This window comes from Cenococcum geophilum (assembly GCF_001692895.1).
Source record: "Cenococcum geophilum 1.58 unplaced genomic scaffold K441scaffold_18, whole genome shotgun sequence".
Taxonomy (NCBI): Eukaryota; Fungi; Ascomycota; class Dothideomycetes; order Gloniales; family Gloniaceae; genus Cenococcum; species Cenococcum geophilum.
The window spans coordinates 1,160,341-1,296,142 of NW_027137576.1; the positions used below are offsets into that span (position 1 = coordinate 1,160,341).

Genomic DNA, 135,802 nt, shown 5'->3' on the forward strand with positions numbered 1-135,802 from the left:
GAATAAGGGTTAATTAGAAGATAAGGAGAATAAGGGTTAATTAGAAGATGAGGAGAATAAGGGTTAATTAGAAGATAATATACAGAGGCCGAGAACTCCTTTAAACCCTACTTTATCTAACGATGATTAGACCTTTAAAAGCTGCTTACTAATCTTAAGTCAATATCGCGAGATTATGGAGGCTATATAGTTGTTAGGATTAAGTGGATTTAGGTAGCCTCCGCCTTTACTAGAAGGCTTTCCTATACTAAGCCAAGACGTCTAGATATAATTAATAAGAGAAGAGTTTACTAAATTAAATAGACAGATTATAGCCGATGCCGCTACTAGAGCTCTATAGCAAGCTGAGTTTAATCTTAATATTAAAAGAAGGTAGCGATCTATCTGTTAGCAGGAGGAGTTATATCCAGACAACTAGATTAAAGATCCGGAAGATACTTTTTATACACTAGGAAGCTCCTTTATAGATAATCTTGCCATAAGGGTTAAAGATTTACGTATATAGCTCTACCGCGCAGCTAGTAGAGTAGGCCTACCACCTATAGATTTTAATAAGTACTATAACGTCACCACACCTTTTTACCAGCGTAAGTTAATTCTGGCGTTAAAGGACTCTAACTACCCTATTTACTTTATACTACTATAGCGAGAGCTTATACAGTAAGTGCGTGAGAGACTTAAGGAACGTTAGAAGGAATTATAATTACAACAGTTACAGATTCCCTTACGACATTTAGATTCCTCTACTTATAATTTATTAAATTTATATAAGAGAGTTTGATAATAAGCTACTTACTCCCATAAATAAATAAAGAAGAAGTATAGTAGGCAACACTACGTTACCGAATTTAATATAGGTAACGTTATCCTTTTTGGAATTCCTAAAAAGCTTTAACGTAGTACTGAAGTCTCCTATATACCCGGCCGCATATATAAGATTTAAAATTACGGCTACTTTAAGGTTCGTACTTAGTACGGAATTATTAAGGAGCTCTTCCTAGGCAACGAGCTTATTAAGCCGCTGGAGACCTATAATGCTCGCCTTAATATAAGTGTCAGTACAATCCTGCCGCTCTCTATAGTAGTTAAAGCCTATTTAATAACTGCGCGGCCTACCTACTGTGGGTATAGGCGAGGATATAGCAATTAACGGTATAGCTATTGAAAAGGAAATATAGAATGTTCTTCCTACTGCTATAGAGGGGGGCCTTGTACAAATTAACCGACGGAGGACTCTCTAGGCGAGCCTCTAGCAAGAGCTTACAGAAGGCTTACTAGTACTTAAATTAACTCTTAAATAAAGCGAGCCTAACGGGGAACTCTGCTACAAAGTTTAATATAGCCTTAATTAATAATAGTAGATGAGGAAGGTAATTAATTAAGCCAGAAGAACGGGGGCAGTAAGGTTGGCGTAGCTAGGAGAGGTCTATGTCGCGGACGCGCTAAACCTAATTAGGTAATTAGACTACGACCAGCAGAACCTTAGAGAGCCCGGTTTTTAATAAATCTTAGTAAGATTAAAGCTTTGCGCGATTTGCAAATTTTAGTATTAGGGAACGCGATTAACTACCCCCTACCTAATTGGCTTCTACTACTTATGGCCTATATCTATAATGCGGAAATGCCTTTAAATATACTTGTTAAGCACAGCGTAACCTACTTTAGATAGAATCTGATAGTGTTGTGGTGGTTAAGGGGGGGTGGTAAAATTTAATCTCTAGAGTAATAGAAAATCTCATTAGAAAATCAAAATTATATATTTTTATACTAGATATCGCGACTACGCTCTACCAAATCTATATATTCATTAAGAAGTTAAAAAAAGCTCTATTAAATCTTAATATAGCTTTAAATCTTTTCCGGAATAAGACAAGCAGTCCGGAATAAGGTCGATTAAAGCGATATACGACTCATTCTGGAACAAGGACGACTTATTCTAGAATGAGGCAGAAATGTTCCGGAATATCGTATGTACCGGTATCAGTCGGAACAATAGCAGTAACAGAGTAGTCGCGAGAGAGCAGCTATTTTAAAGCTCTACTAGATCCCCGGGGGAGGAGCCTACTTTCAATTAAAACACCATGCCTACTATATACTATATTCAGTATTCAATATCAATATTAATACGGCCTTATACTGATATTGAATATTGATAAGAGCACTGGTTTGATGATCAGGTAGCACGCCATGACTAAGATAGAGGTGATTTACTTTGACTAAGGACGGGTTTTGTATCGAAAGGGCTTTGAGAAGAGGTGAAGAGAGATTTTGGTGCATCTTTAGGAATGCGCCCGTCAGTGATCTTGTTGGATTGGAGTGGAGTGGATTTGACCCCCAAATCCACTCCACACGCTAAAAAGACCGTGGAGCTCCAGGACTCCAGTAAAATCCAGTGCAAATTACCTTATTAGGCATAGATTGCGCCTAAAGTAGTAAAGCGTGGTGTTTAATCAGAGTTACAGTAGCACGTGTAGTGGCACGTGAGTAGATACCACGTGATATATAGGTAGGTGCATTGGTAATTGTCTCAGCATGCTCAGACCNCATGGGACGCCGGATAAATCCGGCCCGATGGCACTAAACCAGTTTAGGCCATCTGTCCCTGTGTGGTCTGAGACACTTTGGCAGACGTTTGTAAAGCACGTCGCTAAATCNACATTGCTAATATTACGGATATTCACTTTTTATTATTANAACGAGTTTAGGTAGCTTGAAAAATCCATCGATTATATATTGAGCTCTGGCGAATTAAATGGTCTATATAAAAAGTCTCCCTGCCTTCCCGTTCCTGACATTAATTTNAAAATAGCCGTGACATAGTTTGCCAAAGTGTANAATACGAGAATTCTGCCAAATTTTCCAAGAACTTACAGCCCTTAATTTTTACTGCCCTGCTACTGCCCTACTACTAACCTGCTACTACCCTACTACTGCCCTACTGCTGCCCTACTGCTGCCCTACTGCTGCCACTACTGCCATTACTGCTACTGCTGCCATACCGTCCCCTACTCTAGCTGCTTTGGCCACTACTATCTAGGCTACTAGCAACCGTCCTAGCCGTTATTAGTTATATAACTGCGTCCGCTTAAACCTTTAGTGTAGAGCTTTTTTATTGGTTATATATAGCAGATCTCGCAAGTTTTAAACCGCTAAGTTAGAAGGGTGGCGTGGCTGGTTACAACTGGAGCAATAGCACGGAGGCTACTGCGGAGACTGCGGAGACCGCTACGGAGATTGCTGCGGAGATGCTGTGGAGATTGCTGCGGAGGCTGTTGCGGAGGCTATTGCGGAGGCTGTTGCGGAGGCTGTTGCCGAAGGCTGTTGCGGAGGCTGCTGTGGAGGCTATTGCAGAGGTTGCTGTAGAGGCTGCTGCCGAGGTCGCTGTTGGGCCTGCTTCTTCTCCTTCTGCCTATTGTAATACTATTTGTAGCTAGTTAATCTGTCACGGCTACGATGCTACTGTTGCTAGAGAAGTGGTGTAAAAACTACCATATAACGCTTGTGGATATTAATAAAGACCATTTGTATGTTAAATACGTGCGCCCCAACGTCTTGAATTTGAATTCTAGTCGCATTTAGATGCACTAGTACACGATGCAGATGTCCCAGATATCTACCGTTTGATCGAAAGCTTGAGAAGACTGGTTCCTGCTAGATAAAATAGGGGTTTATTCCACGCCTTTTAGATGCACCATAGCCGGCAGTTGGTTCTAGAAAATCCATTAATTAGAGAGCTGATAAAGGTGACTCTAATGCAGGTATTGACAGGATAATAGATGTGGCGGTTACTTACATTAATTTCGTTAAAGTTAATGATTTGCCTCATACAAATAAAGCGGCTCGGCTTCCAAAAGCTTGCCAAAGTGGCTCAGACCAAGAAACAGATCGATCGATCGAATAGGTTAGCTTGCGGATATTCGATTATCCGCGCAGCGGATATTCATCGGTTTCTTGGTCTGAGCATGCTGAGTCAACATTGGTAAATACGCAGGCAGTAGATAGATGCACGGGCATTGTCTTATCTTATCTCCACGTGATATGCATACTTACTACTTTAGGTTTAGGTATTACTAGATAGAGATTTGGAGCTCCAAGAGTCAAATCAACTTTTAATCCACTCCAGTCCACCAACTACGAGGTTGAATCCAAATCCACATCAAGCCTGAATCCAACCAGGAGCTCCAAATAGACCCCGCTCCAACAAGATCACTGGCGCCCGTCAAATGTTATCGGGCATGCGGCATAAGTTGTGCTAATAGGGTTGAAAACAACCGGAAAACAAATTGCTTTCGTCACATATGAAAATGCCATGGTGTGTTTGAATGTTGGACGTAGGGTGAGCCCTGAGAATGAAGCTTTCTGAGTTTATTCGACGTGCAGAGTGGAAGGCAATTATGTCTGGAGCTCAGCATGTTGTTACGACATACCCTTTCCTGATCTGATGCCGTAGTGTTCTAAGTTCTAATATGGATGTTATTTGAAGGTCGTTTGGGTTATCAGGAGAGTGCGGGGCGCTGTATTTACAAGTAGTTGCGTATTTAACCGGAGGGGCCCGTTTGAGAACTCTATAATACAACTAGTAATTTTCAGTTAGGGAACGCAGAGCGTATCGTATTGAGAGGATCTACGTATCAAACCAAGTTGTATATATACGGAAGGAAAAGGTGCGGTACACGATCTAGGTGATGTGGTGGATGACTGAGCAACTAAACAGGGCAAACAGGCGAGGTGAGTAGAAAGGAGGTGGAACCGTGACACTCACGTCTTCCCTGAAACCAAATCTTCCCTTCATGGTGGGAATTGCTAAAAATATGCACTGGAAGTCATGACGCTTTACACACCTTGATTAGGGGAACTCCCACTCATCATTTTGATGATTTCACATATTACGTGCCCGCACCTATTATTATACCAATAAGTGAAAATATAGTCCAGATGACACCTTGACCGATCAGCGCTGGCGGGCAATATCTAAAAAGTTCGTTAGCCTTCGTTCAACACAATAGTCGCCATACTCAAGCCATACAAATTACCAGCTAGCTTCACGAACCCAGCCCAAAAAATCCAGCTCCCCATCCATGTCGAGATGAGAAGGATGAAGAGGGCGGTTATGATCAGCGACTTTTGTTCGCGTACCTGCCATGTGCTACTGTGCTCCGTATAAATAGCGATAATAAAAGTCGATGCGGCAAGAAGGAAAATAGACCCGGCAACGAGGTAGTAAAGTGCGCCTGAATACATCATTCGGGCACCGTGTGGTAATGAATGATACATTTTGGTTTTGTAGACTTTGTAGTAGCCATGAGTAGCCGCGAAATGTGCTGTACGGCCCATGATGTAAAGGCTAATGATCTGCAGCAAGAATTCTCCGATAAACTGGGACATGAAGGCGGACCACCATGGAAAGTCCTCCCCGAGATATTCGTCCTCTTGCTTATGACCAGAATCGTCATAATTGTCGATGGGTGCGTATTTCGATGGGCTTGGTTTAATTTTTGATGGTCGTCTCTCTCTGAACGCGAATGCACCGAGTACAATCCAGGAAAGGCGAGGTCGGGCGACAAGGAAGAACATGAGCTCCCAAATCTTATAATTCGCGTGATATCCTGCTGTTCTCTTGATAATAGCCGCAATAAAAGCATTCGCTGCGAGCTGCAGGCCCACTGGAAGGATCCACACGTATTTCCATGCCTTACTGCTCTTCTTCCCATATTTCCCACAAGTTAACCTTTTAACGACAAGACGGTGACCAAATATTACCGCGAGCACGCTGACTACTCCATTTACAGCGGCGAAGGTGCCTAACAGCGAGGAGACTGGCGGACATTGATGAACGTTGGGATCCTTAGGAGTAATTGTCCACCCCCATGGCAAATAAACGGTGTTGTTCGTAGGGTGTTCGGCCATTGTGTTGAGGTCCACCGACCTATGCGCACCCAAGGAGATAGTTTGCAGCCACCGTCTTCTCCAAACGCGATTCTCGTAGGTGGTAGAGGGCGGTCGAGTTACTTGGAGATCATGAAATCACTACCATAGTTGTAAGCACGACTGCTTATTACATAGTATACTCAATGGGCACAATTACACAGGGCTCAACGGAGATTGAACACTCGTAGGGTGCCTTCGAGTACTGAGTTATGAAAGAGAGGACAGCGACCACATATATATGACGCAAAGGCTGTGTGAGCGTCAGGATTCGAGATATAAAAAACAAAATTAGAGCATCGCAGAAGTGAAAGTTACGAAGCGGTACTTAAGGGGAGGAGAGCAGTCTTGTCTGTCTGCCTCCTCGACGATTAACCCTTACATTTGCTAAATTTATCTCTAATTCGAAAAGCCATCATGCGGGTGAATAGCTGAAAAGAGCTGCCAAGTATTGCGGCGCAAAGAGTGGCTTTTGCTGTCGCGCAATGCATCGTGCCCCTAGAATAAGTCATGGGACAATTTCTTGATGGCCCGTGTAAGGAACAACTTATAATTGGCAACCCCAATGTTTATAAATTATTCTACAAGTCAATGATAAAGCTTATCTAGTTATATTCTGCTCGGCTTCTAAGTTACTAAATAACAACTCTTCGCGTTGTGGTAAAATTGCTATTGAAAGACAGCGCCTTATTCTAGGATGCCTGCCTCGCAGGAGTTCGGCTAATTCCCGGCCGGGGTTGAAGTAATTAAAGCCAACTATAAGCAATTTAAAAATTGCTCATCTACTCATGGGATTGTATATTGACGAGAAGCCACCATGTATGGACAGCGACACAATGCCACCCAAACAAGTGGGGATACAATGGACAAGAGTCGTTGCTCCGAACGCCACTGTCCATCCTGAACCTTATCTCGGAGCCAGATCCGTACACTACAATAATGGGACCCCTACTTACGGCCCCGGATATCCTATTGTCTCCCTATTATCATCAATTATCCTACCGTATCTACAGATATATTAGTTATATGGCTTTTGTTGTAAAAAAGGCTCACTTACTCCAACAGTAACCTGAAAAACCAAACCTCAAAATCCACATTCCTAAACACCTTGTTGGCCCATTCTCGTCCCTGAACGGCCACATTCGGCGCCTGAAGCTTTCCCTCCTCTTCACTAGAGAAGTATCTAATAAGTTCCAGCCACTCTTCACCACGAAGCGAGATTGGGATATAGTGCACCCAAGGCTTTAACCAGTCTTTGTGCCATTCCTGGAAAATCGACATCTTGTAGACCAAGCTCATGCTCTTGAGGAACGCGTAGAAGCGGCCACTAAATGCATTGCCATCCATATCAAGGAGATGTTGATACTGCCAAGCATCCTGTCCATCAGCCCGATCAACTACGTTGAAAAACTCGTTCTGTGCATCGCAATCGCCGGGGTCGCATTGTCCCACATGTGAAAATTTAACGTCAAAGAGATCTTTATATTCTTGCCGAGGCACTTCCTTCATCTGCCAATCTGGCGATTTTTTTTGTCCTTGGTTCACTAGGATCTTTGCCTTGTCGGGTGCGTTCATTTTCTGGACAACACGTTGACGGTGCTGCCGCCTCCAGCCCCCATTCCGGCTGAATCCTCCGGTCGTTGATCCTCGCCAATATAGGTTATTTGTCTTGTTGTCCCAGTCCGTATCGCGCTCCTCATCATAGCCAACCTTGCCGAACCAGTACCACGGACTTGGGTAGATAATATCCTGGAAACTGCTGAGTTTACTTTGGGAAAAGATAGGGATTAAGTCATGGACAACGTTAAACGCATTGGGCCGCTCGAAGAATCCGTATGTCTGCCGAAACGAAGGTGACATACAGATGTCGGAGAAAGCTGACTGGTTGTAGACGAAGCCGAGGTCTCCAATCGCGTAAGAAGTGAGATTATCCGCGGTTACGTCTTCATAGCTGCGTGCTGGGCTGTTGGGAGAACAGGACATTCTTGCATGTGTCCAAGTCTGTTGATGCGCGAAGTGGTTGAACCGAGTTGTCTTAGATTCAGGAAATCGTTGACCGTTTCCCATATCATCGGGCCTGTTTGAGAAAGCATTCAGTGGAGAAGTGTTCGCTAGAGCTGCAGGCATGCGCTGACCCCTGGCAATTTCGACTATATGAGAGAGCTGATCGTGGGGTACAACGACACGGGGTTCGTCGTGAATATTGAAGGCAACATCCATATCCGGGAGATGTTGCACAAAATTCTTTATCATACCCAGAGTCGCCTTTTGTTGCCACTCTGCGCCCCCCTCAATTTTAACGGCTTCGCCGTCGCGTATAGAAAGTCCAATCAATGAGTTCTCATCCGATCCCAAGACCTCCCTCACACGCGCTCTGATGGTTGATGGTTTAAGTGCCCAGAATGGGAGCAGTGCTTCATTTATGGTATCGAATTCGTCGATGAGCTGAATATCTGCTCTCATGGCAAATTCATACCATTTCTCAAATCTTGGTGGCGGAGGTATCCTATAGCGGCGGCGATATTCAGAGACAGCGTCGGCCAACGAAACCGATTGTCTCGCTAGCTGATTTTTGAACTCTTGTTCCGATGATCTGATGAGTTGATCGACAGGATGGCCTTTCTTAGTGTCAAGCTGAAGAGGCCCGAATGGCTCAATGGAGGGATTAACTTCAATGATAGGCGTATTGCTACGGTCGAAGGATCGTAGGGTAACGGTATGGTAAAAGAACTGTACAAACAGGATCGTAAATGACAGCAGCCCGAGTAGGAGGACTATGCGTTTTGCGCGCATCGTGCTTCGACGGCCGAATATGCTTTGTGTTGACGACGAAGGATTGTACAAGAATAGAATGCTTGTGGATGCGAATATGGCGGTAAACCAGGCTCCCGAAAGCGAGGACGCAATATTAAGGCGAGCATACAAGTAAGCTGCTACAACAACGAAAGATGTTCGAAGAGCTCCTTGTTGATAGAGCTACAAGAAATAGACATCAGCGGATGTTCGTTCAACGGAGGCGGTAGGAGAGGGCTGTCCTATAGAAATAATAGAAACTTTTTCAACAAGGCACATGCTGTGGAATGCATGATTAGGCCTAGAAAAATTCCATAGGCTTATCTATGAAACGGTTAAACATAGGAGATAATGCAAAAATTGCCGAAGCTAAAATACTGATCGTGGTGGAAAGCCGTGCAGCCACGCTCTCTTGACTTAGAATTAAGAAGAGCGGCAAGGCCAGACGATGTATCAGGAAATAAAGCAGAAAGACAGTACAAGGAAGACCTAGGAAGCTTACCGTCATGAATAATAAGATTTTTTCCAATGTGCCCACAAGTATCATCAAGACGCATTGCTTTATCATTCTATGGTTTTGAACCAATTTCCAGTCCCCTTCCAGCTTCGCGATCTCAGGATTCCATGTCAGTACATCGGCTCTGAATCCTTCCATGAAAAACGCGGCAGCACCGCAGGATATTGTAATGACGGCAGCAACATCCCGTAGAGATGTGATATAATGCTCCTGTTGCGCGCCATCCAATGAATTCCGTCGCGAAAAAGTCCCATTTGCAGACACAAGCCCACGACTTTCAGCATTTTTCTCATCTTTTGTATGTCTGATTGCGTTTTCGAAGAGCACAAGCTTTGCAGCAGTGAAAAATGCGCTGGAGAATCCAAGCGCAGAGGTCGGGGATGTTATGAATGGGGTGCTCAGTACAGCACCAGCTGATAGCGTGACAATTATTAGGAGACGAGAAGACCCAGTATGTGTTCCCCCCTCTGCGCTCGAGCCGCTCTCAATCGAATGGCCGTCAAGAGGGAAGAAGTTTGGTAAAGCTCCGGCTCTGGGCCAGAATTCCGTCTCAAGGAGGAGAAATATAAGTCCTGGCAGTAGTGCCTATCCAACCGTTAGTCATAATTCTCTAAAGGGGCATTAGACTCGCCAACCTTTGTCCACCATATTCCCTCTCTGTCGCGTGCTGCTCGTTCGCAGATTTGCGCCAAAGCAAATAAGCCTCCCGCAGCCCAACTAAATTTCTTTCTTATAGTGTTGTCAAAACCCGAATATAACCCTGCACGAGCTATACTAAATATCCAAATCAAGCCCCATGATATTGATGTTATGAGTAGCGAGTGTTGAACCGGGGTGTTGATAGTTGATATGATGGATACGACGAGGAACGCTGCAGGAAGAAGGAAGGGCGAATACTGGGCGACATTTTCTACCATTACAGGGATGACTGGTTGCATTGGGAGCAGAGGTTATCGGATGTTGAAGGACATGTCTCTTGGTACAATGGCTTGAAGGATTCGGGGGCCGGCGCCCCAAAACAGGAAGTTCGCTGCAATTCCCCAGGATAAGGTCTTGGCGGCCGCTAGTGACGCGGAAGGCTGACCCCTCAAGAGGTGGCTCCTTTTCCACCCCCTTACCTAAATGGACTGAATACCTCCGACAACACTTTCAATGATAGAGCGAAAAAAATTAGAGATTGAGGATTAGAGATTTGAATTATCATATCCGCTAAATACAATTTCTATCGTTTATTACGTCCCATGGCCTAGCGATGCACAATCACCAACTCCATACTACTCCTGAAAGATCTGATTTCCTAGAACGGAGACGGAATGAAAATAAAGGATGGTGCTCCATGGTATAATGCTAACCGAAAAAACCTCTCAACACAATTTCCAAAACTTCGGGCTCTCAATTTAGGACCGTGCGTTGAAACCTTGGGGGTGTCTCAAATGAAGTCTTGCTCATAGCCTCGGCATGAAGCTACACTTTTCGTCCGCGATCAGAAAAGAAATGGCATTGTTTGACATGTGCAGCAGTCCCAGTCTTGGGGTCAAAGATGTGGCAGCCATAAACTGCAGCGTTTGGAGGGGTGTACACTGTAATCAATCAATGAAAGCTTATCCAAGCGATTCGACATTACCCACAATGTAAGGAAACGGCAACATTTTCCGGATCAGGGTTTGTCACCTGGTGCAAACCAAGCTGATCGGACATATACGTGACTTGGTTTTCTTGATACACTGTCTCTTTCTTGACCTTTGGCGGTGAAGGTTCGCCGCTGTTAAGGACAGATTGATTAGGCCAGGAGAAGAGAGTTTCTTTCAAAGAACCTTTCAGGACCTTCATGATGCAGTGCGCATTGGCGTGGCTTGAGTAAATGTGAGCTCCTATCCGCGATGCTCGGCGGGAAGGGAGACTTACTCATGGATAGGGCTACCCTTGCCTGGCGTCCAGACGAGTATAAGCTGTTGTAAATTAGTCAAAACTTCTCGAAGTACGAGTCTATCCAGGTGCGTCAATACCAGATTACTCTTCCCGTTACCCTTGTCCACAAGGTTTCTTGTATAAGGTCTAGAAGGATCGCCTAGCGCATACTTCTGCCACTCTGATGGGTTGGACACATATTCCTCCATCAATGACTGTAGCTCTTTCGGGTCTACATCTGCAGAGTCTATGCCAGAAGTCGCACCCAGTATTTTACTAAGGTCTTCAACGAGCGTGTGGAAGGCATCAGGCTTGCTGAATTTAGAGGTGGGACCGAAAAGAGCGTCCTTTGCGAGTGCTGGCATACTGGCATTCGTGTCAATGCTATCGTGACTGTCTTCGTGTGCTGCTCGATATAAAGACTAGAAGGACAAGTATTAATAGTAGGCTAGCGGAGTTGGATGCTCCGATCTTGAGAAGCAATGGCGAGCGACGGAACCCAGATAATAAGGAACCCTAGATCTACATATGCGATTTGGCTACGGTGATCCTTGTAGCAGTCACCATGCTTTGTGTCATGCTCCACCGCCTCCAGTTCACGAGTAATTAGGTCTGCAGGTTATCGTGGGCTGCGGTAAAGGACACTTGTTTGCGGTTGGCGTCGGACCTCCGAATTTTAGGAGCAGCAGCCGCCCGGCACCAGGAGCACTCGTTTTTCCGACGGCCCCTCGCTCGGCGTCATCCCGCATTTTCGTGAAATCTTTTTGGCCACTACCCTACGAACATCGATCTCCACGTTTACTTGCTGTAAAGCTCATATTGCTATCACTGTGTTGATAACTATTCTGTCTTTATAGGAAGGGCCATTACCAAACGCCCAAAATGGCGACGACTGTGGATAAGGTAGCTGTCCTTGGATATTTCTGGCCTACTATACTGACATTGTGCGTGGGACAGATCAAAGAGATTGAGGCCGAAGTGAGTATTGCTAATGTTGCCCTCCAACGGCATGGGTTTAATGTCCAGTTAGATGGCAAGGACGCAGAAAAATAAAGCCACCTCTTTCCATCTTGGTACGGACATTCCATCACAAAAGTGGCACGTAAAGAGCTAATTAAGAGCTCAGGACAACTTAAGGCGAAACTTGCAAAATTAAAACGAGAACTTCTAACCCCTACATCTGGCGGTGGTGGAGGCGGTGGTAAGGCATAATCACATGCAGAACCAAGCACTAGCTTACACTATGGGCCAGTTGGCTTCGATGTTGCAAGAACCGGCGTTGCCAGCGTGTGAGCCTATGCCACGATGACTCCAATTGTCCCATTGCTTGACTAACGCAAATTCAGTGGATTCATCGGATTTCCTTCTGTGGGCAAAAGCACACTGATGAGCAGGCTCACCGGTCAACACTCAGAAGGTCCGTACCACGTTGCCTTTGTACCATGTCCATAATTTCGAGATTCTGACAGCCACATAGCGGCAGCGTATGAGTTTACGACAGTGACTTTCCCAAGACTTTTCTTGTTGTATAATTCCTGACTTCGATCTAGCTTACGACGGTGCCCGGCCAAGTTATGTACAATGGAGCCAAAATCCAGATGCTCGATCTTCCAGGTATCATTCAAGGAGCGAAGGACGGCAAAGGTCGTGGTCGGCAAGTTATTGCCGTTGCAAAGACTTGCCATTTGATATTCATTGTATTAGACGTGAACAAGCCACTCACAGACAAGCGCATTATCGAGTCCGAACTAGAAGGGTTTGGAATCAGAATTAATAAAAGTCCTCCTAACATAAATTTCAAAAAGAAGGATAAGGGAGGCATTAGCATTACCAGCACCGTGCCGTTAACGCACATTGACCATGATGTAAGTTTGTTCCACGGCATAAAATTTGAGTACGATCTCAACCCGCAATCAGGAGATAAAAGCCGTAATGTCTGAGTATCGTATATCGTCAGCAGACATTGCCATTCGTTGCGACGCTACTATTGACGATTTAATCGATGTTCTCGAAGCAAAAAGCCGAAGCTATATTCCGGTAATATATGCGCTGAACAAAATTGATTCGATTTCCATCGAAGAATTGGATCTGCTGTATCGGATTCCGAACGCTTGTCCGATCAGCTCGGAGCATGGCTGGAACATTGACGAACTTTTGGAGCAGATGTGGGAGAAGCTGAACTTGAGGCGGGTCTACACGAAACCAAAAGGAAAGATGCCAGATTACTCTGCGCCAGTGGTACTCCGGTCGAATGCTTGCACTGTTGAAGATTTTGTTAGTTCGGCTGCTTCTGGGATGCCCCTTCATCGCTGACTCCACTCCAGTGCAACGCGATCCACAAGACAATAGTTGAGCAATTCAAGCACGCGATAGTGTATGGCAAGTCGGTCAAACACCAACCGCAGCGTGTTGGATTGGCCCATGAGCTCGCCGACGAGGATATCAGTAAGTTGGACCACCAACACCAGACTATATCTTTGCCGGCCCCACGGCTTACCTTGTGACCAGTAACGATCATCAAACGTTGAACATCGCCGGTCGTGCTGATTCCTATCATCAATCTTGCCCCGGACGGCGAGATTTAAGTGGCGCGAAGAAAATATATCAAAGGATGGCATAGAGTGTCTCATTCTCGTATCAGAACGTGATTGTGTCATGGGAGGACAAGGCGAGCAAGGCAACCAATGATGCGATGGAGGATTGGACAAGTTGCAGTGCCAATAGTATCGCATCAGCATCGGCACGTTTATTTTGGTAAAGCAGCTTACACAGCGGATCGGGTTTATCACTCGCCCACGGCCAGCCGAAGGCAGGCGTCTTTCCTCGATGGGCCACTCAATCATGGCCGTTGTCCGAAATAGGACTATCTTCAGTGCGCGATGGCCACTAAAGAAGCCTCGTCCGTGTGGTGTCTTGGAGGATGATGGTGCTATTGGAATGGTCTCAAGCAATATCCTTTTTCCATATCGTTATTTCGGAAATCCAGATAATACGACGATCATTTTCTAGCCTTTTCAAGTGTTCTGGGCGCTGATTGGCTGGCCGGCCGTAGTTTTGTCAAGTCGGAGAAATCGAGCAGGGGGAACGATGACACCCGACTCAGCGTCGTCGGGCGCTAAGACCCCCTCGCTTTCTCCCCATCTCCGCGCAGTCTGTCCATCCCCCCTCGAGCGTGAGTGGTCCATATTATCAAACCTAAAATGTCTCGGTGGCTCGATTTGCAAGGAAGCCATATCAATCCTTTCCGCATCCGTTTCAGCCTTCTTACCCTCTGGGCAGCGACCCCAAATACCCCAAAGCCCGGCCCTTATGCGCACCACGGCCGGCCGAAGACGTTTGGCTGCGACTGCGAGGCTTGACGCCGTGGGTGCTGTACCTGAGTGAGCACTGCCATTGGGGTCGCGCGCCACCCAGGTACACCAGCGGCCCCAGCTCGACGCAGACGAGGCCCATCCTCGTGCAGCAATATCGATACTCGACTCTGGGGTTCCGCCCTCGCACGCTGTGCTGATTAGCCGGCCAGCATACGCAAAAGGGTACGGAAGTATGGGCGATCGTGCGGTTTAGTCGATAGTCTAGTCGACAAGCAGGCCTAGCTGATGGCTTGCGCGAAATCGCCTAGACTTCCCACAATTGCTCGCCCTTGTTGACTGCCGGTCCACCTATGACGGCCGCCTTCATGGCCCGCGTCTCCTCGCAGCTCCCGGACGACCCGCCCGCTAAGCCCAACGTTCTCGCGGTGCTTGTGCGGTATCGCTTCGCTTTTGCGACCAGCGCTCTAAGTGCTCCAAGTGCTCCAAGTGCTCCAGCCTACCAGCCCGAAGGCTCCGTGCGCTGCTCCTAGCTCTACCAACGCCTTTTCTGTGAGAAAATGTGGCCTTCCCCATACATCCTTGAGCTCGAAACAAACAAGGGGCCTCTTCGCATCTCGTCCCGCTTCTGCAACCGGTCCCGCACCGCACCGCTACGCACCGCACCGCAGTCCCTACCCCGTACCTGGTCTACCAAACCCTCTATTGCCCAGCCCAAAGCCACCCTCAGCTGCAGCTTCTCGACCGACAAAAAGAATCATCCTCGCCGCACACGTGTGGCATTGTGTGTCAGCTCTCCTCGTTTCGTTTCAGCATCCTGCGCTGCGCCAGATTCTGTCAGCATTTTTACTCTTTTGTCGTGGTACCAGCTCTGTTTCGCTTCGTCAGGAACCGTCACTTGTTCGCTCATGCATGCATGCAAGCTGCCGACTCTGAGGTCACTCTAGTCCAGGAACACGACGGCTTGGGCGCAGATGCCCAGCTTGCCACCCGAATCTCTTCAGATCTAACGCGGACTTTCACGATAGCACGGTTAACCAGAACAATCGCGCATTGCTTCAGTGGACCCGCAATTGCCGACATGAGTCAAATGGGTATGGAGCATGAGCAGCATCAACCGCAAGAGACTGGCTACCACGACAGCAATGGCTCCTGGGTGGATAGTAATGCATATAGCCATTCGCAGCATCAATCGCCTGTCCAGGAGTACAATGGCTTCGCTTTTACCCCACTGCCTATGGAGCCACTCTATACAACCGGAATGCATCCCCCCAGGACTACGCACCAACAGCTTCAACCCTTGATTATGCCACAATGGCCGAGTATGTTGACAAGCCAATCCAGCTATGTCCCGCCAATCTTTCCTACAGCACCAGTTCCAATTACTCCGGCTTCTGCCACTCCAGCATCGGCAACATCAACTCGCTCGCAAACCTCATCAACACCGAGGAAGACTCTGACAGATGCTGACCGGAGACGAATGTGTCTCTATCATGAAGAGCATCCTACGGTAAAGCAAACTGAGATTGGAGGTGAGTACTCCTCACAAGCAATTCCCGAAGCGTTTACCGAGCTAACGATTTATCCTAGCGATGTTTGGCGTTGAGAGAAGGTACTCCAATTCTTATCTGTGTCATCTTTGCATAAGTTGATTGGGTTTTCTAGTACCGTCTCGAAGGTTTTGCGGCAGAAGGAAAAGTATCTTTATCAAGATGACGGTAGTCGATCACCTATCAAAAGGTCAAAAGGAAAGTTCCCAGACATAGAAAGAGCACTATCAAACTGGGCAAGAAACCATCAGAGGCAAGGTTTACCTCTAAACGATGCAATGATCAGAGAGAAGGCTCGCTTTTTCGCGACAACCGTAGGCAATTCGGAAAGCCATCTGAAGGCCAACAGCACCAGCTGGTTGGAGAAGTTCAAGCAGAAAAATAATCTCATGGGAGCGAAATCGAGAAAGAACTCACTAGCAGAAGAATCAGAGGGAGCCTCAAATCCGCCGTCGACTTCGCAGACTCCAAACGGTATCTCCCCAACATCACCGAGCGGGGTACCGTCACCATCGCCGATAGCGATGGCGGCAACAAAGAGTGAGGAGAGCTTGAAGACAGAAAGTCCAGACAGCTATGTGGACTTTACAAATGGTCATCGACCTTTCCATTCGCAAAGTAATACGTCTCTTTCTAGCGTTTTCACTGATACAGCACCGTCTTCTTTCTCTGCAGGGCCCACAAGCCCAACATCGCCGTTCTTCACGCCGGATTCTGCTTGTGGGCCCAACTCTTTCATGCCTTCACAGCAAGCTAGAGGACAGCCTGGAAGTAGTAATTTTCAGCGACCGCGAAGTCAAACGTTTCCGATGCTTGTTGGAGTAGAGCAGTACATATCTCCACCACCATCGTCAGAACCCATGACTCCAAAATATCTCAACAGCACAGCCTTGGAGTCTCCCTTATCAGAGATGCAGTCATCGCTCGGTGGCGTGGATGACGCGATGCAATCATCACAGTCCCAAATTGTGACCAGTTCAATGCAACCCCCTCCTGTGCCAGCTGTCCCTCCGGTCAGCATTCCACTTCAGCAGCGACAGCAATCTTCTCCGATTAGCTCTGACAACAGTGCGCCAGGGTCACCTTCGCAGGAAGATGCTCGTCGGGCTCTTGAGATCGTTATGAATTTCTTTGAGCACCAACCAAGCGGATTCGTGGAGCCGCAAGAGTATGTTATGATTGGAAAGCTTATGGAGAAACTGAAGTTGCAGCGTAATGGCGAACATTTGCCTGGGGGAATGCATCGTATTCCTGAGCAAGAGTATGGCGTAAGAAAGGTCGAGTAACTGAAATGATACACTTGGACGGGATCAAGTAGGCAAGAGCTGGGACTGGAGGACTTTTGATTTTATAAGGCTGGTGTACTCTCGTGGGCATAGGTGTTTCTGGGTCCGGTTTCCAGTTTCAGATACATATTTCACCATCCTTTCGATCCTGGTTGCATTTTGCTTCCAGGGTTTTCGGTTTGTTTGGAGCTCTGGGGACAACTCTTTTCGGGGGAAACGGACGGTTAGGAAGACACCTGGGTAAATATAGCGGTAGCATACATTCACATTTGGACGGACGTTGGGAGGAGTTGGAGCTGGTATTATTATCTCAACTACCACAATCATCAGCAGCATCATCTTCATCGGCATGATCTTCATCACCATCACCAGCGATTTCTCGGAGCCTAGGACACTTCTGTTCGAATCGACTTCTCTGTTTTACTATTCACTCTTCCATTTCTCACACAAGGCCGGGGGGGAAACTATGGCCTTGTCTACATTATACCCTTCTTATTTCCGAAATTCATACCCAACAAAAAAGATTCAGCCGCTCACGCGGACCCCTTTTATCTATTACTATTCTATACCTTTCATTATATGAGCGCGCCTACGTTTGGAGCCAGCTTTTGCAATCAATACGTTATCGTTTTTGTCAGCTTGTCTCATTTTCTTATATTGCTGTGTTCTCTTCGATACGACCACAGGCCGCACAACCCGACCAGGTTGCTCGTGAGCCCATGAGATTCGCGCTTTGCGTTTGGCTTTTCTGCGTTCCATTCCTTGCCTTTGCTTTTTGGTGCGCTATGCGGGTGGCGAAGGGGTGGGAAAGGAACAGACAGGAGTTGTATGTAGCTAGTCGCCTGCCAGTTATGTGCAATGCATTGCAGCCTCACTTTCACTCCTTCTCTTCATATCTCTCCCTATCTGACACCTGGCGAACTTAACCCTTTGAGCGTGAGCGTTTCAGAAATCCCGTTCCTGGGGGCTCTAATTCTGCAAGGCGGCCTAGCGACGACCTAGACAATAGTATGCCGGTTGGTTTTGCGTTGGGCAGCCCTGGGCGGCCGATCGCGATCGGCCTGTGCCTGGACCCGTTCGAATATCACGAACGCAGCCAGATTATGAATAGGGAGTCTAAGACTTTCTTCGAGCGTCATATGGAACATTTATCAGATTACGGAGTCTACACCCTTTNCTTCATGCACCCCAGATCGCGGGATCTGCGAACAAGAATGCCCCACTAACCGCCTCCCCTATTCATTACTGCCCTACAATCTCCCCCGTAACTCTTTTTTCCGCACTTTGCCTTACAACGCAGCCAAGCCTTAGCAAGAGCTTGATCGATCATTCTGACGGCTTTGGCGGCTTCACTTACTAATGGAACTACAACCCCCTCACCTGTACGGATTGCTAGCGTCTAAGCACGTTTGTATGGAAAGAGTGAATGTTCTCATATATTCTATGCCAAGCCACTAGCAATCCGTGCAGGAGAGGGGGTTGTAGCCCAATCGCTCCTCCATCAAATCCACGACCCCCTTCTCAGCCATCTCGGGGACCAGTCTCACAACTATCAGTTCTAAAACGCTGAATACTAAATGTTTGTTGAGGTAGCTATCCCCTAAACAATCCAGTAATGTCTCAATCTGCGCCTGCATCGCGCCCCTATCCCTCGTCGCAAAAAATCGACACGCTATGGAGGATGGTAAGGCGGCCAGCAAGGTAGCGGCGCACCGGCGCTTGATGGCTTGGGCCTCGGCGGAAGTGGGAGGGGCACGTGGGGGCGCCAACGTGTTAGAAGGGAAGAGCGTTACGCGGACGGTACGGAGTAAGGGGGGTAAGTTGGGGGGATTGAGAAGGTAGGTGCGGATAGTGTGAGCAAGGAGTCTGAAGTTACAAGGAGACTGTTAGTGGTTGGATAGATGGGATTGTAGTGGTCAGACGATGTAATGCGATAGGGTTAGGTTAGAGTGCGTGTGTAATTTTGACTAAGGTGACCATTAGAAAGTAAAGTTCCGAAAAGTAAAGCCAAAATCCGGGAATTCGCAACGGGGAATTGGAAATTTTTTTGGAATTGGGAATTGGAATCCAGAGATGAAGCGAGGGCCAACGTCGCTGGCGTTGGCGCTGCGAGACATGAGTGTGCGATGGGAGTTTGCGCGTCCAATCCAAAGCGGTAGCATTTCGTAAATCCTGGATGCATTAGAGGCATTAGAGGCATTGCCATTGCACTGCGATATCGCAAAGTTGCGCTCGAATCAATGGCTGACAAAAATGAGGCGCTCAATTCTTGGCTGACCTCTATCGCTCAAGTCGGGGCCAGAGGATTGCGCATGCGAGCGCGGCCAGTCCCGAGCTATGCGAGTAGCGTGGGCAGATCAGCCGGGCGCGTAGTCCGGCCATCTGTCAGGCTGAAAGGCGATAAGGCCAGCATCCCTAGTGTTCGCATCCGGTGGGGTGCCTGCTGTGCAGGGAGGCCATGAGCTGGACGGGACATGTCCCGTGAGAGCACGATGGATGATGGCGCGGGTTCTATGGTGGTGTTGATGGATGCCGGTCCACAAGGGGCTAAGACGGCCTGTTGTTGGCGGAACGCGTAGAGTTGCCACTGGCAAAATGCCGGTGCAGGGGATCCCCAGCTCACATGCACGACGGTAAGAGAGGGGTATGTGTGAAACTCGAGGGGCCGTGGCATTCGCTGGCGGCCAAGTCAAGTGATCGAAAGCCCATGCGGGGCTATATGCAGCTAGAAGACAGGGCTTGGGGGGTTTTTCCATTTGTCCAACGAGAAGAAGAAATTGCGACTTACTTATCCAATACGCCGTCAGTATCACCCACCCTGCCCGGTCCAGCCACTGCCCCCCAATGGAGGAGCGATACCAAGCCTGAAAGCCATGGCATGCGTACGTCCAACTCGAGAAGGCCAGACGTGCAGGACCACAGTCTCATGCTGACAATCGGTCGTTTGGATGCTAGATGACTGTTGAACGCTGCGGAGTCCACTTTTTGTGGAAGCGATTGGCGTCCTTGGTCCATCGGCGACGGGACACTGACTCCTGTCACGGATCTCGGAGGCAACGACGAGGATGTCGCAAGAGCGATAATGACGGCTCGCATCGCATTACACGCCAAAAAAGCGTATTGGACCATGAACCAAAATAGCCCGGACACGGAGAGTCCCTCATGACTACTAGGCCAACCGTTGGGCACTGAAGGCTTCACAGGCTCTGCTGCTTTCTCGACAGACGACGAAAGCAGCCCGTATCGCTCCAGACGACTCTTTGTTTGCTCTGGCTTCCTCTGGTTTGATGAAGCTTCCTTCTCGGTATCGGCTTGCAACACTTCAGCAATCCTCGTGATACCCTCCCATAACAACCAGCCTTCACAAGCCTTGTCGCTAATTCCATTTCCGAGGATCATTTCGGCGAAGATCTCTGCCACTAATGCCCGCAAGCACCCATTCTCTAGGTCTTCAGTAGGTAGCAATACGACCAATACTCCTTGGACGAGCAATTGACGCCATGCTGCCTCATTTTGCCTCTGCTCAAGTACACTTGTGGGGTCTGATTCGATCGGTACAGGCGATAGCGCAGGATGCGGGCGTAGCGTGTGGTAAACGGAGCGAGGATTCGAAGTTAGTGGATTGTGATATGAGCTTTTTTGGGAGATGCGGTAGGCTTTGAGTAACGGAATTAGCGGTTTTGACTTGTGGATACCCCCGGAGAATACCCACCATTCAGATGAGCTTCGAGCAGCTCAGGGATTTCATCTAGCAGCAAAGCCTCCAGATCCACTTTCCGCAGTCTTTGCTCTAACCCACGCGTACAGTGTGCTATCACCTGAATCACTTCATTCACAAACACATGATCCGGAGTAATCTTAGAGTACCATGTGTACACGAATTCTTTGATAATTACAGCAATGATGGCGTATAAGTGGAGATCCACATCGTTTGAGCTCGTCAAAGGTGGTAAGAGCTCGTCGATCGGCCGTGGAGTGCTCCGCCCCTTCTCGCCATTTCCTAGATTGCTAGAGAGAACGTTGTGAGCACAAAGTGTGCGTCGAATGAAAGCAGCCGTAGCTTTGTCCGAGACTGAATCGATGGCTGGTCGTTGTGTCTCAGGCAGACGGGATGCACGAGAGACATTTGACGAATTCGCCCCAGCAGTGAGGCCACTGGGGCCGGTGGAGGTTAGTGAAATCGGCTTGGGAAGTGTTGGTGGCTGTGTTTGAGGGATATTTGAGTCCCGGGGTACATTTTGCGTCATCGCCGACTGATGAGCATCGCTCCGTATGTTGTCGCTGTGCAAAGCCCGTAGGAGGAGTGCCCGAACAGAAAGCTGCCTTTGCTGAGAGTTCCGTGTAGCTGTGTTTAATGATCTGACAACAAAACGCCAAAGGCTCAACACCAAAGTGCCAAACCGAGATTGCGGGGATGGAATAACATGCGTTCCGCGGGGCTTTATCGGCAGCCGTTGATCTTTACGCTTTCCTTGAGCTCTTGTCTTTCATCGTCGAAGTAAGCTACCTTATTGAACAGAACAATTCAAAAATGGCTCCCACAACGCTTGCGCAGATTGATGGTAAGGTGCATGAATCAAAATCCACGACTTCAAGCTAACAGCTCAGCTAGAGCAACTCAAACTCATTGTCCAAAACCTTTACAACCTCATTGTTCAGAGCCTTGACCACCAAGGGACGCTTACTGAAGATGCTATGAAAAGAGAAATGTGCGTAGCTCTTAGTGGATACATACATCTCTGCTATCTAGACCATATCTTAGATTAATTCGTTAACGTCACATTTTAGCCAGTCCCTCATCCAGAATCTCGTACTCCTTACTCGCACAGCGCCCTCCCTCCCTCTCGAGATTCCACCGGACATTATCCGGTATGTTGAACAAGCGCGCAACCCAGATATCTACACTCGCGAGTTCGTTGAGCTGGCTCAAGCGCAAAACCAGCGGCTGAAAGGAAAGAGTGAAGCATTTGCGCAATTACGGGATATTCTTGCTAAAGAGGTCATGACGGCAATGCCAGAGGTCCGGAACGAGGTTAAGAGGGTTGTCGAGTCCACTGGTGGTAGAATCGATGACTGAGCGGATAACGGAAGAAAACGCATTTGTGATACCTAGATCCCCTGAACCTCGATAGGGCTATTTCAGTTGCTCTGATTCCCCTGGATCTCAAGAGTCGACATTAATCCCACCAAAGATGGTAAAATGCACTCCGCTGGAGGGAAAATACCCAAAGTGACGAGTCAGACCAAGGCTACACTTTAAGATGACAATAAGGAAGTCATGAAAGCGAATTCGTTGAGCTTGTACGACGAAAAGAGCAAGAAGATGCTTTATCCACATGGATAGTATTTCGCATTCCAATGCCATCGTCTCGGACACGCCTGCTCGTAAGCAGAGCACCGTCGATCATCGGCTAAAATATTCTATCTATCCGAATTTACCAGCGCTGAGGGGCTCCTGCCACATCATAAGACAGGAATGTCCATGGTCTACTGGTTGCCCTGTCTGATTTTTTTCAATAAAAGAATAAGAACTCTAAACTACATAGTAATCAAACCAACATGATTCCTACAATGCCTAGATTTTCAAGGAATATATTCTATTACCACCTTCCCTGCAAGTCTTCACATTACACAGGTACCACTGCAACTCAATAAGCCGTTCATGCAACTCCGTCGTATCCTACACATGCAACTCTCTATATTCTCTCCACTATATCCCATGTCCGATTATGAACATATTTCGTCGCCCGTGAAACCCATCTCAGGACACCCCCAAGCCCTCGAAGGACTTATTCGACAAGCACGGGTCACCTTCAACTACGGAACACTACTAGAAGCTAAATCGAACCTCACTGTGAAAGCACGGTCATTTGATAACTCTTGAGGGACTCGGCATAGATAATGCATCTTTAGGTATTTTCCTGGCCATGATCCAATGTTACATTGTGGAGTATCAAGTCTGCAGGTCTAGGGTTTTCCAGGCTCGGCCACGAGGTTTATGCTATTGAGATTAGGTGCCAACCCGTCATTGGAATACTCGTTTCCTGCACGGATTCATTCGGCATCGGCTCCTTCAGAATAAGCTGTTCGTCGATGATCTTGTCGATTCTGTCTATGGGAAGACGGACCAAGAGAGAAACCAGTGTGCCTTGAAGACAGGAGCATGAATGAAGTGAAATGTTTCCAGGACGGTATTAGTAGCAAGAAAATAATCACTCACTTCGCATTACGCACCTCTTCACTTGGAAAAACGAACTTCCCTTTCCAACGAACTTGACATATCCCATTCCAGTAAAGCCATTACCACATCTCTCCTTCTCCTTCTCCCTCCCCTCCTCCCCTCCCTCGCATTTTCTCCTTTCAGCACCATTGAACACGCGCATGCGAAAATTCTCAGAGCACATAATCAGATAAAAATGCCATTACATTCGAATAAATTCCACAGCGCATGTCCGCGCAGGAAAGGATCCACGATAGCCCAGCTAGCTATGCAAAATGCCGCCCACCAATGCCCAGAAAGTAACCTTCAATCCAAAGCTCAGGTACCCTAAACGCCGAAGCCCAGCCCAATGCAAGTAAGATCAGTTCCGGGGTGCCTCGCCACGGCACTTCCCCAACCTCCACCCCACCCAGCGTTAGGAATGATGCAAGAAGGATGCTCTGATCTACCCTGCTTCACCCCTTTCCGCTCCAGTCTGCTAAGTACAACGCACGCGCCAGGAGCCCGAAGGCTCCCGCATAGTCCAGGGCTCGTGATGAGCCCGTTCGACTCGCCGAGCCCCGCACGGCTGAAAGGAGTGTCCGCCATTTCCTGGCTCTTTTCAACTTCGCTCTCGTCCTCCACAGGGCTGCCTCCCCGCTCGGGCTACCTGAACTGCCACACGGGAAACGACCCCCCGCCCTCCGGCAGCAGCTTGAGATGCTGATACGGCGAGCTCTGCGGATCGTAGTACAGTCCCTCGACCGCGCCATCGCTGCGCCTTAAGCAGACATAATAGAAACCGCTGATCGTGAGCCCGCACCCGTCCTCCGCCATCTCGCCGTCGTTGGCGTTGTCCGCCGCGCCGCGCCAGGCCACGCGCTCCTCGGTATCGGGCCAGGCGCGGGCGCTGTGCGTCGAGGTAAAGGATGAGTGCGAGGAGTGTGCGGAGGAGTGCGCGGTCGAGGAGCGCGCGTTCTTGACGAAGCAGCGCTCTTTCCACCGCATGAGGATCCATTCCTGGCTCAGCTCCTCCATCCACCGCCGCGAAACAAGCTTGCGGACCAGCTCGTCGTCCGTATAGCGGTGGAAGGGCGGGAGCTTACGCCAGTAGGTTGCGTCGTTCATAGGGGTCGATTTGAAGGATTCGGTCAGGAGGGTGTGATTGGTGAAGTCTAGGATTTCGCCTTCTAGGTAGGTTGTTATGCTTGATGTGCGGGTTGTGGGTAGGTTGGAGTTATCCGAGGAAAGGGAGGTGTTGGTCATGCCAAGGAAGGAGTGTGGATGTGAAGGTACGTCGTAGGCTTCCATTGTAGCAGAGAGGCTCATGGTCGAGTAGTCGACTGCGTGAATAGTTACTTTGACGGGCCAACGGTCTTGTTGTGGGGTTTGGGATGTCACAGCGTCGCCGGTTCGTCGATGGGGTGGTACATAGCTATGGCTTAGCCAGGGTCTGCCAGGGTCAAGTATGGTTGATGTCATAGTGTCATTGTTGCGAAGACGGTAGAGGATTGTGCTAGAGGTGGCGGCGGGGTTTACTAGAGATGTCACCGTGGTTGCGTGCTGGGATCCGGATAAAACTGCTCCAGGTGCCAGCCATGACGTCTCCGCAGGTGGAGGGAGTGTGCTTGTGTCAAGGATAAAGTCTTCATAGTCATCACCAAAAAACTCCTTTGTAACGAAGCCAGCGTCAACCGCATAAGCGAGGCTATCCTCATAAGAATTCGAATATCGAAGTCGGGAGAGGTACTTGATAGTCCGCTCAAGCCATGGAGATGTGGAAGACGGGCTGCTCGACGGATTTTCGAGGTAGTTACGTCGGTACGAATCTATCCGGGCTCGACTATCTCTCTCCGGCCCTCTCTCGAGACCTCGATCCATGCTGTTCTGACGCTCAGATGTGCGCTGCTGAGCTTGCCAGGCCTGTCTACTGGTCTCATACCGACTTCGTTCACTAAAACTCGTATTCGCTCCTACGCTGCGGGAGGGGCTAAGGCGATCTCGCGATTCAGCGTCACGCGTTGCCCTATAGGCAGAGTCTCTGTCAGAAATGTAACGCTGCATATAGTCTCTTGAGCGAGTGGAAAACCTCGGATGTCTTCTGACAGACTGCAAGATTGCTGCGGACCTTAACGAGCTTTCTGACGTTTGCGAGGGTTGATTTGAGCTCAATAGCCTCGACGAATATGCCCTATTTCTCGACTCCCGCTCTGCATCCAACTGGGACCTTCCTAGAACTCGCAAAATCTCAGGGTGTGTATTCGGCTGTTGTTGTCGAAGCTCCTGCAATATCTGCTCCAGTTCTTCCTCGTCATCTGCTTCATTGGCCGGGGACCAGTCGTAAAGGTTTTGCTGGGTGGGTATGCGATCTCCGTACGCCGGGGGATCGTGAATACGGCTCAGCCTGTTCATAACACGGCGTAGTCTTTCTCGGCGCTCTCTGTCGTCGCCGCGCTCTTCCGAAGTCCGCCGTAATCGCTCCCTCGCATTTTCAGCCCGCCATTCGTCCTGTGGGTCGACTGGGGATCGCAGAAATCGAAGGTTCTCGGCGTCAGCCTCGTCTTCAGCCTGGGTCGTTAGTGTTGCTGCGAGGTTCAAGACGGAGCTGGAGACTGGGCTCTCCAACTCACGTAAGGCCGAAAGATATGACGGAGGTGTCCCAGAACGAGGTGCGGAGTCCTTTGCAGTAGATAATTGATTAGCATTCCCTCTAGATTACACCCATAGGGTAGAGAGACGGTGAACAGGCAGGCGCAGACGTGGCGCATCCGGAGGGGCAAAGATACATACAGTTGGGGGGCTAGTGGCTCGAGAATTGGCGGGCGGCATCGCTCGAATCAAAGAACATTGACTTTGTTTATGCGACGAGGAAACGAGTGGGTGGTGCGTCTAGGGAACGGAGATAAGGCAGCATGGTGGTGATGACTGTCGCATGTGGTGATTCTGGGCGGCGGAGCAAAACAAAGCGAGCAGGTGTCGGAGAGAAGGCAGCGACAAAGAACGGCTAGGTCTCCGCACCGCACTTAAAACACGCAGCGAAAGGCCCGTTTCAGCAACTGAGCACTCTAGCAGTAGGGACAGAGCCTCGAGTTGTCTGTGACCATGTACACTGGGGCTCTACGTTCCCAGATCGAGCACGTTGGCATTGGCTGTCTTATCATATCGCTGCGAGTCACCCAAGCTAGAGGCTCTTGCGGCATGAGCCAGCCGTCCACCCGAGCATTCATTACCATGCGCCAGATGTGATAGATATCATCACCTGTTCTAATTGGTAGAATTAACCATTGCGAAGGAAGGCACTCAGGTGTTCTCAATTGGTCTCGAATTGTTTTATTAGATTTATCATATATAGCAGAAGCACGCTCCAGCATCCAGTTCTCTTCAATCAATGGAGAGCATCTTCAGAGAACCAGTCTCGAAGAGTAGGAGATGACCCTACTATTTTGCACATGGTATCCGTGAGGAAGAGAGTCACAGACAATAGTACTTCAAAGGTGTTCTTCCGCAAGCAGAAGATACATTCCTTCGAGAGCCGCCCGCCACAGGCGAAAACACGGCTCGACCTTTGACTGCGATCTAATCCACCTTTTCCCCACTGCGCATGGAAACATTATACGAACATCCCAGATGCGTATATGTTGCTGCCGCGGTCTACCAGCATGTCCCGCAAGCTGCTAGCATTCAATGCCAGTCGGAGTAGACAAGAACTGGCGTGCAAGTGTGAGGGGTGGCAAGCCATGCTCCCTGCACACGCACCACCCGTCCAAAACGACAAGAAAAACAATAAACGAACCGAGTGTACCCGCCCCGTAGCCGTGAGGCTTTCCTATCTTTAAAATGCTCGACATGCAAGCCTCCCAGAGATGCAAAAATGGAAAGAAATGCCAGGTCCGGCCGGTGTATGCAACAAAATCCACAAAGGAAATCCAAAACACGCTCGCTAAAACAACAAGACAACAATACTAAAGGTGGATATCCAAGGAAATTTATACGAGAGAAGGGAGTAAAAAAATTTCAAGGAAATCGCTAAATCGATGATAACTCCGTCCCATGCAGTATTGTAGGATGTTCGAGAAGACATCACTTCATGCAACATCGCATTTATCGTCTCGTGTCGGGCGTTGCAAGGCTATGCGCTGTAACCTTGTAGCTGTAAGAGGGAAGAAGTGGAGCCGTGGCCAGATCACCAGCTTCCTAGGCTTTCGACATCGGGGAGCTCTTGTGTAGCTCCTACGTGAAGGCAGCGTACTGTGGTGCGAACTCATTACCCCATCCGAAGCCACCGAATCCAGTGTTCACAGCGCTCGACCCACATTGCTGGGCGAGGACACTGGGAAGTGGAAGGGCGGGAATCGGAGCGGGCGCCTGTGGTGGGCTGTAGTACTGGTTCGTTGTATTGAACGGCTGACTGAATGAAGGTGTTGGAGAAGGTAGTTGAATGTCATTCAAACCCATGGTGGTCCAGAAAGTCGGTTGGGTTTCGCCGCAGGTTGCGATTGTCGGGCTTGGTGTTGATGGCACAACTCTCCAGGCCTCGACGGGAGCGGGATGAGGCGGCGCGACTTGCTGAGTCGGTTGCCACCAGTTCACGCCTCCAGGGGAGCTTGGTAGAAGCGGTGCCGGTCGGACGACATCGACGATCCTTGGTGGAGGAGGAAGCAGCGGGAGGAACAATCCCATGATGGCGTTCTTGACGTCCTCACCTCTCCCTTCGAGTAGTTCTCCCGCGCCATCCTCCTCCAGTCCTTCTAAAGCTCTAACACCGGTTCGGAAAACATAGCGGTTGACGGCCTGCACAAATTCCTCCTGCAACTTCTTCAACTGAACCTCCTTCTCGGCCCAATTCCAGGTGCTTGCCGACACGTCCACGGAGTAGATGTCCTTGTGGTACTCGATTAATGCTTCAATGGTTTCCGGTGTGAGCTTGAATGCAACCTCATGCTGTGAAACCATATCGACGTGTACGACGTATGCCTCAATATGGATGAGCTGGTAGTTGAACATGGCCTCAATCAATGGGTTCTGGTCCTTCCGCAGTTCCGAGTCTGGGGCCTTCGGGAGCATGATGGAAGACAACGTCCAGATGGCGCCTGAGCCGGAAAGGGTTTCTGTAAGACATCGGAAGTGCTGAGGAACACTGTTCAACGGGCGCTTGACTCGGTTTATCCGTTTCAATGTCTGTGTTAGCCACGGCTCCACCTTGGAATTAAGAACGATGGTCGGTGCTGACCGCGGCGCAAAAGCGGCAGCAGAGGCGGGTAGTAATGAGATAGGCATTGCGACAACGAGATGTGAAGTGGATATTCTATGCGATGATTATGGGACGAGAGTATCAACGAAGACAATATACAAAGGAGAATAACGAAGTCTCAGGCGGTCCCAATACAGGAATTACGGTCTTACACACCTTGTTTGAGAGAGAAGAAAGGTACGGACGAATGAGGTGGAGGAGAGGGAGGGTGAGAGGTGAGGGCAAGGTGGACTAGCGGTGGGGTGGGTAGTCTTTAAAGCTGGAATGAGTGGAGATGGCCGTCCTGTGGCACTACACCTGGCAAGGGTCGCGCAGGCCGTTTGGGGCTGGGTGCAGCACTGCTGATCCGACCTGTCGAAATCGTGCATATAGCCCAGAGGCAGCATGCAGGACTAGGCAAAATCCAAGCTGAGCGACCCGGAGGCCGCCTCTCATCGCGTCCCGCACGCCTTGTCCGTCGCGTGGTTCGCGGATGCACACCGAGGCAAGAAATTACGACCTGCTGCTCGTGGCGGCACGCATACACCTAGACCCTACTAACGGAGATGAAGAAAAAGAGGCGTGTAATCAGACTGGCCCGCCGCAAAAGCATCGTGCTGGAGAGACTTGTTTTCGATACTTGCGATAGGAGCTGAGTGCCCCCCCTCGAGGTAGGCTGCTCACGCCCGTCATGCAGATGCGTGCCGTGACCTTGACCGCAGTCTCAACAATACCAGATACACGCCGCAATGCGACGACAGCCGAGCATCAGTCCTAGGTCTCTGGTCTCTGGTGAGTCCTGGCTATGCTCATGGTTGCGACATCGCATCCCGCTGGACGGGCATTCCAGAAAGCTTCCAGATTGCCAATGGAGATCCCACCACCGCGGCGCTGTTGCTCCTTCGGGACATCCGGTAATATGCTGTGAGTTTACGGGGGATATCTTAGCTCTCTTGATCTTGCCAAAACGTGAAGGGGGAGGCTGCCAGGTCGCGGTGAAAGCTGGACGACAGGTTGTCGTTGCTTGAGGCTAAAAATGCGCAGGAAACAGTCGAGCCAATCAGCCAGCGAAGACCAGGATGCGGTCAGAGGGCGGCGGCCTCGTCGCCCGCCATCTCGCATACATACATGTGATCTCGATGCTAACGACACGCTCCAATGTCACCTCCCAGCAGAATACAAGTAGCACCAGCGGCTGCTGAAGCATCGCATGACCCTGCCGGTCGAGCTTCTTCATGCTCACGATGCAGAGCGACGTTCAAATTGCGCAAACATCGTTTCGATGCGTGCGATTTTGGGCAGCAGCCGAGGCGTTTGAGGATCGCCCTGAGGCTGTGCTGCTTGAGTGGCGCGTAGATCTCGGTCTCGCCTCTTGGCCCACTCGCTCGTACCGCAACCGTTGAGCTTCTGGGGCTGCTGCCAAAACTCCGCTTGAGCGCCCGAGTGCTCGAGCTCGCCGTGCCCATCCGGCCCATCCGCGCCCGCAACCTCGCAACACCTCTGACCTGCACAAACCGCCATCGCGACGGCCGGAATGTCCCTGACGAGGTGAGGCTGCATCGCGTCGTTAGGTGCGGCAGATCTGCAGAGGGGGTCTCGGGATTGGCGGCCGTTTCAATAATCTCGCTCTCCTCTTCTTGCGACAGCCTTTATTGGAGCTGTGGACGAGCATCATAATCGACTGACGCGAATGCGCCATCTCAAAACAGAGTGCCAAAGGACCCCGGATTTACCTATCGACGTCCCATATCACTAGTGCTATCGATAGCTATCCATGGCGTCTTCGTTTCACATCCTGCAGCACGCCCAAAAGGCGACTCCGAGCCTGCGACGCGGGTATGCACTGACTGCGCCTCGTTCCAAGCAGCTGCGTTATGGGGAGCCCGTCGTCCATCGAAGACGCAAGAGCCCTCCGACTCGGGTCGTGGCGGCTTCGCTCCATTAGAAAAAAGGTAAGAAAGAGCTGAGGTCATCGTGCATGATGCTACTCCATTTCGAAGCCCCCTTCAGCTGAGCAGGGATAGTTGATCTGAGAAGGATATCATTGTCATGTGGTCGCCGATGGAAAGCGGCGAGCAACACAAAGCAGCAGACCAAAACACTGCGACTCTTAACGACGAGTGAATATTCCCTCATTGCTCAACAAAATCTCTTCACCGTCACCAGTGTAGATGCAGGAAATCTGAGAGCTGGTGTTTCAGAGTCTGCTGATCGGAGTCACGCCGGCCTGCATTCTGCATGCACCGCGACGTGGAGCGCGGTGACTCATTTGACCGAGAAAGAACAGTCAACATCTAGCCCTCGAAGAATAGGCCTGCGACGGTTGTCGAACTACTATCAATGACCCAGTTACTCCCTTCACAGCTCTAATGTGCTCCCGTCCGTGGCGATTTTTCTTGACCCCGTTCTTGTTCACTTGGTCGAGAAGACCTTCCGTCCTCTGACACTAAAAATAGTCTGTCGATACTTGTTGGACGGAGACTCTTCAAGCCGTCAAACCGTCAGCTCCCCAGACTTTCATCAGCTCTTCTTGCTTTATTCGGCCCCCGAGACACCCCCATCTGGGGGCAACGACTGGAGTCGATAATTTTCCATGCAGGGAACCGTTGAAAGGTAGGGATGAGCGCTAAAACGACTAAAAGGGTCAACTCTGAAAACTTCACATGTGTCCTCATGGGAAGCATCATTTTTGCCTTAGGATTCGGGTGTGATGTGCAATGCCTGTATCTGTCCATGTCGTCGCCCATGCCCAGAAAGCATCCGCGAGGGCCCGAAGTTATCCGTCGTCTACTTTCGTTAGTTCAGCCGTCGGTACTTGTTTGGGCGCTGCATTCACCGCTGTACATAAATTATTGTTCAATTATTCAAATCTGCGGTGTATCCACACTCTTGCTTGATAACTCGTCGTCCGCCTGACCGAAAGTGGACGCTCTAAGATTGACCCCTGAGGTTGACGATTTGATCATTCACTTCGCCTCGAACCCCACCGTCCTCATTCTTATAGGCATACTACCCTCACTAGTTTCCTCATTCTCTCCTTTTCTAACTCCTAGATCAGCACCATCCAGTTTTCTCTAGTGCCTAGGCGTGGTTGCCAAAAATAGTCGATGCTTTGTCTCTCTTCTTCCTCTCTCAGTGGGCGACTAAGAACTTCAATCGGACGTATTCTGTAATCTGTCTCACGATATATTTTTTGGGTGGTGATAACCGTCCTTGAGTCCGTTTGGAACTGACGACATTGGTTGCCTGTTTCCTGCCTGTTTCCTGCCTGTTTCACACAGCTCTCGGTCTCGTTGGGTCACTCTTGCCCTGACGCAGATCTTACCATCCACCACCCAGGAACTATTGTGTAGCATGACCGGGTGAGTGTAGCAGCTCCAATTGGGCCTTAAGAAAGTCCAGCTTTGGACTGATATAATTGAGCGTATATGATGCTTGTTCCGTGTCCATATAATCCCCCGCCTATCATACCCACCCAAAAGCCTATCCCATACCGCCCGACCGACACCTTCGCTATCCCGCCCATTTAGAGCCAACTTCTTCTATCGGAACATATACAGCCAATTTCATAAAATCAGTTCTTCGTTTTACCTGGAACGATACTCTATCGATGTCATTATCATTGAGCTTGCCATCGCAATTCTTGACTGAGGCGCGTAGCCTCCCATTCATCATCTTATATATCAAACACAGTCTTCCCAGTCTCTACTCTTGCACCGTTCCCTACGCTGCCTTCGTACATCAGACGCCATCATTGAACTTCACTCAATCCACAGCTAACAGGTCATAATTGGAAGCATTTACTCCAACACTAGTCACTATATAACGAATAAACATACAATTTTCACCTTTCCTAAACTTTGCCATCGCCCTACCTCACATTCACTTATCCATCCAGCAACCTAAACAAACTACGAATTACGCAAACCATCCTCAGCCTCGCCCTCAAGATCCACCATCCTAGTACAGTACGCATCGAAGCCTCAAACATAATACAATCTCCCACGTTTGCCTCACCACGGCCAAAAGCGACGCAGTCAGCACGTTTACGTTTCGTCCACCAAGAGGAATACACGAGCGTGACCTAAGTTGATGGTAGAGCAGAATATCATGAGAAAGCCGCGTCTCTAGTGTTGCTGCCCCGTAATAACAATACCAGACGCGGAAGGAACCAAAGACGCTTGCTGAATGCAACGGGTTTCTTCGTCTATATTGAACATTCAATGTATTCCACAAAGCTGGCTTATACCTGATTATGGAATAACAGGAGCCTAGTTTTCTATAGATATTACATCGAACCTGCCTCCCAAGCGCATACCTAGCATGCCTAGACTGTGGAACAGTGTCTACGACGCGAGCCTGTATTGAAGGTCTATCCCGTGGGCATCGGAGCTCGGGTGAACGGATATCGTAACAATAGGATAGCTGGTTCTCTTACATTGAATCGCAAATAGTGTAGGTATAAACATTGGCTAAAGTGAGGGTGGCCTCTGATAATTCTGCGGGATGGCACACTATTTACCTGTTGTCCGTTATCCATTAACAGTATACCGCAGATGGGATTACGGTGAGTTGGATAATGTACTAGGTTGCAGGGCAGATGGCGGGCTAAGCAGTACAACACAAGCACGATCATAGACTTACCTAGAGTAGGCTTCTCGAGTCGCGTTCAAAGACACTACAAGCGTACTCCCCATCTGAAGAGCTCCTAGATGGATGGCGGATAACGACTCACTGAATCATTCCATGATGCTCAATAGCTTGAAGGTGTGAATCCACCTCCAAGAGCGGGAAGGCAGAGCGGCTATGTTTGCTAGTTGTAAGCAGAATAGCAGACAAGATAATATAATTCAATACTTAGGCAATCGGAACACGGCCGCTTCTTTCAACCGCTTGGAGGACTCTAGGACGTCGCTAGGAGTGCAGTACCATCGTAATAACGCCGTCCCACTATCCTGAAGATAGTATCGGAAGTCAGATTAACAACCTACGCCGCTGAGTAACCTTACGAGAGCACCGGAGTGCAGAAGAACCGTTTAATTAATACCCTATGGAGTCTCTAGCATATTTAACAAGTGTTAATCCACAAGCGCCCTGTAACCACCATTGAATAGGGTTCAGCTAAACTATCAGAAGCGCAACCGTGGGCCATTACTATCGATGTATTTGAAAATCTGCTAACCATATTTAAGTCCGCGTATTCAAAATTGGCAGCCGTAACCTCATCTCATATTCCCAATCGCGTTCATACTTTCTTTAAACAGTTGCATGGGCCAGCCTAAGCTTGAACCTGGTATTGAACTCCAACTGGCGCACAAACCACGCATTGTGCGTCTTCCACTCGCGGCCTGGCCGCTCCAGCTCAACCTGCATGAGTTCAGTCAGTGATTGGACTTCCCATCCAGACTCGCGGATGCACTTCCATCCGAAAAAGGTAAGGGAAGAGAAGGGAAGATAGCCTCACCTCGAACCGTCTCAAAAAGCTCGGCACAAGCTTGTACACTTCCAACAAGCTGATGTTCTTGCCGATACATGTCCGCACGCCCGCTCCAAACTGAAACATGGTCGCCTTCATCTCCTTTAGCTTCTCAGGGCTCGCCTCAATCCACCTCTCCGGCCTGAACGTGTCGACATCCAACCCGAAAACCTCTGGCCGACGGTGCAGCACCCAGGCATTGCATCCGACGATGGTGCCGCCAGGGATATAGCGACCACATATCTCTATACCAGACTGCGGGACGATGCGCTCGAGGATGAGACCGGCAGCCGGGTGCAGGCGGAAAGACTCCTGGATTACGGCGTCAAGATACGGCAGTTTCTGGGACTCGGACCACGAGACGGAGCCATTTTCGCGGTTGACAATGGTGCCGTTGCGGACACTTTCGTCCAGCTCCACCATCAGCTTCTCGTAGCATCGTGGGTGCTTCAGGAGGAAGTAGAAGACGGAGCTCAGGCTGATGGCGGTGGTTTCGGACCCGGCGAACACCATACTGGCGCAGGCGGTCAGGACTTGGGTGTCGGTCATAAAGTCTGGGTGGTCATGTTGTGCTTGAGTGAATTTAGAGAGCAGGTCGATCCCCGCGGCGTTGTTTGAAGGCGCTTGCAGGCCGTAGGCTTTGATCTTGGCCATTTCGTCGGCGCGTTCGGCGGAGCGGGATTGGGCGAAGAGCGTTACAGGGAATACGCTTTTGGTTATACCCCAGCGTTGGAGAAGAAGCTTTATAGGGTTCTTTTCCAGGAAGAGGTCGAGAATGGGCATTTGGCCGATCTGTCGAATGTTGGGTTTTGTCATTTTGATATTGGGCTAAGGGAATGGTGCGGTGGAGTGGTTTAAGATAAGTGCAAAGTTGACAAAGGCTTACAGGTCCAGCATAACTGAGGAAACCTCCTAGGAAACCAATAATACCATCTACGTCCTCATTCTTTTCTACGAATCCCAACCTTCGGCTCCAGGTAAGATCTCCAATGACGTCAGCCGCGAAGAACTGTAGCCATCTACTGAAATTGCAGCTTTCCCTTGTATTAGCGAAAAGACTCTGGGTCTGGTCCAAGAAAACATCTATAGTAGAGTCCACAAGAGGTTCATATGAAACAAGAGAGCTCATTGCGAAAGCATTGTTAACACATCTTCGAAACTTGGCGTGATAATCCTCGTCGGTAGTAGAGAAGAGCGATTGTAACCGTTTGCCTTTGGAAACAGCTTGCTGGACGGGGTAGAAGTCGGACTGACATAAGAAGTGAGTAAGTCATGTACAACATTGGAAGTCCTGATTAAGTTATACCTTTATGAACCCCTTGTTCAGGCCATAAATAACCTTAAGAGCTTTCGGATCTCCAAATGAGAGCACATTTGGACCTAACCTAACGATATCTCCGTGTTCTCTGTGAAGCCTGAGGGTTGTCCATTCATGCTTTCTTCCCAACACATCGAAGAAGCGCCACCAACCCGTATACGTTGCTAACCAATGTCCAGGATACCTATTTAAGCCTTTATGGTATTTGTTACCAAGCAGGTGGGCGACAAGGCTAGCTGTGAGGACGATCAGCCAGTAGTTTCTGAGAAGCGGGAGGATTTCGTGGAGGAGCATGGTTACGAGTAGCTATCATGGGGGGGGTACGAGATGATGGAGTTGCTGCACCTAGGCAGTGCAGGTTCTTGTATGCCTATCATATATACGATCTCGAGGATTGACATAGTTGTACTTGGTCTATGTCATCCAAATGTTGCGTGGTTCTTAGCAACATAATCAGGGTTTCCCAGGAAAGCAGTGTCAGTCGGCAGTTGGGGTCGGGCTTGACTGAACTGCCAAGTCGAGCTGCAAGGGATCTGGGAAAGGGTAGCAGTGGAGTGGAGACTCGATTGGCGTCTTCAATCTAGACCGCGGTTTGTGGATGCATGACCGAAGTATGGTGGGCCATTTGGCGGGGATTTGGCGAGCCGTGGAGAATGGAGAACGCGCCCATAGACTCTCAAGTCTAATTTCTATCTTCTCCACATATATGATCCGTCTGAGCCGATCATACCGGTTTTGTTACTCAGAAATTGATTTCAATTCCACCGAAAGTCTCGGCACATCTGCACAGCAGAGACCTGCGAGACGTTAGCACTAGTCCTATGATGAGAGCATCTCAACTGCCGGTCATGATCCACCTCTGCACTAATAAGCTTTCTGTCTCCCAGATGCAGTCCACCCCCCCGCTGAGCTTTTTTAGAAGTGCTCGTCGGCAGTTGGGAGCCAATGCAGCCGAGGCAAAACGCATCTTCCGTCAGCCACATCATCTTCGAGACCCATATAGGTACAATGTCACACAGCCTTCCTCTGTGTAGGAGATTTTTGATATATACGTCCAGACGTGTTTGAAAGCTTTACCATGACATGCAATGTACTGCTTTCCGGAAGGCCGAAGTGTCGCAAACCCTTTCAAGTCCTGTAGCCTCCGCTTTCTTCAGACACATTACATTGAGATTGTTTCGCCGATATGTCGAAGCTGTGGCCGTGCCTCGGTCACGGTATTCATTAGATATAATCTCCATCTCATCGAATTTTGAATTCGGTCCGCGAATTGAACCCGTACTCCGGTCATAAGAACGTTGTCAATTAGCTTACCGTGTGTACGTAGGCTCCCAGTCTTTCATTTTCTGCAAGCTAATGCTGTGAGGTGGGGTAAACGTCAAAGGCGTGAACGGTATTAGCCCAGTATCATGCCTGAGGCTTTAATACCGAGCTGTATACAGCCTACCTCTCTTTCCTTTTCCACATCTTTTCACTTTCTACTTCGGTCTTGCCAGTGCTGGATTTGCCAAAGGCAATGAATTAGTTCGAACATATCGTTTGAGATCTTCATCAGCGACTCCATTACTGTCATTGGCCGTATAGGCTTCACATATTGGTGAGGATTATCTCTATATCATCGATTCTATACCTATTGGTGTCATTGAATAAAGGTCTCTATTTTCAGCACCTTGTTACCCTATTGAATAGATTGAGAGCTTTCCAATGGAGGGTAGGTATCGAGATGGGTCCTGAGAAGCCGAGATGCCGCATATATGCTTGCTAGACAGACTGAACGAGACCAGTTCTAAGAATCTCCTAATCTTGGCCAGTCCTACGAACAGGCTCTTTCAACCAGATGAAAGCAAATCACGCCGACGGGCCGGGGGATATGTTTTGAACACATATGTGGAGCCTCAGGAATGGCGATGTACTAGCGTCCCTCAAAGAGGGGTCGGATCCATCAGCAAACTAGTAAGCTAATCTTCAACCTATGCTAAATCAACCAAGCATCAATATCACTAGGCCTAGAGGACATTTGGATATTTAGTGACCTCAGTGCTCCATGCTAGCTTAGCCCCAGATTCTTCAGGATTGGTTCTAAAGGCTGTCTTGAAGCCGAGGATTTCATTTTCATTAGCTGTTACAGATTCAGTTACTACTTCGTTAAGCAAAGCCAAAGACCGCCAAATTCTGAGCTCCCTATCTGGTCAACTATTTGTCTGTTGCCTCACCTTATGTTGACCTGAATCGGATTTGCTTACCACCGCCTTACTACTGTCTCAGTTAGCTACCCCTTAACTCGGTCACGACTCGGTCACCGACTTAGTCTACTACCCCTTCCTTATGTATATATAGAGGCTCTAGATCCGCATTCAATAGACAGAGTTCTCATTCTTGATCGTTCTGTTCAATACCTTAAACTGTTAACGGTTTAATCTATACTGAGATAGCTAAAAGAAAATTGTACCAGAAACGAGGCTGAATTGACTGTTGCAAAGGCTGCCCCGATTTGGCTCGAAACAACAGAAGGTTCCGTTGTCCGCATCACAGGGTAGAACATTTGCAAGTGTATTTTGGGGCACTTTACACACACGCTCGCGTTAGCGTTGTTATTCCTTAAATCCCTCTATTCTCCCATCGCTGTACTTTGGTTCACTCACAACCAATACAAGCATAAGGACAGCTTGAGTCCTGGAACGCAGGATCCGTATAGCTCCGCCGATACACAAACTCAAAATTTCTAAAAACATAACCCACCCTCAACACAGGAGTCGTTACCAAAGCAACGTAAACTGAAATATGCCGTATAATTACAAGCGTACCCTTCTATGCCGACAATCTGTGCATCGGGGATGTAGCAGACATCTCTTGTTTGAGCGAAAGAACTACGGCCAGAATCCAGATGGTAACACTTGGCAGTAGCGTAGCATTTATATCCTGACCAGTGCAATGGGGGTCGTTTTATCAACGTGTTTCCAGTCAAATTCAATTTCCACTAGTGCTCCCCTCCAAATCTCAGGTATTCTTGTCCCCCTTTTAAATTATTGTCCGCTTCCACAAGCATTTAAGTCTTTGTATTAAGGTGGAAGCTATACTTCATAGAACTGACATTAAGCTATGCGTACCGGCTCATTGAAGTCCGGCCGAATATTGCAATGCCGTAAATCATGTATATAGTCCCTTCGTGCATTATAGTTACTGTACATAACGTTTTCGGTGTAATAAATAAACTTTTTATGGTTTTACGATTTATACTCCATTCAGCTGCAACTCCGCAACCGTATTATACCCTATTCTAGCCATGGAATAGCTAGCGCCAACCATATAACACATAAAGGAGCTATGGCTAATTCTTGAACATTTGATCGATACTTTTGTTGTTATTAAGAATATAAAGAGAATCTGATATTTATCGCCGTAGGCGATGTAAGGGGAGTTTGCAAAACTTATTATACTATTAAAGGGTGCTCCAGACGCTTTAATGCCTTCTGCTCACTATGCATTACCTTCATCAAGTGTAGACCAAATGTATCGATCCTTACCTTATGGACGCCATCCAAACCCTCACCGTAACTGTTGAGAAACCAATACTAGACTTTATAGAAGACGTACAAAATTCTGATATTATTTTAAAGGCTGGAGAAACTCCCAGAAGCTTGAAAGCTAGGGTATTAGAAGGCTTAATCGACACTGATAGCCGCAAAGAAGGCTAAGAAAGTAAGAGCTGTGACTACAACTTAATTACAACCAACCCAAATCTTACTGGACATCTAAAATCTATATGGGGTGATGGCCTAAGAGCTAGGCTGACAAGGAATGCTAATTGACAGTAGCCTAAGTATGGATTCGGCACGGAGAAATTCCTCAGTAAACGCAAATCCCTAGAGAATCAAGCCGCGCAGTACATTATCCTCAACACCTTAGTAATAAGAGCCATTGGCGACTTGAAGCAGCAATTCGACTAACAGCCACGAGCTTTAGACGCATCTATAACCTCTCCCGCAATAACTACCTTAATAGCACTTCTAACTATAAAGGACCAGAAGGCTAGTTTGCAGTTATAAGAGCCTAATGTTTAATAAATTAACTAGCCTCTACTTTTGTAGGAGAGCTAAAGACAGCAAACGTTCTTGCATTGATATAAATTAATTTTACTAATCGGCTATGTATAGATGTATTGACCCCTGTGGCAATAGACTTCTACAGGGCCTTGTTTTTATAAACCAACTTCTACGATGTCTACGGTTAATCTATTATATGATAATTGATTTTCATCATACCCTATAAAGGATTATGTCACCGCGAATCTTGATCTACTTTCATGTTGTACTGAAGTTTATAGCGTGGGCCCCAACCCTCCTTTAAAACAATATCAACTTTAAAGACGCGCTTGGTCGCACTAGCAGCTTACCGTTTACATAGTTCAGCCATTGGCGGGCATATAAGAGCTATTAAATTTTATTTCAGACTTCGTTATATCGCTAACAATTAGTAGGCGTTTAAAGGGTCTCCGAAAAGCTCCTTTGAAAACTATCGCCGGGGAGCAGTATATACTGAATTTTCGATATCGACTTTGGATGTAGTTCACGAGTAGATTGTTTTGAAGACTAGGTTGGCTTGGACAGTATTTTCTGGCGTCAAACTTATAATGTCGATGGTCATTTTGGCTTAACAGCCAAGGAAACTCGAATCAACTAGTAGGAGTAAGGAATCCTAGTATCTCCCAGCATCTATACGTACCCGGTTCAATAAAGGGTCTGCAAGGAGTTTCGGCATAGTCTTGGCCGGCGCAACCCAGATTGATCTCTAATGGCGCAGTCCGCATCGGTAGTATTTGTCGTCCCGGCCTTAGGTTAAGGGAATATAATTGTTATTTTGATGGGCTTCTGCAAGCTTATTGATTCTTGTCTGAATGCCGTATGCTAGAGACAACTTTTTTCTTAATATAGGGCTCGTTTCCGAATCTAAATACAGCCCCTCGGCCTTCCCGAGAATTATTAGTTTCAATCCTAAGCGTAGGCAAGAGCGCACCACCTCAACCACATAAAAACGCTTTCAATATCGTTTCATAAGATCCAACCTCCATTTGAACAATGAAGTGCGTATTTACCGCCTAGTGATTCCGAACTCCACTAGGCAGACTTGGCAACAAACAAGCTGTCGAGCCCGCTCTGACTATTACGAGCACCTTGCACATCGTCTCGAACCTTTAGAAGTGCCTTGCACGGGTGCACGTACCATATACTTATCCATACGGGTTTAACAGCTTGCTTATTACCAAGTCTGCCACTGGGAAGTTTGATAATTAACAGGATATCTATCGTTGACTAAAACAAACAGTGCTTTTATCAGTATTCAACATCAATACGAGGCCGTATTGAAGTTAATATTAAAGACGATTTTGTCATTAAACAGATTACTAAATATTGAATCCAGATTGCGTCTATGTAGAGCCTTAGTATAGTGATCTAATTATAATTAAGCTCCGTACGGCTAAACTATAATAACTCTCTCACTTCCGCTCTTACTACTATTGTTAACTTTGTGATCCTTGGCTTGGTGTAGTTGGTGGTGCCTTATTAGGCTCTCCTTATGTCGACCTGAATCAGGTTGTACTACTACCCTGTTTCAGATGTATTGTGTACTCCCAGTTTCCCCCCTATTGCCTGCACCTACACTATGTATATATAGCCTCTTTTTCTTCATAGATCAATATTTACATGAATCCTCCTTTCCTGACCTCATTCTTAGGTCGACGCCTTAATTTGCTAAATACTGCGTTCACCGCCATAAACCTCCCCTTAGCTATAATATTACTAAGCAGCCAACTCTTTAGGCACTCTATACGCTTAATATTTATACTTTTTGACTTTATATATATTTACCTAACAAATTTAAAATGCGCACGTATTGCTTAAAGGCTAGAGTTATCTACTAAGGCATTTATACAATTTTTTTACCTCCTTAACTCCAAAATCGTCAATATTCGATAACTTTCAGTATTGAACATATTGTATTGATATTGAATATTTTTAGAGTTAAGGTAGTAAAAATAGGGTAGATGCATTGGTAAATGACTCTCGGACCTCTTTAAAATACGTGCACATTTTAAATTTGTTAGGTAAACCTACAGAAAGTAAAATTACCAAACATTAAATTAGATCTTGCAAGTTATCGCGCTTAACATCGTTAGTTTTGCACCCTCCCGGAGCTCCCCCCCCGCCCCCACACTCTACCTCTAATCAACACCATGCCTCCCTCATCTATTAACGTAATTAAGGACGATAATACATCCTATCCTATTTCTAAGCCTAATTCTAATCGGTTTACCCAACTCTAGCGGCGACGACAACGCGTCGAGCGACTCTACACCAAATACACTACCCCAAAGTCGCCAGTTAGCTACTTCTACGTGGCAGCTTACCCGCGATCCTAGGGAGGACTAATATTAAACGTACTGAGTGCTTAAAGAGCTAGCTACTAAGTAATATCATTACTAGAGGGAGGCTTATGGCGACGGATGTGATATAAGAGGTTTCGGAGGCCTTGGCAGAATCTAGAGAGCAGCCAACATCTACTACACCACGCCAAGGATCACGAAGGTGACGATAGTGGTAAGAGAGCAGTCGCGAGAGAGTAGCTATTTTGAAGCTCTACCAAAGCCTAGGGGCGTGAAGCCTACTTTTAATTAAAACACTCTGCCAAGACTGTAATATATTCAATATTCAATATCAATATCAATACGGCCTTACACTGATATTGAATATTAATAAAAGCGCTGCTCGTTTTTAGGTGATAATTTCCACAGGTAAATCATATTTAGACCGCAAGAACATAAGTAGCCGCACGATAAGTCGTAAAACAAACCGAAAGCCAGCTTAAAAAGATTGGTTAGCAGGAGAAAATTTAGTTGGACCAGTCTACGCTGCCGTCGTCAACGCCGCCACGCCAGTTGGAGGCGCAGACAAAATATTCCCAACCTGCTTGCACAAGCCCGCGTCACTCTTGAGTGACGGGTAATCCGATATACCAGCCATGGACGTAAACGCAACGCACGAGTTGAACGGATCATCAAAGCTCTGCGGCACCCAATACGTGCTCGGATAGCAGGGACGGCTCGCCTAGTCGCTGCCCGCCAGATTATCGAAGTCAGAGGTAAAAGACTCGCAGCGGAGATAATTGCGAGCGCGGTTTTACAAGCGAGGATATAAGCTTTGCAGTGTGGGGAAATGAACGAGCGACTTAATTGTAAATGCAGCTCTAGTCTCTATATATAGACGAGGTAGGTGGCAAGAGGCTGACGACGACGATCCACAATCTCCACTGTAGACAGCGCCACTCAGTCGGTGATAGGTAATAGAAATAGGTAATGGAAATAAGTAGTGAGACATGCGATGGCAAGAAATAGGGTGGTAAGTCATAAGGTAGCGCAAGCTTTGGTACCGGTAGTCGGTTACAGAGGAAGTTAGTATCCGTGATCGCAGTTACAGTTATTAAAGGTTGTTTCGCCAAGGTCTATACATTGCTGGCAGGCGACGCTGGCGCAGTCTACGGTGGACTGCGGATGGTTATGGTCTAGATAATATTAGTGGGAAGAAGAGATACTACTAGCAGGCCTTGGTCAGACTTGCTATTAAGCAAGCTGGCTTGACAGCTTGCTTGGCTTGCTTGATTGGTAATCAAGCAAGCCAGCAAGCCGAAGGGCCTGATTTGGGCAAGCCAGCAAGCCAAAAGAGGGCCTGCTTGCTTGCTTGCTTGCCCGCTTGATAGGAAATATATATATATAATTTTGGTAGAGATCTGAAGTTTATGATAGATTTTGGTGTTGTAGATGAACGATTTTGGATATTTCTGAGTATGCAAATAGAGCAAATAGGACTATTTAGGTAACACACTAGCCGCGTGGCTTAAAGCTCTATCGACGCGTCTGACGAATACGAAGCTTAGAAGACTCTGCCGCCACTACCAGACGATCACCCATTGGCGAACTACTCGGCCGAAGCTCGCATGGATGGCTCTTGATATATTAACTATACTGGCTATAAGCGACGACTGCGAACGGGCGTTCGGTGAAGCTGGTGATCTACCAGAACCGCGTCTCTTGAAGCTTCGCCCTAATATTATTGCTGCTTTGCAGTATAATCGCAGCTATTTAAGAATAGGCTTCAAGGATCTTGTAGATAAGGTAATAAGTTCACCGGGATTAGTATAATTAGTAGCTAACCGTTGGAGTTAACAGCAGGATCTTCCTACCAACCAAAGCCTTCCTAGCGAAACCTTCCTCACCACCATGCCAAGCCTTGCGATAGACATCCTCAGCCACGCGAACTTCCTCATTACGTTATCTCTATGCTATCTTATATTTTAATGACTATAAATCAGGGCTGCAGAGGAGCTTTTTGGCCAAATCGGTGGCTGGGGGGCTTAATTTTGTATATTACTCCAAAATATCTATAAAATTAAGCAAGCCTTCAAGCAAGCCAAGCAAGCCGACTGTTTCGACCTATCAAGCCAAGCAAGCCAGCTTCAGGTGCGAAAAGTTTCAAGCCAGCAAGCTAAGGCTTTCCGGCTTGGCTTGCTTGCTTAATAGCAAGTCTGGCCTTGGTAGGTGCACATATCACTATAAATAATATACATTCGGAGAATCTAGCATATTTATACGCGATGATGTCGCCCAGCTGAACTTGAACTGGACCGATGTAGCAGAGGAGATATAGAACTGATATTTTGAAATCATTCTTAGAGAGTAGTATTACGGGTTACTATAAAGTAGGAAGAAGTCCACGGTAGAGAAAGAATACGTAGAAAAAACGTTCGCGTAGAGATAAATACTGCAGAAGCGCATGCAGAATGGAATTTTGCTTCGCTACCCGTCTTAAAATCTGAATATTGTAATATTTTTACCTAGAACTAGCTCGCAATCTCGAACCTTCTAGGGCTTGAAAGAAATACAAAGTATCAGCTGCGTCCCCCGGAGTCAGGACCTCCAGTACAGCCGAAGCCTATCATTATATAAATGCTTGTTTGCCTTAAGCTTTTTGAAGCCTTCCAATAAGCCACCCGACGCATCAGTCATATGTGGCGCAAAGAGTTGTCCAGTCATGATGATTCTGATTCTGCAGCTGAGCTAAAATGCATGGCTCCTGGTTGTCGTTCAGGGGAAGCGAGGCGAGACCTTCAGCCTTGCGGCGAAGCACGAGATCCAGATTCGCTGCCAGCAGATCAGCGCGGCAACGCGGTATCGCCGCATGTTTTAGCTGATACCCGAGGCGCACTGCACTCCTTTTCAGTTTGGCTTGTCGCTGTAGGAGCACCATTTGGGCCAGGTCTGCTGCTGTTTCAAGCTAGAACATGTAGGGTCGAATGAAGCTCGAAGCCTCCAGGCGCCGTCGATTTCTGTCATCGCCCTTCATTTCCTAGTTGATAAGTTAACTCTTGGCACCTTTCTCAGCTCTAAAGGAGAGCGAATAAAGTATATAGTTTGAACATTGTCGTTAGGCTCCAATGTTGGGGGTCGTAGTAACGGCAAAGTAAATTGCTTTTCGTAACGCCACTTTGTCGCATGTGAACGGGATGGGACCTGGCGTTCTCCGAATAATATTCCTATCTCTCCACTTCGCTATTAGAGATCGAGGAACGTAATGTGCTCTTTTATCGAGGATGCCTAGATCTAGATATGAATTTTATTGATTGTGGCGAAGGTGGAGAGTGGGTGGTCTTAAAAAGGGACGCGCAAGGAATTTTTAGTTTGAGCGATTGAGATCGGTCAAAGAGTTGCGAATAACTCACAGTAAGCTTTCTCTACCGTTTAAGTTTCGTAGAACAAAAGCTAGAGGTGTTGAGTAATAAGTTCATGCAAATTTCTTGGGCACTAACCCCTGTAGCCCTGCGAGCGACGCTTTATCTTGACTACTAAATCCCCCTACGTGGGGTGGGTAAGGAGAGCGCGCGCTCGGGATTCGGTTACGTCGATCGGTAGAGCCTAAGGCTCTGATGGGGTATTCGCACTCTAAGTAAGGCGTTAGTCTCCCGGTACGTGGTTCCTCGCCGGGGTTACTATAATTTTAGACCGCTGCATAAGGCTATAAAGGTTAAATATGGCTAAATTAGTATATAAATAAACCAATACTTAATACTTTATATCAGGTGACGGTACAGTGGATAGCTATATATAGCTGCGAGATGCATGCGACCCACATACGAGCCACGTGCTTTGCACGTGACGCCCCTTTTCCTTCAGGATTCGCCTCGTGGTTCTTCAGAACCTATTAATATATCTTATCGTTCTATTAATTAGACTCCCTATCTATCACGTGCCTTATACCTCAATTAAAAGCTATTTATATTTTTTAATACGCGTTAATTAAGCGCGTTAAGTAATTTTAAATGGTTTTTTATATTAATTTAAGCTTCAATAAAGTTTTCAACGTTTTGTTTTAAATTAAGATTAAACAAGTATAAAATAATTTAAACCTTAAACACTATATATTAATAAAAGAAAAAGGCTTTATTATACTATAATTTAAAACAAGTATTATAACTTTAGAAAGAAAGTTTTTTAAAAACTACTTTAGATTTAAGTTTTAGAGCTTAAGCCCTAGCATTCTACTATACTACTTCCTACTAGCTCTATATACTAATTTGGGTGTAGACGAAGTAAACTTAGATGGTAGCCGCGAGCGCGCATAGGGGGGGACACCGAAGCTCGTACAAGCTGCAATACTTCAATGATCGCATTTTCGTGTTCGTGTTGGGAAACCAATGTCTTGGTACTGTATCGCGAGTCGTTCGCTCTGCCTAAAGGCAACCGTGGATGGCTGCAACTTGGTTACCACAGAACCATGATTCGCGCATGTCAGCTTGGATGTCACTGTAAAAAGTATCTTACGCACGGAGCATCTTCAAACAACGCTTCCTGAAGCATTGCGGTTGCCTTATTCGGGCGGGACCGCCACAAAATTTTCTTGGAACGGTCATCACCCCACAATCATAGGCTTGTCAGCCAGATGGCGCATATTGAAGGCTCGATCCCTCCTTCACTTGTGATTTTGTTGACATGTAGCGAGTGTGACTTATATTGATGCAAGCTGACCCGGAGTCCGTCCTGTAAACTCACAAATCGACAATCTTACCTTGTAATAGACGGATTTCGGAATCATTGTAAAGTGCTTACGTCGCTCGATCAAGAAGTTGAAGCCGTCGATTGAGCCTTGATTAACGCCAGGTGGCTTGACGCTGTCGTGTACCTGCTCGTCGATCCGCATAAAGTCATTCATAAAAAGCCTCTCTACAAGGGACCCCTACACCTGCATAAGAAGTGTAACGAAGGCTTATAATACTTCGCGAAGTAAGCCTGTATTCTAAACCTGTGTTACTGTTGCTTATATACTATTGATCGTCGCGATCGATCGACGGTAGGGAGACTCAACGTCTTGGCGGGTCCTTATTATTGCTCTCATTTTCCTCACGATCGTCCTTTTGTTACTCCAGCAAGCTCGATGTAAGAGAGCCTTATTGTACAATTTTAAAACTTCGTATTTTACAACGCTCGGCGCCAGGTCGCGCATGGAGTCAAGCATTGCTTCCCTGTCCAGTCTTTCACCCAAATCGACGTCATCCAAGCCGTATTCGGACTACCTGCAGGCCTTCTAAATTAGCTGCAGACAGCGCAAGGAAATCCACGAAATCCGTCTAATGCTACTGTTTGAGGCGAGCTCCATAGTAACCCATGTTGAAAAGTTCCCGTCTCCGAACTTCTTACTCTCCCATGCAACGGTAGCGTCCTACCATCAAGTGATCCGTGCAGTGGCAAAATAATAATTGGGCATTCTAACTTAATTCGATTGGTTCCACTGGGCTGAATCTTATCGATAACGGTAGGATGAATTGTACCGTTGCAAGGGGTACTCGAGATGACGCAGTATTCCGTTAGTTGGTAGATTTCACGATCCTGCAATGCGCGCGCGCCCTTCTGGAGCCGGGGGCGAACCGGGAAAAGAGTTTTCAGCTTGATCCAACGAAGGAATGCTAGCCCACCCTACCTAGCTTGGCTGTTCTTGCGACACACGACTCCCAGTATCCAGTCTAATGCCTAAGTTCGTGTTGAGAAGGGTGTTGGCTGTGTCTGTAGATCGTGGGAGCAAGAAGGGCAGGAGAATGGCAGTAGGAGGCGATCCGACTCAAAGCACAATAAACTTCACACGACGGTGTTGAGGGGTCAGATACAGATCGTCGAGATCGGCAGGGCGTTCCCAAAGAAACATCTAGCAATGTTACTATTGGCAGTGCTCAACAGCTATACCGGGCAGAGAGAGAGGAACCGCAGAGGTTGTGAAACGTTGTGAACCCCCTGGCAGTTCCTTTTGCGGAGAGCTTGATCAACCGGCTAATCGAACAATTCTGTAACCGGGTCGGCTGTAGTGAACACAAGGATTCTCGTACTCTGTTCACCCGTCAGAAGAGGAAGGGAGTGCTGAAAGCATCCTTCGCCGTCAGGCCCCCAGGAGGAGACCGATCTTCAAAGAGAAGGCCGTAACATTACTGCGACTGCAACAATCATAACCCCCTTTCCACAGGGCGTAGCTTCAATGCCATCTCCACGTGTCAGCAGGGTATCGATCGCAGCAGAATCCCTGCATCGCTTCCACCGGAGTGGGAACCCGATGCAGGAGTGCCGCTGCAGCTAAACAAGCCCAAAAACGTTCGCCCACTTTCCCAGTCTAGCCGCTGCCAAAATTCCAACAAAAATGCTGTTTTGTGGAGACATTTATTTTCAACAACATTGACAGCGAAAGTGCATGAAGGTCTGACAAGCCACGGAATTTGAACTGGCCTCTAGGATGTCTTTGCGACGTTTTTGTGCCTGGTCGGTACGCGTCAGGGCGGCAAAATCCCTCAATCTTGCAAGGTTGGTACGGAACGCGGCACTTTGTCGATTGGATACTGTCGCCACGCGATTCGGTGGCTGAGATGGGTGAGTCGCAACTTTGCCATCCGCGCTCCTATCGTGGAGGCTGAAATAAGGGTATGGATTTTGCCATAACGCTCTCGTATAGGTATGTCTCAGTCTGCCTTTCCCCGCCCCTGTCAAAATCTCCTCAGCTGAAAGAGAGCCGACGGGAGGCTGGTGCGCATCATGAGTCGAAAGCGCGCATGTCTAAATTGGCGCCCGTTTTTAATTCATTCTGGCAAATTGTAGAGTCAGCAAACTAGGCTGCATCCCTTTTGAAACGTCTGACTCTTTCAAACACGCGCAGGACATTGGGCAGTCTATTCTTAAAATGTGACGCACTGTTAAGGGTATTGCTGAGAATCGTTGTGCGCCGAACCAGGTAGAAATCCTGAACCGCGCGGGAGGCGTGCAGGCCCATGCCGCCGGCTGTTTGTCTATGTTTCTAAATGCGACAGGTTTGAGATGAAGCGGCGAAGGGTTTATTCCACGGCTCTACAGAGGGAACAAAGACGCACAGCTGTCCACATCGCAGACTTATCCGACTCATCCCTTTATGAGACGGCTGGGTGCTGGTTTGCAAGCTTGTGAGCAGTCAACTGCATGAGCCCCGGACCTGATCAGTCGCGCGTTTGTTACTCCATCTTAGGCGCACATGCAAAAATCGACTTGGGCGCGCATCCTAGCGCCCAGGTGCCAGGTAGCAGAGTGCTGATCAAACGAATGCATCAGGATTTCTAGAGGTCTTCCAGAAGGATAATAGCCAAGCGAATTAAAGCGACGCACAGCGCGAGTAAGTACAATGTGCCGCCCCTCGGCTATGCTTGGTCACTTTTCCAGAAGCAAGTCGGCTCGCCGCACGAAGCAGGGTGGACGTGCTCAGCAACGTCGCAGCGCTGGCGGAGGTTGCCTTTAGTCGATATGCGCAGGCCGCATTGCACTCGGATGCTTGGATGGGTCACCGAAATAGTGGAACAGTAAAATGGCAGGGCGAGTGGTGAGGGAGAGCTCAGATCCCACGTGGATAAGAAGCCTATCGACGAGGGGGGAGCTTTTTCAGGAAAAGGAACGAGGTGGCGCGGTGCATGGATGCCAGAGAGATACAGTCCGCCAAAAGCAAAAAGCAACTTCTGACTCCGTTCCCAAGAGCTGGGACGACTGTGAGCGTACCAGCTACTTGGGCGACGGATGGTGGATATGCAGCGTGGATTCATCGGGGAGCCCTCCCGCAGCTTGGAGGCTGCTTCTAGTGATTCTGGCGGCCTTCTAGGAAGCGCGCCAGCGAGTCAACTAGTACCTGGTGGGCACGGCCAGGCACAGGGATACACAGGAAGGCCGCGCTAGGGCGCTGGACGGCTCCGTGGCTCGCTCTAGAGGGCACAGAAGGGAGGTTACCCAGACGCTGACACGGTCTCATCTAAGCCAACTGCGTGTGTCATATGCGTTGCTTTGTCGCCATGGCCGCGCGCTGGGGCGAAGGAGCACGATGGGGATGTGATAGCATGTCGCCGGCAAAGGCCGAATGGGCGAGTTGCATACAGGCAGGTGGGAAAAGACGTTAGACACGGCAAATAAATGTGTGTGGGCTTTGAGCGATACGGCCTCTTAGCGTGTGCGGCTTTGCGGCAGCTCTTGGGCTGGCGCAGGTACGGGCTCCGATGGGCAGTCGAGCCAGGGGCAACCTTTCAGGTGGGAGCTGTGCCGTCGATCCCCTTGCCAGCAACTCAGAAATTATTTGCGCCAGCCTGCAGGGTTGGGTTGAAACAGCCCCGTCGGCACGTCATGCTGCTTGCGCTTGATACCCGAGAGATTCATTTAATTGTCTCGGGCCAAAGTAGCCCCTTATTAAGGGTCTATATAGCCCACCGCAAAAGCATACTCTCTCTTGTGCTTCACGCCATCACATCCCCTCTCTACCTTCGTAAAGACTACCAGGCTGTAGTCTTTCTGGCAACACGAAACTATTTGCTGAGCTAGCTAGCCCACCGCTCCATACGACTTATACCTGGTCTGCCGTGATCTTCCAGCGACATTCCGCAGACGCCTCTCTAGTCGCCGACTCTTCCTGCACCAACTGCCACGCGCCGTACTCGGTCCCTGACACTATTTCCACCTGGTGCCTATTGTTGTACTTTTGTATGAGTCAATATTCCAGCCTGTTGGTAAGCTGACAGCATTGCGAGTGAGCAACCCAACTGACTTCTATAAAGGCACACGCTTTCCTCAACTTCAACATGATACTCCGGGATCCAGTATCGAACAATATGGGCCGCGGTGCTTACGACACGACAGGCACACCGAAGCCTCCACCGCCGTCGCCGCCGAAGCGCCGGTAGCCACTTTGACAGCTACCACGCCCCCTCAACGCTTAGCCGCTGTGGCCATAGTTCCTTTTTGCTTCGCAGGCTTTCCTCGCCGCCAGAGTCGCAATGGCGAATTCTGCCTTCCAATCGCAAGTTCCACAGCTGTCTTTGGTGTTCCGTTGAGAACAGAGGGATGATATTTGGCGCGTCGTAAGTTCCAGCAAGCACCGGCTCACAGCACCTTGCATGGACCGACTGACTAACCAATGCCCTTTGCAGCCCGACTCCTACAACACACTAGCCTGCTCATCCACCAACTCATCACAATCCTACGCACCTTCCGCATCTTTCTCACCGGCTATTCTCGCGATTACGCCTTTTAATAATCAGCGACTCGTTTTTTTCGTCAGCGCATGTCTAATACTCTTGTCCTGTGTTTTCCAGAAGCGAATTTTTTTCTGCCATCGATCACCACTGTATCACCACTCTTCTGCGACTATCGAAGCGATGTTTCTCCTTGCTTTCCAACAGCTCTCTAGCGACAACATTTCCTTTGCAAAAGTTCATTTGGCGTTAATAGATCAGGGCGGCTCATGGATACCAAAAATTGGGGCTTTTTTAGGATAGCGTTGGGTAGAATTCTTCTCGCCTGCAGTTCATTCTGCACACAGGGCGTGGATCATCTGTACTATAGCTCGGCAGGCTGGCGATGGAGTTCTGCGTCGGGCTCATGAACGCAAGACGCATTTTCATTCATTGGGCGGCCATCAGATTAAGCGGTGACGGTATTGCTCGCTTGGTCACTTTTTCGGAGCTGGGGGTGCTTGGTCTGGGTCCGTGTATCGTTAGACGCTGCTGGGAGGGAAAATAGACTATCACTGTAATCACAATTAGACTTACTTTCTTTATACACTTATTGGCCTGAACCTTGGAATGTTTATCCCGCCACAACGGCGCCGTGGTACAAGGCGTTGTGGAACTACTCCCGCTGCAGGCTTTATAGGCCGTGATAATGCCCTGCAGCCCATCCACCTATTCTTTAATGGAATCCCTGGCCCTTGCTTGTGTAACTAGGAGTACTTTCCAAGACATCTCACACGGAGCTTGGCGGACTTAGGGACCCCCACGGAACTAACGCGGCCTGCAACCTCACCACTACCGACGCAGCCACCCACCACTCATCCACGCTCCTTGCTGATCGCAACCGACCACTTTTCCTTCGACGACGACCTTGCACTAATATAGCGGAGACAAGCCACAATGGCGGCGGTAAACTGGCGTACAATCAACATCGACGCTCTCGATCCAGACTCCCCCGCCAACTTCGACCTCTCCACGCTCACGCCAGCCGTCGCACCCGTGTCCACTGCCGATGTACAGAGTCTCGCGGGCCAGATACGGCAACTACTTAGAGGAGGTGATAGTGAGGGTGCATTAAGAGGGGCACTAGAGAACCCGCCATATGGGGCTGATGAGAGAGGAAAGGTTGGTGCAATCACTCACGCCAGGTCTTGTTTGCGATCCATATCAGCGGGAGACTATCGAATGTCTCTCCGGATCTGGGCCTTTTGAGGTCGGTCGCAGCTGAGCTCTCGGACGAAATTCCAATGGTGTGGAAACATGACGCACAGAAACATGAGAAGCTGAAGCAGGGCTGACTGTATGTTCCACCGTTCAATAGGATGTACATCTAGCCGCAGTCATCGAGATCCTCCAGTCTATTAGACAGTCAGACATGTCACCAATCCTCAGTCGGATATATCAGTCGGAGGGTGGAACCGAGGCTCTGGACGTGCTGATGAAATATGTGTACGCACCCCCCACTTAGCATATCGCAAGTCCCATATGACCCTTGCTATACCGCTATTTGAGCCCCAAAAATCTTCTCATGGCTCCTCTGGGCATAGTACATAGGCAATTGGACTTCCCACAAAGACCTTCCCGCTGACATAGGCTTTTCTCAATAGTTACAAAGGCATGGCCCAATCAAGTCCCGCACCACCAGCAAAACATATCACACCACAAGCAACAGGCTTCTCACAGATTCATTCGCGGGGCACGGGAGAAGGAGGTAGTCAGGCAATGAGTGTTCTGCTGAGCTGGCATGAGAAGGTATATATTAGTCTATTTCCTATTAGGTTGCTCTTTCCAATTTTGGCCAAGTATAAGGACGCGCCTTTAAGGATACATGACATCTTATCGCATTGGAAGTTCTTATCCTTTATTCAATTTGACCGCTTGCTCTTCCCAACGTCAGCCTTACATACACATGCATGCTGTAGTATGCTATCTCCCTTGTTGATCTGTTGTTCCGCACATAAGATTACCTCAGCTAACGCAACCATCGAAAACTAGGTCGTGGAAATTGCAGGCGCTGGGTGCATCGTCAGAGTGATGACGGATCGACGGACAGTTTGAGTGAATGCTCACGATGACTCATACGTAGGTCATGGCAAGCCTCATGTTCACAGCTATCCCGTGCATCCCCCCCCTAAAAAAAAGAAAACCGATTGGCAAAAACAAAGCATGGCTTTTGATATCGCATGCTTATCCTTGTCACGTAACCCTGTCAATCTTCAGCCGCACAGGCTCATGTGAGGCCTCGGATGTTTGCTTCTCATAGTGAGATAATTCCCTCCCGTCTGCCGCGCTGGTTTATCCCGTACCTGCTCAAGCCAACCGAGCTTCACTTGAACCTTGCGAAGCTAACTCCGTTGACCTTATAAAGCAGCGGGGGAAGCGGCCGAGATTTTGTCACTCATCTGGTAACACTGATTTCGGCCCCACTTCCACACTTCCACACTTCCACGTCACTGCGAGTTGCGTGAATTTACCCGCGAAACAGAAAGAAACAGGAGTCAGCACCGCGACTTCTCCCGTCATTACTATCATTTTTATCTTCTATATTATCCCTGTGCACGGCTCCAAAAACTCGTAATCCATGATCCTGAAACCCCACCCATTCCCGTCCATGTATTATCCTAGGTATCGGGCACTGTTGAAAAAGGAAGCTTAGACAATAAACCCGGTACGCCATGCGCTGATGCAGGAACCCAAACCCAATCCGCCTTACCCAAAGCCGGTCCCGATTCCCTGGCTAGCGTGGTAACGAGGTTGCGCGTGTCGCAAGTTGGGAGGTCGGTCAGGGAACCACCTCGGAGCGTGACTGCCGACCTCCGGGATCACCGTAACAGTATTTCAACGATGCATTTTTCCACACTTCCTCACTCTTTACACGCCTTCATATTTTGTGTCTGGTCCATCTTGCCTGCCCATACCAGCAGCTTGGTTGCCTGCATGACTCTGCACCGGGGTTGGCTCGGCGGGCATTTGAGCTGTGTTTCTGGGTATCGGGCTCGGATCGGTCGATTCTTCTTCAATGTCTTTCTGTGTAGAACCCTCCGCGTTGCGGGCGTGGGTGGATTTCGGGCCGTACGTCTCATTGTGGTTGTAGGACATCCACAGGAGAATGGCACTGGAACAGGTCAGTATGTCGATTTCAACAAATATGATAGAGGTGGTAGACAGACCTTGCAACCGTCGCGACAAAACCAGGCCAGATGAACACCACGCTCGCAATCGCGCGTCCGTTATTCCTATACCGTAGTGGACTACCACCGTACTGAATCAATAGTCTCCGTGCCGTCGCTGCATCGGTGCCGGACACCCAGGCATGGTGCGTTGCGACGATGATGGTGAGGGTCAGAGCGCTGGAGAGCGCCATGGTGGCGGCGATGATGGCGCAGATTCGCCAGGCGAGCTTCACGGAGGGTGATTCATGGCGTTCGGGCCAGAACAAGTCGAAGAAGAAGCCCGCGCCGAAGATGGTCGCCACGAATATACCGACGAATATATTGTACGATGCTGCGCCAATAAAATCATTATTGTGCACACTGGCGCCCGGCGAATGCTTTTCGACGAAGTCTTGCTGGTCGACATAGTCTAGAGGCAGAAAACGAGGTTAGTATCATATGCTCGGCGTGTCGATGGCTGTGTGTTTAGGGTATGGAAGGTGGGTCGGATAATGTAAACATCTCTTGCGTCTTTTTATGTGCTTTTGAGGGATATGAAAATTTAGACAGGAATGGAGTCTGAATATACCTGATAATGCTGCTGTGCCCAAAGATTCAGAGACCACGCAGGATATCATAGCAATCTGGTAAACGATGAATTTCGTTCGTCGCAAGTGATACTCGTTGTTCCACATGTACGAGTTCTTGAATTTTGACCATTTTATCTCTCTGAGGTCGAGACCCCATATTACTGCCATCTTTGCGGACCCCTGCGTTTTTCAGATGGATGCTGATAACGCCTAGACGAAGTAGTGTCTGGGCAAAGTCGTCGGAAGACTTGGCCTTTGGTGGGGCGGAAGCAGCGCGCCGAAAACGGTTAGTCTATGCAAGGAAAACACAAAGCAATTATTAACGTCCAACAGCGAAAGGACCGTTTCTTGCTGCACGAATTCTGTGTGTGAGGTTTATGGGTGGATTGTGGCAGGCAAAAAGGCGACAGCAGATCGAATATAAGGGAAGTCACGGATGGAACAGGTGATGGAAGGCGCAAATCGGCCACCAAGGCAGTTTCATGGGTTTATCATCCACCTAAGGCCGGCCCATGCCTCAGCTAAGCAGTGGATTTGTAAAGCATGGGTGTGCTTGGTTAGCAGCAGTGCCAAATCCAATGGTCGTAGGCTGGATGCGCTGGTATTTTGATCATTTCTACGTCAGTGGCGGCAAGTTTGGGCGCTAAGGCTGATGAGCGATCGCTAATCCTCCACGTTGAGTGCGCTCTTCGTCAAAGACAACAATCCCCCACCATGGAAGTCTTGTCCGACCTAACCATACTGTAATGCACCATAGAGGATGCAGCTGCTCCCGTGGTTCTTTGGATGTAGTTCACTCTATAGGGATTACTAGATCGAGATTTCACTTAACTCTTGCCTACCGACGTTGCTTGCTAATTGGAGAAGACTTTTGGTGATCACAAGGTGTGGTCTCACCCTTCAGGCATTCCCAGCGAGAATTTCCCATTGGCCTTGTAGATCTCTTCATGGAGATACCGAATTTATCCCCGCAATCCCTCATTCTCGCTCTAACCGCTTCGTACACGTAGCCAAAGCCATCATCATCAATGACTTTCCACTCCATAGTGGTTGGCAAGGTAAATCACCGAGGTGTCCCTGCTTTTGCTTTTAATTTAGCCTTGCGTGGTGGCTGCAGGGCAGCTCCGAGGAGCCCCAGTAACTTTCCTTATAACGTATCTTATTCAAGGGCAGAACACTTTCGGTCGCACCACCTAGATTGGAAAATTGTCAGGACGCGTTCCTTGCATAGTACCAACACTTTGTACTCCGGAGTCACGGGGATTGAAACTGTATAGTCAAAGCTGATCCCCGCATAACCACAGTACAATTGTCGATTCAGGTTGGATTTAGCCTATTACCCTATCCTTGTTCCTATTCCGGTTGTACTACTACTGCCCCCTGTTTTAGGTACATAACCCCCCCTTCCACGTGTATATATAGTCTCTTTTTCTTCGTAGTTTAAATATATAGGGTCCTCATTCTTTTCTTATAATTGGTGCACGGACTACCGATCGACAACAATTAATCATTGCAAGCTTGACAACCTAGGCGCGACGTATCTAATTGTTGCCAGACAGCTTATGCTTCAGATTGGCTTCCAATTCCCTTCAAAAGGCTCAATATGCCTAACCTATAGCCCTAGAGTGGTTTAGTAGTTTTACTTAATTTGATATTTAGACTTGAGGGTTATGTGTTGGGGGAGAACCCGGATTTGACTGTATCGTTGTATCCTTATCTCTTGCTGAGGTTAACTAATTATGGCAAATCTCATAGCCGCCATCAACAACTTTGTTTTGCATGGACTTATGATACAACCGCTCTTGATGGATACCGCCAAGAGCGCCCTAAAACCTTTATCCGCAGCCGAAATGCTTTCTTTCAAATTTCTTTCAAATCTACCAAGCACGGTAAAAGAGGCTGCACACAGATCCTATGCTTGCACCAACTTTTTGCGGAGGATGAACAACTACGGAATATCATCTTGACGGTGAGCCAATCGTTACATAAAGAGTCCTGCCCCCGAATCCATCAAAGAAATACCACTGAGGGTTTTGAGCACACTTCACCACCAAAACGAAACCGGGAAAAAGGCCGAGGAAAGCCGACTAAATTCCTCCAAACCTTTCAAAATACACATTGGACAACTCAGAGTTAGCTCCTTGTATTCTACGTCTCGGTCAGCAGAGGAACCCTCTACGTTCCGCATCCTGTGGCTGCGAACGTAGGCCTGCTTTCAGGGCAGCTGAAGTATATACATCATACGCTCAAATTTTTCTTCAACCAGAGGCCCGTCTGCAAGGGCCCTGAAACGCCTTAGATGCTTGACGTGCTCTATCGAGGACCTTTAGGGTTAAAGCGAAACAGCGCTAAAACTCGACAGGTTGAGCACTTTTAAGGGGATGGATAAAGCGCTGAAGCTAAGATCAAATCGCCGGTACTTTCAAGAAGAGAAGTCATGCGATTTCAAAGACAAGCAGCGAGACATGAAAAGGAAATATCGGTAATTTAGAGGTAGAGAGTGTAGTGTTAAAATTTCAAAGGAGAATTCTGAAACGTGAAATTGGAGATTAAAAGTCTCACCTTTTTATAGGAATGTTAAATAGAAGCCTAATCTTGGACTAATTACTTGGAATCTTTACCGGAGAATTTGGAATAATCGTCTGATGCGAGTTTTCTTCAAACTCCCTAGAACTCCTAGACCATTATGTGGAGGTATTAAAGGTTTAAGAAAGTCTATTGCATACTACTGTTGGTTGCAAAATATCGGTAAAAATCCGAGAGCGACACGGAACGCATCGCACCCCCCGTTAAAATAGTGTATCCCTGTAGCTTTATTAATGCAGCTTTATATTTTATTAACAGAGGCCCATTTTATAGTTCTATCTTAGGGTTATAAAATAAGCCTTTATATAAGGTAGTTTATAAAGGCTATAAAACTTAAATTAGGCTTTATAGGTGACGGAGTCCGCGACCCGAAGTCTCGAAGTCCGCACCAGCCTTATATGTACCTGGCAGTTACTCGCTTACCTTCTTGGGTATGTCTGGTCCGGGTGGCGTAGATCCTTGCACCTTACACTTCTCTTCTCTTAAAAACTAGCACCTTTATAGCCCTACTAATATAACTTTATATTTTACAAATAAGCCTTTATATATATCAATTAGGGCCGTTGTGGGGGTGTATTATTTTAATGGGGAGGTGATGCACATCACTGTGGCTCTGCGTAAACGACAGTATTATTCTCAGGCATAGCGCGCTGTTTGCTCGAACCTCGTCCTGCCGTCTTCACACTGCTCGAGCAATGTTCGCTCATTCTTAGTTACATTTTCATCCCCCTATCCTTAAATAGACTGCGGCTCTTAAGGCCGCTGCGGTTACCGTGGTTGTTTTTTTCTCAGCATTTTAGATGAAGTTGCTCGGTGTGGCCCAATTTGAAGTGGTCACAGCCACAAGAGCGGTGTAGGCCCACATTTTCCCCATCTTTCACGCCGTACATCCCCGACTTTCATTCTTTCAAGGATTTGTTGATTAGCATCTACCAACACAAGATGGATTTAGGGTACGGTCGACAGGTGTTGGATCATATTATGAATGATCCAGCGTACGATAGTCCAGACGATGAGCTGGACGACGCGCCACCCACAGATCCAAAAGCCTTTTTTGAGCGTCTGGGAGTTGGGGGTCCGGGAGGACTCCCAATGCCTTCTTCGTTCCCAACGCCGCAGGAAGTTCGTTCAAAGGCCCGCGTCTTATCTGAAAAGGTTCTCGGTAATTGGAAATTACTCAGCAACATCACCGAGAGGTATGAAGCGACAATTCAGAAGCGATGGATTAAGAAAACGAAAGAGCAGCGCAAGAAGATCCTTCTTGGTGCATGGCCAAAAATGTCCCTTTCACACCGCCCGGATTTTGCCGCCTTCAAGAAGAAACCAGCAGGACAGACAGGAGATTCTAGACGAGAATCGTACATGTGGCCTTATATAAATCTTGAAGATCTCCTTAAGTCCAAAGTGCTGTTTCTTCTCCTCCTCAATTCCAGGGGCCGCAATAAACCTGATGCCTTCGCCCAAGCTGATTTGAATGCTTGTCACTTCGGACGCATTACTAGTGTTCTTGTCCCGGCTTTTCTTAACGAACATGTCATGATGTTTACAGGAAGAGATACCCCTGAAACATACGGAGAGCTTGTTGCTTGGAGTGACCATCCCGAAGCCTTCCATTGGCTCACATCACAACGCGGAACCAATCCTGGAGAAGGCCTTTTTATCCTCGAGATTCAGGAGCGCTTGTATAAATTTCTTGTTGATTGCTGCAAAGCCGTCCTCCATGACATTTTGGAAGAGACATTGGCAGATCCAACAGTTTCGATTGCACCGGAACCTCCCTCCGTATCAAGCAATGAAGCTGGCCTGGCCTCGCTTGCTACAACTGCTGCAGAAGCTCCATATCGTCTACCAGCAAACTTAGACTTAAAGCGTTTGGAGTCACTGGTGGCAGCAAAGCTTTCAGCCGCAGAGGATCACGTGTGGACTTTGCGAGAAGACCCTGGCTACTTCACCGAGACCGTTCTCGATTGGAAGGAACATAGGCAGGAGTGTCTGCCTGATACTCAACGCCGCAAACACCCGGTGTTCAACAGTCCAACACAAGAGCGGATCTTCTGGGAACGTGTGATTGGAAATTCCATAGTATCGGCGCTGGTTTCTATAGAGGTTTGGGGTTCTATTCACGAGCAGGTCGTCACCCTACAGCGCTTAAAAGAGAAATATACGGACAGCATCTCGCCGGAAAAGGACTTACCAGAAGAATATGCATTTGCATTCTACAGGCTCGATCACCATTTGCGGCAGTTTTCGAAAGGGCCTATCGACACTTTAAAGACTGGATTTGTTGCTTCCCCGCCTATGCGCCCCTACTTCGTGCGCCTACCACAGGATCCAACGAATACGATAATTCAAATTACCAAGCGAGCCGGGCTAGCAAAGGACCAAACCAGGGATGAATTGACATGGATATTTACGACAATGTTTGATGAGCATCAACTTCATCTTGCTGGCCTGAACACACTCATAGACGAGCTCGAAAGAATGATGGAAAGTGACACAAAGGCGAAAGAGTTCATTTCGCCTTGGGTCACGGATAAAATCTCCGATCTATCGGTTATCTCGCAGTGTATACACCAGATTGAGCTATATCACCCTTGGGCCGCAACTTTTGAGACTGAGATAGCGACCAGAGAAGATGAATTAAATAGGGACTACTTAAAAACGCAGAAACTCATTGAGGGATATGTGCGTACCAAATTTGGAGGCTCAATTACATCGCTTGGCACACCCTCAGAAGGCAGATTCTACTATCCGGTTGAAAAACGCAGAACCCGCGAGAATACCGAAGCTATGATGCAGGCAGAGGAAAATCTGGATGCTTTCTGGCGAGCAGTAGACCGTGAGTTGATGAGCAAGAGCTCTATATCTTCCCGTCTCCAAAAACTCCTTTCTCAACGAGTGCTTCAGAGAACGCCGGAATGGGTTGAACCGGCGAAGGCACCGAAGCCCGGGATAGCAGCACCAGATATTAGTATCCCGAGAAAGCCTCTCTCTGAGCTCCACTTCCAGCTGGAACAAAGTACAGAGCGGACCATCAACCGAGAAAAACTTTCAGCACCGAAGGCCAAGGTAAAGACCCGTGGAGCTGCACAATCAGTCGAGACTACTCCCGAAACAGAGCCGCTCGATCGGCATAGGCCGGATACCCAGCCGACATTCACTGTGGATAACCGCGCGCTGAAGACTTTCAAAACCCTATTTTTCACCCCTTCGACGTCCTCTCAGCCTGGAGAGGTGGCATGGGGAGACTTTCTCCATGCTATGAGCTCCACAGGCTTTACGGCTGAGAAACTGTATGGATCTGTTTGGCAATTCACTCCCACTAGATTGGATGTGGAACGTAGTATTCAGTTCCATGAACCACATCCAAGTGGTAAGATCCCATTTACAACAGCGAGGAGACATGGGAGGAGATTGAATAGGGCGTATGGATGGTATGGTGGGATGTTTGCTTTAGGGTGAAGGGATATCTGGTCCTCGCCATAATATTCCCTCTTTGGTGAAGAAAGCTGTCTGGGCATAGTAGCATCAGATTGGTAGTGATGCCGAGATGCATATATGACTAAATGGAGCAGCAAGCAATTGTATCTCGATTAGTCCTCGAAGTTAGTAGGTTAATGATGGTATTGAAGAAATATTAATTTTAGAGGTGATATGAGAATGCCTATATCGAGGGTACGTTACAGTCATACCGAGCCCTAAAGTCTTCCTCCCACGGTCTTGATGATGACGCGGCTGCCGCCTGTCATTAGCCCAGCCACATGTTACACCGTACTTGCTCATTCACGTTCTTATTTGCCGTGGAATGAACGTGCGCAGGCCGTGCGTAAGACCCCAAAAACCAACATATTCTCCGACCATCCTCTCTCTTAAACCATCCCCTACTGAAGGCTAAGCCACATCATTAACGTACTTGGTCCCAGCCCTTGTCATACGCAGAATCGAGACGGGATCTCTAGCCTCCATATCCATACCATAACAACGACGATGACGGATACACCTGACACAACCATCCTGTGCTTCTTGCACCAAAACAGACTCGGAGACTGGCGTCCAACTTAAATGCTGCGCCAAATGCCAAACAACCCGCTACTGCTCCCGCGAATGCCAAAAGGCAGACTGGAAGACCCACAAAAAGGTCTGTGCCAAAAACGCCGCTGACGCCGCCGCCTCCACTTCCTCCACTTCCAACAACCCCCGTTCCTCTGGAGCAAATGCCGGGAATCCTGCAAAAGGTCTCTCTGGTGCTATCGACAAGCCCTTCCACCGTCTCGATGCCAAAGCCTGGCTGCATGACCGCCCGGAGCAAGACGTATACAAACTGTCGACCTGAATCGAAGTTCCTTACTACCATCGTAATACTGTCTGACGACCTAGATCGTCTATACGAACTATGTCTCAGTTGTCTCGTATCTTGAGCTCGTATGTCTCATCGAACGTCTCATTACCTGTTTCTCTTAACTATGACCTACTAAATGACGACGTCGTCGTCATTGTATTTGGACCTACCTGATGTATATAAGAGAGCTTCTAGAGCCCTCTTTAATAAACAGAGTTCTCATTCCTGATCGTCCGTTCAACACAAACTCCTCATCGACACCTACCGCTTTCGAATGGCGGATGATTTCAATCTCGAAGGCAAGGTCACCGACGATAGCATCTACAGCGGCGCCGGCAGCGGCCTCGCGGGATTTCGACGCTTCCTGCGCCTCGCTGAAAGCAGGCCGGGCTTGCTTCCGCCCTGGTGGTCAGCGCAGAAATCTTCCGAGTGCGTAGCGGTGGGCATGCAGGAGAGCGGGTGGAGCTCGCTGTCTTGTGCCATCGAAAAGAGCGACGTGCAAGAGCACTATGACGACTCCAAGTTCCCGATGCAGCTGAGGATGTTTGGCGAGCAGGTCTATGGCCGTGGACCGGCGGGTCAGAGCGGCACTGCTATGCGGCAGGTCATGATGGCGACGGAGGGTGGAGAGATGACTGCGACTCATCTTGATATCAGTGGTATGGCGCGTGGGACTTGAGCTGGCAGAGTTCTTGTAGGGTAATATCTGTAGGCTGGACGATGTGAATGCTGGACATCCTCAGAATGGTATTTGGTTGATGGCCGATAATAAAACTGGAACAGTGCTTCGAAAGTTATTTGACTCTCCAAAATTGCCGCACATGCTCTAAGGAATAAACTCATGTTAGGGAGGGAATAACCTGTCTTAGAACATAAAATAGCATCAAACATGATGACCATGTTGATTGCACTTAATCTGCACTTATAGTGCGGGGACGCGGCAACATGTTAGCAAAGGTGCCTATAGTTGCGAATAGTTTATAATATATCAATAGAAGTAAGTCGGCCATTTATATTTTTCTTGCTGTAATGAAATTTCATTCTAGAGTCTAATATCAAATGAGAAAATATTAGGATACACCTGGGTGCTTGTGAGTTCAGTTAAGGCAGAAAGGCAGAAATTAGCAATCAGCCTGCACCATCAAAACACAACTAAAATTAATTAAGAAAAGTCGCGAATATAACAGTAGAGATCTTAATCTAGCCCTCTAGAATAGAGATCATAATTAAAAAGGTCTTTGTTATGGACATATCAATGGCAATTTAGATTTGATGGGTGTGGCAGGACTAAACTCACAAACGTCACCCGGGTGAATGTATAGGAAATAGTACGAGGTCAACGTAATACCAAGAGTCACAGGCCACTGGGTCTTAGCGCCTCGCTTATTTACTGAAATTACATTAGCGTTTTGGTCTCTGCTTGTCCAGAGCTCCAGTTGTATCTTAAGGACGATTTCAGGCTTTGCCAAAAGCTGGCCTTTTATTATCTCTGCCATCTCGGAGGTTCCGTTGTATTGAAACATATAGGATTCATTCAATCCATTTTATTCTAGATATCTTACCGTAGCTCACATCCCGTCTCAGGCCCTCTCCATATATTTACCTTGATCCACATTGTGCGAATAAGAGCGACGCTTGGAAGAGCATCACCTCCCCCATATTGCATGGAAGATATTGAGATAATGGGGCCCCGACCTGTTAATGCGATCGTTGTTGGCTCGGTGGAGGAATATAATTGCTTTAAGGCGAATTCGTAATTCATATTGCGCAGTAAGGGAACGGGTGATCGTATCTTCGAGGCAGGCCAATAGTAGGGTTAATAGTAGGACAAAAGGCGGGTTACCGCATTTAGCGTTTGTCCGTCATCTTGTGGGTCATCGCCGAAACCTGGAGTGTCAACGTCAATTACGCTGTTTGAGCCGATATGTATTTTGACGGCTTGGTGGTGCTTTGTTTCAAGAACCTATCAGCTTGACTAACCATTCGTTCGCTTCAGAATCTGACCCGATCTCGGCTTATGCCCCTCCCTGATTTCATTCCATGGGGCTAACATATTGATGAAAAGACTTTTCCCTGAACTTGTCATTCTTATGACGCACATCATATTCTCTGGCTCCTCCGGCGTTATCATAGAGCTGATGGCCGCTGCAAGTGTATATCGTCCCCGAGTACTCTGCCCAGGGTCACATGNAGGACTGTGCCCACTCACGGGTTAAGGATTTCGTTTCAAAACCGATGAAATGTTAGACACTCGGGGTGTCTAGCGGGGGAGTCGACGTAGTCGTCTCTCCGGCACTCTGCAAATACCAAGATTGGTCGGAAGGTGCTCACGAGGGGAATGCAGCATCTATGTTGAAGGTACATCTCTGCATGGCTAGAGCGACCCTTGAGTCGATCAACTGTCCACTAGCAAGTCTCCGCAACCCTCTGAGCAGTGCGCGGGTCGCTGTTTTGGAGCCAGACCAAAGAAGAAAAGCGTGGGTTAAGCGCTGCAGATTTCTAAAAATACCTGTTCTACATCTGCGGCGAAAACTCCAAAACCACCACCAGCGCCATCACGCATTTGGATCCCTACTCTGACGAGTATTATGGCGTTCTCAACGTCTTTTTCAAGCCGTGCTACTCCCGACTGCTAGGGTTTTCTGAATCACTGGAGGACTGCATTCCTAAAGCCCTCGGGTGGACTAACTGGCAGCACGATCGCTGGGCGGGTGACGGCTGATACTCGAATTCCAGGTAGGCCTTGAGCACGCCGATGGCAACGTTGAGGCGTATCGAGAAGGTATAGGCGTTAACAGGGGCATATGGTTCGCGGACGAGGCTACGGCGCCTTTTGCTGCGCTGGGCACCGTGACTGGCGCCTTCTGAAGTGGCGAAGCCGTTGGTAGGAAGATTCTGGATATGTACAGTTTGGCGGATCAAGAAGTCAAAGAAGAGACTGAGGAGCCCTTTGTTGCAGCAAACACCATCTTGAGGGGTACCAAGGACGAAGCGGGAGCTGCTGAAAGACTAGCACACGACACATGTAACCGGAAGATTTTGCTGTTCAATGCTATATGGTTACGACCTCTCACAATTATGACACGCTCGATCCGCGGTGAATGCTCGTTGATTCTCGCACTAGTGCCAGACATGCCCCCTATTCAATAATATGACTGCCGAGATGAAAAGAGTACCATTGATGCAATCCTTAGCTTTTCTTCTTCTTCGTATCATGTGTTGTGACCGTGGAGAGGCATCACCGAACGCGCTGTACTCAGCCGGTTCATTGACGCTGCAATTTCCAGCAGTGAGGACAACTTCCAGTAAGACATGTACCGTAACGCACTCGTGTCTGCATTGTGTGTGTCGTCAGACTCGACCTTGCATCCTCATTGCCGTCGTGTTCGCTCGACCCTCCTTGTTCTCTACGTTCGCTCTTTGAAAATCTATGAACCATCCGGAATACCATTTCCCTTCACCTTTTAACTGGCTGTATCGACTCTAGGTCACTGGGCTTATTGGTTTTCCGAGGACCGTTCAACACGAGGCTCGGCTCCTTCCTTCCTAGCATTTTACAAGAGAACGTACAAGGCAAGGAGAGGTCGCTATGAAAAATGGAGGCAGAGCGAATGGACAGGACCAGAGGGGATCTTATAGCGAGAGAGATACGGCGCCTCCTCTTGAACCAAGACCTTTTTGGAGGAACGCCATGTTACAATGTGGATGCAGCTTGGGAAGGGGTGAATGTCCTATTCTGAGGAGGGCCCAGTTTTGGGAACCCAGGAATCCCAAACGCGGCCCCTTGAGATTTCGTGCAAAAGTTGATAATACTCGCACATTAAGGCCGTGCCATCTTCAAGGCATGATTGGTTAATAAGATGGAGGAATCTTCGACGCAGAAATCTGTAAAAGGGAAGTAGAGGAGGTCAAAGGCGAAGAAAGCTGGAAGTTGGAGGTAAAACGAAGAGCGAAGGATGAGGTTAGAGCACCTGGCGATTTGACCGCATGGCGCAGCCAATGCCAAGCTGAGAACTGATTGCTTCAGTCACGTGCCTGGCAGTACAGGTCCAGTTCCTTCGCGAGACTGGAAAAGTTAGCAGCCGCATGGTAGGTGAAAGAATAATAATGGAAATTTGCCATTTCATTTTTACTTCTACCGTTCTAAAGTTATTGCAGGCTCCTCCGGTTTTGGCTCTATTCCGCTTTCGGTATAGCCCTGCAACATTCACACTTTGCAGCCCAACATGCGCCACACTCTACCCACTTTCTAAGCCTCTCAAGCTGCCCAAAGTTCGGACTCCAGCCTTGCATCTACCCACATCTAAACCTCGCACCCCTCCATCCCCGCCATTCAATCTTGAGAATGAGGCCGCATATTTGCTAGTCTCAAAAAAGGCGGAAACCTTTCCTTCCCTCTTTAACCTCTACAATATCAGAATGGAGACCCTTGCTATTATTGGCCTTGTCGGAAACATCGTCCAGTTTGTCGACTTTAGCGGCAAGCTAGTCTCGAAGTCGACCGAGCTTTACCGGTCCAGCGAAGGCGCACTCGCAGAGAACAGCGACATCGAGACAGCGATAAATCATCTAGTTCTGTTAAACAACAAGCTCAAAGATGCCGCTACCACTACTGGCGATAGTGCGCTCCAGAGCCTCTGTAAATCATGCGGTACTACTGCAGATCAGTTGCTAGCAGTGTTAGATAAAGTCAAGGTTAAAGGTAAACAAGGTAAATGGAAGAGCATAAGGAAAGCGTTGCGGAGTGTCTGGAGCAAGGAGGAGATCGAGGAGCTGGGGCAACGGCTAGAAAGATTCAGGGAGGAACTGAACTTGCACGTTACTGTAGATCTAAGGTGGGTATAGGTGTTACTCAGAATTGGCTATGCTAACAAGAATCTACTCTGCAGGGAGGACGTCCGTCAGTTTATGCGGGAAGGGTCCGATCGTCTCAAAGACCTTGACATAACAACAAAGAGAATCGTTGATGCTATTATCAAGCAAGAGGACGTCTTTCGCACGGCGCACAATACGCAGATCACTTTGATGGGGACTATACACGAAGAGACAGTATCAAAGGTCCAAGATGAACATGCGATTACTCGTCGCGAGATAATTCAAGAGATACGGGTAAGGAGCCTTTCCGGTGTAAACACCATACTACTTAACTCTGGTCAGCGACGCGAGCAGGATATGAGTGCTGCCAATCAGGGACCGTGCCTAGCTACCTCATGTAAAGCCTGCTGGTATGTTCCTCTCGCCAGGAATAAAAAATTTGTTGGCCGCAGCGCGCAGCTCAACGAACTAGAAGCCAACCTTTTTACGGAAGGCCACTGCCCAAAGTTCGCAATTATCGGGCTTGGAGGCGTTGGCAAGACCCAGATTGCGCTTGAGTTGGCCTACCGAATAAGAGAGAAACATCCGGACTGCTCCGTCTTTTGGGTACCTGCAACCAGCGCTGAGAACCTTCAACAAGCGTACGTAGGAGTTGGCCAGCAGCTGCGGATAATCGGATTAGAGGATAAGGAGGAAGACATTAAGAAGCTCGTGCAGCATCACTTGAGTCAGGAAAACGCAGGCCAGTGGCTGCTGATAATGGACAATGCTGATGATATGGACATGTGGTTCAAGAAGAGTGATATCAATACCAACACAACTCGCCTGATTGATTACCTACCGAGAAGCAGCAAAGGATCAATAGTGTTCACAACGCGGAGTCGGAAAGCTGCAGTAAAATTCGCTGATAGAAATGTGATTCAGGTCACGGAGATGGACAGGGATGCTGCGACTCAGGTACTAAGGAATTCACTAATTAATAAGGAAATCTCGAACGACCACGCCGTAGTGCAGCTGCTAAGGCAACTGACCTTTCTCCCCCTTGCTATCGTACAAGCCGCTGCGTATATTAATGAAAACGATATATCGCTTGCAGAGTACCTCTCGCTCTTGGATGACCGGGAGGAAAATATTGTTGAAGTTTTAAGCGAAGACTTTGAAGATGAAGGAAGATATCATGATATAAAGAATCCCATTGCAACTACGTGGCTAATTTCGTTCGAACAAATCAGGATTCGCGATGCTTTGGCCGCCGATTACTTATCCTTCATGTCGTGCATTGATCCGAAAGCGATTCCGCTGTCGCTTCTACCACCTGCGCAGTCAAAGAAAAAGATTATAGATGCGATAGGAACTCTAAGCGCCTACTCGTTTATCACTAAGCGGCCAGATAATCAGTCTTTGGACATCCATAGGCTGGTGCATCTTGCCACTCGGAACTGGTTGAGAGCACAGAACTTGCTGTCGGAGTGGATAGCGAAGGCTATTGCACAACTAGCCGACGTTTTCCCGAATGACAACCATAAGAATAGGATTCTATGGCGGACCTACTTACCGCATGCGCAGTATGTTTATGCGCCTGGCCTATTCCAAGAGAACTTTAAAGGGAGTCTACTGTTGTTTCAGAAGTTTGGGCTGTGCCTACTTAGCGATGGAAGGTGGGACGAGGCGGAACAGCCGTTTATGCAAGTGATGGAAGCGAGTGCGAGGGTGCTGGGGAAGGACCATCCTTCCACACTGACCAGCATGGCCAATCTGGCGTCGACGTTTTGGAATCAAGGACGATGGAAGGAGGCCGAAGAGCTGGAGGTGCAAGTGATGGAGATGAGAAAGAGGGTATTGGGGGCACGAGCATCCAGGGCACGCTGACCAGCATGGCCAATCTAGCGTCGACGTACCAAGAATCAAGGACGATGGAAGGAGGCCGAAGAGCTGAAGGTGCAAGTGAATGGAGACGAGAAAGAGGGTATTGGGGCAGGAGGGAGCATCCAGACACGCTGACACAGCATAGCCTAATCTAGCGTTGAACGTTTTGGAATCAAGGACGATGGAAGGAGGCGGAAAGCTGGAGTGCAACTGGTAGGATGCAGAAAGTGAGATGGAGATGAGAAAGAGGGTTATTGGGGCACGAGCATCCACGGCACGAGCTAGACCAAGTATTGGGCCAGTCTGGCGTCCGACGGCTTTATGTCTTGGAATCAAGGGGACCGATGGAAGGAGGCCGAAGAGCTAAACGTGCAAGTGATGGAGACGAGAAAGAGGGTATTGGGGCAGGAACATCCAGACACGCTGACCAGCATGGCCAATCTGGTGTCGATGTACCGGAATCAAGGACGATGGAAGGAGGCCGAAGAGCTAGAGGTGCAAGTGATGGAGACGAGAAAGAGGGTGTTGGGGCACGAGCATCCAGACACGCTCACTACCATGAATAATCTAGCGTTTACGTGGAAATTGCAATGCCGCGATAATAAAGCATTGGCGTTAATGGAGGAATGTTTCAAGCTGCGGAAAAAGAAGCTAGGACCTGACCATCCTAATACAATGTCTTCCCTTAGGGCCTTAAATGAGTGGCAGATGGAGAAACTAGCGTTAAATTCCGTAATCCGTATACAAGAGACAGAATCTAATAGGTCCTGAATCGCGAGTAGCTTCTTTAATATTTTTGAGTTTGTCGACACGGGATAAGCAGAGAAGGTCGCGATAACGACAGCACTATTGCGTAGCGGTGGACTCCTAAGGCTCCTCCCGTCGATGGTGCTGCAGACGCAGCTGACTCAAGGGTGCCATTTCTAAGGGGACTAGATTTGGGAACACGGTTTTACGGAAAGTCTTTATTTAGCTCGTACTGTTCAGAGCCTCATAGTCTTCCTCACCCATACCCCCTCAAAGCCTCATTCGGCTTCATCATGTATCTGCTGGATTAAAGTTGAGTGTGGCAAGCGAGGTCCGTCTGCGAATTCGGGAGAAACCCAACAATGGATTAGCCAATGCAGAAATTCGTAACATCCCAGCCCGTGTATGAGGCAGACCGGCGCGTCATAAACCAACACAGCAGGACTAGGGGCATTTCGCACTAAATTGACGCTAGAGATTGATGAGCCACATCAACCAAAAAGGAGGCTTAGTAAGCAATTAAACAAGGTAAATAGGTGATTTTTGAATCTACTACTAATATCAAGATTATTAAAACACCCTTCCCTACAGATCAATATGCATATAATTAACCACTAAATAGTCCTTCTATATGGCTAATATTATGCGCTTTAATGGGGGCGACGTAGACGATAATATTCTGCTATTTTCCGGCGTCCTTATATAAGAAGTTTGCCTTATAAAGCATTCGAATTTAATTTGGATAAAATAGATAATAGTCGCGTTATATCAAAATTTAGGTAAACATTAATACCACGCCGCCTACCTACTACTTATTACCTACTTACTTTATATATAGATTCTTAAAGGCTGAAATTAAGCTTCTTATAGACCTTTTTGACTTTTACTTATGTATCTACTATAAGCGCCGTCGCCCTTATCCTGTAACTGCTCTCTATATAGTCCTTTACCGCCTTACCTTTCCTACGCAACTTACCGATATAGAGCTGTTTTTTGGGCGATCTTCTACTTGGCTCTTTCTTATATTTAATAATGTAATTGCTTTCCTTGCAGAGCGCTTCTAAAAGCTTCTATAGTGGCACCCTATATTTATATATAATCGCATTTAATAATATACTTAAGCGCTTGCGCCCTACACTGTAGGAGAGAAGGCGATTTAGGGCTTTATAGATGGGACTTTTAGAGGCTTCTATAGGCCTGATTATAATTAGTGTTACGGCACTGACGCGCGTAACCTGGATAGGGCTTAGTCAGGGTTCGGCTAAAGGCTTAGCTCCCCCTTGTATATAGACGTGTCCTCACCGCCATCTTCTTCTTCTCCTCATCTTGATATCCGGGTCCATAGACATTCCAATTGTATAGGCTTGCATACGTTCTAAACGGCGCTCGTGCCTCGATTGACTGAGTCGCTGTGACAATTAGTAAGCGTTTTACTCTGGCTATAAGCACTAGCACGGCTTTAAGTACTAAGCTATTATAGCTGTAGATGGTATATGCGTAGCCTTGCAAGGGCCGTATAAGGGTAAGGTTAATAACTTCTATATAGTTACTAACTTTAGCCTTGAAACAAGACTTAATAAGGTAAGTTCTACCCAGAAATTATATGGAAAGATTATATATAATGCGCGGTATTGCGCATATGTATAAGTAGTTAATTTTTGGTGTAAAATTAATAAAATAGCTATATGCATAATGCTGCGTATTTTATTAAAACTAACGCGTATATACTCTAGATCTTTAAGAATCGCCATCCTTACTTTTTATATGGCGATTAAGCCTATAAATTACTCGCATATATCTTTGGCCCTTATCTAAGCAAGTCCTTAATTACTGCTAATAAGTAGTATATGAATAAGGAGCTCTCTCGTATACAAATGTCGGTAGAGCACCTCTTTGGACTGTTATAAAATCTCTAGTCTTTAAACGCTTATACAGCCGGCCTTAAGTAAGGCCTCTAGCCTGTTATAGCTATGTTTAAGGTTATAATTTTACTTACTAATTGCTATATATATATAAGGAAACGTACAGTAGTAAATAGCTGGTATTAGATTGCTCTACTAACAATCTAAGAGTACCTTTGGCTGCCCAATAAAAAATAGGAAATCTTCTATTTTTTTTCTACTACCTTTATTTTTTCCTATTCTAAGTATTAGAGCTACTTAATATATACCTAATGTATATATTTTAAAGGTGGCATAAATTATAAATTACTTTTGGTTAATATTTGGCTTTAATTGGATTTTTATAATAGGTAAAAGTTAACTCTAATTATATGCGACCGTAGTTACTTAAGCTCTTCTCTCTTAATTTAATTTAAATATATAAGCAACTATCTTTTATATAAGAAAACCACTAGAATTAAAGTTTACAATATTAGGAAGAAGAAAGAATTAAAAAGTAAGTCCCCTAGTCGCAATCTAGTAAAATACCTCTACTATAATACTTCCTAAAAAGTCACTAACGCTACGGTTGGATATAGCTTAAATTTAACTTATAGAGTTTATTACCAATACTCTTAAAGCCCTAAAGTTGCAGTAGTAAAAGAGGTAGCGGAAGGACTCTATTCAATACTCCGTAGAGGTAGATCTTGTATTAGCGGTAGAGTTGGGCGTATAGGAGAGGTAGGAGCCTTCCTTACTTCCTTAAGTAACTCCTTTACTATACTAAGTAGGCGATTCTGACGATCCTCTAGTATTTTAAGCCTTTTAGGCCTCCGCTACTATAGCTACTGCTAGGCTTTAAAAGGGAGGCTATATAGGTTGCGAATGCCTTACTAGCTTTAATACTTATAAGGGTCTTTACCTTTTTAAACCTACTACGCCTCTGGCGCTGAGGCTTCTTGCGTATAGGTAGTAGCTTACTAGCTAAATAAAGAGAGTCTACTAGCCACTCTTATAACTTAGGAAGGCTCTTAATAAGGCCTATATCTGCTACTCGCTTTTTACTAAATGTAATGGAACCTTGTAGTAGGAACTACGATGGGTTCTGTTAATAGGCTAGGTGTGTAGGAAATATAAAGACAGTAGTTAACAACGTAAATAATAACTGGTGGAGTGGTTGCCTAACAGATTAACTTTAATTGTATTCTGAGAATCACTATAAGGAAGGAACTATCTAGGTAGGGACTAAGGGTCCTTAAATATATAACCGTACTCCTATAAAATCCTTCTTGTATATAATATACGTCTTATATATAAGGTACGTAAGTTCCCTTCGTTCCTTACATTCCTTACGTAGCACCTTATATAACCTTAGCTACTATTCCTCGTTATATGGTTCCACGGGTTCCATTCTAGACCGTGCTTATATTAACTAACTAGCTTCTTCTAACTCCTCTCTAAGTAGTTATAATATTGTACTTAAAGCGTCCGTAATACTATCTCCCTCCTTTTTATCTTCGTCCTTAAAGATACCTAATATCTCTAAGTTGTTTACTAGAGGTGTAATATCTGTCTAATTAATTTAGTTAATATTATTACTTATAATACCTAAAGCTTCTTCTTCTTTATACGCGTAATGTCATGCTCATACTATTACTGTAATATTATTGCTTGGTGAAATAATACCATCTCCGTATTCTCGTTGCTTAAAAGAGGGGTTAGTATATATTACGTTGGCGAGTCCTTTATCTTAGCAACCTTCTTCTTATTTAGAGTGCATTAAAGTAAATATTTAATTGTCTTGCGATGTTCGCTCTACTTCTAACGCTAAGTATGCGCGTCCTATAACTCTTAATAGTCTTTAAGTTCCCTAAGTAATTTATTATAGGGTCTTGTGTTTAATCTACTACTGCGAAGCTTAATAGTGACTTAGCGTAGGCCCTTACTAAGCTTAAGTGTTCTTGGGATGCGGAATAGAAGGCTCTAGATGCTTATATTGCGGCGTCTGCCCATCTACTTCGTCTTAAGAAGGTGCATAAGAAGGTCTATTTTAAGGAGTAGAAGCTTATAGAATAAGGTCTTTAGGAACTAGGTAATAAGAGAACTAACTCTCCTCCTATGGTGCGGGAAACAACTCTAAGTAGTTTAGTAATCGCTCTTCCTAGGTCCCCCTTAGGTAACTTATTCTTTAATAATTCCTTTTTATTAATGTTACCTAACCTATTTTCTTCCGATACTCCTATACCTTTTCTATAGTATTCTTTAAATTCTCTAGTAGCTCCTAGGTAGTCTTAGTATAGCCTATCTACTTAACCTTATACTATGTTTTATTATTAATGTTCTTATAACTAATAATCCTTAAAACTTACTATTTGTCTTCTTCCTGTCCTTTATATATGTCTGCCTTATAAACTAATGGCTTAACATTCCTATATACTGGCTTTAGCATCGTAATATGCTATATAGGGTAGATCTTTATTTTAGCTAGTAGGTTTAACTTAAATATAACCAGTGAAATCCTTTATATAATTTTAAAAGGTCCTAATCTAACGTAGTTTAACTTTTTGCTTAGTCGTTAACTTTTAAAAATTTTATATAGTAGCTATATTTTATCTCCCTCCTTAAGATCTGGTCCCTTAGATCTCTTAGTATTATAGTACTTTTTCATTCTTTGCTATACCACCTTAGCTGTTTCCGTAAGGTTTGTATAAAGATTTATTAAAGTCTCTATTCTTTGCTTAGCTTTGCTACTCGTTTTCTTTACTTAGCATAGTAATAATAATGTTCTTAGCTTATATCTATAATTCGCCTTAAATGGTAACGTACCTATTCCTTCTTATGGTGTTATATTATATGCAAACTATATAACTGGTAATAGCGATACCTAATTATTCTATGCGTAATTAATATAATGCCTTAGATACTGTTCTAGTGTCTAGTTTAACCTTTCCGTTTAACCATTTATCTGCGGATAATATGCGGTAGAAGTTGCTGCTTAAACTCCTTATTCCGCCAAAAATACTTTCTAAAATACTGCTATGAATCTTAGATCTCTGTCCGATATAATTTTACTTAGTGCTCTATATCTTGCAAACACTTCTTTAATATAGATTCTAGCGACATCTTTCGCTAAGATTTCTTCTATATAGGCTATAAAGTATCCCTACTTTATAAGCTTGTCTACTACTACTAAAATCGCGTCGTAATCTTGTCCGGTAATAGGATCTCTTAATTTTAGCAACTTAATAATAAAGTCCCATAATATAACCTCCTATGGTCTCTCTAGTGTTTTAATAGGTTATAGCCCTCTATACAGCTTATGCCTTATTAGTTTATTTCTTTAGCAATCTGGATACTCCTTAGTAACCTTCCTAGCTATTCTTTAGATTCCGTTAATAATATACTCCTCCTAGAGTCTTAATACTAAGCCCGTAGCTCTATTATGTTCTTAAGTTAGTCTCTTATAGAAATCCTCTATAAACTACTCTGCTATACTTCTTAGGATGTACTTCGCTTCTCGATTGTCGTATATATCTAACTGTAGATCTTCTAGCTATACTTCTAGAATTCTTTATACCTAAAAGCTTTCTAGTATCTTGTAGACTTTTTCTAACTTATTCTCTTAAGTTGCTGCGATTTTTAGATAATTATACCTAATTAGTCTATTTGTGTCTTTTCGCAGTAAAGCCCCTAATAGCTTATCGTCATTTTATAGTTCAGCCTTTTAACTTAACGCATCGGCTCGCGTGTTATCTATGCCCTTAGTATGCTAAATCTTGAAATAGTATTTTATAAGCATCTCTGCCTATCTAACCTATCTTTAATTAAGTTCCTTTGTCATTAGAAATCCTATTAGGTTCTTATAATCCGTTTTAACTATAAATAGTTTTACTGTACCTTATAAGAATACTCTCTATTCCTTTAATACTGCAACTATACCTAATAACTCTTTATTATAGATGTTATAGTTTAACTCTAGTGGTGTTATCTTCCAACTATAATATGCTACTAGATGCCATCTATCTAGATACTTTTATATAAAATATACTCCTAGTATAAAGTCTAATGTATCTATTTTTATAACCGTCTCTAGTCCTAATTAATAGATCTTAAGAACTGGCTCCTAGGTAAACAACTCTTTAACTTTCTTAAAAAGTTCTCGCTATTCCTCTTCCTATGCCTATAGTTCTTCTTTCTTTATTAATCGCGTAAATGGTTTAATATCCTTTAACCATTGCGCTATAAACCTTCTATAGTAATTGCAAAACCCTAGAAATAATATTAATTATATAACGTTCTCTAGTTCTTACCAATTTACTATAGCCTTAATCTTCTTTAGATCTATGCTAAGTTGGCCTAGTTTAATAATAAATCTAATAAAATTAGTCTTCCTAGTAAAGAACTCGTATTTCTTAATCGCTACTAGCATCTATTCTTTTTATAGTCTCTTTAAAACCCATTTAACGTATTCTTCGTATTCTTCCTCGTTTATTAAGTAGATAATAATATTATTAAGGTATACTATAACAAATTCATCTAAGTGTTCTCCTAATATATTGTTAATACGCTTCTAGAACGTTGCTAGTATGTTTATAAGCCCAAATTATATAACTAATGGTTTATATAGTCCTTCCTTTAATCTAAAGGCTATCTTCTATTTGTTGCCTTTCTTAATCCTAATCTAATAGTACGCCTATCTTAGATCTATCTTTATAAAGATTTGCGTATTGCCTATCCTGTCTTAAATTTCGCTAATTAAGGGTAAAGGATACCTATCCTTTCTGGTAATGCTGTTTAACTATCTATAGTTAATACATAGCCTTAATTTACTATTCTTTTTTAGTACGAATAGTACTAGATATCCTGCTGATGACTACGATGGTCTAATGTATCCTTTTTATAAGTTTTCTTAGATAAACTCTTTTAATGCTCTACCTTCCTCTTTAGTAAGCTTATAGATTAGAAAGAACTTTAGACTTATTCCTAGTTCTAATTTTATTTTATAGTCCCATACTGCATGCTTTAATAGCTTTTTACTTTTAGGTGACCATAGTTTCTTACCATACTTATGGTATCTTTTTAGTATATGGCTTAGCCCTTTTTCTGTTTCTTTATAGGTTGCTCCTACTTAGTACTATATTAACTTGGCTTATTATTATATCTTACGGCGTTATATATCTTTAATATTAACCTAACCTATAACCTAATTAATCTTTGGATTATATTTCTGTAACTAAGGCATTCCTAATACTGCCTTATTATTCCCTAATGGTAATATATTAAAAGACATCTTAACTTATCTTCCTTTAATGGTTAACTAAATAGGTCCTATTTTAAGATTAATAATGCCTCCTCTATAGGCTATTGGATCTCCTAAAATTGTTACTAATAGGTAAGAACATTTCTTCTATTTGTGCGGTAATCCCATTCTTTTAACTACTACTAGTGAGATATAGTTTCTTATTGCTCTACTATCTATTAATACCTTAAACTGTTAATCTTGCCATTTAACTCATAAATTTAGGTGTTATCCTTAAATTCCTTTAAGGGTCTAAGGCTTTACTACTGGCTCCCTTTGGTCCTATAGGCCTCTACTTTTCCTAACTACTAGCTACTAGATCCTATTTATACTTAGTCTAACTTAGGCCAATACTTAGTTTACTTTTTATCTTTAATATGCTATAGACAGGTATTCTCTAGGCATTCCCACTATTATTATCCATCTAGGCATTCTTCCGTAAGGAATCTTCCTAGTTAAAATATTAAGTCCCCTTATTTTTAAACTTCTACTAGGTGCCAACCATACATATACTTAGCATTTTAATACTTTGCCTTATCTATTATCCAATATATCCTTATTAGATACTTTTGATTTTTGTTCTTTAGTGCTCTATATATATTACACGTATTATCCACGCATGCTATCCATAATAGTGTATAATATACTTAATGTCTTAGGTTAACTCTTAGCTCGTCTTCGTCCTTAAGTTTAAACTTTTCTTATATTAATCTAAGCGTTGCGACTTTATTCACAGGTACTAAGATTCGTCTTTTATTTCTCCAATCCTCTAATTACTCCTCTAGATCCTTTAATGTTATAATTAAGGCCCCCTTAATGTAAGTCATAGCCTTCTCTATAATTAGGTGGTTTTGAACAACTTTCTCGTCTAACTATATATAGAAATCTTCCTACTTATCGTTGTGTTATTACCTATACCACTTTCTTAGCTCTTAGTGTGCCTACTCTAGGCCTATTAGTAATCCTTTATATTAGCGCTCTATCCCTTATACGTCCTAATATACTAGATCTCTTATCTAATTTCTGTTCTTGCTATAAGGTAATTTTTGCCCTAAATTCCTCTATAGTTTCCTTTACGTCGCGTCTTATGAGTAGATCCTTAAAGTCTTTATGCTTCTTAATCTTAGTATTAACTTTTTAATCTTTAGGTTAAATACTATATTCCCCTAGTAAGTCCTCTAGGTTTATATATCTATCTCCTAGTCTAATTACTATTTATGCTGTAGATTCTCTAATCTATAAAGAAGCTCCTTACCTCTTACTTATAGGTGTTCTAATTTATGCTCCAAATTCTTAACTCCTTAAATTCTTTAATCCTAAGCTCGCTTCTAACTTAAGCTTAGCTCCAGCCTTAGTTTAACTAGGCTTTACTAGTGTCCTTATCTCGTCTTAAAAGTCCTAGATTTTACTTATCTTGTCTTAAAAGTCTTATACTATTAGGAATTCTTATCCCAAGCTTATTTATATGTCTTTAAACTAAGCTACTACTCTACTCTATCGGTTTCTATCCATTATAGGTCTTTAAGCTTACCTTATCTTATCTTAAGAATCTTAATTATCTCTTATCTTATTATAAGAATCTTAAGCCTTTAGCCTTTTACCTTTATTAAGTAGTAAGCTAGCACTAGCAGTCGTCTACTTGCTTAATCGTCTCTAGATATTACTCCTTCCGTCTTATAAAGTAATAGATGCCGTATCCAACAGTATTATAATGCCCGTTACTAAACCTTACTCTATAGCGGTCTCAGTCTCTACTTCTATTACGTTATTAAGGTTTAGATACCCCTAGTTAGTTCCTTTACTATCTTTATCGCTGTTAATTAATAAGTACTCTAACTCTATTGTTATTGTTACTAATTATTGTCCGTATGTTACTATAATATCTTAATCTAGCTTATAGAGTTAATCTTATTCTTTATCTAACTCTTTAGTTCCTCTAAGTCCTTTTAACTCTAGCTTTTGTAGCTAATAGCTTATACTATACTTAGCATCTTTATAAATTTGGCATGCGTTGTTGTAACAAAATATAAAACTTTTAATTAAATACTCTTTTGTTCCTTATAGTATACTATTATCTCTTTATATATGTGTGTTATGTACTATTAGTCTGGTTCCCTTTATTATATAGTAACTTTAACTATTTTTATAATCCCTTATAAAGTAACCCTGTTTTCCATAATTTATATAAGCTCTATCTCTAAACTATTAACTTTATTATAGAGTCCGCCTAAACGTCTTCTGCTATTAAGATCCCTGGTTTAGCCTTTATTTCTTAATTCTATAATTACTAAATCCTTAACCTTTAGGTTTCTATAGTTTCTTACTCTATCTTTTATAGGCTTCTTTAGTACCACTTAGGTCTATTAGCTCTGCGCTATACTATAGTTTCTAACTTGGCTTTGGTTGTTGCGTACTCTGCGCCTTATACAACTATAGAACTCTATCCTAGCCTCTCTTAGCCTGTTCCCTTTAGAAGATCCCATTGTTAATCTTAATTGCTTAATCTATTAATTCCCTTAGGGTGTCTACATCTTCTATTAGAATAATTGCGTCCTAGACTTTAGCCTTAAGTCCTTATTTATACTGTGCTATAAGCGCCTTATCATTCTATTTAACTTATATTGCAAGTATTTAAAACTGTATTATGTACTTAATTGCTAAAGTTCGCTATATTAGGTCCTAAAGCTTCCTCTTTGCTATAGTTATTGCTTCTAGGTCCCTAAATATCTATGTTAATTATTCCGCGAATCCTACCTAGCTAGAAAACACAAATCGTACCTCTTAATTGGTAATAGTTATTCTATTAGTCTGTATTTCTATTAAGTAGGGTTTAAACTATTTAAGTGCCTAACCTGTTAGGAATAGTCCTACGTAGGCTATCTAGTCTATTGTCGTGGCTAACTTAGCCCCTTCTTATATAACTTTAAAATATATCTGCGTTAGAAATCCTTTGAGCTTTAATCTCTCCCCTAAGAATTGTTTGATTAATAGTAACTTAACCTTTACTACTCTAATTCTATTAAGTTTGTTTTTAAGTATCGCATTATTTTCTGTTAATCGATCTACTATTTCTTATAATTGTCCTACCGTCATAGGTTATTGCGAGTTAGTGTCCGCCATACTGGTATTACCCCCTAACCTTAAAGTAGTTGCCGCCGTTAATGGCGTTATAGTGGCTGCTTTTAGTGGTATATTATTCAACTTTCTGTATTTAATACTATAACTAGGTAGTAATTGTGTAACGGAACCTTATAGTAGGAACTACAATAGGTTCTATTAATGGGCTAGGTGTATAGGAAATGTAAAGATAGTAGTTAATAACGTAAATAATAACTAGTAGAGTAGTTGCCTAATAGATTAACTCTAATTATATTCTAAGAATTACTATAAGGAAGGAACTATCTAGGTAGGGACTAAGGGTCCTTAAATACACAACTGTACTCCTATAAAATCCTTCTTGTACGTAATATACATCTTATACATAAGGTACATAAGTTCCCTTTATTCCTCGCGTTCCTTACGTAGCACCTTATGTAACCTTAGCTACCATTCCTCGTCACATAGTTCCACGGGTTCCATCCTAGACCGTGCTTATATTAACTAACTAGCTTCTTCCGACTCCTCTCCAAGTAGTCGTAACATCGTACTTAAAGCGTCCGTAACACTAAAGCTCTAGCAAAGTAGATTACGTTAGGTAGTAGATAGGGAGTACCTCTTCCTTATTACATTTGTAGCAGCTTAATATTAAGCAGCTCTCTCCTTATATTAATTAACGATTTCAATCCACTAATCCATCGCAATCGCCTAATTATTACTTCGTATTTTGGTCCCTAATTCTACTTTATAAAGCTAGGCGCGTTAAGTAGCCTCTATAGTCTTTATATTTAAGGTAGTAGATTAGGAGGAGTAACTATAACCTATCTAAGCACTTAACTGGCCTACTACCGTAGTAAAGAACTTCGTCTAGCCTTTACTATATTGCTCCCCTAAATTAATATAGATTTAGGCAAGAATAAGCTTCTTATAATTACTTAAAGGCTTACCCCTAGGGGCGGCAGAAGCTTAAGCTCCTACCTTTGGGGTGAAGCTTACTTGAGAGCTTTAAGCATTTTGCGATGCTGCTTCTAGTAATAGAGAAAGAGGCGCCATTATTAAAGCCCTTAATTGCGACCACAAGAGCATTATAGATTGTTAATTTTAGCGGGCATATGCATCTATATTAATGGCGGTTAGGTCTGCTATAGTGTCGCTTATAATATTAACTAATTTGCTCTCTTAGGATATGGTAAGAAAAGGTCCTATAAGAGACGTCGCTTAATCGCAGGTGTACTAGAGCCTACTATAGGTATAGTAGAAGCTCCGGTAGAGGTTATATAGCTTATAGGTATATTAAAAAGGGTGTCTTTAAAAGGAATAAGCTGTAAAGGTAACCTAGGGGAGGATCGGGTTACTAGTAGCTTAAAAAAAAGATTAATAGTTCTGGTAAATATATAGTTAGAATCCTTCTTATAATCGTCCTGCTCCTCCTTAGGCTTAGAACTCTCTTTTTTTTTTTTTTTTTTTTTTTTTAGGTCCGTTGTATTATACTACGTACAATACTGCGCATGCAGCCTCTAGGCTATGGCGCTATAGTTCTATATACATGAATCCTTTTTAGGCAGCTTAATATGTACTAGTAGCTATGTCCTAGTAGTTTATAAACCCCTAAGGGTTTATAGCTCCTTAATAAAATACTAAGGTGCTGCAACTACTAGGGAATAAGAAAACGGTAGGAAAAACCATAGGAAATCCTAACACCTGTCCCTGTCCTTTTGCGATTTATTTCTGTCCTTTTGCTCTCTAATATCTTTTTAAGAGCCTAGTAGGAGTTGCCTCCTTCTAGAATCCTATCTGTTTTATTCTTCCATAGAATCTCCATTACATACTAGTCTAGCTGCTTTAAGAGTCTCGTAGTCTTTACTATTAGCAAAGTGTTTTTCTTTACAATTAATGCAAAGAGGGGTGGTATGCTGGCAAGGTTTGCCTGTTATTATACAGGTAGAACAGGAATGGTCTTTAGATAAATGTGCAGCTGCACAGTATCTACAGGCTCTAGTAGAGCACCTGTCTCCTATATGGCCAAATTTTTGGCAGCTCGTACACTGCGTAGTAGGAGAGACTTCGAGGTATTTTACTACCTTAGTAGCTGTACCTGCAATTGATATCTCTTTTTGCTTAAGGATTTCTTGTCTTTTTTCTTCGTTCTCTATAGTAAAAACTATAGAGCCAAATCTGGTCTGTGGATTGTGTCTTTTTTCACTAGATAAGATTCATCTAGGTAGTCCTTGTATCCTTATAGGATTAAAGGTCTTAATTTCTTCTTTTAGAAGCTTAGAGCCTCCTTCTCCTAGGAAAGGTAGGGTAGGAACCCCATGGGCTATAATTTGAACCCATGGTTCTAGTTTTTATTCTCTTTGAAAGGTAAAGCAGTTATGCCATATTTCCTTATATTTGACTAGGAAATCTACATTATACTCTTCTGTAGTTGTAAGAAGGATGTTTTGTTTTCCTTTAGTTCTTCCTATAGACCCTAGAACTGGCTTTTTTACTTGCAGTTTTAATGCAAATAGTTGATTGACTTTGTTTCGTATAGAGAAAGTATCTAGAGGTTNGTCCTTTTGGTCTGTAATAAGGACTAGCTTCCTTTCTTGTAGCTGCTTTTTCTTATTTCTAGTAGAAGTAGAAAGGGTAGGAGATGGTATTGGTAAGGAGGGTAGAGGGGACGAGGAAGGGAGGTTCTTCTTTAGTCTCTCTGCGTAGGTTTCCTTAGTAGGAGCTACCTCCTTACGGAGAGCTCTTACTTCTTCGACTAATCCTTGTAGGATATCTTTTGCCTTTTCTTTTCCTTCCATAAAGGGATTTTCTCCTGCTAGAATACTCCGTGTATAGTCCTCTAGCTGTTTAACTTGTTCTTTTTCTTCTTCTTTTTCTTCTTCTTCTAGCCCTTTATAGGCCTGTATTAGGCTTTCTAGGGCCTTTTGTAGGTGTTATTTAGGAGAAAGGGGAGGGAAAGATATACTAGGTATCCCAGCCGTAAAAGTCATTAATTTTGTTGTCTTTTTTGCAGGTTTTTGGTTTTCTTTTTCAGTAGAAGACTGAGGATGTCCTCTTTTTTCTCCTGTCCCAAATAGGCCAGGAGAAGGAGAAGGGGCAGAAAAAGTGAATGTAGTCGTAGACTCATTATCACTTATTTCTATAGGAGGTTTTTTTTTATGCCTATTAGACTTTGGCATCTTATAGGGGGGTTTCCTAGTTTTTACTATCCTTATACCCTTTCTCCTTACTAATCCTACTAGAAGATTTCTGGGGAGATTAGGCTAAAAGGCAGTAGAAAGACTAGCCCCTATTAGTGTTGGTATTGGTATTGGTGGTAGTGGTAGTAGTTTTGGTGTTCCTGTCTGTGCCTCGTTTACAAGCTAGGACCACCCCTAGAGAAAATTTTCTGTTGGGATAAGGGGGTAAAATGACAAATAAATCCACCTCTAGCTCGCTAGGCAGTAGGAGTTAGGTCTTGAAACTTGGAAAATCGATTGTTTTTGATGGTAAGATGGGTATGCGTAAGTTTTGAAGTGTGGCGCTACCTTTTGGTAAGGTTGCATGTGTGGTGAATGGTTAGAACTCTCTTATTTAGTATATACTAACTTAGAGTCATTTTCTAAACTTAGATAACTTTAAGGAGGCGTACTCTCTAGCTTATTACTACTTCTATGAAGTATAAAGGGGAAAGAAGGGAACTAGGCAAGGAAGTTGGCTTATAGGATCCTACTAATAAGGAGGGTGATATTGTAGTTAGTTTGCCCTAAGATCTAATTAAATACCTATTAGCTAGCCTAAAAGAAGAGTAATTAAATACGAGTTAAGGCTTCCAAATTGTTAATTATAAGGTTAATATACACCTATTTAGTAAAGGGAGGGCTAAGTGAGCAAGATCTTAGTAGAGAGTAATTACCTAGGCAAATCGCAATCTCTTCCTTAGTACTTAGATTAATATGCTTAACGCCACCGCCTCTAAATAGGCTCCCTATTTAAGCTGGTGCTTAATTAACCTAATAGCGATCGCCGGCGTTACTTATTAAAGAGTCCTCCCTTATAAGATTAATAAAGAAGCCAGGTAGATATTATATAGGTGGGGGTGAAGGCATAGGCGTAGGCACAGGCGTCGGCTTATTAATTGGTACTAGAGAAGTCGCGACTTCTATAGGTAACCAAGGAGCTTTAGGATCTTTATTATATGCGAGGATTATATTAATTAAAGTAAATAACTAAGTAGGAAGCTGCTAATTGGGGTGTATAAAAGGCTTATAAGGAATCTAAGAAGAAGGTATGTTAATAAGAAATAAAATATAAGGTATATTTAACTTATATATACGCGACCACCTCCTCCTAAATTACTACTTAATACAATCGCAACCACCTGGCCTTTAGCTCTACCTTTTTATAATTACCAAGTATAAAGCATTCTGACTTCCGCGAAGCCTCTATCACATCACTAAAGCCGTCAATAGTATAGCTAATGAATATCTTCACGATAGACAGAGTCTTAAGAGGGTATACTAAGGCAGATATATCGCAGCGCCTACCACCCCCTTTTACTTCTTATCATCGACCTCTAATTATAAAGCATTTCGACTTCCGCAAAGCCTCTATTACATCACTAAAGCTATCAACAGTATAGCCAACAAATATCCTCACGATAGACGGAGTCTTAAGAGGGTGTACTAAGGCCGATGCATCACAGCGCCTACTACCTCCTTTTGCTCCTCATCATCAACCTCCGATTTCGCACACCCTAGGGGTATAATAGGATTTTAGTGCGGCGTAATTGTGATCTAGGCTTCAAAGGCGTCGCAGATGTAATTTAAGAGTAAGCACTTAGTGGGCGCGATTGTGCGAGGCTTTGGATAAAGGCAAGGCGTATATGCAAGTAGGTGGTGATTGTTAGGGTATAAGAGCTTTAAGAGCTTTAAAAGCTTTAAAGTCGGCGACGTTAAATTAAGAGCCTTAGTCATTAAGATCTAACTACAAGCGGCTGTTAAAGTCAATATTGAACTCGTCAATATTACGGTTGACGATCCTCGGACCTGACCCCCTAATTGGGCCTAGATTGTGGCGATGCACGCCAAAATAGCGTTAATATTGAGTTATATTTTCGTGCGAAAGGCTCCTACTGTTTCTGGAAACGAACCAGTGCTGGCTTAAGTTTTAGTACATACATATAGAAACAATTAAAGTATAATTTCTTCTCTCATACCCCCTCGGCGGCCCTCCTTATCTTAATACCACAGCGCTTGATTCCACAGCAACGTCCTCTTCGTCGCTAGATCATCGGTACTCAGATAGAAAGTATCATTGAACACCATTTGGATCCCCGGACTAGGCAGAAGAGTTGTGGAGTTCACGTTTACCAAGGCGGTAGATTCTGTCGAGTTCCCGGCTGAGTTATATTTAGGCCAGTACAGCTTGTCGCTGCTCCACTTCGTATTCGGATTTCCGGTCAGAACGAACGACATTAGGTACTTCTGCATCATGACCTGCGGAGACGAGTCAATGGAGTTATTATGGAGAAAAGGAGGACTATTGTAGTAAAAGAAATGATAAATCTGAGAGGGAATATGGAATGCTTGGACGACAGTACGTACAGCAATAGTTGCGTTGACGGAGGTACTGCCGCCGCTCATACCACCGCCTGGCGGACCGGTAGTGGAGTTTGAGCTTGAGTTTGAGCTTGAGTTTCCGGCGCCTCCGGTGGAGATGGTTGAGGAGAGCGTGTATGTGCTATACCCTGTTGATCATTATGGTTAGCCAAGACCCGGTTTATTGGCTAAAAAATGGAGAGGCTAAAAGCAGTGGTCCTTACAGTAATAGCTCTGGTCCGTCCCATGAGTGGCAGCGCCCAACGCGACCATAGCATTCCATGTATTGTTGTCAAGAGCCTGAGTAACTGCCAAATTGTGTGCAACCAGATCGAACGACTGTTTCATGTCGGAGAAGCGCAAGCCTGGGCTGGAGTAATCGGACTCGGGGTACAGTTCCAGAAGCTCATTGATAATGTCATCGGTGATGGCCGGGAAGAAAATTCGCAGGTACGTGGACACATCCTCCGTGGTGTTGACGCCTGACCATGCCGCACTGTTGGCTTCGTGCTGCTCATGAGTGATCACCAGGGGCCCGCTGAAGTTAAACCGTTTTTGGTAGAGGCTGGCTTCGTCTGATCATCTACTATTAGACAGCTGGATTGCAAGACAAAAGAGCTAGATTAGGATCTTACAGGTGTCGGCTACAAAGTCACCATCAACACGGGGCTGGAACTGGTAGGTGTACGTGTCGACAATGTCGGTAGCTGCGTTAGCTAGAGTGGTGAAGTTTACTTTGCGCATGCAGTCTAAATGGCCACCGTCACAGCTGACCGCGGCGGAGACGTTCTGCCAGAATTGCTGGACATTAAATTACGTTAGGTAAGCTACTTTCAGAGATATTTTGTGCAGTAAGGATCTTACCTCTGCATGATGGTGGCCGGCGCCCGGCACGAATCCTGGAGACATGACATATGCACGGTCGAAGAGCTGCTCTGCATGGCCGGCAAATCGCTTGGAAAACGCGTTAGCGAGGGCCTTTACCAAACCCCGGAGGGGGATGACATACAGTCAATTGGAATAAGGTTTGAGAAGCTCCAGCAGAAAAGCCAACGGCGGTAATCCGATCAGGATCACCACCAAACGCATTGATGTACTTTTTGGTCCACTGGAAAGCTTGCTGTACATCCCAAAGGGCTGTGTTAGATGTCCCACCTATGCTCATAAACGTAAGCTCGCTGATGGTCTGAAATGACCAAGCTGGGCGTACCTTCGTGCGAAAATGTAGGGCCGTTGGCCAGGCCCGTCATACCAAGTCTGTAATTGTACGCAACAAAGACAAACTCGGTGCTTAAGTTAAACAGACCTTCAGGGGTGTTTTGCGATTTGCTACCGCCGGTGAATCCGCCTCCATAAGTCCAAACCATAACCGGGAGTTTCTTTCCTTGGCTGTTTGCAGGAGCCCAGATGTNCATGTAGAGGCAGTCCTCCGAGGAAGCGCAATCGACATCCTCATCGGCTAAGGAGCCATTATTGACAACCGTCTCTACTGGTGGCCATTGAGGTTTCGCCCAACGGAGGTCGCCGGTGGGTACTGCAGCAAAGCGGACATTTTGGTATTTGTAAAACCCAATGGAAGCATTCCCAGCTGCAGCGATGACAGTGCAGTAGTCGAGGGTGACGGAGGGCGTTGATGAGCTTGACACTATCGTAGGTGTGGGTGTCTGGGGCCTGGCGGACACCATAGAAGCTGCCAGCGGCAGCAGAAGCGCAGCGTGCCACCGCATCTTTCCAAGCAAGCGATTGTAAAGGTTAAAAAAGGAAATTGAAGTGATGGGGCTGGTGCAGAAAGAAACAAAACGAAAGGAATGACGATCACTTGAATATAAATACTACGCGTTTGAAGAACTAGGAATTTGCCATCCCAGCGGCCCGGGTGACGTACTTTTCAAGGCGAAGCATTGCGCTTAGTGGAAAGGAAAACAGACATCTAGATAGAGATCCGTGTAACGAACAGGAAGTTTTGAGTGCATTGAACAACTATCCTCATATTGTGGACGGAGATTACGTACTGTGGTGGGAAATTGAGCTTGTGGAATTCTCCTTAATACCTGGCTATACAGAAAGCGCTGACGCGGCTCTAGCACGGCGGAAAGTGTATAAATAGTAATTCATAGTAGGAAGCCAAGAGATTTTGTTTCTCTGATGCCTGCAGAAGATACGGTTAAGAATTTCTTCCCATGACCCTCTATCACAGCACAAAAGTGCTTTGAGCGTGAGACATATCACTGTTGGGAAGACAGTTCTCGCACAAGCAAGGATGAAGGGATCTGGCACTTCAAAGCGTAGGCGGTATTTTGCCTGGTTGAACAGTTTTGCGATACGTAGATTTCACCTGGCACTCCCGCGTACGTACCCCATGACGAATTCACGAGTACTCTCTGGGTTTAGTATACGGGGCATGTTCACAAATTGTGGAAGAACATCGGGAAGTTGGAGGTGGAGCTGTGGGGCATGTGGGGGACGCTTGACGAAGTGCCGACATCTCCATCAACAACTTCCAATCTGCATCCACCGCTCCAAACTCTGTCGAATTCTAATGTCTCCATTGCAATTTTTCTAGTTCCTCGACAACACACCCTCTGTATCAAGCACAGTTTTCGTGACTCATGAACGAAATGCAACGCATCACGCTTCTCGCGTTCTTTCGTGACCAATGTTTCCTCCAACACCAATGAAACTAAAGGAGCGAGCGCAATATTTCAAGGCAGAGCGGCAGCAACTTCATGCTCTTCAATTATCGCCTCTTCCTTTCTTTTTGCTCATGCGTATTGAGCGTGATTTATGCTGGCTTCGGAGGCAATGTGTGGTGGAGAGGCGCAAAGCGGAGGCAAAAAAGGGGATCGTTACATGCTCGTGATGTCGTCCGGTTCAAATAGAGACAGTGACTTAGTTTGGAAGCATCGCTCGGACGGATGGCCAGACTAATCTTGCCATATAGAAGAATTAGGTCAGAGTGCAATATAATATGGTCAGCTCATAGGGCTATTTAACTCCGAGCAAGTCGGGCTAGTTTACTTCGATGGATGCTTTGGCCTGGCTGCGATGCTTAGCGAGACGGTTTAGACGCTAGACTTCGAGTATCTCAACCTTGAGAGGCCGCCGGTATGCTTCTCCCTAGCTCTAGAAACTTAATCGAGACGTCGCCTGCGATGTGAAGACGCGACTGGTAGCCTTATCGATAAGGTGCATCACATGCAGCTGTTCAGCCTTGCTGCGACCCCTCGGCCTGGGACGCTCTCCCTTCAGCTCTTCTACCTACACAATGCCACCGTCCTCTCTCCCTACTGCTCTTCTATACGCATCTGCCGTCTGTGTCGACTTCGTCCCGACATGGACCCGCTTAGTACCACAGCTAGCATTATAGCCACTCTTCAGCTCTCGAGCAAGGTCGTTGGGTATTTAACCGACGTCAAAGATGCCTCGAAAGAGCGCGCAAAGTGCGCTATTGAGGCCTCGAACCTGCACAGTCTCCTTCTTAATCTGAGGTTCCGCCTCGAGGAGGGAAGTGCAGAGCCACCGTGGTATACCGCCGTCCGAGCCCTTGCAGTCGAGAACGGGCCGCTCGACCAGTTCAAGCAAGCGCTAGAAACGCTACAGACGAAGATGACGTATGGAGGTCAACTAAAGAGGGTTGGCGAAGCGCTGGTGTGGAAGTTTAAGAAGGAGGAGGTTGCTAGCATATTGGATCAAATGGAGCGTTTGAAGTCGCTAGTAGAGATTGCGTTACAGATGGACCACTTGTAAGCGGCATACTAGCACTGCAGGGCGACACTGCTTACATGTACAACAAGCAAACTCTCCCAAGCTATTAAAGACGACACTCAAGCCATCAAAGACGACATCAACTCCGTTCGGATACACGTAGACGACGCGAAGCACCGCAGGCTTCTGGAATGGGTATCGCCTACAGATTACCCAGCTCAACAATCCGACATCATAAAGCGCAGACAGGAAGGAACAGGCCAGTGGTTTCTGGACGCGGATGAGGTAGCAAAGTGGCTTAGCGAAGCCAAGGCAACTCTTTTCTGCCCAGGAATCCCAGGAGCTGGCAAGATCATAGTAGCGGCCATCGCGATCGATCACCTATTGAAGTCAGTGCAGAACAGCTCACATGGAGTTGCGTATGTGTACTGCAACTACAAAGCTCAGAAGGAGCAGGATGCTTCTAGTATGCTGGCAGCCATCCTCAAGCAGTTAGTGCAGGCTCGGCCATCGATCATAGAGCCCGTGGAACGATTGCATCAGCAACATACTGGCCAAGGAACTCGGCCATCGCTTGATGAGATCTCTAGCGCACTGCGAGATGTGCTTGTACATTACCCTACTGTCCATATTGTGATCGATGCTTTAGATGAGTGTCGAGACACTGACGGTGCTCGGCGTCAGTTTCTGGCTAGACTCCGAGAGTTACAGGCCGGACGAGACATTCGTCTTATGGCTACCTCGCGTTTCATACCGGAAATCGTAGACGAGTTTAGAGAAGCACTGAGGCTGGAGGTGCAAGCGAGTGAGGAGGACGTGAAGCGCTTCGTGGTTGGCCAAACATATCGACTGCCTAAATGCATTCAGCGCGACTCTGCGCTACAGAACATGGTGCAAGACAAGATTGTGGAGGCGGTAGGCGGCATGTATGCCTCTTGTTCAGCTTGGTGAAGCGATATAGACTTACACGTACCAAGGTTTCTTCTCGCTCGCTTACACACGGATTCACTGTTAGATAAGAGAAAGCCAAAGGAGGTCAAGTCGACTTTAGCCAGACTCTCAAAAGGCTCGGCCACGCTCGACGACGCGTATGGAGACGCTCTTCAGAGAATCGAAGGCCAGCTGGGCGATGATTACAAACTAGCCAAGAAAGTCCTATCGTGGATTACGTTTGCGAAGAGGCCGCTCACCACGGCTGAGATATGCTGTGCTTTGGCAGTAGAGCCGGAGGAGGCGGAGCTTGACCCGGAGAATATACCCGACGTCGATGACCTGGTGTCCGTATGCGCTGGCCTTGTCGTTGTCGATCAAGAAAGCGCTGTTATCCGTCTCGTGCACTACACTACACAAGAATACTTCGAGCGTATCAGAGATACGTGGAATCCAGATGCTCAGCTGCACATTGCCTCAACGTGTCTCACCTACTTGTCGTTCGGCGTATTCAAAAGTGGTAGCTGTTCCTCTGACAAAGAGTTTAAAGAGAGGCTTCGGGGAAGCAAATTCCTAGACTATGCTGCGAAGTACTGGGGAGAGCATGCAACAACGGTTGAAGGCAAGGTGTGTGAGCTAGCCTGCTCGTTTCTATTTCAAGTCGAGTTGGTTTCATGCGCTGTCCAGGTATTTTTAGTTCCGAATCATTGGTATCAGAATTATAGCCAAGAATATCCTAAGAGCACTACAGGATTACATCTTGCGGCACGATTTGGGTTGTCAATTGTATCAGCGGCCATGATCCCAAGTCAAGTACGAGAGATAGCGATTGCTTTAGAAAAGAGGGACAGTAACGGCCAAACTCCATTACACCTCGCGGCAAGATATGGACATCACAAAATGGCGGTGCTGCTGCTGGACAAGGGCGCCGACGTCAACGCGCAGGATAGAGACTACGGCAACGCACTCTACGCGGCTTCATGCCGAGGCCACGAGCAGGTCGTGAGGCTGCTGGTCGACAAGGGCGCCGACGTCAGCGCGCAGGGTGGAGTCTACGGCAACGCACTCCAGGCGGCTTCAGAAGGAGGGCACAGCAGGTCGTGAGGCTGCTGGTCGACAAGGGCGCCGACGTCAGCGCGCAGGGTGGAGTCTACGGCAACGCACTCCAGGCGGCTTCAGAAGGAGGCCACCAAGCAGGTCGTGAGGCTGCTGGTCGACAAGGGCGGCCGACGTCAGCGCGCAGGGTGGAGTCTACGGCAACGCCACTCCAGGGGGCTTCAGAAGGAGCCACGAGCAGGTCGTGAGGCTGCTGGTCGACAAGGGCGCCGACCGTCAACGCGCCAGGGTGGAGTCTACGGCAACGCACTCTACGCGGCTTCATGCGGAGGGCCACGAGCAGGTCGTGAGGCTGCTGGTCGACAAGGGCGCCGACGTCAACGCGCAGGGTGGACGCTACGGCAACGCACTCCAGGCGGCTTCATGCGGAGGCCACGAGCAGGTCGTGAGGCTGCTGGTCGACAAGGCGCCGACGTCAACGCAGGGTGGACAATACGGCAACGCACTCCAGGCGGCTTCATGCCGAGGCCACGAGCAGGTCGTGAGGCTGCTGTCGACAAGGGCGCCGACGTTAACGCGCAGGGTGGACAATACGGCAACGCACTCCAGGCGGCTTCATGCGGAGGCACGAGCAGGTCGTGAAGGCTGCTGGTTGACAAGGGCCGCCGACGCCAACGCGCAGGGGTGAGTCTACGGCAACGCACTCCAGGCAGCTTCAGAAGGAGGCCACGAGCAGGTTGTGGAGGCTGCTGGTCGACAAGGGGCGCCGACATCAAACGCGCAGGGTGGAGTCTACGGCAACGCACTCCAGGCGGCTTCAGAAGGAGGCCACGAGCAGGTCGTGAGGCTGCTGGTCGACAAAGGGCGCCGACCGGTCAACGCACAGGTGGAGTCTACGGCAACGCACTCCAGGCGGGCTTCATTACCGAGGCACGAGCAGATCGTGAGGCTGCTGGTCGACAAGGGCGCCGACGTTACGCGCAGGTGTGGACAATACGGCAACGCACTCCAGGCGGCTTCATGCAACGCGCAGGGTGGAGTCTACGGCAACGCACTCCAGGCGGCTTCAGAAGGAGGCCACGAGCAGGTCGTGAGGCTGCTGGTCGACAAGGGCGCCAACGTCAACGCGCAGGGTGGACGCTACGGCAACGCACTCCACGCGGCTTCATGCGGAGGCCACGAGCAGGTCGTGAGGCTGCTGCGGGACAACGGCGCCGTGTAATTAAGCCTAATCTTCGCAACCTACCACCCCACCCGCCGCTTTAATAAACTGCCATTTTTATATATCTCGAAACATTATTAATTTGCATTAATAAGGAAATTTTCTTAGACTTAGCTAATAAATCTTAATTCGTAATTATAAAGGTAATTCTATTCTAGAAGTATCTGAATATGTTTTAGAGTTACATAAACTCAATCTTATATGTAGGATTCTCGTACTAAACCTAAATGTAAGAAGATAGGCGATATATAAGAAAACGTACTGACTAACGGAATGCCGCCAAGGTTACCATCTCTTCGTTCCAGCAATTCGGGCCGTAGGAGTAGTATCTTCCCCGGGAAGCCATACCAGAAGGTGGAGGGAAATGCGATCCACACCTTCTCTAAATATCCGTAGCCGATGCTGTCGATGACCTTCGAAAGATTTGGGGGCATCGGTGGGGCGAAGACAGTTTTGTTACGCTTTATCCAACCTAAAGATCATCTTGAGAGGCTTAGACCGGTTCGGCTTTCTTATATTAGCCCCCACTGATTCCATTTTAGGTAGTAGGTTTTATTGCTAGGATAATAAGTCTAAGAAAATAAAGAGTGCAGTAGTGGCTTAGAAAAGAACAGGAATAGGTCTGAAGCTAGTAGAAAATACCTTATACGCCGTTGAGGCGTTCAGTTAGTTTATAGTAGCTCATTTATGCTTCATGAATGGTTCCAGGTATTCTCGACAAATATAAAGATCTCCCGTATATTAAGTTGTAAAGGTGTTCAGATATTTATGCATAACTCACATCATTGCGAGGACCCAAGACGTGTTACGCATTCTTCACAAGGAAAGACGTAAATAGTCTCTAATACCAGAAATGCCTCGATGGCGGTTTAAAATGGTAGTGACTTAAAATCTTGTAAAGCAGTAATTGAAACAGAATTCCACACAAATTTCCACATTGGGTTGCGCAAGCTTCCTGCATTCGGCGTAGCGCCATTTATGACCCCAACGTCATCTTGAAGCTCTTTTTTTGCCTGCCACGAAAACAACAAGTCCTGCCTCCGGCCCACCACATAAACCGCCCACCAACCCTCTCTCTAGGCCTCTCCCTCCCTCATCCTCTACAATCCCATCTCCACCATACTACCATAATGTCTACAAGACGAAAACCCTCACCCTCGCCCACCTACGCCGAACCCCCCCTCAACGACACTCCACTCCCCACAACGCACCCGCCGCGCTCGCCCTTCCTCCCCACCCGCCTCGAAGCAGTGCTCATCTCGCTCTACCCAGGGACGCTCCTGCTAGGCTCGATCTTCTCGATCCTATCGCCAACCAACCGCAACGCACCCTACAGCACGCTCTCGCAGTCGCACCCGCCCGAGTTCGCGCCGTCGTACTTCGCGCAGAAGCGCAACATCTTCAACGTGTACTTCGTCAAGATCGGCTGGTTCTGGACGACGCTGGCGTTCTTCCTGTTCGCGCTGACGCACCCGTCGCTGGGCCCGCCGCTGCGGCCGGCCGCGACGCCGCGCCGCGTCCGCGCCGTCCTGCGCTATGCCGCCGTCACCGCCGTCTGGGTCGCCGTCACGCAGTGGTTCTTCGGCCCGCCGCTCATCGACCGCGGCTTCCGCTTCACCGGCGGCCAGTGCGAGTTGCTGCGGGACCCTGCCGCCCGCGAGGGCATGTCGGATGCGCGCGAGTACTTCACTGCCGCGGCGTGTAAGGTTGCCGGTGGGCAGTGGAAGGGCGGTCATGATATCAGCGGCCATGTCTTTTTGCTCATCCTCGGTAGCGCGCTGCTGTGGTTTGAGATCCTGCCCGCACTGACGCGGGCTGAGGGCCTTAGGGACGGGCGCAGGATCATGCTTCGTGATGGGAAGGTCGCGAGTGTGGCGGTTGAGGCGGAGAGGGAGGTGCATGGTGCGAAGGGGACGCAGGAGCAGGTTACTAAGGCGGGGGTTAAGGTCGCGTTGGGGGTGGCGGCGCTCATGTGGTGGATGTTGTTGATGACGGCGGCGTTTTTCCATACGTGGTTTGAGAAATTCACCGGTTTGTTGGTTGCGTTTTCTGCGTTGTGGGTTGTGTATTTCTTGCCGAGAGGTGTACCGGCACTGAGAGCTGTTTTGGGGATGCCTGGGGTGTAATTTGGGGATCGAGTGGCATTGGCGATTGTGGTGTTATATAGACTTTTAGCCCTGCGAGCTCGAACAGTAACAATGAACGCTCAACTCATGAGAATGTGTAATTTGAAATATACACTTGTTGCATAGTATTTCTGCTATCAAACAATTGCTCCAAGAATACGCCTAGAGAAACATAGAAAGGATTTGCTGGTGACTGGAAACCAGAAAAAATATCTTTACCCGGCCAATAAGAGAAAAATGCTGACACCCGCCGCAGCCACTCCACCACAGCGCCATTATTAACAAGCACAACCCTCCTTCGGCCCTGCTGCATCCCTTCCACTCGTTAGATTTACCCTCGCCGCATCCCCCTGCCTGCCTCCAAAATTCGTCTGCCCGCCGACACCCCGCGGGCCCTTCAGACTCGTCTCCGGAATTGCGTTCGCAATCGCCGTAAAGACCTCCGCGACATTCAGCCCGGTCTTCGCGCTCGTCTCGAAAAACAGCAATCCCTCCTCGTCCGCATACGCCTTGGCCAGCTTCGTTGGGACCTTCCTCGCATCGCTATCTACACCCTCCTCGTCCTCGCCCGCGGCGACCGCAACGTCGGCGTCGTCACCCCCTGTGCTGGCGTCCGACGCACCGCTGCTCGAGCTGGCCAGATCGGACTTGTTGCCCACCAGCGCGATCACGATGCCCGGCGAGGCCTGCCGCTGCAGCTCCGCGACCCAGTGCTGCGCCTTGGTGAGCGAGGATGCCTTGGTGATGTCGTAGACCACCAGCGCGGCCTGGGCGTTGCGGTAGTACATTGGCGCGAGGCTGGCGAACCGCTCCTGCCCTGCCGTGTCCCAGATCTCGAACTTGATGGTGCGGGTCGGGAGGTTGCATTTCTGGGTCAGGAAGGCGGCTGTGCGGCAGATTACACACACGTTAGCGCTACGAAGCTCTCCCCGAAATTGCGAGAAGGGGCGGGAGGCGGAGGGGGTGCGGGAAACGTTGCTCACCTCCTATTGTCGGCTCCTTGTTTTCTTGGAAGTCGTTGTTCACGAACCGCATCACGAGAGAGGACTAGGCGGCCGGGTTGTCAGCATGCAGCTTCGACTAGTGCGGTCTGCGAATTGCGGGAGCTTACCTTTCCTACGGCCGCCTCTCCTAGTAGAACTAGCTTGACGCTGCTACTTGGTTTGGGCGCTGATGCAGCTCCCGAGTCCGCCATGATGGCTAATGAGGATGAAATTGTAGGGGTGTATCAAAGGTGGTGCGTTGAGTTGCAGACTTCGTGGGAGACGTGTGGGCGAGGCGTAGAGCTTCCCAGAGCTCCCGACGGTAAGGGTTCGGCCTCTTCTGATTGTAGTGAGCTGTTGGTATTAGAGTGATGGGCTGGAGGTTGGTAGCGGCGTTGAGGCAGACGTTTGGGGTTTCATCGCCGAGACTGCAATGACGACTCCCCGGATAAGGTTGTTTGGCACTGAGGTCACGTGTAACCGTGGCGTTTCACAGCTGAATTCCTCCAATTGGGTTGGAAAGAAATCGGGATTGCTTATTCCCGGCAGCTCAGATAAGATACATTATTAAGGTTTGACATAATGTATGAAGCAAGCATGTCGTGAGATGTTGCATGTTTGGAGTTGAAATACCCTCAATTTGTGGCGTGAAGCTCTTGCTGTAATATCCATGGATTGCAGAGTTGAACGATATGACACAGCAATTAAGCCGACAGTCATGAAACAGCGTCCATGAAGCCACGAATTTCTCAAATAAGGCGGTCTTTTAATACTTATCCAACAAGACGTTCCAGCAGATTTAACTCTCTACAACCAGGAACTTCAGTTTCGCCAGAGCTAACCGTCAAAAGGCCTCGTCATTTGTAACAAGATTAAGGCGTCCAATAGGATCTCAGCCTGACCACGGGGTGTTCTGCATATTCGACAGGGCTGCCCTGCACCTTAATGATAACAATGTACTAGTTTTTGCGGGGTTTCCGAGTATTTTCCGAGTAGGTACTTGATGTGACAAGTACGTAAGTACCGCTGTAAAGGCAGGCGCGCGGCTGGCACTCTCGGACCGTGCACCCAGCACGGAATATAATCCGAGGACAAACTAGCAGGGAGAGTTCGTGTTCTGTGCAACGGGACGACAAATGGTCGGTCTACAAAATTTATATAAGAATCCTTTAATAAAATTCGTAACGCTCATTTTGTGCATAGGGAGAAATAGTCTCTTCGAATTAACCCCAGTTTGTAAACCATTAAACACCACAATTTATGCACAACGCCCGCTAAATGACCAAACCACCTGCCAGAGCTAACACAACTTACGCATAACGTGGGTATCTAAGGTGCCTCGTGCCGTGGCTGGACTGTCCCCGGCGCGGGTAGTTCTGTCGAATTCCATCCTTGTTGCGGCTGATTCTGCACGACTGGTGAACCTTGAAGCTCGGGACCGACGTTGTATACTGGCGCCTGGTTTTGCTGGGCAGGATGCTGGTATTGCGATTGAGGTGTCTGTGAAGGCTGCGGAGCATATTGCGGCTGAGGTGTTTGTGAGGGTTGAGGCGTGTATTGCGGTTGTGGTGTTTGCGAAGGCTGGGGAGCGTATGGTTGGAAGGGTGGAGGTTGGTATTGCTGAGGTGATTGCTGCGGATACTGTCCCTGAGGATATTGGCCCTGGGGTTGCGGCGGCACGTATTGTCCTTGAGGTGTCTGAGGATACTGTGGCGGAGGAGCTTGGTTCACGGTGATGGTTGTGCCATTCTTTTCTAAATATCCTGCTGGAGCACTTGGAGCAGCAGCGATCTGGGCTGCAGAGGTGGCCGGGACTGCGGCCGCAGCCTTCTTCTTGTCGTTTCTGCGCTTGAGAAGAAACCAAGCAAGGGCGCCAAGGGCGAGAACTACGACACCAACGCCGCCACCTATGCCTCCCTTGGCTCCTGCCGAGAGGCCCTTCGGGTGATATTTAGGGTTTGTGTTCGTCAGCGAGACGACCGTTGAAGAGGCAACGGTAGCTGTATTTGTCGCTTGTGTCGGGTTCGATGCTGGAGTACCCCGCGTCAGTCGAACTGAAATATAGCACAAGTAGTAATCAGGTAAGATCGAGACGAGAGAAACTAGGCCATCTTACTGGTTGTTGTAGCACTACAACTTACAGATCCACCCGTGTTGAGAGTAACTCCCCACCTATTCAACGTTAGATACATGAGTATTTTTAAGTTTTCTGCTTTGCTCCAGAAGCGCTTAGACAGCGAAGTGTCTACTAGAGGTAATAGGTTGTGAAGGTTCGACATGCGATGATTCTTCTTGTATGCACCGAAGGATAAGAGAGAATTCTCTTTTGTTATAACTTACGTGCTACAAACATATACCGCTTCCGCAAATGCAGCTGTTTGAATTTTAATCAGTACATTGCAGCGACGTCGGCGCGAGACTGATAATTAATGCGACTCACCCTTTTCATCCGAGGCATCGCAGTTAGAGTGAACACAACAAGAAACTTCTTTAAGAAAAGATTGACTTTGGCAGAGACAATATCCGTCAGTAGAGAGACATCCAGCCTGTGCTATCGCAGTTGTGTCGTAGATACATGGTATGGAGCAAACGGGGTAATAAGTCTGAGCCAGCGTAAAAGGGAGAATGGTAAGCAACCCTGCGAGAAAAGTAAATTGGTTTATAATTATAAGTGAGCGACGGAAGGATATGTAGCCCCAGCACAAAAGACCGCGATGGGGAGCACCCTGGATTATATTGAATGAACTCGATAGGCGCTGCATGCTGAATACCTAGAAACATGGATTCAGTGAGGGTGTAAAATACGAATTCGCCTTGCCCTGTCGTTTATGCTGAGTCCCTCGCAACTAAGCTTTTGCGAGCGAACCGGATCGTAGCGTGGCGCCGGCAACGAGAGATAGTCCAAGCAACCTTTCCTGAAAGAGAGGCAGCTGAAAAGAAAGTGCTCACCCAAAACGCAGGCACGGAGGTATTGCCTGATTTTCATTGGCATCGGAGGATAGCCACAATAAATACTAAGGCGGAACTTCTAACCAGCCAACCCGTTTCAGGACTTTTGAGCCTCAAAGTTGGCGCTGGGATGCCGGCAATTGGGCCGAGAAGGGATCTCTGATAAGGTGTCCTTGCAGCCTTCATCTTGTCCACGAGAGAACTTTGTAGTAGCAGTACCGCGTGCTCAGAGTTTGCTGTTACACCCCTGACTGTTAAAAAATGCGGAGGATGTACAGCACAAGTCGAGGAGGCTGGTCCTCTTTGTGCTTTTCAAGCAATCTCCACGGTGGCGGATATCTGTCCCACAGATCGGGGTCGCACAGCAAATAATGCAGAATCGATAAATTCCTCGTCTGGGAGGTGAGACAGATGCCCATGCGAGAAACAATTGGAGGAGGCCGAGCAAGGCTAGAACTTTGTTTATATCTGTTAGTCAGCAGCCAGTCAAACAGTGTAAAAATAGCCGCATTGAGGTGGTATCATTTTCGGAGAGTCGCAACTTGGCATGCATAATGGCAGGCACGTCGTGTTCATGATAGGTTCCAGGGTGGGGGATCACGACACTAAGTACTTTAGTATATCTTCTCTACACGGGTTTCTCTGTAGTGTAGACCGGCGGGCTGGGTTGAGCAAGGTTACGTCGATAGTAGTCCAGAGAGTGTCCCGAATCCCAGCGGAAAGTTGCAAGCTTCCGAGCGGCCCGCGCGGTGTGGTGTTGATCGAATTTGCCGGGACTAAAGAGAGAGGGGAAGGAGGGGTCTAAAAAGCTCGAAGCTTTGCGAGGCAGGAGGCCAGGCATGACTTGCATAAGGAAAGTACAGGGGTGGATGGGGAAAGGGCATGTTCGTGATTGCTGTCATGTGCCTGAACGGGGCGGGCCCGTCACAGCGCCAGTAGCCCCCAGCTCCCCAACGGAACAAAGTGAGGAGGTGGCTTGATGGGTGGCGTAAAGTGCGCTGTGGGACCTTGGTTTTGCGATTTCTGGCAGCACGCAAAACAGAACCTTGGGGCGGGCCATGGGCGGGCGCTGGGAGGGGCGATCAGAATGGCAGCCTTGGCATGCTGCACCTAGGGGGGCATTTGCCTTTGACAGGACGCCTCCAGCATTGGCAACTGGGTCTGGCATCTGATCAGTTGCCTTTTCGCCCTAGAACGCAGCCACGGACCAGGTAGTCAACAAATGGACGTCCCAAAAAGAAACTCGATAATGCACAGTCCAGGCGTTCCCTTCCGGCGATCTGTCCTTCATTGCCGCGGGGAGCAAGCGATCTCTCAGGACAGCGGCCGCAACGATATGTTCTTTTCTCCACTTCCTTGTCGCCTAAACGGGCTGACATTGTCCATCGACGGGCACGTTTTGCTGGGGGCGAATGGGGCAATGTCAAACGCAGATCGTGCATTCAGTCCCCAAGCAGAGCCAACGCATGGGGCCGGATCAATCAATCAATGTCAAGCAAAAAAGTTGGTGGGCAGCCTTAGCGCACACGAAGCAAGCTTGAGTGCTTGATAAGTCCAGGAACACAAAGGAGCGCGCTGCCAGTCCCTGAAAGCCCGGGCGGTGCTGTGTGGCTTCCAGAGAAAGAGCGCGAGCGAGCCCTGAACCAGCGGCCCGAGGGACTACTTTTTGGAAGCTCGTTGCGCACGCACGCTGATGCTCTCGGCCTCGCTACGGCCTTGGGCGACTCGCGGATGATGCAGCGCTCCCCGAGTGCAAGAATAGCAACGGTTTCCGCCATACACGGCCGTCCATCAGCGGCTGATGCTCCATGCTCGCTCGATGCTCGATCCCCACCCCCAAAAGTCCATGCTCCAAGGTACCCGACGTAACTACCTATCATTGATCACACTGCGCTAGTGGCCGTGGCTTCTCCCACCTGCTGCGCGACAAAGCGTCCAAATGACCAGAAAGGCCATTTCTCTCACCGAGCCCGCCCAATCTTTTTATTTCGTCAGCCTGCACGCCGCTGCGAATGCCAATCCTTCTTCCTCTTTTTTCTTCCATTTCAGCCTTTTGAAACCCCCAATCCTCACAGTCCCGGGCGCTTGCATTCGAAACCTCCCCGTCCCCGTTGTAACGCAATATCCTCAAGAGGCACGGTTGTCGGCGGCGGGGTCCAGGACCGTTCCAACATTCCACCACCGAGCTGTCCATAATTTTTTTTGGCCTGTCCCAGCCGCTCCCTCCTGCCTACCTCCAAACAACGTCCAAGCACTGTGCTTTGCTTCTCAGCCATCACAGCCGTGCCACGGTCCTGCGTCCGCTCCTGCGTCCGCTGTCGCTTCGCTGTTCCAAGTCCACGTCTCCCGAGTTGTTGGGGGCTGTGCAACTTGATTTGACAGCATTCAAATTTCTGGCTCTCGCCTCGTAGCTTTGCACAAAGCAACGAGAATTGAGGGCCTTCTTCCCAATCGCCACCATGACCGTCCTCAAGGTATGCATTCTCCGTCCATGGGCCCGGCATCAGCATGTAAGCTGACCGCTGGCGATGCAGGAACCGACCACAGCTCGCCCGGCGAGCCAGCACCGACTTCCTATGACCTCTGCCGCCTCCACTCTACCCTCGAAATCGCGCACCCATTCGCACTCGTTGTCTGTGGGCTCAATAAATCTGGCGCACCGCGTAACTCGAAGAAAGAGCATGTCGTCGACGGCCGCAAATAATGTCGCTGCAATGGCTGTAGCAAAGGGCGTATCCGGGTCTGCTCTGGAGACAGGAAACCCGTCGAATCGACGCTCGTCAAAGGCTAGTCTAGGGCCTCGAGGGCCAAGCCTAAGCAACTATCCGTCAATGCCAAGTAGCCTCCCAAACAATGGTTCTGTCTTTGCTCCCTCTAGCTATGGTGCGCATGTTGCCAAGACCGGCGATGTAGTTGTTACTGACGGCCCGCCTCTCGCATCCATGCCGGAAAGCGAAAAAGGTAATGGCAAGGCGAGAATACGCCGTGCGAGCGAAGGGTCACGTCTCAGCAAAGGTGATTCCAAGAGAACAAGTGGTAGCGAATTGAGGTGTGAAAAATGTGGGAAAGGATACAAACACAGCAGTTGTCTCACGAAACATCTGTCAGTATCCCTAAGTCTGCCCTCCCGCATACTTTCACATTTTCAACCTCGAATTCCATCTTCCTCCCATGTCGCACAAAGCCGGGTAGTTTGAAGTTTCAGAGTTGACAAATAACGCAGATGGGAACATACCCCGGAATGGCAATATACCTCGAAACTACTCATCTCGAAACACCAACAAGTACAGCTTCTCGAAGCAGCATCCGTTCTTGTTGCCATGAACCAGGAAGGCGAGTCCGCTAAGGATAGTGATCACTCTTCAGTCTCGCCCGCTGCATCAGGTTCTTCGGACCTCCGCGACGACGATCTGAGTTCCACGGACACCACGCCTCCTCCACAGGTTGATGACGCCGTTGGCTCGTACTCGACAAGTCGATCGCATTTTGGACGGTCGAAACGCTTCAGCACAAACAGCAGCGCTTATTCGCAATCCTACCAGTCGACCTCGGTGTTCTCGGATAACGGCCAGGGCTATTCGTCGCACTACCGCCAATGGAGCAACGATGGGCGGCCAACTACCTCGGGCACCTCCGTCGCGGGATCTTATTATGAAGATGAGGACCAAGCGGATCTAGCCGCCGCAGTAGGCCTGCTCAGCTGCAGCTACGGAACGCCCAAGAGCGGATCGGTCATACTCCCGCCCGACGTACCCCCCGTCCCACCCTTACCAGCGCGCTTCCTAGGTCAAAACGCCGATTCCATCTCGGGAAGCACTACTACCCCCACGGCGCATCAGTCATCGATACGAGGTCACAACTACTCGCCCTACACGCACGAGAGCAAGGACGTGGACATGGATAATGACAGCCTAGTCGACGAAGACGAGTTTGATCATCACCATGCCGCGTCGCGAGATCGTATGGACGAAGACGACGACGGTGTTTTCGGCACCATGGAGGAGTAGATGAGAGCGAGATGCCAGCCAGTCAACCGCTCACCCAACCGCTCGGCTCCATCAGCCTCGCCCGCAGCACGCCCACGCTGCCCACCTCGCCTCCTTCCCTCTCGCCTGAAAACCCCTTTTCTCATTTCTAATGCCGTTTCCTTCCTTTCCGAACATCCCGCAAAGCCCGCCTCCGCATTATACCAAAATCTTCATTTCTCCAGCACCGAAGAGAGCCGAGCCACTTTTCCTCCTCCCCCTTATCTCGGTTACTATCCGGAAAATTGACAGCGCGCGACAGAGGCTCTCGAGGTTGAAGTTGCGGTCTTGATTTTTTGTAATTGCTTTTATCCAGATGCGTCGAGAGCGTGCGCGCTTGGGAATATTTCGGACAAAATCTATTTTTTTTTCTTTCCTAATCTATTTGAGTTTTAACGGTTTTCAGGACGAGATTGGGCTGGGGTAAAACGGCTCGTTTTGTGGATGATCTTTGTTTATTTTTTGCCGGCTTGCGGCTTCGAAGCCTTGGTTCTGAAAGGGAGGGAGAGGGACGGGGGGTGGGGATTGTACATTTGATCTGGCCGTGCGGCGGGAAGGGCTGGTACTGGTTTTGGTGCAGCGACGCGGGGGGATGGATGACGGATGGATGGATAGGGCTGGCCTTGGCGGGCCTGTTGGGGCTTTTGTGTGTGTGTGTAGAAATTGAACGGCTTAGTTAGGATCTTTCGGCGGGGTTTGGGCACAGTTGGATCGGGATTAAGCTTGTGAATCTAAAGTGCTTTTGTCGATTGGCCTCATGCTTGTATTTTGCTGTGGGCCTCAATTGGGGTCAACCCGGGTGCAGATTGGATCTTGTCAAATAGGCTAGAAGACGTCCCCTCCTACGGTATAGGGACAGAAATGGTGAAGGAGGAGTTGCCTTTGTCCTGCCAATTCATTGGTGAATGCTACGCCAATGGCAGGATGGATGGCAAGGCTATCTATAATGAGCTTTATCGGGGAACTGAGGAGTTCATGCTTATATAGATGTTTGCTATATGCGTATATGAACTGGGAGATACCCCGAATTAATTGAACGGTCCCCTCTATAGCGTTACAGTATGAGATTTTAACGAACCTCCCTACGGAGCTTACTGGCCCAAAGCTCAAGTCTTGTTACAGTATTGGCATCCATTGGTCTGTAATGGAGAATCATCCAACAGCCAACCTTCCGTCCTCCAACGATTGCCCAAATCAAACTGATGTTGCTCTCGCATGGACCTGGTTATCCTACATGGCATCGAACTTCGGCTCTGTTCTATCGATTCTTGGTTGCACACGAGTATTTCAACAAGCACGCTGTTATTACCAAACACGGCTTTGTTAAAACGGCAATATGCTAGGAATACTTGATTTTAATTAAGCACCGTGATCGAGAAGAATTAAAATAATGGGCGCAAACATGTCACAAATTCAAGAGCTATCAATTCCCCTTGAAGGACCAGACAGCTGAACAATATTTAACCCAAAGATTCACCGCCAGCTGAAACTGCTCCAAACTCAAATATATGTTGTGTCTCGATGCCATGGCGCGTGGGTCAAATGCATCAATTATGATAGCTCTATGTATGAAATATTAAGTTTAAGTAAAAGACCACTATTAAGCCGAAGAACTCTCCAATTTGCTCCAGCCGTGTAATTTCTATCCCTTTTATTATTTCTTATCCTCATGAATTGCGAACTTCGACTTAGCCCTCAATTTCGCTCCTTGGAAATACAGATAGTACATCCCAATCCATCCGAGAACAGACAGCCCACCCAAAAGCGAGACACCCTTCCCGATCCCCAAGTTGATATACATGCTTCTGGAGAAGAGGACAGACCCAAAAGCGAAGAGACTCCTCACAAAATCATTGCCCGCAAACAGACTGGCAGCGTACTGTGGATAACTGAGGGGGATATACGCAAAGATTGCTTGAAAGACGATGAAGACGGTCAATGGGTAAATGGTAAGAAACACTGTCGGAGCCATCCAGTGAATGTCCGCTCGGCTTGTCCATGCGAATAGGAAAAGCGAGATGGTGGGCCCGAAAACCATGATGAGAGCAGGCTTGAGCACCCCCTCTTGCGGGCCCATTCCATTCTTTAGGATATCTGGGATAACGACCTTGAGGATGAGCAAGTCGTAGAGCGTCATTCCGATGATGCAGCCGACAGCAATACAAACAAAGACAAGACCGATCTCCCCCAGGTTGAAGCCGTACACGCCACCGTAGACAAGTGGGAAGACCTCGAAAAAGCTGTAGTACGTGCCATAAATGATTCCAGAATACACGCTGGTGAAAAGGATAGCCGGGTCTTTGATGTTGATCTCGATGGGCTTTAGGAACGCATTCTTCGCGATTTCACCCGCCGTCATATTTTTTTGGTTAAGTTCGGACTGGCTCACATAGCGGTCGTTTCCAGTGAGCTTCCTCAGCCGTCGTGCACGTCGTAAAAGGATGTTGTCTTCCAGAGTTTCAGGCATGCTAATAAACCAGAGGACAAAGACCGGGCCGGACATCCACAGGATTTCCCACAGCGACCATCGCCAGCCCTTGGCTGTCACTGCAAAGCCCGACAGTAGAGGTCCGAGAGCGGGTGCGCTAAAGCCGGCAGAAACCCAGAATGCAACAGCAATGGGAACGTACAGCATGCTATACATGTCTTGCATGGTTGCTGGGCCAGTTGCTAANCATGGGCTTCCAAAAAAGCCTTGTAAGAATCGGAGGAAGAGCAGTCCTCCAAGGTTATTCGCAAGTGCTGTTGGAACAGAGAGAATGACGAAAAGGGCAAACGTGACAATATAAGGGACGTTGCGGCCAATTATGGGGATCTCGCTCATAGGGGAAAAAATGAGAGGGCCGATACCGTAGCCGAGAACGAAGAGCGCAAGGCCTAGAGATGCTTTGAATTCCTGAACGCCGAAGTGGGCCATGACCCCTAGCTCACTGGACACGTAGATAGCGGAGCTTGCGTAGACTGCAAACGTATAGATCCTAGGCAAATTATTAGTAGGGAGTTCTAGAAACGGTCATGCTTGTGTGCGGAGCTCCTACCATATGAGAAATGAGACGTAAGACTTCTTCTTCTGAGACCAGTTTTGGGGGTTGGCCTGGTCGTCTGTTGTGTACCATGTGACCAGAACTTGACCTGTTGAAGTGATGACTGGTTGGATAGGCAGGCTCAATGTTCGCTGGGCGATAAGCTCTCGTTCTACCTCAAATCTCTCCCTGGTGTGCGGTATGGTCTGAGTCCTCGACAAGGACTTGACTGAAGTCAGCTTCTCCAAGCCGGCACCGGATCGATGCGTTTCCGCCTTTTCGACGTCGAAACCCTCGTCGCGGTCTTCTTCCGTTGGGACCCTGTCGATTTTCTCATACTCCTCGGTTGGTGGAGTTGGTGGTTCGGGTGGAGTATCGACCTCCTCATTCACCTTCGAGAGCTTTTGCTGATGGGCCACACGCTCATACGGAATTTGGAAACTAGGCTCTTCTTCGGGGTAGCGGAGCAGTCGGTTTCCGGAAACAAATCGGATAATCTGGCCCAGCGCCGCTTCTCTAATAAGTTCTTTCATTTTGTTTGATTTTACGATAATGATTTTCCAAGCAAACAGGATGTGAAATTGATATGAAAACTGCCGTGTCACCAAGATATACGTTTCTCAGACGATTGCCTGGCAGAGAGCCAGACGCTAACGTCCAGAACACGATTATTAAACGCGGCCGAATCCATATCCGCCTGTGTTGTGACTCAACGCCGTATGGGTGCCTTTGATAGGAACAATTATGTTGCTTAGTGAGGGTTAGTAATCGTCAAGTAGAACACCCAGCAGCGCTAAGGGAAGTGTGCGTGCGAGCTGGCCAATGAACAAGCCGCAGGTCTTGGGGGGGGAGGAAATATTGGAAATACATGCCCCTATTGCAAACAATCTCGGAATCTGCGACAAAATCATAGACATCACGTATAGGCCTCCGTTCACGACATAGGTAACAGGGTTTGACCGCTCCCTAGGTCATGACTGATTTGAACACCAAAAGTCGTCAGATTGGCCCCCAAATGTCGCCAGTTAACTCGGGATCCTTATCTGAGGACTCTTCGTCGCTTAAATCGCTTATATTATTGTCCTCCCGCCCTTCCTGGGGGTCCTCTGGTAGAGTAGCTTCTTCTGCCACCTTCTTGGCGGTCTTTTGAAGTTTGCTTGACGCCTGGAGCGGCAGTATACTTTTAGATAATAAGCTAGCTATAAAAAGAAAGCGGTCTGCTAGCGCGGTCTTAATCCAGGGAGCGGTCTTAACCCCGTTACCTACGTTGCTGATAAACAGATCTAAATATATTTAGCACCACAAAAGACAAGTAATCCCTCCGCGCGCTCCCCTCGTATTCGCTTCGCTCCAGCTCTCCCATGACTAGAACGTCTGCCTAGTGATATTTCCCCTTATGCTTAGAGGCGTCGGAAGGGGCCGGAAAGAGATCTAGCTTGCGTTTGCAATCCGAGCCGGTAAGAGGTAAGTTTGGAGATGCGTGATATATAGTGCGTCCTCCTTACAAGGGGGCTACCTAAGCGGGCTGCCGCTCCCTCCCTGCAAGTTTGGTGGCAATATAGTAATGTCCTACGAAAACAGTGTGGATACGACTAAAATGCCACAATACTTGCAGGGAGGGAGCGGCAGCCCGCTCAGGTAGCCCCCTTGTACAAGAATCTTCGCTGGAAATCCTAGAACCATTCCAGAAGGCATTATAAGTTGGAACCTGCAGATATTCCGTCCAACGGCCGTTAATAATCTGCGGGTTTACACTTTAAGCGATACGCTCAGCCTCAGCTAACCACTCTTTCCCTTCAAAGTATTTCTTATAGAAGCCTTTGGTATCCGTGTAGACACAGCCGTTTATCTCTTGCATTATTCGCTCGTCGATTTCGTCGTGAACCTGTTCGTTGGCTCGCTAGGAGGAGGTAGACTTGAAGGGTGTGTCGAATGGGCGCAAGTCGAATAGAGTCGGTGGGGTCGATATCTATCCTGTAAGAACTGCGAGGAGCGCTTCGCAAATCTCTTGGTCGGATGCATAACTATCGATCCGCTCGAACAAGGAATAAATGACCTAGCGTCGAAGTTACTGGATTCGATACGAGTACGATGCTAAAGAGATCTCGCAGAATGGTTCCAGAGCCATTTCGAGATGGGCACGAGCTAGCGGACCCGTCTGCAAAACGAGGAACAGTTCGAGTGCTAAGTCTTTGGCATCTAACTGGGTTAGCCGGTCTACCGTGAGGGTTTGGGTTCGCTCCCGCCCGGTACTTCTACTAGCTGGGCAATGCGTGATTCCAGACTTCCCGAGATGCCCAAATTGTCACATCTCGACCCAAGGAGGCGACGGAACTCGTCTAGCTGTACTCCAATTGAGTTCTTTGCGATGATATTTGCGTTGGAGAGTACAGCCATAGTCGGCTACAGGGAGTGCATATAGATGTGGCGAAGAAGGAAATTGGGAGCATTTTAACGAAGGTTTGACCCAAAGCGGGTTAGTTCGCGGTTAAACCTCGGATGAAGGTCTAACCCGGGAATGCTAGTGCTGATTCAAAAGCTTAACCCAACTGTCGTGAAATTTCTAAGAGACGACTCATTACATCAAGGCCAGCTTCATTAAGCATACGCACCTTGGATTCTCAGCTAGATACCTGAAAGCTTCTCTCAAGAATCAGTTGTTTCATCGAACTTAAAGGTCTTTATATTAAAATTTCTTACCGGCCATGACATCATACGCTTCTGATTATCCCGATCTACCATTTGACCCGGCATATAAGAAATACTTTGAGGATTTCTACGCTACAACTGATACTCCCGATGCTCATGAGAAATATGTTGAATTTTTCACTCCAGACGCAACGGTGGTGGTGGCGTTAAAGCGCGTGAAAGGGAAAGCTGGCCTGTGACCCCCTGCTGAGAAGAATGTGACCTTTTGTTCTGATTACATTATCCAGAAATACTTGCCTTACGGAAAGGAATGTGGGAGAAGGTACGGAGTAGGCTCCATCGGCCACTGAAGATATTTCCATATGGCCCGAATGCGAGCGAGGTAATGCTTTTTGGAACAGTGCAATATGGCTTGAAAAGTGGTGGCCAATCAAGTGTTGACTGGGCTGCATATGCACATTTGAAGAAGGTTGATGGGAGCGTGAAAATGGATTTCTATCAGGTGTATCTTGTAAGTAGTAGGGAACAGACTGATTCTGGATACAACACTGAATTGCGCATAGGATACTGCCGCTCAGAGTCCTGCAAAATGATGACGACAAGAAGACTTCATATATATTTACATTTCTACTCTTATAAAGCTGCTGAATATCTCCAAAATCAACATCAAAATGCTTATTTGCTCTCCAAGTAACCGGCAGTGTGGTTTAAAATAAAATCTTATCTGATAAGATCAATAAATTATTTTATTTTCGTATTTGTTATTATTTTTATTAATTAGCTGAAAAAATTTAGTCTCTTAGCATACCCCGTTTTACTTTGTCCAATATTAAGAATTCTATTAACTACTATTCCTATTTGGTCTTTTATTATATGGCATAATGGCTTCTAAAGTAGAGTTATTTATCTTCTTATTGTCACGGGAGTCACCCGCGCACGTTCGTCCCGTGACACCTACGCACATACCACCACTGCCCCTATATCTTCGACCACGTTTCCTGACCTGTTCCTGTTCTGCATCGAACGTCTTAAACCATCACACGTCAATGTACTTAGGACGGCCAATAGCTAGCAATCAAGCTTATTTGTAAACTGCTTTGTCGATTTCGTGACACTTATATACTCTTAAATCTACTAAGGTTAAAGGACTAGAAGCTAGTATACGCGGGCTATTAGACATCTCTCTCTACGAGTATACTCGGCCGCCGTACGACTATAAACTAGAAAGATATAAGAAGAATAATATCTATTACTATAAATACTATATAGATCTACTACAGGGTTGGGTAAAATCTAATCTTATCTCAATACGATCGACGATCGATATGATATCTCGTATCAATCAAAGTATCGTGATATTCTCTTGGCATTCCCCACAAAATTTTCTTTCATTGAATTTACTACTTTTCTACTGCAGTATTGTACAAAATATGGCTTTAGAAGCGGATTCATCTCTTCTTAAAAATACTCCTAGCTTAATTAAGAGCTCTAGCATATAATAGGCATAGCTTCAATCTCTAGTCTATAAATTTACTCGCCTACTATACGAGAATAAGCTAATATATAATAAAAAGAACCGAAAGCTTATATACTTGTTACGGACGCTTTAAGTACAATGTTACGACTACTTGGAGAGGAGTCAGAAGAAGCTAGTTGGTTAATACAAGCACGGTCTAGGATGGAACCCGTGGAACTATGTGATGAGGAATGGTAACCAAGGTTATATGAGGTGCTATAAGAGGAACAAGAGGAACAAAGGGAACTTACGTACCTTACGTATAAGACGTATATTACGTATAAGAAGGATTTCATAGGAGTATAGTTGTGTATTTAAGGACCCTTAGTCCCTACCTAGATAGTTCCTTCCTTATAGTAATTCTTAGAATACAATTAAAGTTAATCTGTTAGGCAACTACTCTACTAGTTATTATTACGTTATTGACTTACTTATAATACCTATATACCTAGCCCATTAACAGAACCTATTATAGTTCTTACTATAAGGTTTTGTTATATAATTACTACCACGGTTACGGTTTTAATAAGTTAAATAACATGCCACCAAAAGCAGCTACTATAACGCCATTAACGGCGGCAACTATGTTAGGATTAGGTAATAACACTAGTATAGTAAATACTGACTTATAATAACCTGTGATAGTAGGATAGTTACAAATAATAGTTAATTAGTTAACGGGAGATAATGCGGCACTTAAAAATAGGATTAATGGGATAGGAGCAGTAAAGGTTAAGTTACTATTAATTAAAAGATTCTTAGGAGAAAGATTAAAGCTTAAAGGATTCCTTACGCAAATATACTTTAAGGTTGCGCAGGAAGGAGTAAAGCTGGCAATAACTATGGATTAAGTAGTATATGCAGGATTGTTCTTATTAGGAAGAGTACTTAAATAGTTTAAGCCTTACCTTACAGAGATATAAGTAAACGGAATAACAATAACGAACTAAGAAGTATAGTTTATGTTTTTAAGCTAAAACGGATTTGTAGAGCGACTTATATAAATATTTGGGGACCCGAAAGCAATAACTATAGCGGAAAGAAAGCTTTAGGACCTAACGTAATAAACTTTAGTAATTAAGTATATAATATAATTCCAAACGCTAGCTATATAACTTAAGTAGAATAATAAGGCGCTTATGGCATAGTATAAATAGGAACTTAAGGCTAAAGTCTAGGATGTAATTATTTTGATAGAAGATGCGGATACCCTAAGGGAATTAATAGATTAAGCGATTAAGATTAATAATAGGATCTTCTAAAGGGAATAGGCTAAGAGAGGCTAGGATAGAGTTCTATAGTTATATAAGACGCAGAGTACGCAATAACTAAAGCTAAATTAGAAACTATGGTATAGCGTAGAGCTAATAAACCTAAGTGGTACTAAAGAAACCTATAAGAGATAGAGTAAGAAACTATGGAAACCTAGGGGTTAAGGATTAAGTGATTATAGGACTAAGGAGTATAGGCTAAACCAAGGATCTTAGTAGTAGAAGACGTTTAAGCGGACTCTATAACAGAAGTAATAGTTTAAAAAAGGAGCTTATATAAATTACGGAAAATAGGGTTATTTCGCTAGAGACTATAGAAGTGGTTAGAGTTATTACGTAGTAAAGGGAACTAAACTAGTAGTATGTGACACACACGTATAGAGGGATAATAGTGCGCTGCGAGGAACAAAAGAATGTTTAATTAGAAGTTTTACGTTTTGTTATAATAACGCATACTAAATTTATAAAGATGCCAAGTATGGTGTAAGCTATTAGCCATAAGAGCCAGAGTTAAAAGGACTTAGAGGAACTAAAGAGTTAGATAAAGAATAAGATCGACTTTATAAGCTAAATTAAGATGTTATAGTAATGTGCGGATAAAGATTAGCTATAATAATAATGGAGTTAGAGTACTTATTAATTAACAGCGATAAGGATAGTAAAGGAACTAACTGGGGGTATCTAAACCTTAATAACGCAATAGAAGTAGAGACTAAGACCGCTATAGAGTAAGGTTTAGTAATGGGTATTATAACACCGTTAAATACGGCATCCATCGCTTTATAAGATAGAAGGAGTAATATCTAGAGACGATTAAGTAAGTAAACGACTGCTAGTGCTAGCTCACCACTTAATAAAGGTAAAAGGCTAAAGGCTTAAGATTCTTAAGATAAGATAAGAGACGATTAAGATTCTTAAGACAAGATAAGATAAGCTTAAAAACCTACAACGGATAGAAACCGATAGAGTAGAGTAGTAGCTTAGTTTAAAGATATACGAATAAGCTTGGGATAAGAATTCCTAACGGTATAAGACTTTTAAGATAAGATAAGTGAGATCTAGGACTCTTAAGACGAGACGAGGATACTAGTAAAGCCTAGTTAGACTAAGGCAGGAGCTAAGCTTAAGTTAGAAGCAAGCTTAGGATTAACGAATCTAAGGGGTTAAGAATTTGGAGTATGAATTAGAACACCTATAAGCAAGAGGCAGAGAGCTTCTTTATAGATTAGAGAATCTGTAATGTAAATAGTAGTTAGACTAGGAGACAGATATATAGACCTAGAAGACTTACTAGGGGAATATAGTGTTTAGCCTAAAGATTGAAAAGTTAATACTAAGATTAAGAAGCACGAAGACTTTAAGGATCTACTTATAAGACGCGACGTAAAAGAAACTATAGAGGAATTTAGGGCAAGAATTACCTTATAGCAAGAACAGAAACTAGATAAGAGATCTAGCATATTGGGACGTATAAAGGATAGAGTACTAGTACGAAGAATTACTAATAGGCCTAGAATAGGCACACTAAGAGTAAAGTGGCTTACCGAACTAGAATAAGAAGAGGATCTAGGGATTCCTACTAGGTTTAAGGAACGACACACTAAAGGCTGTTACGATGCAGTAATAAAAAAATACTTCTTTATAGATAAGCTATATACACTTAAGTAGCTGTACTAAAAGTAGTATAGACAACAATATAACGATAAGTAGGAAGATTTCTATATATGGTTAGACAAAAAAGTTGTCTAAGACCACCCGATTATAGAGAAGGCTATAACTTATATTAAGGGAGCCTTAATTATAATATTAAAGGATCTAGAGGAGCAATTAGAGGACTAAAGAAGTGAAAAGCGAATCTTAGTACCCGTAAATGAAGTTATAACGCTTAGATTAATATAAGAGAGGTTTAAACTCTAGGATGATGACGAACTAAGAGTTAACCTAAGACATTAAGTATATTATATACTATTATAGATAGCATATATGGACGATGCGTATAATATGTATAAAGCACTAAAGGACAAAAATTAAAAGTATCTAATAAGAATGTATTAGATAACGGACAAAGCGAAGTATTAAAATGCTAAGTATATATATAGTTAGCACCTAGTAGAAGTTTAAGAATAAGGGGACTTAATACTTTAACTAGGAAGATTCCTTACGGAAGAATGCCTAGACGGATGATAATGGTGGGAATGTCTAGAGAACACCTATCTATGGCATATTAAAGATAAAAAACGAACTAAGTATTAGCCTAAGTTAGACTAAGTATAAACAGGATCTAGCAGCTAATAGTTAGGAAAAGTGGAGGCCTATAGGACTAGAGGGAGCTAGTAGTAGAGCCTTAGACCCTTAAAGGAATTTAAGGACGACACCTAAATTTACGAGTTAAATGGCAAGATTAATAGTTTGAGGCGTTAATAGATAGTAGAGTAATAAGGAATTATATCTCGCTAGCAGTAGTTAAAAGAATAGGATTACCGTACAGACAAAAGGAATGTTCTTACCTATTAGTGACGATTTTAGGAGATCTAATAGCCTATAGAGGAGGCATTATTAATCTTAAAACAGGACCTATTTAGTTAACCATTAAAGGAAGATAAGTTAAGATATCTTTTAATATATTACCATTAGGGAATAATAAGGCAGTATTAGAAATGCCTTAGTTATAGGAATATAATCTAAAGATTAATTAGGTTACAGGTTAGGTTAATATTAAAAATACTTAACGCCATAAAATATAACAATAAGCTAAGTTAGTATGGTACTAAGTAGGAGCAACCTATAAAGAAACAGAAAAAGGACTAAGTTATATACCAAAAAGATACTATAAGTATAGTAAGAAACTATAGTTACCTAAGAGCGAAAAGCTGTTAGAGTACGTAGCATAAAACTATAAAATAGAATTAGAACTAGAAATAAGTCTAAGGTTCTTTCTAATCTATAAGCTTACTAAAGAAGAGGGTAGAGTATTAAAAGAGTTTATCTAAGAGAACTTATAGAAGGGATATATTAGACCATCGCAGTCATTAGCAGGTTATCCAGTACTATTTATACCAAAAAAGAATGGTAAACTAAGGCTATATATTAACTATAGACAGTTAAACAGCATTACTAGGAAGGATAGGTATCCTTTACCCTTAATTAGCGAAATCTAAAATAGGATAGGTAACGCACAAATCTTTATAAAGATAGATCTGAGATAGGCATACTATTAGATTAGGATTAAGGAAGGCGATAAATAAAAGGCAGCCTTTAGGTTAAAGGAAGGGTTGTATAAACTATTAGTTATACAATTTAGGCTTATAAACGCATTAGTAACGTTTTAGAAGCGTATTAACAATATATTAGGAAAATATTTAGATAAATTCGTTATAGTATACCTTAATGATATTATCATCTACTTAATAAATAAGGAAGAATATAAAAAATATGTTAAATGGGTCTTAAAGAGACTATAGGAAGAATAAATGCTAGTAATAATTAAGAAATGCGAGTTCTTTACTAGGAAGACCAATTTCGTTGAATTTATTATTAAACTAGGCTAACTCAGCATAGATCCAAAAAAGATTAAGGCTATAGTAAATTAGCAAGAACTAAAAAACGTTATATAGTTAAGATCGTTCCTAGGGTTTTATAATTATTATAGAAGGTTTATAGCGTAATGGTTAAAAAATATTAAACCATTTATACGATTAACAAAGAAAGAAGAACTATAGGTATAAGGAGAGGAATAGCAAAAACTCTTTAAGAAAATTAAAGAGTTATTTACCTAGGAGCTAGTTCTTAAAATCTATTAACTAGGATTAGAGACGGTTATAGAAACAAATATATTAGACTTTACACTAGGAGCATATTTTATATAAAAGCATCCAGATAGATGGCATCTAGTAGCATACTATAGTCGGAAGATAACACCACTAGAGTTAAACTATAATATCTATAATAAGGAGTTATTAGGTATAGTTATAGTATTAAAGGAATAAAGAGTATTCTTATAAGGTATAGAAAAACTATTTATAGTTAAAANNGATTATAAGAACCTAANAGGATTCCTAATAATAAAGNAACTTAACTAAAGATAGGTTAGATGGGCAGAGATGCTTACGGAATACTATTTTAAAATTTAGTATACTAAGGGTATAGACAACACGTAAGCTAATGCGTTAAGTTAAAAAACTAAACTATAAAATAATAATAAGCCATTAGGGGCTTTACTGCAAAAAGATATAGATGGACTAATTAGGTATAATTATCCAAAGATTACAGTAATATAAGAAAATAAGTTAGAAAAGATCTATAAGATATTAGAAAGCTTTTAGGTATAAAGGATTCTAAAAGCATAACTAGAAGATCTATAGTTAGATATATATAAAAATTAAGAAGCGAAGTATATCCCAAGAAGTATAGCAGAGCAGTTTATAGAGGACTTCTATAAGGGACTAACTTAAGGACATAATAGAGCTATAGACTTAGTGTTAAGACTCTAGGAGGAGTATATTATTAATAGAATCTAGAAGATAGCTAGAAGGGTCACTAAAGAGTATCTAGATTGTTAAAGGAATAAACTAATAAGGCATAAGCTATATAAAGGGCTATAACCTATTAAAACACTAGAAAGACTATAGGAGGTTATATTATAGGACTTTATTATTAAATTACTAAAGTTAAGAGATCCTATTACCGGACAAGATTATAACGCAATCTTAATAATAGTAGATAAGCTTACGAAGTGGGGATACTTTATAGCCTATACGGAAGAAATCTTAGCGGAAGATATTACTAAAATCTATATTAAGGAAGTATTCGTAAGATATAGAGCACTAAGCAAGATTATATCGGATAGAGATCTAAGATTCGTAGTAGCATTCTAGGAGGTATTCTTAGCGGAATAAGGAGTTTAAGCAGCAACTTCTACCGCATATTATCTACAGACAGATAGATAAATGGAAAGACTAAACTAGACACTAGAACAGTATCTAAGGCATTATATTAATTATGCATAGAACAATTGGGTATCGCTATTACTAGTTATATAGTTTGCATACAATATAACACTATAGGAAGGAATAGGTACGTTACTATTTAAGGCGAATTATGGATATAAGCCAAGAATATTATTATTGCTATATTAAGCAAAGAAAACGAGTAGCAGAGCTAAGTAAAGAATGGAGACTTTAATAAATCTTTATATAAACCTTATAAAAACAGCTAAGACAGTATAGCAGAGAATAAAAAGGTACTATAATGCTAAGAGATCTAAGGGACTAGATCTTAAGGAGGGAGATAAAGTGTGGCTACTATATAAAATTTTTAAGAGTCGACGACCAAGCAAGAAGTTGGACTATATTAGGCTAGGACCTTTTAAAATTATATAGAAAATTTCACCAGTTACGTTTAAGTTAAACCTACTAGCCAAAATAAAGATCTACCCTATACAGCATATCGCAATACTAGAGCCAGCACACGGAAATATTAAGCTACTAATTTATAAGGCAGACACGTATAGAGGATAAGAAGAAGATAAATAGTAAGTTTTAAAGATCGTTAGTTATAAAGACGTAGACGATAAAATATAGTATAAAGTAAAGTGGATAGGCTATAACGAGACTACCTAGGAGCTATTAGAGAATCTAAAGAACGCTATAGGAAAGGTATAGGAGTATTAGAAGAGAAAAGGTTAGGCAATATTAATAAAAAAGAATTACTAAAAAACGAGCCGCCTAAGGGGGACCTAGGAAGAGCGACTGCTAAACTACTTAAAGTTGTTTCCTTCTCTATTAGAAGAAAATCCATTCTTTTATTACTAAGTTCCTGTAGACCTTATTCTATAAGTTTCCACTCCTTAGAATAAACCTTCTTACATACCTTCTTAAGACAAAGTAGATAGGTAGATGCTGTAATACGAGTATCTAGGGCCTTCTATTCCGTATCCTAAGAATACTTAAGCTTAGTAAGGGCCTGCGCCAGGTTACCATTAAGCTTTATAGCAGCAGATTAAACACGAGACCCTATAATAAATTACTTAGGGAACTTAAAGACTATTAAGAGTTATAGGACGCGTATACTTAGCGTTAAAAGTAAAACGAACATCGTAAGATAATTAAATATTTGCTTTAGTGCACTCTAAATAAGAGGAGAGTTGCTGAGATAAAGGACTCGCTAGCGCGACATATACTAACCCCTCCTTTAAGCAATAAGAACACGGAGAAGGTATTATTTCACTAAGCGATAATATTACAGCAATAGTGCGAGCACAACGTTGCGCGTGTGAAGAAAAAGAAGCTTTAGGCATTATAAGTAACAATATTAACCAAATTAATTAGATAGACATTATACCTCTAGTAAATAACTTAGAGATGCTAGGTATCTTCAAGGACGAAGATAAAGAGGAGGGAGATAGTGTTACGGACGCTTTAAGTACAATATTATAACTACTTAGAGAGGAGTTAAAAGAAGCTAGTTGGTTAATATAAGCACGGTCTAGGATAGAACCTGTGGAACTATATAATAAGGAATGGTAACTAAGGTTACATAAGGTGCTATAAGAGGAATAAGAGGAACGAAGGGAACTCACGTACCTTATATATAAGACGTATATCACGTATAAGAAGGATTTCATAGGAGTACGGTTGTGTATTTAAGGACCCTTAATCCCTACCTAGATAGTTCCTTCCTTGTAGTGATTCTTAGAATATAATTAGAGTTAATCTATTAGGCAACCACTCCACTAGTTATTATTACGTTGTTGACTTACTTGCAATACCTATATACCTAGCCCATTAACAGAACCCATCGTAGTTCTTACTACAAGGTTTCGTTACAATACTGTAATTAGTGCGAAAGTTACTTAGCACTATTAACTACAAATATAAAAAGATACCTTAAGAAAGACTACGTAATCTCTACTAACTTAAAACAGCTTTATATAAAGGAGTAAGCATTTAGGAAGCTTTAGGAGCTTTAGGCATAAATAGTATTAGAATTTAAGATAGATAAAGTTAATTCTATAGTTCTTATAAAAGTTCTAAATAAGGAAGTTATCTAGTAAGCTCTTATTAACTTGGTTATTGTTTAAAACCTTTTATTTTAGATTATAGAGTAGGAAGAGTTCTATATCTTCTATTAAGCTCTTAACCCAAAGTTATCCGATTTAATAGTAACGACGCGTAAAGAAATTTCTTAAATAATTACCTATTCCTTCTAGTTATAAAAAGACATTATATAAAGATAAGTTCAATTAGCGTTAATAAGTATTTATCTTTCTATTAATATCTAGACGTCTCTAAATAACTACCTTCTTCTTATAGTCTGCGCCCACTTTATTAATAGCTAGGAAAACTAGATAAAAGCTCTTTTTGCCCTTTATACGGTACCTAGTTATAGTAGAGCTAAATAATAAAATACTTTTTTTCTAGTCCTAGAGGAGTATGGGATTATATAAAAGCTTAGAGCTATTATTANAGATAATTCTATAANAAATAATACTCTNTATTATACGATCTAGAAGTATCTTACTAATAACGAGGATATTACCTAGGATCCCATCTAATAACGTATCCGCTACTAGGGATATACTATTAATCTTACTGTTTAGGCCTTCCTCTTTAAAGATACTCTTAAACTTAAGGCTATTAAGTTATATAAAAGGAATAATATAAGCGGAAAGGAGCGAAGTTATAAGGAAGAGATTAAGTAGAAATAGGCTTTCCGAGTAATAGGCCCACTTAGTAAGCTTTATAATATTATAGTATACTTTTATACCTTAGCAAGTCGCATAAAGGAGTTTAAGACTTTAGTTAGAAGATAAGTTCTATTTAATAATTATATAAGATGGAATAGCTGGTATTAAATGCTAAGCGTTTCACTTAAGCACAAGTTAGGAATTAATAACTATATTAAAAGCAACTTTAATATACTTAAGGAGGATTATATCTTACCGCAAGACTAAAAGCTTCTTTATATAATTTATACCTTTCTAAAGCCATTCCACTATATAATATTAGAGACATAAGGGGATTATATAACACTTAATTAAGTACTCTTTATAATAGATATACTTATTAAATATATAGAGAATTCTCTTATATAACTCTTCTTCTAGGTACTTTATTTAAGCTAAAGCTAATATTATATAATAGGCACTCTTTAAATTAAATAAAGCTCTTTTACTTTAAGTAAAGAATATATAGACGAAGTTTAATAAGTACTACCAGAGAATAGATAACTCCCCTCTTTACGCCACTATACTTATTCTTTACCTAAATCGTTATATAAAGTATATTAAGATATTTAAAAAAAAAGAGTAGTAGAAAATAATACTTCTAAAGGTTTAACGGCTCTAGGAAATATACTAAGAATTAAAGAAGCCTATTACCTTTCTTTAAATAGTATTATATAATAAGCTATTACAAGATAAGTATAAGGAACTTAATAAGTACGATTAAATTATAAACGAATTAAATAAAAAGGTTACTTAACTAGTAAGCCAAGATAAGTATAATAACTACTGCTCTAAAGTACCGTACGAAATTAAAGTTTCTCTACTTTAGTGGTGGTCTTAAGAATAATAAATAAAGCGCTAGCTACGGCTTTCACTCTTTATAAAAGAGGTACTTTTAATTTTAGCTATAAGTAACGAACTAGAGAGAGTATTTTTAGAAGGGCGTTATATAGTATTATAGGAGAGAATATAGCTTAGATTATAGAACCTTAAAAAGACGGAGTATATAAAGAGCTGGCATTAAAGTAGAATTTTAAAAGAAATATAGTAGTTGTATAGAGAAAGGTATATAAAAGATATGGCCGTCGAAATCGGACTCTGCACCTGTACGTGGTGACGGCTACGAACCTGGTCTTCGAAGTTCAGATCCAGAGCCAACGCAGAGACGTCGCACAGCGTGCGGACAGGACCTGGTGGTGGTTGTGGGCGTCGAGGGCGGTGGTGAAGGGTTTTCGGATGGTGAGATCTTGAAAACCACTACTGTTGGCCCTCTACAATACGACGACTACTACACTGTTCTATCCAGGGCACCTGTACGATCCAACATGGATGAGCGGTTTTCGATAACATCCCCAAAAACCCCAATGGAAAGCATCGACGACCTCACATCGACGAACAGACAAGCGCGAACGAACGAACGAGCAAATATACGGCCCCTCCTAACCCCCAGGGCGATCGCCCGCGGAGCATGCGGTCACTCGCCGTTTGCAAGTACTAAATACCTAGCAGCCTGGATTGCGACCCACGGTTTTCCTTGTCTCCTTTCGACGGAGTGGTGACCCTTAGAAAGGGCCTAGCTGGGGCCTAGGCACAAAAGATACCCAACACACAATATCCCGCTGTTAGTATTACGGTAATTGGAACGGATGAATCCCCCTTACGCCTTCGATAGGCCTTAGGGGGGGGGAGGCAAGGCGTATATGGCAATGGTCAATAAGAGAGATAGCATACAGGGGGTGGTCAAGATACGGGACACAACTACAAGCATATGGCAATCAATTAGCAAGGCCTAGCTGGGACGTAGTGAACCCTAGCTCTGGATAAGCTAGAGAAGGAAGCAGTGGTTCCCAAGGAGTTCAAAACATCCAAGGAGGAGGACGTAGCTGTAGGCCCGCAGGGCCGCGGCTACGTGCAGGCATGGCAATTCGGGGTTTTTCATCCTACTGAGGTGGCTCATAGGGTTTTTCCTTCCCCCCCAATAGCAAGGGTTTTTTCCCGTCAATATTACTTTTCCCTTGTGTACGGAGTAGTCTGCGTGGGCCTAGATAGGATCCGTATCAGACGTTAATCAAAGAATCTACTACTATATAAAAGATATATTGTATAATACTAAGGGGTAGGGGTATAGGATATATAAATAAAATAATTATAGGCAAAAGGTAACCACTAAAGGCGTATAGGTGGCATAGGTAAATATATGCTAACTTTAAACTTAATAGATTATAAGTTTAAATCCTACCAACGTTATCCTTTATTAAGAATTAGGAAATATAATTATTTAGTATACTTCCCGTCCTACCGTATAAGAGATTCTTTAGCAATATTGCTATACTATAAGTAAACTCTCCTCTCTATATAATATACCTATATAACTAACTAGTCTTAGAATAAATAGGAGAGGGTAGAAGCTTTACTGGCAATTAATATAGAGGCTTAGGTAGGGGGGGTATTAAAGAAATAGGTGCGGATAGGGAGGCCCTTATATATAAATGCAATTCTAATTTAGAGCCATAGATCTCTAAATATAATTATAAGTAACCTATATTACTTATATAAGGTAGAGAGCTAATTAACGCTAGCCCTGTAAGGCTTATACGGCGACTCCGCGTCGTCTAGTAGGCCTTTACCCCTTTACTAAGTATTGGAGTCTCCTAGGGTTCTATAGTGGGTGCTATAGAAATTATAAGTAGCGGGATTATAGAGCTTAATATTCGTCGTACAATAAAAATTCTTAGCCTATAGTAACGGTAGTAGGAGCACTAGAGGGTAAGGATTGGATTATAGAATTAAAGAATAATAAGGAATAGATAAAAGTTACTAAATTTAATCTCCTCTCTTTTTTATTACTTTTATTTTATTTTATAGTATCTTATATATAGTATCTTATATAAGGAGAAGTATAAATAGAAAGGGTAAAAAGGAGATACCTAATTAGTAGGGAAGCTAAGGACGTTAGTAGATTACTCGCTTATTTAGTAGCGGATTAAAAAAGATTAATTAATATAATATAATATAATACAATCTCGCGTATTATATCTGTTGGGAATAAAGGCAAGTGGTTACTATATAAGGCAAATTGCTATTACGGGTGGCAAATTGCCGTTACGTGCGGCAAGTTGCCGTCACGTGTCGCCGCGGTAGTAGCGTGGCGAGGAGCCTTAAGCTCCTCGCCCTTCTTGACATATACAAGAACAATTATTATACTATCTACGAACCGTAGCTACGTGATACCCCCTTGTGTAACCAACACTGATTAGTGGTTAACTTCACTATTATACCACAGAACAGCTAGGTATTCCACTAAGAAGAGACGAGCCACTATACTAGTGCTACTTGTGCTAAAGGAAGCTGTCTTTTAAGGTTAGAACTGGTCCTAAACCTTAAATAAAACTCTTCTATAAATCTAAGGATTTAAAGGCTAGAACTAGTCCTAAGCCTTTCTAAAATTACGGATTCTTACGTCTATTACGTAGAACAATACGCTTTATAAGTCTTCGCGATTTAAGGCTAGAACTAGTCCTAAGCCCTATAACCGTAAATACACGTCACGAACGCGTACTAAACGATAAACGCGTACTAAATGATAAATACACATCACGAACGCGTACTAAACGACAATCCCTACACTAATAATACTTCCCTCCCTCTAAAAATATGGCTACGCCTACCTTAAATAACTGAAAAGACTCCTTACTACTAGGGGTAGCTAAGCACGCGAAACTTATTGATAAAGATTGGGATGAATTCGCCTTTAATATAACAACTTATACCGTAAAATAAGTTAACGGCTTTCTCCTACACTATATTATATTCTACCGAAATAGATATTACGCCGACTTATAACTATAGAAGTATTTTAGGGAGGATTTTATAGGATAGACTGCTAATACCTAGGCACTTAGCAACGTTAATATTGTTCGGGACTTTTAAGACTTCCTTTATAGGAATAGGGTATATATTGCTAAGAACGGTAACCTAATTACTAGTAATATTTAGGCCGTTATTACTAGTATAGAAGAACCAATATAGACGGAAGCTGAGATTATACGTTAACTACGGAAACCTAAAAACAANCTATATTCTTTAGAAGGCAACTTTAATTTGTATTAAAACCCCTAGAACGCTAACCCCCCACCTAAAGCTACTTTCCCACCTAGAGGTGCTCTCCTACTTAGAGTTGCTCCGCCTTTACCTCCTCTACTCTAGCTAACCGGTGAGCCTTTATTATAAGAAGTTACGAATCTAATAAAGGTATATTCGGACGAAGAGAAGAAATTTAGAGGATGTTAGCGACTCAGTCAATCGAGGCACGAGCACGGCAAGAGGGACGCGCAAGCCTGTACGATTGGTAGTCTATTAACGAGAATATCAAGACGAGGACTAGAAGAAGGTTGAGGAAAGGACACGTCTATATATATGGCGCTAAGGCTCCAGACGAGCCCCTGACGAGGGTCTGTAACAGTGCCGTAACATTACCCCCCCCTCCGCAAAAGCCTGCCCTCAGGCTTTGTAGTTATCCTCCCCGTCAAGAAAGCCATATTATAGATCCGTTCTAAATTATCATTGCAGGCGGAGCAGTAAGGGTCGATCGGGTAGCTGCAGGTAGAGTAGCAGAAGTCGGTTGGTTTGGGTAGCAGTACGGTACTAGCGTCGGGATTGGTGTCGTAGGTGTATCAGCGCGACGTCTTGTTAGTTAGGTTGGGTTAGGTTATAGTGTAGAGAGTGGTTAAGTAGGACCTAGACCAGGGGCTAATTGTCTAAGCTCCTTACTAGAGAATGGTTGAGTAGGTTCCGGGCTAGAGACTAGTTGACGAAGCTCTTCCCTAGGGGTGCGGTCCTGATGTCGTCCTTAAAGCTCAGAGGTATGGACCGATCGACTGTCGCTATGACGCATCCGATTCCTCCGTCGTTTAGTAGAAGAAGTAGATCTAATCCTCTATTAAAGCTTAGGAGAATTACTAGGCTCCTAATGTGTAGACTTAGGGCTATGTCTTCCTAGATCCTCTCTTTTAGCTACTATTAGTAGTTTTATAAGATCTCTTCTCTCTGTATTAGAAGGTACCTGTATCTGCACCGATATTACCCTACTCGGCTAAGACCTTTAGTCGTCGACATTTTGTGAAGAGGTTGATTCTGATCCTATTACAGAATCGTTGTCCTAGTCTTCTCGTGCCCTGACTTGTCTTAACCCATTATCTGTCTCTACCTTACGCTTTCCTAGGCCTTGGTGTTAAGGTCTTAGGGGTTTAAGGACGCTATACTGTAGGCCCCATATTATGGCTAGGGCCCTTAGACACTTGTATGGATACGCGGTAACTGCATCCTCTAGTTCCATATAACAGCTAACGTTAGTGTCCCTTAAGGTAGCCCTCTTCCATCGTTCCTAGTCTTGTACTAAGTAATGTCTTACGAGATCTGTTAGGGTCTTAGGGTCTAAAACAAGCCTCTAGAAGTCTTTAACTCTGTTAGGAAAACCTTTAGCCACGATATACCTATAGTAGTCTCCATCCTGAACATAAGCTGTGATAGGTTTAATCTGGTCGTCGAGCCATTTTTGTATAGAATTCAGTTAAATATATATATGGTTATTAAGGCTTTGCGTCTAGTTAAAAAGGCTATTCTTAACGTCGTCTATTTGCATTTCTAACGACATTACTTGCAACTTAACGTCGTTGACTTGTGTCTTGACCTCCGCAACCTCTGTCTTGATTTCCGCAACCTTCTTGTCAACCTTATCAACCTTCTTGTCAACCTTATCAACCTTCTTATCAACCTCATTAACCTTCTTGTCAACCTCATTAACCTTCTTGTTAACCTTATTAACCTTCTTGTCAACCTTATCAACCTTCTTGTCAACCTCATCAACCTTCTTGTCAACCTCATCAACCTAAGCTTTAACTTCCGCAACCTCGGCCTTGACTTCTTCGACCTTTATATTAACTCTTTCTACCCCCTCTTTTACCTCTACTACCCTTATAGCCTAGGGAGCATTATTATTGTATAGATAGGCCGTTAAAGTGCTTAAGGTCACGATAGCGTTGTTAAGGTAGGGGTGGAGATCCGTAGAGAGGTTCTTAGGTTAATGAGGTAGGGTAATGGAGGTGGTGGTGTAATTAGAGACCTTTTAACGGAGGCTCTTTAATGTAGTATAGGAAGGTTCGAACGGAAGAGCTAATGGAGCCATACTATCGGTGATATTGCTACTGGTTCTGTCGCGTATATTTAATGTCTAGGTAATAGATACTCGTATATTTTAATGAGAATAATGATAGAGTCCTGCGGGGTAGGCAGTTGTTAAAGGTTAGATTTAACTTTAATTATGTGTACCTAAGCGAACTAATGGCAGAGGCTTGCTCAGAAGTTAAGACACGTAGGTTCTTTAAGTGGTCCAAATTGATTCCTTTTGATTTTGATTTGATCGATCGATTTGACCAAATCGTTCCTTGTTTGCTGGCTGTACGTTTGAACGATTGATGTCTGGTGTAACTGGTCGTTAAGGTCGTTCGCTTTCGATTTGAAAGGGTCAAGAAGGGTCCAGTTAGCGTCTTGGCGAAACCTTATTTTGACGTTTTAATTCGTCGGTTCGTTCGTCGGTCGGGTCGTACGGTCGGGGTTATATACTTGATTTGATCGTTTATGCCTCCCTAGAAGGCCTTAATTTAATTGATTCGATTTGGTAATAGGCCTATATTAAGGCTCTAGTTTGATTAGATCGACCCAGTCGAATTGATCTGGTGTTCGCTAGATGTAGGGGTATTAGGTAATTTCTGGTAGGTTCTTTCAGGGGTCCTTGTCCGTGCGTGTCTGGTTCTTAGGGTCGTGGTCGTGTTCGTGTGCTGTTCGTGTTCCGTTCGTGTTCCGTTTGTGTTCCGTTCGTGTTCTTAGGGTTCTGGTTCTGGTTCTAGTTCTGGTTCTTAGGGTCCTGTTCTGTGTCCTTAGGGTCCTGTTCTGTGTCCTTGTAGATATTTTTGAGTTCCTTCTCAGGAAGAAAGGGTGGTTGGTCTTGATATAATGTTAGCGACTCAGTCAATCGAGGCACGAGCGCGGCAAGAGGGACGCGCAAGCCTGTACGATTGGTAGTCTATTAACGAGAATATCAAGACGAGGACTAGAAGAAGGTCGAGGAAAGGACACGTCTATATACATGGCGCCAAGGCTCCAGACGAGCCCCTGACGAGGGTCTGTAACAGTGCCGTAACAGAGGAGAACTGTATAATATACTCGAAGCAAAACTATAGGTCTTTTATAACTGTTGTAATAAGGTTAGAATTTAACGCTACTAGTACTATTATACTTTCTCTGTTATGTTAAAGGGACGGGCGGCAACATTCTATTACAACTATATTGCGGGTAAAAACTATAACTTTAATATAATGCTTTAGCTTACCAGAGCCCACTTTAAGACCAATAAGAATTGCTAACTTTATATATCTGAATGGCGGGAGACTATATTCTAGAGAGTTATTGCTTCTAACCCAATAAAGACTTATTTAGAGTGCCTTTAACTACTCTTTAATAAACTCTAGAAAATTTAACGTAGCCTTATTAAAACTTACTAAAATAAGAACAGCCTAAGGGACCAGGTTATCTCAGCATGCTATAGCGTTCCTAAGTATAACTTAGCGCTATATAAACCTATAGATACGTTTAAAGGAGTATATACTAAGCTACGCTCTACTATAGGTACTATAATACGAATATAAGAATCTTAACAGTTCTATACCGAAAACCCTACCTAACTAAGTATTCCTAACCAACATGATTATAACTGGACTAATTAAATATATGGTAGCCGTAGTAGGGAATATAAAAGAGGGTATAATTAACGTCGACTATAAGGTAATTATAGAGGTCCTTATAGAGGTTTATTTCAAAGTAATTGCTAGAAGAAATACTACGTTTATAAGAAGCTAAATTACTAGTTAACTAGACACTCCCTTAATGAGCGAAAAGAGGTATATAATAAGTTCCGTTAGAGTATAAGAAATATTAGAAATTACAAGGTCACTACGGCCTACTTCTAAAGCTTCCTAGTTTAATATAAAGGCGTAGAAGACCTTAAGGGTGAGGTTAATAAAACCGAACAGTTTCTTATAAATATGGAAATTAAGGACTACTTACCTAACTAATACTTTACTAAGTATGGTGAGGTAAATAGCATATAAACCGTCGCTGTCCTTAATAACCAATTTACGCTCCATTCTATTACGAAGTCAGATATCTTTAATAAGCCAAAGGAGAGCTTCGCGTTTTTCTTTAACAATAGATACTTGGCGAACGTCTTCTATAGTATTATACCAGATACTGGAGCCGTAGGAGTATCTATAGCAGGAGAACCTTAAGTTTAAGCCCTTTAGTAGCTTAATAGCTCTATTTAGATTAACCATTCAACAGCAGGCTAGCATACGATTTGTTTTAGTAAAGGTACTACAATCTCTCTTGGTATAATTAGGGTTTAAACCCCCTTAGGGTATATTAGTTTTTACGTTGTTCCTATAAACACTCCGTTTCTATTTTGCATTAAAGATATAGATAAGTTAGGCGTTAGGCTTAATAATTTTAAGAATATACTTATTTAGGGAGATAATTAGGTGCCTGTTGTGCGCAAGTAGGGTTACCCCTAGTTGCTCCTTTATTAACTAGAAAAGAGTATTACTTAAAGCCACTTAACTAAGTTAGAATTACGCCAACTATACCGTCGTTTTGGCCACCTATCTATTTATTAATTACTTAGGGTTCTTTAGCGAGTAGGCCATAAAGTTAAGGTTAAGGTAATTAAGTATCTTATAAAGTATTGCTATTATTACTAAATAAACCAGAAGTCCCCTAGCCGATTTAAGTTTACCCTTAAGGATAACTATAACTTTAACTTCTGTATTATTATTAACGTTATATATCTTAGCGGTAAGCCAGTGCTCTAAGTTATTAACTTCTTAACCTCCTTTTAAGCCGCGCGTTTCTTAAAAGATATATTAGCTAGAAACGTATAGGAGACCCTTTAGTTATACTAAATTAATGTCTATTTAGGACCCCTTAATTAAATTATCTATAATATAGGAAAGAACTTCTTATCTATAAAGTTTTGATAATAGATAAAGGCAATAGCAATTAAGGTTAAGGAAGTCCCTATTAAGGTATATAATAGTATTAGAAAAGTGGAACAATATTACGCGCCATTACGCCGCGTATATAAGATTATCTCTTTGGAACTAAAAAACGCTAGCGAAGAACTTACTTTGTAAATAGCTGTTAAAGCTATTAACGATTCCGCTGGCCCAAATAGACTCATACCTATATTGCTAGTCTTTAGCGCCTACCCTTAAATAACTAACAATTCTCTACTATCTCCCTCCGTTGTATAATAAGCTAAGGCTATTTGCAAGGTAACAAAGAAGGTGCAACGTCTCTACGCTACACGCCAGGTCAACAACGCACTAGAAATAAGAAATGGCCTAAATACCTTAACTACACTTAATCTACCACTCTAGTCTAAGGTACGCGTATAGTATAAAAAGGGAGAATAGTTAGGCCCATACCAACTTATTACAATTAATAGTTAAACTTGCACTATTTAGATGCCTTATAGACCTACTTAATTCTATTTAACTGTTATTAAGCCTTACTATAAAGATAACAATTCCGAGCCTTTATAGGATACCCTAGAAGATGCCCTAGAAGAGAACTACAATTAATATACTCTAGAAGGCGACTACGATCCTAATATAATTATAGTAGATACGCCATAACCACGACGCGGCAGAGGTTGCCTAAAGGGATTACGAAATTGCCAATATCTTGTTGATTTTGAAGAACAATTTGTTACCGTTATTGAGAATGGACTCCAAAAGGAAGGTCGTATTACAACTTTAGGAGCTCCTTTCTAAGCATCCGATAAGTAGGAGATCGATAGTCTTATTGCAAGAGGAGTCTTTAAATTTAAGAAGTATGACCCTACTAAGTTCGATGGAGTTCGCATCTTTAAGTTAAAAATGGTCAATAAGATTAAGGGCAAAGCTACTAACGCCCTATTTAAGAAATCAAGGCTTATTATCTAAGGCTACAACGATAATAGTAAGGAGGTAATTCTTACGCAGTTTTCTATAATTTAATAAGCTAGTCAACAAGTTATTATTACGCTAGCTCCCTCCTTAATAAAGAATAGAATGGCGGTTTATTTATAAGATATTACTTAAGCCTACACCTAATTAGAGACACACCTTTAGCGCTTAATATTAGCATACCTTCTAGAGCAAATTTGCTACTAGTATCCTAAAGATATAATTATAGTTATGCTTAAGCCATTATATAGGATCATAGAGGTAGGAACTTACTAGTAGGCTACCTATAGCAAGCACTATAAAGAGAAGCTTTTAATAACTACTTCTACATTCAATCCCTACTTCCTTATTATAACTACAGGAACTCCATTTAGAATTATTAGTATATAAACTAATAATATAATTATCTTAGGAGACAACCAATTCTTAGCTCTTAAAGAAGACAAGCTAGTGAAGGTAAATCTTATAGTAAAGCTAAAGGAAAAGCTTAGTTTAACAATACTATTACTCTTTAACGGATGCATCCTCTCCCTAAATAAGGATTCTATTGCTCTGCGCCAAAAGGGTTAAGGTAAGAAGATCAACGTTATTAACGCTAATTCTTTAAAGTAAGGATACGTGGAGTAACACGCTTGCGAAGCTTATGTTGCTTCTATCTATTAACCCAAGGCTTTATTTAATCTCTCTATTGCCGCCTAACACTAGGAACTAACTAAGGATGATATCCTTGCCCTAAATAAGCGTCTTTTTTGGTAAATAAACCATCTCAATTAGGGACTACTCTACGTGCCTATTAATCTTCCTACCGCTAAGCTCTTTATATTTGTTAATAGATTATTTATAAATAATAAAGATTTTAGCTCCCAGTTGGGATATAAGATTATTATTGCGAATAAATTTACTAGAGAGAATAACTTTACAATCTATGGTAATCTTATCTATTAAAGCTTAACTAAGGGTAAGCGCGTTACCTAAAGTATTTTAGCGTCAGAAATATATAAAATAGTTGGCGGAGTTAATATAGCAATTGCAATTAGAACTACCCTAAAGATAATTATAGATCGACTCGAACTTCCTATTATCCCTATAATTATATACACCGACTTATATTCCCTCTATAAGTATTTAGTTAAGCTCGGTACTATAAAGGAGAAGCGCCTTATAATCAATATTATAGCACTTTAGCAATCCTACGAGCGTTAAGAACTCTTTAAGATTTAATGGATTAATGGCCAAAATAACCTAGTAGATGCGATAACGAAGGCAAACCCAAACAAGGCACTAAAGATATTTATTAACATAAATACTCTACGTATATAAGTTAAAGGTTGGGTTAAAAGGGAGTCCATAGAAATTTCTTAGTTACGTAAGGTCTTAAGATGTCTAGGAACTTTGACCGGCGGTTAAAGTTATCTAATTAGTTAGATTCTCTTGCCAAGACTTTTTAGAGTATAATATTCTGTAAACCCTAACTTAACCCAGCCAATTAGGATTTTTTATCCCTAGGATGGAAAAATCGCTATTAGCTCGCTTACTACTAGCGCCTTGGCGGCCCTCTAAACAAGATATCTTACTATAACTCTTAAGTAAGAAGGCACTACGTGCTAAGAGGTAAATTTTGGAACAGCGAGACTTATATTACAATGGCAATAGTAAGTAAGGAGGATTGATATTTGCTACGCTAGTTAAGCGGTATATATATATATAGATAGCAACTATAAAAGAAGAGTTGCCAGTGTTGGGAATAAAGGCAAGTAGTCACCATATAAGGCAAATTGCCATTACAGGTGGCAAGTTGCCGTTACATGCGGTAAGTTGCCGTTACGTGCGGCAAGTTGCCATCACGTATCGCCGCGGCAGTAGCGTAGCGAGGAGCCTTAAGCTCCTCGCCCTCCCTAATATATACAAGAACAATCATTATACTATCTACGAACCGTAGCTACATAATACCCCCTTATATAACCAACAGTATCGATAACGATTGTTTGGATTTTACCTAACCCTGATTTACTATATAGTGGAAAATCTATAGTAAATCTTTAAAATCACCTTATAAGTAAGCATTAAATTAATTATCTAGTTAACGGCCTAGGCATTTGTATAATAGTAAAGATACGGTTTAAGGAGTTATATAAGAGGCTCTTAACTATTAATTAAGGAGAAGAAATTAGATTATACTCTATAAAGTCCTTAATAAGGAGCTAGTTTAGAAGGCTTTTATTTTATTAATTATAATATAAGGTCTTTTATTCCGAATGGTTAAGTAGCTAGAGTTCCGTATACTTTATTATATTCTTAATCCTTAAGTAGACAATATGATTACAATAGCTTATTCTAAAGTTAGTAAACTAATTAATACCTCTTAGCTCTCCTAAAAGAATATTATATAAGATAAGCTTTAGGTAGCAACATTAAGCATCTATATCTTACTTAATATCTAGATATCTTTAAATAAGTATCTCTTTCTTGCAGTCTACACGCACTTTACTTAGTAGAATAAGCAGAAGCTTTTAAGGGCGCTTTTTGCTCTTTATATAGTATAATCTTATAGTGGCGAGAATTGATTTAGAGTTCTTATTCTTATTCTATAGAACTTTAAAGGCATAACGGATTAGTGCAATTGTTTATAATAATACTTTCTATTATATAGTAGGTACCTACTTAAGGAAAAAGAAGAAGATTAACTAGAATCTTATTTATTAACGTATCCGCTATAACGGCTATATTATTAACCTTACTATATAGGCTTTCCTCTTTAAGGACGTTATTAGTACTAAGTAAATCCAGTTATATAAAGTGGAGAATAAAAGCGGAGATAAAATTAGCGAAGTATAGCTAGCTATTTAGAGGGATATATTTCGTTATATAGGTATCCTATTATAGAGTAAGTATAAGCGGCGATAATATATAGCAAGGTAGATATTATTAAGCTATATATATAAACTGTATAAGGAGGTTAAGATGTTATGTAAGGAAAGAAGGTAGGAAACGGGAAGAAAGGGTATATATTGTGGACTTAGTTACTTAATTAACACGTACACGGAGCAGAATAGGATTTAGGTAATAGTCCTAGCAGAACTTAATAGGATTTAGTAAAACTTAGTAGAATATAGCAGAGTGCGGTAAGTTGCCATTAGATTGCTATCTTGTGGTTAGTCTCTAGTTGCTAAGTTAGTAGAAATAGGTGGACGTGTATAAGGTATTAAGGGGGTGTCCTATAATAGTACTCCCCCTTTAAACTTAAGCTTCTGCAAGATAGGGCTGTGGTAATTCTAGGTGGAGTTTATAAAAGTCTTTTACGGCTTATATAAGTTCTATAGAGTTAATAAGTTCCTATAAGGGCTTAATAAAGCCTCTCTATTTTATAAGATATATATATTGGCGTTTCCGTTTATTATACTTAATATTATTAATTCTTTTAATAAAGTACTTGTTCTTACTATCTACTTTAACTAATAGGGGAGGGTCTTATATCTATTTAGGTAGGGCGTCTAATATGGAAGTAATAGGGTAAAGGACTAACGTGCAGAATATAGGGTGGATTTTAACCGTATTAGGGAGCTTTAGTTAGTAGGCGTAGGAGGAGATAACCTTCTCAACCTTATAAGGGCTAGCGTTCTTCTAGTTAAGCTTTTAGCGGGTTATTTTATATTTAGATTTCTTATATCTAGCCAGATAAAGTTACTAATTTAGTAAGCTAGTGCTAGGGTTTATTTCTTATTCGCTACGGCTTTATAAACAGATTAAGCCTATATTATTACGTTAGTAAGGAACTATTATAGTTCCTCTATCTTCTCTATAAATTAATTTACTTCTATAACTTATAAGGCGTAATAAGTAGGGTAAGGAATATTACTAAAGGGTTTAAAACCTATTTATAGATACTAGCCATAGTTAGCTAGAAATAGGGAGACCTTTATAGTTTCTAAGACGGAATTATTTATAGTAAACTTGGTGAATATAAGCCAGTTAATCCAGTTATCTTATAAGTACGACATGTATATCTAAATATACTATTCTATTATAGCATTTACACGTTCCGTTTAGCTATCCGTTTCTAGGTAGTATATTATAAATAATAGTACTTTAATACGGAGTTAGGTAGTTAGTTCTTTCTAAAATATAAAGACAAACTAGCTACCTTTATTAGAGATAATCATTTTAAGGAGTCCATGGAGTTTTTATATATAATTTAGAAATAGTTAGGCAATAGTAGGTGTTAATATATTGGGGCAGGCGATTAAGTATCTTATCTTAAATAGTTAGTCTATAACTACTATAATATTTATACAGCCCTTACTTATAGGGAGGTCAATAATAAAGTCGATTAAGATGTCTTTTTATCTTCGGTTTAGAATAGGTAGTGGCTTTAGAAGGCCGTTATACGTCTTATATAAAACTTCAGCTTATTGGTAGATATAGTAGCTAGAGACGTACCTTTATATTATATTATATATATTCGGCTAATAGTATTCTCGTTAAAGCAGTTTTAGGGTTTTTCCTTAGCCTAGGTAGCCGGCTACTAGTAGATTATATATATGTTTAAGGAGCTTAAGCTTAAGTTTATTATAATTAGGGATAGCTAAACGGTTTTAGTAATATAAGCGGTTTCCGCAAGCTTTATATTTGCTTAAAGAGATCTTTTTAAAGCGTCTAACGTCGTTATAGATTAGCTTAAGCGTCTTTTAGATAAACTTATTATTTAGATATTTATTAATTATAATCTATTTAATTAATTAATTAGTTATTTTAAGGACGTATACCGTAAGGTCTTTAGTAGAAGGGTTAAATAGTTTAGGATAAAGTAGGGTCTAGTTTTAGTAAGAGCGCGCTTCTTTTAGTGCTAGCGCGTCTTATAAACGTTAGGTTAAAGTATTAGGCTTTTAACCTTAAACGCCTAGGCGGTATATAATTAAGAATCGGAAATAGGATAAACATTCTAACTAGCGGGCCTAATAATGGCTTAGCTGTTTTATAGTTATAAAGTACTATAGATTCTTATAGTCGCTAAAGACCTTAATTAGAAATCCGGCGCCTTTTAGTTTGGGTCGCTATTATTTAAAATATTTAATAATAGCTAGTAACTCCTTATTATAAATCTTATAGTTATATTTAGCTAGGCTTAATTATTTTAAGTAGTATACTATAAGGTGTAATACTCTATCTTTATTATACTAAGATAGAATACCTCTAATAACATAGTCGGATAAGTTAGCTTTTATAACACTTATTTGGTTTAGGTTAAAGTGTTAAAGTATAGGCATAGTAGTAAATATAACCTTTAGATAAGTAAAGGCCTTCTTATATTCCTTATTAAAGATAAAGGCTTTACCCTTTTAGGTTAGAGCTATAAGGGGTAAAACTAAGGCAGAGAAGTTATCAATAAACCGTTAGTAGAAATTGGCAAATTCTATAAAGGCTCTTATATCCTTAACATTCTCGGGTTCTTATTAGTTTATAATTACTTTAACTTTCTTTAGGTCTATTTATATACTATTTATAGAAATAAGAAGCCTAAGGTATAGGACTTCCATTTTATAGAATTTGCATTTATCTATATCTAATTATAGACTAGCTCCTTATAGGGCTTATAAGATAAAATTAACGTATTTCCAGTATTTGGTTAGGTTATTACTATATATTAAGATGTTATCGATATAAGCAGTATAGAAAATATCCAGGTAAGGATATAAAGTATTATTTATATAATATTAAAATAAGCTTAGAGCGTTTGCGAGGCTAAAGGGTGTTACTAAGTACTTAAATAATCCATATTAGGTGCGAAATGTAGTAAGCTATTTATCTCCTTTTATAATACGGAGGCGGTTGGGTATAGAAATAATATTAAGCTTTATATAGAAGCGAGCCTTACTTAGTCAGTTTAGTGTCTCTTATATTAGCGGGATTAGATATTAGTTCTTAATAGTAACGGCGTTAGGGGCTTAGTAGTTTATATAGAAGTATAGTCCGCCGCTTAGTTTCTTAATAAAGATTACTAATATAGCTATAGGTAAAGAGCTTGCTCTAATAAATCCTTTACTTAGGTTCTTATCTAAGTACTTCTATAGCACTTAGAGTTTATTTTAGAATATCCTATATAGGGGTCTAAATCTAGGCTGCTTCCCTTCTTTAAGTATAATCTTATAGTTGTATAATTGGTATTCCGGTAGCTTATTGGCTTCTTTTTATAAAAATACTTCTAGGCGGTTATAGTACTCTACTGGTACCTTTATAGTAGGGTTAGTATACTTCTTTAGTACTAAGGCTTTCTTAATATTAGCTATAGTAACAGCAAAGATTGTATATTCGGGTTTCTTAGCGAGTTGCGCTAGCGGGGTAGCTCTAATTATATAGATATCTAGGGCGTTAAGCGGGCTCTAGTTATCTATAGTTTCTTATATAGTTCCTTACTTAATTTTAGGTTCGGTATTAGGTATAAAGTTAGTATTAGATTTAGGTTTAGGTTCTTTAAGTATTCTTTTTATTATAGAGTACTAGTTCTTCTAGTAGTTTTATATACTAAGCTTAAGTTTCTACTTAGTTTAGGGCAGTGTAGTACTTAGGGTCTATTTATGGGATTTGGTAGAATTTTTAGATCCCTAATAGATATTAGTAGAAATCTTATATTAGTAGAATTTGGTAAAATTCCTAGGTTAGTAGAATCTAGTAGATTCCTTAGGCGTAGGGTAAATATTAGTGGAAATCTTAGGCTAATGGATTTTAGTAGATATCCTAAATTTTAGTTTAGGGTTAGGATAGTGTGTTATAAGGCACTTCTGCTTATAATAGGAGGCGGTAAATAAAAGCTTAAGGTTATCCTAATTAATGGTTACCTTATATAGCTTTATCTAGGGTTATTTAAGGATTACTAAGTAACCTAAAGTAGTAATAAAGAGCTTAATCAGTTCTTTATGGTTTAGGTATTAGAGTCTTAGGTATACTATATAGGTAATTTAGCCTAAGACTATACGTTTGCTATTAAATCTAAATACGTTAATATACTAGTTAAGGGGGGTTAGGATAAAACTATTATCTTATATAAAGATCTTGTTAATAAATTCTATGCTACTAGCTCCTATATTAATTAGGACTTAAGTATTAGCCTATTAATTATTCTACTAAAGATAATAGTTAACGGTTATACTATAATCCTAAGAGTTAGAGTTCGTAATATTTAAAGCATTTAACGAGATCCTAAGGCAGAGCCGTCTTAAAGAGCGACTTAATTGTAAAATATACCTTTTAGTAGCAAGCGGGAAAGGGTTCCTATAAAACGTTAGTTATAGCTTTACCTTTATAAGTAGTGCTTACTAAATATAGGGCTAGAACTAGGTAAAGATTAAGGGTAATAACCGGAAGATTAATACGGTGAACGGTTGCTAGTATTAGCCGTTTATAAATTATGTTTAGGTATAAGGACAGAGTAGTAGTTAGAGAAGTAGGAGTTACTTCTATATTTAAAGTAGAGGCCTAGCTTAATGCATTATTCTTATTTAGAGGATCCTAGTGGGGC

At 44.5% G+C, this 135,802-nt stretch overlaps 29 protein-coding genes across 29 annotated transcripts; 13 read left to right on the top strand and 16 right to left on the bottom strand.

The window, feature by feature from the left end:
* Positions 1-4,664: 4,664 nt before the first annotated feature.
* K441DRAFT_635351 (uncharacterized protein) lies at positions 4,665-6,319 on the bottom strand. The gene is made up of 4 exons (XM_067646430.1): positions 6,308-6,319; positions 6,086-6,178; positions 5,027-6,027; positions 4,665-4,971 (listed from the first exon to the last, which is right to left on the bottom strand). Exons 3-4 carry the CDS (start codon positions 5,905-5,907, stop codon positions 4,887-4,889), a joined length of 966 nt encoding a protein of 321 aa, XP_067504562.1. The 5' UTR covers positions 5,908-6,027; positions 6,086-6,178; positions 6,308-6,319; the 3' UTR covers positions 4,665-4,886.
* Positions 6,320-6,524: 205 nt separating this feature from the next.
* K441DRAFT_659046 (glycosyltransferase family 90 protein) lies at positions 6,525-10,209 on the bottom strand. The gene is made up of 4 exons (XM_067648456.1): positions 9,871-10,209; positions 9,221-9,820; positions 6,983-8,901; positions 6,525-6,932 (listed from the first exon to the last, which is right to left on the bottom strand). Exons 1-4 carry the CDS (start codon positions 10,171-10,173, stop codon positions 6,878-6,880), a joined length of 2,877 nt encoding a protein of 958 aa, XP_067504563.1. The 5' UTR covers positions 10,174-10,209; the 3' UTR covers positions 6,525-6,877.
* A 210-nt stretch (positions 10,210-10,419) lies between these two features.
* K441DRAFT_659047 (putative cysteine dioxygenase Cdo1) lies at positions 10,420-11,638 on the bottom strand. Its single transcript, XM_067648457.1, has 4 exons — positions 11,242-11,638; positions 11,141-11,184; positions 10,864-11,087; positions 10,420-10,815 (listed from the first exon to the last, which is right to left on the bottom strand). Exons 1-4 carry the CDS (start codon positions 11,506-11,508, stop codon positions 10,700-10,702), a joined length of 651 nt encoding a protein of 216 aa, XP_067504564.1. The 5' UTR covers positions 11,509-11,638; the 3' UTR covers positions 10,420-10,699.
* Positions 11,639-12,173: 535 nt separating this feature from the next.
* K441DRAFT_558060 (P-loop containing nucleoside triphosphate hydrolase protein) lies at positions 12,174-13,647 on the top strand (the record flags this gene model as incomplete). Its single annotated transcript, XM_067643399.1, has 8 exons — positions 12,174-12,216; positions 12,270-12,344; positions 12,396-12,432; positions 12,490-12,560; positions 12,621-12,643; positions 12,694-13,008; positions 13,061-13,417; positions 13,468-13,647. The coding sequence occupies 8 exons, from the start codon at positions 12,174-12,176 to the stop codon at positions 13,645-13,647; spliced, it is 1,101 nt and encodes a 366-aa protein (XP_067504565.1).
* A 1,888-nt stretch (positions 13,648-15,535) lies between these two features.
* On the top strand, positions 15,536-17,290 carry K441DRAFT_558002 (CenpB-DNA-bind-domain-containing protein; the record flags this gene model as incomplete). Its single annotated transcript, XM_067643397.1, has 3 exons — positions 15,536-15,986; positions 16,045-16,066; positions 16,120-17,290. 3 exons carry the CDS (start codon positions 15,536-15,538, stop codon positions 17,288-17,290), a joined length of 1,644 nt encoding a protein of 547 aa, XP_067504566.1.
* Positions 17,291-18,399: 1,109 nt separating this feature from the next.
* K441DRAFT_659053 (uncharacterized protein) lies at positions 18,400-21,668 on the bottom strand. Its single transcript, XM_067648458.1, has 3 exons — positions 21,003-21,668; positions 20,079-20,946; positions 18,400-19,156 (listed from the first exon to the last, which is right to left on the bottom strand). The coding sequence occupies exons 1-3, from the start codon at positions 21,535-21,537 to the stop codon at positions 18,745-18,747; spliced, it is 1,815 nt and encodes a 604-aa protein (XP_067504567.1). The 5' UTR covers positions 21,538-21,668; the 3' UTR covers positions 18,400-18,744.
* Positions 21,669-21,729: 61 nt separating this feature from the next.
* On the top strand, positions 21,730-22,819 carry K441DRAFT_610099 (mediator of RNA polymerase II transcription subunit 10). The gene is made up of 3 exons (XM_067645529.1): positions 21,730-21,852; positions 21,903-21,999; positions 22,079-22,819. Exons 1-3 carry the CDS (start codon positions 21,822-21,824, stop codon positions 22,365-22,367), a joined length of 417 nt encoding a protein of 138 aa, XP_067504568.1. The 5' UTR covers positions 21,730-21,821; the 3' UTR covers positions 22,368-22,819.
* A 1,105-nt stretch (positions 22,820-23,924) lies between these two features.
* On the bottom strand, positions 23,925-26,436 carry K441DRAFT_84859 (uncharacterized protein). The gene is made up of 3 exons (XM_067654489.1): positions 26,280-26,436; positions 25,618-26,168; positions 23,925-25,515 (listed from the first exon to the last, which is right to left on the bottom strand). The coding sequence occupies exons 1-3, from the start codon at positions 26,316-26,318 to the stop codon at positions 24,156-24,158; spliced, it is 1,950 nt and encodes a 649-aa protein (XP_067504569.1). The 5' UTR covers positions 26,319-26,436; the 3' UTR covers positions 23,925-24,155.
* Positions 26,437-27,719: 1,283 nt separating this feature from the next.
* On the bottom strand, positions 27,720-28,766 carry K441DRAFT_557805 (uncharacterized protein; the record flags this gene model as incomplete). The annotated part of the gene is made up of 1 exon (XM_067643392.1): positions 27,720-28,766. One exon carries the CDS (start codon positions 28,764-28,766, stop codon positions 27,720-27,722), a length of 1,047 nt encoding a protein of 348 aa, XP_067504570.1.
* Positions 28,767-33,975: 5,209 nt separating this feature from the next.
* K441DRAFT_557780 (cytochrome P450) lies at positions 33,976-35,807 on the bottom strand (the record flags this gene model as incomplete). The annotated part of the gene is made up of 4 exons (XM_067643390.1): positions 33,976-34,086; positions 34,184-34,987; positions 35,082-35,444; positions 35,502-35,807. The coding sequence occupies 4 exons, from the start codon at positions 35,805-35,807 to the stop codon at positions 33,976-33,978; spliced, it is 1,584 nt and encodes a 527-aa protein (XP_067504571.1).
* A 7,683-nt stretch (positions 35,808-43,490) lies between these two features.
* K441DRAFT_659064 (uncharacterized protein) lies at positions 43,491-43,978 on the top strand (the record flags this gene model as incomplete). The annotated part of the gene is made up of 2 exons (XM_067648459.1): positions 43,491-43,680; positions 43,735-43,978. Coding segments are annotated over exons 1-2 (244 nt in total), but the record flags the coding sequence as incomplete, so codon positions are not given.
* A 573-nt stretch (positions 43,979-44,551) lies between these two features.
* K441DRAFT_659065 (uncharacterized protein) lies at positions 44,552-45,221 on the bottom strand (the record flags this gene model as incomplete). Its single annotated transcript, XM_067648460.1, has 1 exon — positions 44,552-45,221. A coding segment is annotated over exon 1 (245 nt), but the record flags the coding sequence as incomplete, so codon positions are not given.
* Positions 45,222-50,729: 5,508 nt separating this feature from the next.
* On the top strand, positions 50,730-51,437 carry K441DRAFT_85331 (uncharacterized protein). The gene has a single exon (XM_067654490.1). It carries the CDS (start codon positions 50,994-50,996, stop codon positions 51,372-51,374), a length of 381 nt encoding a protein of 126 aa, XP_067504574.1. The 5' UTR covers positions 50,730-50,993; the 3' UTR covers positions 51,375-51,437.
* Positions 51,438-51,976: 539 nt separating this feature from the next.
* On the top strand, positions 51,977-53,239 carry K441DRAFT_635379 (Arp2/3 complex 16 kDa subunit ARPC5). The gene is made up of 4 exons (XM_067646431.1): positions 51,977-52,232; positions 52,429-52,556; positions 52,715-52,859; positions 53,103-53,239. Exons 1-4 carry the CDS (start codon positions 52,008-52,010, stop codon positions 53,163-53,165), a joined length of 561 nt encoding a protein of 186 aa, XP_067504575.1. The 5' UTR covers positions 51,977-52,007; the 3' UTR covers positions 53,166-53,239.
* Positions 53,240-54,146: 907 nt separating this feature from the next.
* On the bottom strand, positions 54,147-55,017 carry K441DRAFT_635387 (uncharacterized protein; the record flags this gene model as incomplete). The annotated part of the gene is made up of 3 exons (XM_067646432.1): positions 54,147-54,222; positions 54,278-54,689; positions 54,849-55,017. Coding segments are annotated over 3 exons (657 nt in total), but the record flags the coding sequence as incomplete, so codon positions are not given.
* A 3,343-nt stretch (positions 55,018-58,360) lies between these two features.
* Positions 58,361-61,111, top strand: K441DRAFT_659069 (uncharacterized protein). The gene has a single exon (XM_067648461.1). The coding sequence runs from the start codon at positions 58,378-58,380 to the stop codon at positions 60,895-60,897; it is 2,520 nt and encodes an 839-aa protein (XP_067504577.1). The 5' UTR covers positions 58,361-58,377; the 3' UTR covers positions 60,898-61,111.
* A 193-nt stretch (positions 61,112-61,304) lies between these two features.
* On the bottom strand, positions 61,305-61,934 carry K441DRAFT_85467 (uncharacterized protein). The gene has a single exon (XM_067654491.1). The coding sequence runs from the start codon at positions 61,787-61,789 to the stop codon at positions 61,391-61,393; it is 399 nt and encodes a 132-aa protein (XP_067504578.1). The 5' UTR covers positions 61,790-61,934; the 3' UTR covers positions 61,305-61,390.
* K441DRAFT_659071 (uncharacterized protein) lies at positions 61,754-62,737 on the top strand. Its single transcript, XM_067648462.1, has one exon. The coding sequence runs from the start codon at positions 62,049-62,051 to the stop codon at positions 62,451-62,453; it is 405 nt and encodes a 134-aa protein (XP_067504579.1). The 5' UTR covers positions 61,754-62,048; the 3' UTR covers positions 62,454-62,737.
* Positions 62,738-66,061: 3,324 nt separating this feature from the next.
* On the top strand, positions 66,062-69,234 carry K441DRAFT_659073 (uncharacterized protein). Its single transcript, XM_067648463.1, has 4 exons — positions 66,062-66,609; positions 66,664-68,425; positions 68,492-68,555; positions 68,793-69,234. The coding sequence occupies exons 1-4, from the start codon at positions 66,194-66,196 to the stop codon at positions 69,224-69,226; spliced, it is 2,676 nt and encodes an 891-aa protein (XP_067504580.1). The 5' UTR covers positions 66,062-66,193; the 3' UTR covers positions 69,227-69,234.
* Positions 69,235-80,928: 11,694 nt separating this feature from the next.
* Positions 80,929-81,680, bottom strand: K441DRAFT_85524 (uncharacterized protein; the record flags this gene model as incomplete). Its single annotated transcript, XM_067654492.1, has 1 exon — positions 80,929-81,680. A coding segment is annotated over one exon (404 nt), but the record flags the coding sequence as incomplete, so codon positions are not given.
* A 2,986-nt stretch (positions 81,681-84,666) lies between these two features.
* Positions 84,667-87,046, bottom strand: K441DRAFT_85536 (carboxylesterase family protein-like protein). The gene is made up of 7 exons (XM_067654493.1): positions 86,264-87,046; positions 86,063-86,208; positions 85,918-86,007; positions 85,689-85,854; positions 85,278-85,628; positions 85,060-85,202; positions 84,667-84,951 (listed from the first exon to the last, which is right to left on the bottom strand). Exons 1-7 carry the CDS (start codon positions 86,778-86,780, stop codon positions 84,694-84,696), a joined length of 1,671 nt encoding a protein of 556 aa, XP_067504582.1. The 5' UTR covers positions 86,781-87,046; the 3' UTR covers positions 84,667-84,693.
* Positions 87,047-88,386: 1,340 nt separating this feature from the next.
* On the top strand, positions 88,387-91,966 carry K441DRAFT_686841 (ankyrin repeat domain-containing protein; the record flags this gene model as incomplete). The annotated part of the gene is made up of 6 exons (XM_067652029.1): positions 88,387-88,796; positions 88,848-89,367; positions 89,413-89,684; positions 89,736-90,788; positions 90,831-91,369; positions 91,785-91,966. 6 exons carry the CDS (start codon positions 88,387-88,389, stop codon positions 91,964-91,966), a joined length of 2,976 nt encoding a protein of 991 aa, XP_067504583.1.
* An 882-nt stretch (positions 91,967-92,848) lies between these two features.
* Positions 92,849-94,092, top strand: K441DRAFT_705277 (uncharacterized protein; the record flags this gene model as incomplete). Its single annotated transcript, XM_067653581.1, has 1 exon — positions 92,849-94,092. Exon 1 carries the CDS (start codon positions 93,097-93,099, stop codon positions 94,090-94,092), a length of 996 nt encoding a protein of 331 aa, XP_067504584.1. The 5' UTR covers positions 92,849-93,096.
* A 278-nt stretch (positions 94,093-94,370) lies between these two features.
* Positions 94,371-95,287, bottom strand: K441DRAFT_686843 (vacuolar protein sorting-associated protein 21; the record flags this gene model as incomplete). Its single annotated transcript, XM_067652030.1, has 3 exons — positions 94,371-94,978; positions 95,076-95,139; positions 95,204-95,287. The coding sequence occupies 3 exons, from the start codon at positions 95,285-95,287 to the stop codon at positions 94,371-94,373; spliced, it is 756 nt and encodes a 251-aa protein (XP_067504585.1).
* A 1,787-nt stretch (positions 95,288-97,074) lies between these two features.
* K441DRAFT_85689 (uncharacterized protein) lies at positions 97,075-97,999 on the bottom strand. Its single transcript, XM_067654494.1, has 3 exons — positions 97,516-97,999; positions 97,192-97,247; positions 97,075-97,105 (listed from the first exon to the last, which is right to left on the bottom strand). The coding sequence occupies exons 1-2, from the start codon at positions 97,835-97,837 to the stop codon at positions 97,213-97,215; spliced, it is 357 nt and encodes a 118-aa protein (XP_067504586.1). The 5' UTR covers positions 97,838-97,999; the 3' UTR covers positions 97,075-97,105; positions 97,192-97,212.
* A 2,601-nt stretch (positions 98,000-100,600) lies between these two features.
* On the top strand, positions 100,601-102,031 carry K441DRAFT_686844 (uncharacterized protein; the record flags this gene model as incomplete). The annotated part of the gene is made up of 2 exons (XM_067652031.1): positions 100,601-101,127; positions 101,248-102,031. The coding sequence occupies 2 exons, from the start codon at positions 100,601-100,603 to the stop codon at positions 102,029-102,031; spliced, it is 1,311 nt and encodes a 436-aa protein (XP_067504587.1).
* Positions 102,032-103,564: 1,533 nt separating this feature from the next.
* On the bottom strand, positions 103,565-105,698 carry K441DRAFT_705280 (putative caffeine resistance protein 5). Its single transcript, XM_067653582.1, has 2 exons — positions 105,088-105,698; positions 103,565-105,027 (listed from the first exon to the last, which is right to left on the bottom strand). The coding sequence occupies exons 1-2, from the start codon at positions 105,603-105,605 to the stop codon at positions 103,704-103,706; spliced, it is 1,842 nt and encodes a 613-aa protein (XP_067504588.1). The 5' UTR covers positions 105,606-105,698; the 3' UTR covers positions 103,565-103,703.
* Positions 105,699-107,636: 1,938 nt separating this feature from the next.
* On the top strand, positions 107,637-108,780 carry K441DRAFT_705281 (uncharacterized protein). The gene is made up of 3 exons (XM_067653583.1): positions 107,637-107,952; positions 108,009-108,232; positions 108,285-108,780. The coding sequence occupies exons 1-3, from the start codon at positions 107,778-107,780 to the stop codon at positions 108,312-108,314; spliced, it is 429 nt and encodes a 142-aa protein (XP_067504589.1). The 5' UTR covers positions 107,637-107,777; the 3' UTR covers positions 108,315-108,780.
* A 15,033-nt stretch (positions 108,781-123,813) lies between these two features.
* Positions 123,814-124,477, bottom strand: K441DRAFT_659094 (uncharacterized protein). The gene is made up of 3 exons (XM_067648464.1): positions 124,361-124,477; positions 124,152-124,195; positions 123,814-124,118 (listed from the first exon to the last, which is right to left on the bottom strand). The coding sequence occupies exons 1-3, from the start codon at positions 124,413-124,415 to the stop codon at positions 123,834-123,836; spliced, it is 384 nt and encodes a 127-aa protein (XP_067504590.1). The 5' UTR covers positions 124,416-124,477; the 3' UTR covers positions 123,814-123,833.
* Between the last annotated feature and the right edge of the window lie 11,325 nt (positions 124,478-135,802).

Bases quoted from the DNA above. Each gene is read 5' to 3' on its own strand.
- K441DRAFT_635351 (XM_067646430.1), bottom strand. From the start codon at position 5,907: ATGGCCGAACACCCTACGAACAACACCGTTTATTTGCCATGGGGGTGG. The intron at 4,972-5,026 runs GTATGGCTTGAG...CGAACTTTTTAG, and splicing joins GTGAAGCTAGCTGGTAATTT to ATATTGCCCGCCAGCGCTGA.
- K441DRAFT_659046 (XM_067648456.1), bottom strand. From the start codon at position 10,173: ATGCAACCAGTCATCCCTGTAATGGTAGAAAATGTCGCCCAGTATTCG. The intron at 8,902-9,220 runs GTAAGCTTCCTA...TATTTCTTGTAG, and splicing joins AAATCTTATTATTCATGACG to CTCTATCAACAAGGAGCTCT. The intron at 6,933-6,982 runs GTAAGTGAGCCT...ATATATCTGTAG, and splicing joins TTTTTCAGGTTACTGTTGGA to ATACGGTAGGATAATTGATG.
- K441DRAFT_659047 (XM_067648457.1), bottom strand. From the start codon at position 11,508: ATGCCAGCACTCGCAAAGGACGCTCTTTTCGGTCCCACCTCTAAATTC. The intron at 11,088-11,140 runs GTAAGTCTCCCT...CATTTACTCAAG, and splicing joins AAGGGTAGCCCTATCCATGA to CCACGCCAATGCGCACTGCA. The intron at 10,816-10,863 runs GTGGGTAATGTC...GATTGATTACAG, and splicing joins TGTTGCCGTTTCCTTACATT to TGTACACCCCTCCAAACGCT.
- K441DRAFT_659053 (XM_067648458.1), bottom strand. From the start codon at position 21,537: ATGACGCAAAATGTACCCCGGGACTCAAATATCCCTCAAACACAGCCA. The intron at 20,947-21,002 runs GTGGGTATTCTC...CGTTACTCAAAG, and splicing joins GCTCGAAGCTCATCTGAATG to CCTACCGCATCTCCCAAAAA. The intron at 19,157-20,078 runs GTAAGTCGCAAT...TTGTAACTTCAG, and splicing joins ACTGACGGCGTATTGGATAA to ACTCCTTGCTCACACTATCC.
- K441DRAFT_610099 (XM_067645529.1), top strand. From the start codon at position 21,822: ATGGCTCCCACAACGCTTGCGCAGATTGATG. The intron at 21,853-21,902 runs GTAAGGTGCATG...CAGCTCAGCTAG, and splicing joins AACGCTTGCGCAGATTGATG to AGCAACTCAAACTCATTGTC. The intron at 22,000-22,078 runs GTGCGTAGCTCT...GTCACATTTTAG, and splicing joins GATGCTATGAAAAGAGAAAT to CCAGTCCCTCATCCAGAATC.
- K441DRAFT_84859 (XM_067654489.1), bottom strand. From the start codon at position 26,318: ATGCCGCCCGCCAATTCTCGAGCCACTAGCCCCCCAACT. The intron at 26,169-26,279 runs GTATGTATCTTT...TCTACTGCAAAG, and splicing joins GAGCCACTAGCCCCCCAACT to GACTCCGCACCTCGTTCTGG. The intron at 25,516-25,617 runs GTCCGCAGCAAT...CTCTGCCTATAG, and splicing joins ACGTCAGAAAGCTCGTTAAG to GGCAACGCGTGACGCTGAAT.
- K441DRAFT_85331 (XM_067654490.1), top strand. From the start codon at position 50,994: ATGGACCGACTGACTAACCAATGCCCTTTGCAGCCCGACTCCTACAAC.
- K441DRAFT_635379 (XM_067646431.1), top strand. From the start codon at position 52,008: ATGGCGGCGGTAAACTGGCGTACAATCAACATCGACGCTCTCGATCCA. The intron at 52,557-52,714 runs GTACGCACCCCC...TTTTCTCAATAG, and splicing joins GACGTGCTGATGAAATATGT to TTACAAAGGCATGGCCCAAT. The intron at 52,860-53,102 runs GTATATATTAGT...ATCGAAAACTAG, and splicing joins TGCTGAGCTGGCATGAGAAG to GTCGTGGAAATTGCAGGCGC.
- K441DRAFT_659069 (XM_067648461.1), top strand. From the start codon at position 58,378: ATGGATTTAGGGTACGGTCGACAGGTGTTGGATCATATTATGAATGAT.
- K441DRAFT_85467 (XM_067654491.1), bottom strand. From the start codon at position 61,789: ATGGTAGTAAGGAACTTCGATTCAGGTCGACAGTTTGTATACGTCTTG.
- K441DRAFT_659071 (XM_067648462.1), top strand. From the start codon at position 62,049: ATGGCGGATGATTTCAATCTCGAAGGCAAGGTCACCGACGATAGCATC.
- K441DRAFT_659073 (XM_067648463.1), top strand. From the start codon at position 66,194: ATGGAGACCCTTGCTATTATTGGCCTTGTCGGAAACATCGTCCAGTTT. The intron at 66,610-66,663 runs GTGGGTATAGGT...TCTACTCTGCAG, and splicing joins CACGTTACTGTAGATCTAAG to GGAGGACGTCCGTCAGTTTA. The intron at 68,426-68,491 runs GTATTGGGGGCA...CGACGTACCAAG, and splicing joins TGATGGAGATGAGAAAGAGG to AATCAAGGACGATGGAAGGA.
- K441DRAFT_85689 (XM_067654494.1), bottom strand. From the start codon at position 97,837: ATGCAGCGCCTATCGAGTTCATTCAATATAATCCAGGGTGCTCCCCAT. The intron at 97,248-97,515 runs GTGAGTCGCATT...AACGTTGAATAG, and splicing joins CGATGCCTCGGATGAAAAGG to GTGGGGAGTTACTCTCAACA.
- K441DRAFT_705281 (XM_067653583.1), top strand. From the start codon at position 107,778: ATGACATCATACGCTTCTGATTATCCCGATCTACCATTTGACCCGGCA. The intron at 107,953-108,008 runs GCCTGTGACCCC...TACATTATCCAG, and splicing joins GCGCGTGAAAGGGAAAGCTG to AAATACTTGCCTTACGGAAA. The intron at 108,233-108,284 runs GTAAGTAGTAGG...AATTGCGCATAG, and splicing joins ATTTCTATCAGGTGTATCTT to GATACTGCCGCTCAGAGTCC.
- K441DRAFT_659094 (XM_067648464.1), bottom strand. From the start codon at position 124,415: ATGGCTCCATTAGCTCTTCCGTTCGAACCTTCCTATACTACATTAAAG. The intron at 124,196-124,360 runs GTTAAAAGGTCT...TAAGGGTAGTAG, and splicing joins TACTACATTAAAGAGCCTCC to AGGTAAAAGAGGGGGTAGAA. The intron at 124,119-124,151 runs GTCAAGGCCGAG...GTTAAAGCTTAG, and splicing joins TTAATATAAAGGTCGAAGAA to GTTGATGAGGTTGACAAGAA.